Source organism: Cryptomeria japonica, chromosome 11, assembly GCF_030272615.1.
Source record: "Cryptomeria japonica chromosome 11, Sugi_1.0, whole genome shotgun sequence".
Lineage (NCBI taxonomy): Eukaryota > Viridiplantae > Streptophyta > Pinopsida > Cupressales > Cupressaceae > Cryptomeria > Cryptomeria japonica.
The window spans coordinates 569,007,691-569,151,869 of NC_081415.1; positions in this window are offsets into that span (position 1 = coordinate 569,007,691).

Genomic DNA, 144,179 nt, shown 5'->3' on the forward strand with positions numbered 1-144,179 from the left:
TAATCAACTTATCTAGAAGTATACAAAATTCTTCTCTAAGATTTTTACCATTAATTTTTTTTTCCCTTTCCTATGGAGAAAAGTGACAGGGTTTGCAATCTTCAAAAAGTCAAATATTAACATCTTGTAGTATCTAGCCAAACCCATAAAGATACACAATTAATGCACATTTTTGGGTATAGGTCATTGTAAGATAGGCTTGATCTTTAGAGGATCTATAATGTTTCCTTTTACAAAAAAATTGTGACCCAAACATCACACCTCTTTTTAGAAGGAGGTACACTTCAATAGTTTACCATATATCTTATGTTCCCTTAGTCATTGCAAGAAAACTATGATATGATACCTATAATATTCTCCCTTCATGAAATATATTAAAATATCATCCAAGAATACTAGTACAAATTTATCTAGGTAATCTATGAAGACACTATTCATTAGATTCATAAATGTTATTGGATGTATTGATTAATCTAAGTGTAAAACCATAGATTCATAATAATGGTACCTTGTTATAAATATATATTTTTATTTATGAATGTCTTCTGTTACCAAAGTTTTATACAATGCTAAATTTGGTGCCCTAATGAAGCCTTGCATTTATTTTGAAAAAGGTCCAAATCATGAGCTAGGAAGAAATGCATGGTTTTTTCTAACTTGTTTGCTTCATATGCAGATACAAGAAAAGCAATGTAGCATGTGGGTTAAAATGGGCTCCCACGAGGGTTGAGCTTAGCATGTTGTAGATCATAGAAATTTTTATGCTCCTTTGCAGATGAAATGGTGGGGCTGATGTAAGGCTAAAAGAAACTTAGAGAAAATGCAATCGTCTTGTGTAAAGTTTTTACTTGGGTGCCAAAGAGGTTTATTTGAATTGCCAGAGAACTTCCAGGCATTTTCAATCGCCAGGCATGAAGAATATTTATCCCACATTGGTCGCAGGGAGGAGCTTGTTTGTATTTAAAACCAAAGTCACATGTAACTATAGTGTCAAAGCTTACAGGATTTTGGCAAGAAGAGGAAACTTGTGGCCTGGTGGACCCCGTGGGCGTGTACATCTCAAGGCGACCCAAATTTTGCATCAGACTTTAAAGAAGAAGATAAAGATCAAGCAGATTGATCACATCCAATAGTCAAGCAAAAGATCTAACAGTGTTCGCTAAGGTACTATAGAAAGAAGCTTGCTGGTTATCATAGCAACTTGGCGACTGATGACATGGCAGGGCAGAGAGTATAAGACCAAGGCGAGGTGACAAACAGGCGGCGATCTAGTGGCTGGTGACATGGCACAGCTCCATCGATATTGAGCAAATCTTGGCCGCGATGATTCCCGTAAAGGTTTCATCGAAGGCTCAGTTCCATCGACATCGAGCAGATCTTGGCCACAATGAGTCCCAAAAAGGTTGCATCAAAGGCTCAGTTCCATCGACATCAAGTAGACCTTGGCCACGATGTGTCTTAAAAAAAATTCAGCTAAGGCTCAATTTCATCGATATAATAATATCGATGAAACTACAGGTTTGATGAGACTGGTAAATGGCTCGCTGATGGAATGCTTTGGCCGAAAGAAGAGATCCAACAGAACAAGAAGTGTGGCGACTGATGACATGGTAGATAGATGGTGCCCAAGCATATCTCATGAGCCAATCAGAGGGTGACACGTGTACACGCGACATAAGAGAGAAGATTAGTCGGTGCTAAAGATCAAGCAAGTTCAAGAAAGATCAATGGTAGTTTGAAGGATCTAAGGTCTATCGCTATACCGCTATAGAAAGAAGCTCGCTACTTATCATAGTGACTTGGCAATAAAGCACGTGCGGAAAAGGTAAAGGGGAGGTGAGTAGCTAAGAGGTTAAGGATTGAATAGTTTGAGGTTAGATCAATGGTCGTCCCTATACCGCATGATGAAAATGCTCGACAGTTATCCCCTGTGACTTGGTGACTAATGATGTGGAAGTAGAATTGGCCATCTAGGTAGCCATCTAGGTGGGCTCAGAGCGAATGAGAATGTGCCACATGGTAGAGAGAAGATGAAGAACCAAGCCAGACCAAGAGTAAAGATCAAACAGATTGATCACATCCAATGGTGATTGCACAAATCCAACGGTGGTTGCTAAGCCACAAGGAAAAGTTGCTCGCCCAGTTATCAAAGCAACTTGGTGACAAGGTGGGTCCAGTCTAGATGGCGGTCAAGATGGAAGAACAAAGTGGACCCATGAGAAAATCAAAGGCTAACATGTGGCAAAATTCTACAGATGAGAAGATGTCTAAGTCAACCTTGAACTTGAACTTCAAAGTGGTTCACCATTTCAAAATGGTTCAAAATGGCTCAATGGTTCAAAGTTCATTGGATCACTGTTTCTAAAGGGTTCAATAGTTCAAAGTTCATTAGCATCTCTCATTTCTGTGGGCCCAGAAAGATAAAAGAAAACAAGCAGACTAAAAGGCAAGCAGGTTCCTGACAGATCGACAGTCGTCACTATACCGCAAGATAAAAATGCTCGATGGATAATCATAGTGACTTGGCGACAAATGATGGGGCCTGCTAAGAAGTAAGCAAAAAAGTTAAATGCAAGAGGTCATGGTTCATGCAGGAGATCCAATGGCTGGCAAATAAAAATTGCACGATAGACTTAGAACTGGTTGTTCGAACAGTGAAAAGCCCACCAAGCAAGGGGATGATTTCTACATGAAAGATTAATGCAATTGATTATCAGAATATGCAAGTGTTACACACCATTGGAAAGCTTACTAAACAGGGAGATCATTTCCACAACCATTTTTAACAAAAATTTTCAACACGAAGAGCAGTTGCCAAGGGATGCATAAGTTTTTCTCAATGGGATCTCTTTTAATTATATTTAGAGTTCAGTTCATCATGCAGCTTTCACATGGGGATAGCTATTTTTTGCATTTAGATATACAGATTTTTAAACAGGAGGATCAGTGGTAGTCCTTTTGAGCAGTAAAGATTATTATTTTACAATATTGTGCATGAATTTTTACGCCATTTTTGGGGCAGATTCATGGCAGGCTTTTCTCATGCAGTGATTTTAGGTTTTTTGAAGGGGATTCATCATGATTTCTATATTTTCCTTCTCTCCTTCTTTTTTCCCTCTGGTTCTTTCTGTTTTGCATACACATTTTTGCAAAAAAGCATTCTATCTCAACACTTTTTTTTTCAGTTTTCAGCATTGTAATAGAGATTATTTTTAGTTTGCATTGAGAGTTTCAATTTCCTTGTCAATTATTTCTTATTTTTCCATTGTCAGATGAATTATTTGACAAATTTATTGTGATTTAATTCTGAATCCTTTTCTTTGTCTCATTTATGCTTTGCAGAGATAGGAAGATTTCATAGTAAATTCAGGTTGTGGGTTGTGTTCATTTGGTTTCTAGTTCTTTGCATGTTTGTGAAAAATCACTTTTCCTACATGCATAAGTTAGATAACTTCAAGCCTTCACATGAAATGTTTATGAATTTCATGATCTTATTTAATTCATGAGATAATTTTTGGGTCTTGTTGCAGCTAGTTATAGTTTTAGGACAACAAGTAGAACTGCATCATTTTGGTGTATCACCTCCATTAGGATAGGTTTTTCATTACATGCAAGAATTTTACCCTTTTCCCATAAGAAGTTAGTGTAGGAGATCCATCAGAATAGCAAGTCGACCTGATCTCTAAAGATTCACCTTCACTTTGAGCAACTCATAAGCTTGAAGGCATTTCCATGTTTCAGAGGATTGCTTGTTTTTGAACTTAGCATCACAGGTGCAATACTCAGTGACAACATCTTCATCTTTCAATTTCAATTGATTTTACCTTAATATTAGATCAGTTGATGAAAAATGTAGTTGTGCTACATATTTTATAAAAAATATCATCAACATGAAGTAAGGGGCATAGACAATTTATTATTTCTTTGTTAACAATATGATTAGCTACACCAAAATTCAATACTTCATCCTTCTTCTTGATGAAAATTATTAAAAATATCCTAAGTCATACACAAAGTACAACCAGTCCTTTGGACAGTAGTTCTTCCAATTAGATTTTCAACTCCATCAATTGCATTGTAGCCATATAATAGAGTTCATTAAACATAGGTTCTAAGGTATTTATTATATCAACTACAAAATAAAACACTCTTTTAGGAGGTAACATAGATCACTCCTAAAAAAATACATCTTAACTCATAATTGAATGGCTAATCTTCAATAGTGTTGGGATCCAAGATCGCTAAGAGGGGGGAGGGGGTGAATCGGTGTTCTACCAGAATGGAGAAATTTAACCTTATTAACACAACAACTCAGCAATCCTTATACATAAAAGGATGTATCAATAAGTAACAATGCAACCACAAAGATAAACACCATAACACCACAGATTTATACGTGGAAAATCTCAATGAAGAAAAACCACAGTGCGATTGGAGACCCACAATATCTATCCACTGATCAGATGAATAAATATTATAATAAGGGGCCTGCATATGCAGGAATGCCAATAACCTAGAGCGCACTGCTCATCACAAAAGGAGTCTCACTAAGGACAAAACAAATCAGACTAGAATCCAGAAAGATGAGTGCACTGCAAGAATAGCATCTCCTATGCTTGAGTATAGTTATAGTTAAGCTCAATACTAGAGGTCTTAAACCACTTACACAAACCCAATTCGATCACCTATGATCAACGAAAACCTCTACATATGATTACAACTTTATTCACACACAGATAATCCCATTACCCATATACCACGATCTACAAATAGATATTACATCATATTTATACCAACCCGAGACCTAAACAATTAGGTCGACCACCTAAAAGATAATACAATAAATCCATTACATAATCCTACAAACCAATGATAAACCAAGTCGACTTAAGACCAAAACAACATAAACTAAACAATAAATCCAACCAATAACACATTGGGAGCATCAATCAACACGTTACATAAACCAGTCTATAACCTAACAGAATAAGATCGAACCTATAATAGGTCGCCATAAGACAAATGAAACACCACCAATCAATTGGAACACGAACATGATAACCATCAGCATCCTTATAACCTTTTAGAAACTGCACCAACACCACTTGTCAGATTCATCAAAAGATCTTCAACAAAGCTCTGATGGTAAAACCCTTACCGGTAACTAAAAGAATTACTAGAACAAATAATAGCTTCTAGATCATCAAATCTCAAACCAACTGAATGTGATACGCATTAGGAACACATGAATAACCAATCCAAACTAGTTCCACAAGTTGGAACATACCAAAGAAGATCTCCAAATCAACATTATAATCCAACCACTCTACCGGAACTCGCTAGACAACAAAACAACTAGTGTTGATATTAATGACAAACATCAATGCAACATACAATCGATTACTCCAAATTGCCATCAATCTCTCCCTTTAGAATTGATGGCAACACTAGATGTGAAAAACATCCAAGTTCCAAGAAATGGCAAACAAGTCTCCCCCAAAGGAAGACATCCAACAGTCTCCCCAAAATGATATGACAATGAAGTTCTAAACCAATAGACCAAACCCCCCTTATGAATGATATCCCTGTTAGGCTATTTTTTGCACATAAATATCTCTCCCCCTTTGACATCAATGCCAGAAATATGACATAAACATCAAATAAAAGTGAAAAAACCTCTGAACCACATAGATGACTACTCCTCCTAAGTAGTAGCACCAACACGTCAATCAGGAATGAATGAGAGTTCTGATAATGGATGCCAGACTGATGCCAATCTGCATCACTGAATTCTCTACTGGAGGGGGAGAAACTCCCAATCTGTCTCTAAAGTACTCAAATGATTCCTTAGGTAAAGGTTTAGTGAAGATATCTGCAATATTCTCTTTAGTGTTCACATAAACCAGTCTGACTTCATTTTATTCCACCTTCTCCTTTAGAAAATTATACTTAATAGAAATGTTCACTGTCTTAGAATGAAATACCGAATTCTTTGATATGTCAATAGAAGTAGAGTTATCACAATGAATAAATACCAGTTCATTTAAATCTACCCTTATATCCTTCCACATTTTCTTCATCCATAGAACTTGTGTACTGTTAGTAGCAAGAGAAACATATTCAACTTCAGCAGTAGATAAAAAAGTCTACATGATTGTTTCTTGTTGATCCATGAAACAAGTTTCTTTTCAAGAAAGAAAACTTCACTAGATGAGCTTATCCGATTACCTATATCTCTATCCCAATCTGCATTTGAATGTGCACATAGTGTAAAGTCATCATAAACCAAAAACCATACCTGAAAATCCTAGCTACCGGAGGAAGGATTAAACATAATCAATTCCTTCTTTCTGAGAATATCCTTTGTAAACCAATCAATCCTAATTACAATAACATCCAAGTCCATGTGTTGTCCTTTTCTATCTGATCTAATTCCTCTTCCATAGCTTACATCCAACATTCATACTTACATGCTTCATCAACTGATGTGGGTTCAACTTGAGAAATTAAACATACCTCATCAGCTGCCAACCTTCTTTTTGTCCAATCTTACATGCTTTGATCTTCAGTTACTGTGGAATTTTCTGATACTGCCTTGATAATTGGTTCAATATTTTGTTCCGGTATAGGTGTTACCAGTTCATTTATAGCCATTTCCACTTCCAGTTCTCTCTCATAAGTTCTGATTTGGCCTTTAAACTACTCATCCACCTTGACATTAGCGCTCTCAATAATTTTTTGCAATCTTTTGTTATAACATCTATATGCTTTTCTTTCATCACATCTAGGATCAAACTTCCAATTCACTACCAAATATTTTGAATTACTTAATTGTAGATGTATGACCAAACCATAACTCAAAAAGTGACTTACCAGTAAACTAAACAAAATCCAAGACCAAAGATCTAAGATCCAACAAATCTTCATCGGTTAACCTTCAAATTGACTTCTCCAAAAATTGATTCAAGATTTCATATCACTACTAGGGGCAATGCAAGATCTATCGTAAATTTGGGTCCCCCTAAGGTGAATGCCTTAGTTATCGGATGAGTTTCCTATGAGTGCAAGAGCATTTTGTTCTGTTGGTTGAGTAACCGGGGTATATGCTTCAGCCGGATGAACATCTAGGGCATTTGATTCTGTCAGATGATCTTTAGACTTCATTACCCATTGTTTATCATGAGCTTGTTGGATTTCATCAACCTTTTTCTTTTCCTTCTCGTTAGATTTATCACTTCCTTCCGGTAGGTTCTTTCTTTTGGAAAATTTAGCAATATATCCTACTTTTTTGCATGCATAACAAGTGACATTGTTCTTCTGAATTGCCTTGATGTAACCTTGACCATTTTTTGACCTACATTGATTAGTGATATTTCCAAACTTTTCACATGCATGACATCTCACATTCATTCTACAATCGTCAATCCTATGTCCATACTTTTTGCAATTTGAACACTGACCGAGAATTGAATTATTATTCTGATTTGATCTATTTCTGCATTGACTTTCTCTATGACCAAAATTATTGCAAACAAAGCATCTACCATTAAATTTATGTGCATTAGGTTGTCTTACCAGTGATTTTTTATTCCGGTTGACCTTCTTACCGAATGTTTCACCCTAATTGCAGTATCAAAGCATTCTCCATGCTCAAATCCAAGACCTCTAGTGTCTCCAATGTCCCTTTTATCCTTTAATAATTCATCAAGCTTAGCAGAATTGGCCTTAAACTTGTCTTTGTACTCATTTGTAGCATCCTGATCACCTCTTATTATTATCATAATTCTTTCCAACTCTTGCTCATTGTTGTGTGATTGTACCAATACAGTTCTCAACATATCATTCTCATGTGCCAACCTAATGCATTCCTCAGATCTTTCTTTTAGAGATATAGCAAGATTTTCTTCATTCTTCTTTCGGTCTTAAATCTCCTTGGACATTCTCATTCTTCATGACACCTTTTATCTAACTCAGCTTCTGACATAGATCCTTTAAAGAATTCTTCTCTCCATCATCTTGATTTTGTAATTGACCATAGAGTTCCCTTATTTTAGCTTGTGCAGATGACAACCTCTCCTACAGAGTATAAATGAATTCCTTTGTAGATCTCAACTCATCTTGCAACTTCATGTTCCTCAACCTTTCAGCATCATAGTCTTCAAGAGATACTTGAAGTTCCTTCCTTAAACTTATCTCCATGGATTCTGAATATAGGATCTTCCTCAAGCTGTTAGACTTATTTTGAGACACCAAGCTCTGATACCAATTGTTGTGATCAAAGAACACTGAGAGGGGGGGTATATTAGTGTTCTACCTGAATAGAGAAATTTAACCTTAGTAAAACAACAACTCAAAAACCGGTATACAAAAAAGAATATAACAATAAGTAACAAAGCAACCACAAAGATAAACACCATAAAATCATAGATTTATACGTGGAAAACCTCAATGGAAAAAAACCATGGTGGGATTGGAGACCCATAATATATATCCACTGATCAGATGAATAAATATTACAATAAGGGGCCTACACAAGTAGGAAGGCTAACAGCCTAGAGTGTACTACTCATCACAAAAGGAGTCTCACTAAATACAAAGAACATCATAGTACAATCTAAAAAGATGAGTGAACTGCAAGAATAGCATCTCCTATGCCTGAGTACAGTTTTGGATAAGCTCAATACTAGAGGTCTTAAACCTCTTACACAATCCCAATTCGATCACTTATGATCGACCAAAACCTCTGCATATGATTCCAAGTTTATTCTTACACAAATAATCTAGTAACCCATATACGATGATCTACAAAGATATCTTACATCATATTTATACCAACCCGGGACCTAAACAATTAGGTTGGCCACCTAAATGATAATATAATAAATCCATTACATAATCCCGCAAACCAATGATAAACCAATTTGGCCTAAGAACGAAACAACATAAACTAAACAATAAATCAAACAGGTAATGCATCAGGAGCATCAACCAACATGTTATATAAACCGGTCCATAACCTAATAGAATAAGACAAGATCTATAAAAGGTCATCATGAGCCAAATGAAACACCACTGATCAATTGGAACACAAACATGATAACCATCAGCATGATAACCTTTGAGAAACCACACCAACACCACTTATCAGATTCATCAAAAGATCTTCAACAAAGACCTGTCAGTAAAACCCTTACCGGTAACCAAAAGACTTACTAAAATAAATGATAGCTTCCGGATCATCAAATCCCAAAAAAACCAAATGTGATATGCACTAGGAACACATAATAACTTGATGAATAATGATGAACAACAAATACCCTAACTGGTAGTGAGAGGGGGGGGTGAATCAGTACAGACAAAAACATCTCAACAACTTATCAAGTTAAAACAATGATAACCGATTCTCTTCATTACTAAACTTAACCATGGCAATACCGGTTAAACACAATAAGACTTCAGACATCTAAACCAGTTAAACTAAATACTTCAAATATCATTCAACACTTGATAACTACTTCCCCAATATACATATGTATGTGTTGTATCAGTAATACCATAACCATTAGCTTTGCATGCATAATCACCTAAAAAAAGAATACTCAATCATCACATGTAAAAAAAACAACTCATAACACAAAGATTTTTCATGTGGAAACCCAAAAGGGAAAAACCGCAGTGGGGAGGAATACCCACAAGCTTGTTTTTGAACTCTTTTGAAGCTCGCTCTAGTAGAAGCCTAGTCCGGTTAAAGACTTTACAATAAGGTTTTGTTAGGAACCGATCCTGTTAAAGATCACCTAGTTAAGGGATGGCTATATACCCTATTAAAGGTTACCATGCTAGAGGATTTCAAGAACTAAATGATCTTGAGTCACCTGGTTAGAGGATTTACAATAAGCCTGTTAAAGCTAGCTGGCAAAGGGATTTTCCTACTGTTGAAATGGTTAGAAGACAATAGGTAAATCTCTGATCTAATAAAAGCACTACATGCTAAGGCAAATCCTTTTCAGTCCCTCTACTCTGCAATCACACTCTATAGTTTTCCACTCACTAGTCTAGAAAGTATCTCATCACTTGAATACAAACACAACATTTTCCAACACAAACAATAACAAACATCATCGACCTTATAGACAACAATTAGCTTGGTAGCATAAACCCTAAACCCTAAACATTTAGGTTTACAATTACAAGCGGTCCAATCCTGACCGTTCAAACACTTTGCATAAAATAAAACAATCTCAAATAGATCACAAGTCATTCTATATCATTCATTCTTCACAGCAGATAGAAATCAGTAACCCATCACGCTCTCTTCACATACTGCTAAGAAGAATGTTCATTCCCGAGGTAGACATTTAATGCAATCGATCTTCACATGCAAGATCCTCAAGAAAATCCTTCACGTGCACAAAACTGACATGGCATCTTGATCTCATCCTTATTTATTAGCTAACTCATCACAGAGTATCACCAATTGCATCACACAAGCTAGATTGCCAAACCGGAAACCCTAGAGCTAAGACTACCAATCGATAGTCACACTTAGTGAAACCTGTTGGAAATATGGATGGAGTAACTGAGAGGGGAGGGGTGAATCAGTTACCACAAAAATATATCCACAAGTCCCTTAGATGTCTTAAATATAAACTGCTGAAACTCGGTAAATTAACTTATCATTGTTCATTAAACATTAACATGCATAAAACAAATAACATGAACACAAGTAACACCAGATATAACGTGGAAACCCAATTTTGGGAAAACCACCAATGTAACTAGTTACTGATTTTCACTCTTCTGAAGTGAGCCCTGTTAGGAGCCAACCCTGTTAAAGGTTACAAAACACACTGTTAGGTGTGACCCTGTTAGAGGATTTAATCACCCTGCTAGGAGTGGCCTTGTGAAAGGTCTTAAGAACAATTCAACCGAATTGTCACCTTGTCAGAGGATTTACAAAAATGGTTGTTAGACCAACTCTGTTAAGAGATTTTAGTGTCACTGCTACAATGGTTAGAAAGCAACAATGAAGTGATCTAAATTAAATACAACTTATCTTGCTGATATAGATCTCTGTTCTGCACCAATAGATCCTTACTGATCACATATATCTTTTTTGCACCTCAAGGATATCACTGATCCTTCATCAGAATTCGCACATTTCTGCTCCTTCACATTTCCATACTTCTCACACTTCCTCACACTTCGAAATCGCAACTTGATCTCTCATATATACCATTCAGGTTACCAAGTCGGCCCAATTACAAGTTACAATAAATATTACATAGGTCGGCTACATATACAAGTTTCAATAAATATTGCTTCGGTCGGCTGCATAAACATTTCACTGATGCTCGGTGAACACTGTTGATTCTCTGGTAACCGACTTAACTCGGTAAGTACTGTGAACTCGGTAAAGACTGACTTTCCTTCACATATTCTTCGAAGACCGACTGAACTCGGTAAAGACTGCGAACTCGGTATAGCATTCTAGAGTGCTAGGTAGACTCTGTAACTTGCTTCTCTTACCGTCTGAACTCGGTAGACTCTGTCTAACTGCCTTGCCTAACATTCTGAGCTTGGTAGACTGATATGACATTTGTGTAACATCAAAGACAATACACAATTAAACAATTGTATCCAACAATCTCCCTCTTTGGCATTGATGGCAACACAACATGTCATAGCAGAATGAAATTTGAAAATAGGTCTTTTCTTTTATGACAACAACATGCCAACATAAATTTCCCTTTGGATAGAGAACACTCCCTCTTTCAATAATCTCCCTCTGTGAAGTAACTTCATCTTTGGACGGTAAAACTCTCCCTCTTTATCAAACAACTCTCCCTCTTTATCTTAATGAACTTTCTTTCAAATTTTAGTAGGATATGACAGTAAAACTCTCCCTCTTTGACAACACATGCCAAAGACAATAAGACTTCATCTGAGTTATAATGTACCTTTTGTACTGATTCATATGCAATATTTTCCTGATTATACTGCATCAACTAGTAGATTTTTCACTTAGGATGAGTTGATGCATCACTAAAACTTTTCTTTAGTGAATTTCAGATAGGGGAGTGACCCCTAACTTACCTCTTAGATACAAGAATGCATCCTTAGCCAATGGTTTTGTGAATATGTCAGCAATTTGTTCCTTTGTGTGAATATATTCCAATCTGATCTCCTTGTCCTGCACCAATTCTCGGACAAAATGATATTTTATTGCAATGTGCTTGGTTTTGGGATGCATCACTGGATTCTTGGACATGTCAATTGCACTTGTATTATCACAGAACATAACAATTGGTTCTTTGATTTCCATTTTCATGCTTGCCAATAGCTGTTTAAACCAAACAATATTTGAACAATTTACTGCTGTAGCAACATATTCTGCCTCTGCTGTAGATTGGGATATACAATTCTGCTTTTTGCTTGTCCAGGAAACCAATCTCTTTCCTAGAAAGAATGCTCCTCCGCTTGTACTTTTTCTATCATCAATGTTTCCTGCCCAATCAGCATCAGTAAATACTTTCAAATCAAAATTTCCTCCAAATTTGTACCATAATCCATACTCTTCAGTTCCTTTCAAATATCTCATTATTCTTTTGATTGCCGTCATGTGACTTTCTCTTGGCTTTGCTGAGAATCTTGCAACAATACCAACTGCAAGAGCAATATCTGGCCTAGTATGAACAACATACTGCAACTTTCCAATCATAGATCTATATAGTGTTTGATCTACTTCTTGTGATTCATCTTCCTTGGTAAGCTTCAATCCAGTACACATAGGAGTTCCAACTGGTTTACAATCTTCCATACCAAACTTTTTCAGTATCTCTTTGATGTATTTTGATTGTGTAATGTAGATACCATTTTTGTTCTGTTGAATTTGAAGACCAACAAAGAATTTGATCTCACCAAACATAGACATTTCAAATTCCTTATTCATTTGTACTGAAAATTCTTTGCAAAGATCATCATTTCCTGTGAAAACAATATCATCTACAAATATTTCTGCTAAGACAATTTTGTTATCTGATCCTTCCTTGATATACAAGCTACTGTTATCATTAGTTCTTTGAAATCCAATCTGAATAAGATAGTTATGCAATCTTTCATACCATGCTCTAGGGGCTTGTTTCAGACCATACAATGCTTTATGTAATTTGCAGACCATGTCCTTCTTTTGTGGATCAACAAAACCTTCAGGTTGTTCAATATAAACCTCTTCATCCAATATACCATTAAGAAATGCAGATTTAACATCCATCTGATAAACTTTGAATCCTTTGTAGGTGGCATATGCAAGTAAGGTTCTGACTCCTTCCAATCTTGCAACAGGAGCAAAAGTTTCTCCATAGTCTATTCCTTCTTGTTGAGCATATCCTTCGCATACTAGTCTTGCTTTGTTTCTTGAAACTTTGCCATCTTCATTCAGTTTATTTCTGAATACCCACTTAGTTCCAATCACATTTTTATCCTTAGGTCTGGGTACAAGAGTCCATGTCTTGTTTTTCTCTATTTGTTCTATCTCTTCTTTCATAGCCTCTATCCAACTATCATTTCCCAATGCATCTTTGACATTTCTAGGTTCAAAATCAACAAGTAAACAAGTACTTTTCAACTTACCTCTTGTCATGGTTCCTTCAGATTTGTCTCCAATGATCTGATCTGCTGAGTGATGTCGTCTGACATACTCGGCTAATACAGGTTTCTTTCCTTTAGAATGAATTTCATCATTGTCCTCTTGTTCTTCAACTGGCTGGTCTGGCTCGGTAAATATTGGCTCGGTTTCTTCAGACTCGGTAGACACTGGTTCTGGTTCATCAGACTCGGTAGATACTGGCTCGGTTTGCTCTTTCTGTAACTCGGTTACTGATGACTCGGGAGTAGAAGATTCCTGATTAGCAGATGTATCTGGTATTGTATCAGGTTCAATAGACACAAATCTTCTATAATCTTCTGGTTCTCTTTTGCTTTCTTCTTTAGATCTTTCTGCAAACTCATCAACTTTCACATGTGCACTTTCTATAACTTTATGAGTAGACAAGTTCAAACATCTATATGCTTTACTCTTGCAAGAATATCCGAGGAATATACCTTCATCACCTTTCACATCAAATTTTCCTTTTCTAGATTCTTTCAAAATGTAACATTTACTTCCAAATACTTTTAGGTAACTTACATTAGGTTTGTAGCCATACCATAATTCATAGGGGGTTTTGAATGAGTCCTTCTTCAGCTGTACTCGGTTCAAGGTATGAACAGTAGTGCTGATAGCTTCCTTCCAGTATTTGATAGCAATATTCTTTTCAATCATTAAGGTTCTTGCACAATCCATGATAGATCTGTTCCTTCTTTCAGCTATTCCATTTTGCTCAGGAGTTCTAGGGGCTGATACTTGTCTTTTGATTCCTCTTTCAATGCAAAAGTTATTGAATTCATGAGAGATGAATTCACCACCTCTGTCTGACCTTAGACATTTAAGTCTTTTACCTGTTTCTTTTTCTACTCTGGCCAAATACCATTTGAACTTTTCAAATGCTTCTGATTTGTTCCTTAAATACATGACAGTCATCATTCTTGAGTAATCATCAACAAAAAGAATGAAGAACTTTTCTCCAGTATAACTTTCAGTTCCTATGGGTCCACATAAATCAGTATGCACAATTTCTAATATATCTTCAGATTGATAGTTTTTGCTTTTGAAACTAGTCTTTCCCATCTTTCCAATTTGACAATTCTTACATAGACCGACCTCAGGTTTCTTTATATCTGGAATACCTCTTACTTTTCTGAATTTACTTATTTTCACTAGGTTATCAAAATTTACATGACATAACCTTTTGTGCCATAACCAACTTTCTTCAACTTGAGCAATAAAACATGAATTTTCACTTGTTTCAAGTCGGAACAAATTACCTTTTGTTTGAGTGCCTGATCCAATCAGCTTTCCTTGATTATTTAGCAGTTTGGCCTTTCCATGCATGAATTCCACCTTGAGTCCACTATTAAGTAGCTGTGCCACACTCATCAAGTTGTGATTGAGACCTTCAACCCAGTAGGCATCATCAAATACAAGTTCTTTGGTTATAGGGATTCTACCTCTTCCTTTTATGTAGCGAGGTTCATTATTACCAAACCTTACACTACCTCCATCATAGTCTATAAAATGTTCAAACTTGGTTTTATCACCAGTCATATGATGAGAGCAACCACTGTCTATGATCCAAATATCATTTTTGCTTATATGAGAAATAAGTGTCATCTTATCTTCCTCATCATTATCAGAATCATCTCTTATAGCAATATAAACAATTTCATCTTCACTATTATCAGAATCCTTAGCCATAAAGCATGTTTTCTTACCTTTGAATGATTTGTAGTCCTTTTTTCCATTCCATTTGTGATCTTTCTTCTCATCTTTTCTCTACTTGTTTGGGCATCTAGCAGCAATATGACCGACTTCATCACATGAAAAATAGATTAGAGGAACTTTGCCTCTGTATTTTCCTCTGCCTTTGGAATATTTCCTTGCTAGAAGAGCTTCAATTATTTCAAGATCACTGTCTGAACTTGGTTCTGATTCATCTTCACTTTCTGACCGAGACTCCTTTTTCTTTTTGCCTTTCTCCTTGAGTGAAACCTTAGCCTCAAATGCTGATTCCATGTTTTTGGAAGCTGGAACATAGTTGTCATAGTTGTCTAACTCAAATGCAGTTAATCTTCCAACTATGGCCTCTAAATTTATCTTATGATTTGCTTCACATCTTCTTTCCTGAATTGCAGAAACTCTGATTGCATAAATGGGTAGTAATGTTCTGAGAACTTTGCTTATGACTGTTTCCTCTGAGATATCACCTCCAAAAGCTTTGATTGCACTGACACTGGCTTTGACTCTTTCAACATATTTTGCAATATTTTCATCCTCACTCATTTTTAATTAATCAAACTGTCCTCTCAAGCTTTCTGCTTTGGCTCTTCTCACATTGTCATCACCACCATAGATATCTTTCAGATTGTTCCACATTTCAAATGCACTTTTGCAATCTTTGACATCATCAAACTCTTCATAGCTTAGGGCAGATGCAATGTCTATCATCATGGTGTTATGAGTCTTCTTTGCAGCAATATCAGCAACAGTTAGTGTACCAGTGGGTGTCACATATTCTGTGTCAAGATGTGTCAATCCTGTATCTCCAATGGAAGCCAAATGGAGTCTCATGAGACCTTGCCATGCCGAAAAGTTATTTCTGTTTAGCCTTGGAATTTCCCTCTTGTAAGACATCTTGATCTTTAGCTTAGATCCTTGAAATCCTTCCTACAAGCACCGAAAGCTCTGATACCAATTGTTGGAAATATGGATGGAGTAACTAAGAGGGGAGGGGTGAATCAGTTACCACAAAAATATATCCACAAGTCCCTTAGATGTCTTAAATATAAACTGCTGAAACTTGGTAAATTAACTTATCATTGTTCATTAAACATTAACATGCATAAAACAAATAACATGAACACAAGTAACACCAGATATAACGTGGAAACCCAATTTTGGGAAAACCACCAATGTAACTAGTTACTGATTTTCACTCTTCTGAAGTGAGCCCTATTAGGAGCCAACCCTGTTAAAGGTTACAAAACACACTGTTAGGTGTGACCCTGTTAGAGGATTTAATCACCCTGCTAGGAGTGGCCTTTTGAAAGGTCTTAAGAACAATTCAACCGAATTGTGACCTTGTCAGAGGATTTACAAAAATGGTTGTTAGACCAACTCTGTTAAGAGATTTTGGTATCACTGCTACGATGGTTAGAAAGCAACAATGAAGTGATCTGAATTAAATACAACTTATCTTGCTGATACAGATCTCTGTTCTGCGCCAATAGATCCTTACTAATCACATATATCTTTTCTGCACCTCAAGGATATCACTGATCCTTCATCAGAATTTGCACATTTCTGCTCCTTCACATTTCCATACTTCTCACACTTCCTCACACTTCGAAATCACAACTTGATCTCTCATATATACCATTCAGGTTACCAAGTCGGCCCAATTACAAGTTACAATAAATATTACATAGGTCGGCTACATATACAAGTTTCAATAAATACTGCTTCGGTCGGCTGCATAAACATTTCACTGATGCTCGGTGAACACTGTTGATTCTTCGGTAACCGACTTAACTCGGTAAGTACTACAAACTCGGTAAAGACTGACTTTCCTTCACATATTCTTCGAAGACCGACTGAACTCGGTAAAGACTGCGAACTCGGTATAGCATTCTGGAGTGCTAGGTAGACTCTGTAACTTGCTTCTCTTACCGTCTGAACTCGGTAGACTCTGTCTAACTGCCTTGCCGAACATTCTGAGCTCGGTAGACTGATATGACATTTGTGTAACATCAAAGACAATACACAATTAAACAATTGTATCCAACAAAACCCTGACATCGGTTCACTACATCACTTCATACCGGTTCTCCAACTTGAACATCAATAACAACTTTTGCCAATCTTCATACCGGTTCACCTGTACTTATTGACATCAATGACAACATACATTCTCATCATAATCATCATACCAGTTCATCATATGCCAACAATCTCCCTCCTTGGCATTGATGGCAATAATCAGTGTAACATTGCAACTATAACATATATCTTCATCATCAGATATCTTCTCCCATATCATACACCAAATATCTTCTCCCCCTTTGACAACAATGCCAAAGTGGAGGCACAAGCTTCCATTCTCCACTATGTTGCTCCCCTTGTGGAGTAGCATCCTTCAACATATCAACCATGTAAGATTTGTCACTATAGTACCTGACTGATGTGGAGCACAAAAATTTAGTTTACTTCATGAAGGGGCAAAACCCCTAATTCACCTCTAAAATAGGTAAATATAGTCTTTGGTAAGGGCTTAGTGAATATGTCTGCTAGCTGCTCCTTACTGGAAACATATTGTAATACAACCTCTTTGTTTTGAACCTTCTCTCTCAAGATATGATACTTGAGCTCAATGTGCTTAGTTCTAGCATGCAATACTGGATTCTTGGAAATATTGATTGCACTTGTGTTGCCACAAAATATACTCACCGGTTCAGATATAGGTACTTTGAACCCATCCAATACATGTTTCATCAAGATTTCTTGAGTGCAGTTCATAAATGTGTTAGGATTCCCAAAGATACTGAGAGGGGGGGGGGGGGGTGAATCAGTATCTAACCGGTTAATGGATTTTCTGAACTTATTAAATGAATTTCATTCCAAAATAGTGTACCGGTAAACCAAAATTAATGCAGTAAATAAGAACAATAAACACAACATAGAAAGAACACCATAACATAATATTTTTAACAAGGAAACCCGATGTGGGAAAAACTTCGGTGGGATTTGTGAACCACAATATTCACTCACTGGCCAATAAGTGAATATTACAGATACAATAGGGGCCTGCACATGCAGGAAGGCCAACTGCCTAAAGCTCACTTCTTAAATATAAAAGGAAGTCTCACTAACTTACAAAAATGGATTATGTAAATCCAATATCATGTACTGCTTTGGTTTAGCATCTGCTATGCCAAGTTCAGTACCGGTTTAATCTCTTGCAATAATCAAAAACATTATTCCACAATCTACCTCAATAATCACACATAATATCCATCTATGCATATTACCTATTTCAAATGTTCTACAAGATCTCATACTTATATATGAGCCTTACTACAATATTCCATGTCAGCTTACAAAAAGATATTACAATAAAATGCATTATGTAATAAACAAAATCATGTCGACTAGGGTGCTGATAATCATCTTTTCACTGCCGATGAACTGTATGTCGGTGTAGAGTCTGCCAGTGTCGGTGCCATAGGATTGTAAGGTTACCATCAATGAAAATACCTTCAATCACCTACAATTTCTCATTGGACTATGCATTTTCCAACAATCTCCCCTTTTGGCATTGATGGCAACACTCATGAGAAAAAGCCAAAAAGTATATCCAAAAAGTGTTGTCCAAAACTATCTTGCCAAAACTATCAAAACTGTATTACCAAAATTGTCTGCTCCAAAAATGTGTGCTCCCCCTGAGAAGATGATTCTTTTTGTCATACATTTGCCTTATCCTTATTCCTTTTTCTTGTCCTCTACTACTCCCCCTTTGGCATCAATGACAAAGGATGTCATTCAATGTCAATTGAGTGTAGTTCCTGTCTTGATTCCTATAACCGGTGGGTTACAATCTGATAAAGATCCACTAAAGAAACATTCAGACTATTGTAGAATCTTTCACTGTCCTTTAGTGTTGCTTCAATCCTCTGGATTGTACCGGTGAGTAAGTGTATTTCCTCTTCTAGTGTCTTAAGTCTTGGAACAAGAGCCTCAGAAATCTCTTTTCTCAAAGAGATGAGGATATCTAGTTTAGGACCTAGTCTGCACTTCAGTTCCTTTGCCTTAAATTTTAACCTTTCCTTTTTTTTTTTTAATTTTTCTATTTTCTCTTCAAATCCTACAATTTCTTGTTCTACTACCGATATTGAATCTGATGAACCTATTAAATTGTCAGCAATATCATTAATTTTCTTCTGTGCTTTGTTGATCTCATTATCTATAACTTTTGTCAAAATGTTTATTTTACATGTATCTCTGTACAATTTTTTGAAATCCAAAATTGTCTTTCCTAGTACCGGTAATAATGTATCCATATGTTCCTTATTCTTCTTGACTGTCTCCTCAAAGAATTTTTCCTTCTCTTTATTCATTTTCTCTCTGAAGGTCTCCTCATTGATTTGATCAATTGTTAGGAGGTTGTCGATTATGTACTTAGACAATGTGTCTAATTGGTTTACAGAATCTTTATTCTCTATTTTACACTTGGGTGCTATCAATTTCAAAATTGGTAAGGTATCATCAATAGCCTTATATGCTAGTGCATTACAATCTGTTATTTTCTTGATTGAATTTAATAATACCTTAGTCACATTAGTTTGTCTAAATTCAATCATGGAGGTTCTGGATGACCGTCCAAATACCTTCACAATTTATAATCCGCCGGTGGTAGTAATAGATTTTATTTCCTCTTTCTCTAGAGTGTCAGTTTGTGTCTGCATTTCAACTACCAAAGGTTTAGGTTTATCAGTTGTAGCCGGTGGCACTGTCTCTATATGTACCTGTGAATGAACCTGATGCTCTACCTATTTCTCTGTATGTGTCTCTGCCTATTTCTCTGTGCTCTCTACTGATGGTTTCTTTGATGGTGCCTCTGATGATTTTTCAGTGGTATCCACTGCCAGTTTTTCTATTTTCACCTTAGTAATGTCCACTATCGGTGACTCAATAGGCTTTTCTATAACCGATATCCCATCTGTTGGTTTTTCAATGTTATCAGTCACCATTCCAGTAACCAAGGGATCAACTAATTTTTTCATTTTGTTGCTTAGTCCCAATTTCAACATTTTCAACTATATCCTCAATATTTGTCTCAACTATAATGTCTTCTACCGATGGCTCGGTTGCCACATCTCTCTTCTCACTTGTCTCCTTATCAACCACAATGTTGACTTCTTGTGTGTTGATATCCATTGTCTACAACACCTCTGAGTCAGGATTTGTGTCCTCGCGGTGTTTCCATACTCTCTATTACCAGTTGTGTGTCAATAGTTTGTGCCGGTGGAGTATCAGAAGGAGATGGGGTCAAGCTATCTATTATCTTTAAGATAGGAGGACCACCTACTTTGCCTTTCACCTTATCCTTATCTTTTTGATAGACTCTGAGAGTCTTTGGTTGTTTATGCTCTTCTTGTTTTTCCTTTTCAACAAAGAATATGTCCCACTTGTCTTTAGTTTCTTTTGATATCTCATTAACTCTACCTGTCATTAGTGCTACATGTCGGTGATCGGTTGATAATACCATCTGGTTAGCCTCACTTATTAATTCATCTATCTCTTGCATTGAGTTCACTAGGTGAACTGCAAGTAGTTTTTCTATCTTGATCTTTTTATCCAATTCAACAATTGCTACCCTTATTTCTTCTAACCTTCTATACAAGTCATTGGTTATATCATCTACAATTTCCATCAAAAATTTCTTATCGATATCAAGGTGTAAAATAACACTATTTTCTATACTTCCTTTTTCATCATTTGAAAGTGTGTTATACAACTTGCTGATATTTAACAATTTGCCATCTTCAGTTATCTCATTCAAAAGATTGTCCAGAGGAGGAACAAGTTGTTTTACTTTCCTTTTCTTTGGTGTCAACTTCTTTGTCGGAGGCCTAACTGCATGTTGTTTTTGTCTTGTTCTCTCTGGTGCAGGAGAGGGTACCAGTGAAGGTTTCCTTTTGCTTACTATCCTTTTGAACTCTACTGGTATTTCACTGTCAGAGAAGGTAGCAACCAGTGAAAGATGTGCTTCCCATTGTAGTCCTTCCAAGTCACTCTCCTTAATACTAGTTTTATTCAATACATCTTCCTTGATTGCTTTTGTCTGCCTTGTTCCTTTTCTAACTATCTGTTTAGTTTTCTTTACTCTTTTCTGAGATTGAATACTGCTTTCAATTGTTTCCGCATTTCCAAATACTTTTTCTGTTGGTTCTTTAGAATCTTCTAGGAGGTCTTTTGCATAAGTTTCAATTATGTTCTCATCTACCTCATATCCCATTTCTATAACCCAGACAGTAATTGGGACTACTGCCTCCATCCAAATCTCATCCTTCTTTATTACAAAGCATATCTCCTTTTGATATTTGTCAACAATAGCTTGAGATAGCCTTATCCTTATTTTCATTCTAGCCTTTAATGCCTAAAAATGTTCATTTATGTTCTTTTCCCTATCATCTCTTATGCTGTTTAGAATGTCCAGTAGTTATTTTCCTACCGGTATGTCAAAACCAAAATCATTTCTACCAATATCGGGTACTTCCTTGGTAATATACAGCATTAAACACACAAGTAAGTTGCCAAATCTAAAAGTCCCTTTCTTGTCTCCTTTGATTTTCTTTAGATTGTCTATTAGTTCATCCTTCAACAATTCACATACATGTCAATCTTTGCATTGTTGTTTATCAAGTGATAAGCACTTTTGATACATAAGCTAGAAATAGAGTTTAATCTGTTGGCATGAGTAGCCTTGTATCCAAGAATCATGCTAATGAAACTTACATTTATGTCCTTTACATCATTTACTCTCAAGGATCTTTAGTCAAAGGTTGTGCCTATTAGGGTCATTACATTGTCATTTGAAACCTTTTTATTCTTGTCAGGCCTATTACCAGTGGAAGGTAAGCCTGTCACTGCCCTAACTACCTCTTTGGTTATCTTATGAATTGAATCCAACCAAAAGAACTCCCCATGAACTCTTCTTAACACAATCCTTATAACATCCTTGGGAAAATTAGGAACACTAAGAATTTCCACAAAACCTAGGGTTTCAACTATCTTATGTTCCGATTTAACATTTCCATTTACATCCCATATAACAGTCCTATACATGTTCTTAATTTCATCATCTCCTAGTTCTTCTATATGAAAATGTATGTAGATTATAGGATCCTCAGCATATACAACTCCTTTAGGTATTTTTGAGAATGCTCCTAGGGTATCATCTTTCTTTGCAATTTCGGGAATAATCTTAAATACTGGTCTAGGGCGCTTAACAACTTAAATTACAGTAGGTTTTGAAATGAATTTAGGTGCAGAGGAGGAAGCCATTGTTATAAATACCTTAATCTGCCTTTAGGTATGAGTTCTTGAATGATTTGCTTCACTTCTCTCTATGGATGCTTTCGCTTGGGATTTTTGCACTCTCAAGAAATTTGAATGATCAGTGAATGAAAAAGAGCCAAAAATACTTGGTTTATAATGTCATTTCCTTCAACTACCACATTTAATGCCTGTCGGTTAAGTGAAACTTAACATATCTGTCGGTAAAGAAGTAATTCAACTTCTCACCATCGACTGATGTTAAATTAGTATGTTTTGCAATTTGTTTCCATACCCCCAAAGGATTTCTCTTCAATTAGATGAAGAACCTCCTGCCATTGGAGTGATACTCTATTCTACCAGTGAAGGAATAGCTTCACTAACACTCTGATCTGACTTTCTAATCCATTGTTTTGAGAATTCTTGCTTTACCTCTTCAACCTTTTCTTTACCTTTCAAGTTGGGTCCTTTTTTATTTGTCAGTGATGCCTTACTTCCACAAAATTTTGCAATATGTCCAATTTTGTTACAAGTCACATTGTTTTTTTTCTAAATAGCTTTTGCATATCCTATGCCACTATGTGTTCTGCATTGATTAGATAGGTGTCCAAATCTTCCACAAACATAACATCTTACATTCATTCTACAATTTTCTGAGTTATGACCAATTTTATTGCATTTAGAATATTGACCAGTAAGTGCATTTGTGTTCTGATAATTTCTAGATCTACACTGATTTTCTCTATGACCAAATTTATTAAAGTTAAAGCATTTCCCATTGAATTTGTAGGCATTAGGTTGTCTTACCAGTTTACTATGATCGTGATTATTTGCAGTACCTGAGCTTTCACCAACTTCAAAGCCAAGGCCATTTGTATCTCCATTAGGTTTCTGAGTTTTCAAAATGTCATCAAGTTCTTTTGAAGTTTTCTTGAATTTCTCCTTGTGTTGATTTATAGTAGCCAATTCATTTTCTAAGAAATCTATCCATCTCATGAGTTCAGTTTTATCATGCTCCAAGTGAATTATATCTGTCTTCAACATATCATTTTCATGACAGAGTCTTGTGTTTTCATTTCCAGCATCATTTAGTCTTCTAACCAAGTCATCTTCATTATTCTTTCTATCTTCAATATCTTTACAAAACCTCATAGTCATATCTTACATCTCATTCTTCATTGTACTATATTCTTGTCTCAGTTTGTTCACAAGGTCATTAAGAGTTTCTTTTTCATCATCATCACTCTACATCTTCTTAGAAAGTTCTCTTCTTTTGTTCCTTGCAATAGTGAGATTTCCTTGAAGTCCCTGAATGTTTTCCTGTGCAGCCTTCAGAACATCTTCAAGTTTGATATTCTTCAACTTTTCTATATCATAGTCTGAAAGAGTTGTCTTTAATTGCTTTCTCAAGTTTTCCATCTCTATCGGTGTCAGAATCTTCCTCAAGATGTTAGGCTTTTGAAAATAGAGGACCAGGCTCTGATACCAATTGTTAGGATTCCCAAAGATACTGAGAGGGGGGGATGAATCAATATCTAACCGGTTAATGGATTTTCTAGAACTTATTAAATGAATTGCATTCCAAAATAGTGTATCGGTAAACTAGAATTAATGTAGTAAATAAGAACAATAAACACAACATAGAAAGCACACCATAACACAATATTTTTAATGAGGAAATCCAGTGTGGGAAAAACCTCGGTGGGATTTGTAACCCACAATATTCATTCACTGGCCAATAAGTGAATATTACTGATACAATAGGGGCCTGCACATGCAAGAAGGCCAACAACGTAAAGCTCACTACTTAAATACAAAAGGAAGTCTCACCAACTTACAAAAATGGATTATGTAAATCCAATATCATGTACTGCTTTGGTTCAGCATCTGCTATGCTAGGTTTAGTACTGGTTTAAGCTCTTGCAATAATCATAAACCTTATTCCACAATCTACCTCAATATTCGCACATAATATCCATCTATGCATATTACCTATTTTAAATGTTCTACAAGATCTCATACTTATATATGATCCTTACTACAATATTCCATGTCGGCTTACAAAAAGATATTATAATAAAATGCATTATGTAATAAACAAAATCCTATCGGCCAGGGTGGTGGTAATCATCTTTTTGCTACCGGTGTAGAGTTTGTTGGTGCCAATGCCATAGGATTGTAAGGTTGCCATCAATGACAATACCTTCAATAACCTACACTTTCTCATTGGAGTGTGCATTTGCCAACAAAATGCTACCACATACTATGCTTCAATTGTAGACTGAGAAGTACATCTCTGATTCTTACTCATCCATGAGACTAGTCTTCCACCAAGAAAGAATGATCCACCAGTTGTTCTCTTCCGGTCGTCCATATTACCTCCCCAATATGCATCGGTATATACTTTCAGATTAAAATCACCATTGTATGGATACCACAATCCATAATCAACTATTTCTTTCAGGTATCTAAGAATCCTCTTGATTGCTACCAAGTTTGATTCTCTTGGACTTTTCTAAAAATGGGCCACAATGCCCACTGCATGAGCAATATCTGGTCCACTGTGTACCACATAGTGCATATTACCTATCATTGACCGATACTCCTTCTCATTCACCAACACTGAATCATCTTCCTTAGTCAATTTACATCCGATCACCATCGATGTACCAACCGGTTTTCTTTCCTCCATGCCAAAGGTCTTTAATACCTCTTTGACATATTTAGACTGGGTAATAAATATACCCTCTTTCATTTGTTGAATCTATAAACCAATGAAGAACTTTATCTCTTCAATCAGAGACATCTCAAACTCTTTCTTCATTTCATCTACAAATGCATGGCTCATTTCATCATCTCCTCCAAAGATTATGTCATATACAAACACTTCATAGATCACTATCTGATCACCTTCATATTTTAGGTATATGTTGTTGTCCTCACTTGTTCTCTGAAATCCTATTTTCACAAGATGAGAGTGTAATCATTTATACCATGCCCTTGGTGCTTGTTTCAATCCATACAGGGCCTTGTGTAATCTACACACCATGTTACTATCTTCTGATAAGGAAAACCCATCCGGTTGTGCAATATACACTTCTTCTTATAGGATTCCATTCAAGAATGAAGACTTCACATCCATCTGGTATACCTTAATCCCTTAAATGTTCCAAATGCTAGTAGCATTCGAACACCTTCCAGTCTAACCACTAGGGCAAAGGTTTCTCCATAGTCTTCTTCTTCTTCCTGAGTATATCAATTGCATACAAGTCTTTCCTTGTTCCTTACAATTGTGCCTTCTTCATTCAGCTTATTCCTAAAGACCCATTTGGTAACTATTACATTATTGTGTTTCAGTCTGGGTACCAAAGACCATGTTGCATTCTTTTCTATTTGGTCTAGCTCCTCTTCCATTGCCTTAATCCAGTCTTCATCTGTAAGTGCCTCTCTAGTAGCCTTAGGCTCAAATTTAGAAATCATGCAAGAGTTTTCCTTCTCCTCTCTTCTTATGAGTATCCCTGCATCTTTATCTCCTATGATCTACTTCAGAGCATGATGTAGTTTCACATATCTAGGAATGACTCTAGCTGGTTTTGCTTGCTTTTCTTCTTCTTCTTCTTCTCCATCTTCTTCTTCACTTACTGCAGCTTCTACCAGTATAGGAACACTTAGGTCTTTGCTTGTTTCTTTCTTAACTAGTTCCCAAAAGCTTACACCCGGTTCATCTTCCACTTGCTCATTGCAGGTTTCCTTGGGCTTCTTAGGGGATTCATCAACCCTGACATTGATACTCTCAATAATTTTTTGAGTCCTATTGTTGTAGCACTTGAGATATTTTCTCTTAGTGGAATATCTCATAAATATTCCTTCATCATATTTAGCATCAAACTTGCTCAGATGCTCATGTCTCTTGATATAACATTTACTGCCAAATACTTTAAAATAACTCATAGTGGGAGTCTTCCTAGTCCAATACTCATAAGGGGTTTTAACTTTACCTTTCTTGATGAGTACCCGGTTCATAGTGTATACTGCAGTGCTCATTGCTTCTCTCCAACACGTATGAGCAACCTTTCCTTGGATCAACATTGTTCTGGTCACTTCAACTACAGTCATGTTATTCCTTTCTGCTAAGCCATTCTATTGTAGTGTCCAAGGAGTAGGCAATTGCCTCTTGATACCGTTCTCTTCACAGTACTTGTTGAATTCATTAGAAGTGAATTCACCTCCTTGATTAGTTCTTAGGCATATTATCCTTTGACCAGTTTCCTTCTCTACTAATGCTCTAAAGGATTTGAAATTTCCAAATGCCCCATACTTGTCTTTGAAGAATGTGACCCACATCATTCTTGAGCAGTCATAAGTAAGAATCATGAAATACCTATCTCCCTAAATACTTCTAGTTTTCATTGGACCACACAGATTGGTATGCCCAAGATCAAGTAAGTTCTCTACTGAAAAAGACTTACCTTTGAAAGTTGAGGAAGACATCTTCCCAAGTTGACATTCTCTGCACAAATAATTCTTCAGTTTGTTCAGCAAAGGTAATCCTCTTACTGCCTTGATCTTACTAGCTTTTACAATATTATCAAAATTCATATGACAAAGTCTCCTATGCCATATCCAACTGTCATCAAACTTTTCCATCAAAAACTGACTAATCTTGGCATTCAACTAAAACAAGTTACCTCTGGTCTGCTTACTGGTGGCAATAAGTTCACCACTCTTTCGAATTATACTTCAAACTCCACCTTTGAACTCCAGAATGAGTCCTTTGTCATTTAGCTGAGCAACACTCAAAAGGTTATTCTTAAGACCTTCTACCCAGTAGACATCATCTGCACTTCTCTTTCCATTCAATGAGATGGATCCTTTACCTTTTACCAAGCATGGTGCATCGTTGCCAAAATGGACATCACCTCCATCATATTCTTCCAGAGATGGAAACTTTCTTCGGTCACCAGTAATGTGGTGAGAACACCCGCTATCAATAATCCACTCATTAGAGTTGTCAATGCAAGAGACAAGGGCTTTCTTGTCAGACACTTCTTCCTTTACAGCTACAAATACTATGTCTTCATTCTCTTCATCCTCAGATTCTTCATCAGTAACAACTTCATCAACTGCAACAAGACATTTTATTCTACCTCCTCCTTTATACTTTCTAAACCTCTCCAGTTTATCCTTATTGTCATTGTTAGGACAGTTAACAACTATATGTCCTATCTTATTGTAGGAAAAACATTTTAAAGGAAGCTTACCTCTGTATTTTTTGGTGCCTTTTGGAAGTCTCTAGGCAAGAAGAGCTTCAAACTCCATTAGAATATATTCATTATCCATACCTCTGCTTTGCATGGATTCATAACTTGTACTTACTTCTTTTCCTTTTTTGGTTGGTGCAATAAATGCTCTAAAAGCTGACTCAGTCTTTTGAACACTACCATCATAGCTATTCAACTCATATACTATCAACTTTGCAATGATAGAGTCTAAGGATACCTTGGTTTTATCGATAGACATTAGCTCCTAGATAGCAGCAACTTTGATTGCATAGATCGGTAATAATGATCTCAAAACTTTACTAACAACAGTGCCATCATCAATTGTTCCACCAGTGCTCTTGATGTCTCCAACCATAGTCTTGATCCTTATGCCATATTGTTCAATGGTCTCTCCTTCAACCATCCTCATGTCTTCAAATTTTTCTCTAAGGCTTTCTTCCTTACCCTACTTGGCATTCTCATCACTACCATAAATGGTTTCCAGTGTGTCCCATACATCCTTAGGAGTGTCCTTAACTTGTATATCAATGAATTCAATATCGGACAGACTGCTAATAAGGGCTTCCATGACTTGCCCACTTTCTTGAATCTATATTTTCGAATCATCGGTTAGAGTTCCAACGAGGATTACATAGGCATTCTCAACATAGCTCCAGTGTTGAGCACCCAAACTCTTGATGTTGATCTTCATTCTTTCCTTCCATATTTTGAAGTTATCTCTATTGAACTTGGGACCTTCCCTCTTCATCATTAAAGCAATATCTTTTACCTCAAGTGGCTAAGCTTAGATCACTAAGGACTTGGAGTCTCTTTGATACCAATTGATGAATAATGATGAACAACAAATACCCTAACTAGTAGTGAGAGTGGGGGGGGGTGAATTAGTATAGACAAAAACATCTCAACAACTTATTAGGTTAAAACAATGATAACCGACTGTCTTCATTACTGAACTTAACCATGGCAATATCAGTTAAACATAGTAAGACTTCAGATATCTAAACTAGTAAAACTAAATACTTCAAATATCATTCAACACTTGATAACTACTTTCCCAATATACATATGCATGTCTTGTATCAGTAATACCATAACCATTAGCTCTGCATGTATAATCACCTAACCAAATAATACTCAATCATCACATGAAAAATACACAACTCATAACACACATATTTTTCATGTGGAAACCCAAAAGGGAAAAACCATGGTGGGGATGAATGCCCACTTGTTTTTGAAATCTTTTAAAGCTCGCTCTATTAGGAGCCTAGTTTGGTTAAAGACTTTACAATAAGGTTTTGTTAGGAACCAATCCTATTAAAGATCACCTAGTTAAGGGACGGATATATACCCTGTTAAAGGTTACTTTGGTAGAGGATTTGAAGAACTCAATGATCTTGAGTCACCTAGTTAGAGGATTTACAATAAGCCTATTAAAGATACTTGGAAAAGGGATTTTCCTACTATTGAAATGGTTGGAAGACAACAGGTAAAGCTCTGATATGATAACAACACTACATGCTAAGGCAGATCCTTTTCAGTTCCTCTACTTTGCAATCACACTCTGCAGTTTACCACTCACTGGTCTCGCAAGTATCTCATCACTCGGATACAAACACAAAAATTAGGTCGGTAGCATAAACCCTAAACCCTAAAAATTTAGGTTTACAATTACAAGCAGTCCAATCCTGACCGTTCAAACACTTTGCATAGAATAAAACAATCTCAAACAAATCACAAGTCATTCTGCATCGTTCAATCTTCACCACACATAGAAATCAGTAACCCATCACGCTCTCTTCACATATCGCTAAGAAGAATTTTCATTCCCAAGGTAGACATTTAATGCAATCAATCTTCACATGCAAGATCCTCAGGGAAATCCTTCACGTGTACAAAAATGACGTGGCATCTCAATCTCAACCTTTTTTCTTAGCTAATTCATCACAGAGTATCACTAGTTGCATAGCACAAGATAAATTTCCAAACCAGAAACCCTAGAGCTGAGACTACCAACCAGTAGTCACACTTAATAAAACCCTGACACCAGTTCACTACATCTCTTCATACCAGTTCTCCAACTTGAACATCCTTAACAACTTCTTCTAATCTTCATATCGGTTCACCTGTACTTATTGACATCAATGACAATATACATTATCATAATAATCATCATATTGGTTCATCATATGCCAACATAATCGATCCAAACCAATTCTACAAGCCAGAACATACCGAAGAATATCTCCAGATCAGCATTATAATCCAGCCACTCTACCAGAACTCAGTAGACAACAAAGCAACTAGTGCTGACATCAATGACAAATGTCAATGGAACACATAATCAATTCCTCCAAATTACCAACAAATAGATGGTTATTTATATTTGCCAATCAATTATTCATGAACTTCATATAATTTAAAATACTTTTATAGGTATAGGTCATGAAAAATATCTATCTCAGTACACTCTTCAACTTGGTCTAGTTTTACTATTAACATTCAACAATGTTTACTTCTAGCCCTTTTCAATAATCAAGAAGAGATGTTCCTATTCTTAAATTTATATTGGATCCCTTGAATAAAAATTGCATTCCCAAAATCATGCAAAATCTTGATTATTTTTTCAAAATAGTTTAGAATGGCTCTATGTTACAACAAATATTTTATTCCTAAGATGACATCATAACACTCCAAAGGAGCTACATATGGGTTTCCTTCTATTAATAAATTAAAAAAAAATTACATTGTCTTTGAATAGATATTTCTCTATCCTAGTTCTTAACTTGTTTTCATATCAAACTATCCAAGGTTTAGGCATAGAAATAGATCATAAATGATTTTTCTTTAACAAAATAATTTCTTTTAAAAAATTTAGTTCCAACAGTGTCTATTAAAATTTAAACAAGTATACCAAATAATATACCTATAAGCTTAATAGGATCAATCTACATTTTTTATTGGTAAGTGTCTTTAGCTACCTAGATAATTTGTTGAAATAATAACTTATACCATTTGGAAGCTATTAAAGTTTTCGTCCTAAGAAATTTGTCCAATGAGGTTTCAAACTCAAAATTATGGGCCTCAAAAGTGTTGTAAATTTATTAAATTTGGATATATATATATTTAGATGTATTTTGCATTATGGATCTCTTTACAATATTTATAATGATATATTATAGTAGAAAATTAGACTTCCAAGTCAAAATTTAGGCTTCTAGAAATTGTGCCCAAAACTCAACTTTCAACAAAAAATCCTCTTGAGCAAGAAAAGGAATTGATGGATCGATTGGGCATGAAAAAAAAAGTTACACTTTCCATAAAAATCTAAGGTAGTTATTAGTACTAAATAAAGAGGTAAATACGGGTTATAGAACATAGTTCCAGTAGTGCAGATTTTGTCTCTAGCTTTCATATTTATGTAATAAGAAAGCCCATGTGGTTGTGGCATGCTATTTTATGAATGTTTTAATTTCATTTCCTTGAGATAATAGAAGGAATGTGTTTACTTCTTGAATTTTCTATTTACTCCTCTATTGCTCATTGTGTGTTCCAGCTTATAAGGGAGCACCCTTCACTAAAATGGTTATTTTATCATTGGTTTCCTTGAATCTTGTTTGGTTATTGATTTTCATAATGATTGTATCACCTCGCTATGGAAGCCTAGTGGACAATAGCTAACTAACCAATAAAACATAATAGTTTTTTTTAAAACAAATAATATTACATTACTAACTCATTATGAAAGGAAATATTAAAATTGCACATGTGGAAGACAAACATTCACATAATTTGCATTCTCTTGCAAGTTCCCTAATGTCACTAGCTAGGAAATCCTCTAAACATTATCTGAGTATCTAAGACTGTAATAAAATATCATAACTTTAAAAAATGCATGAACATAAATATCTATCACTAGCTTAATTTTAAACACCAATATAAGTGTTCCTATGATTAAAATTATGTAGTAAAAATGATAAAAACGTCCATCCATTAAAGTAGCTGGTACCAACACTGAGCCACATAAACACTACTCTAGGATTACAACTATTTTTAATTACATTAAATAAAATTACATCATTCTCCCTTAGGAGTCTCCAATATAAAATAATAATGATACAATTACAAGAATCCAAAAATAGATAACATCAACTAATACATCATTGAATCATCTACATTATGAAATGAGAGAAATTGGAAATAAGATACAAGGTCCAATTGATGCATATGAACATGTCCACTAGTTACCAATGGTGGTAGAAAGAACCTCCTAACCATGTGGAACCCTTAGATCCACCCCACCGTGCTCTGGAGATAGACACAAGGCCCCACACAACACATGTAAACTAGGTTGACAATAATAACTTTCAAGGTAGCATAAAGGACACATATGGACAAACATGACTTACCACAAGGTTTCACCAGAGGCTACTACAACACTACATAGGATAGGGTACTAGGATACAGTTCCCATTTGATTACACATGTGGAACCGAATAATCCTTTCATGAGGACAAGGGAGTTTGATCGTCCCAACTCTACAGCCCCAGGATGGATAGGCCTTCCCAATCCCATCCTTAATTAGAACTAGCACTAAATATCATGGGTGTGACATCATAACTATCTTTTTCAATGTTTTTACCCTTTGGTTCAATTATTAGAATATCACTAGTTAAAGAAGTTTTATCAATGAGATTCCTCGATAGCCACTATAGAGCCTTAACATCCAAAAGAGAGTCATTCCCCCTAACTTGAACCTAGACACCAGTAACTTAAGGTTTCATATCAAGGAAGGATAGGAATCAATAAAATAAATCATTAAAATGAATCATACATGAAATATAGTCTAAAAAGCTAATCAAATTCACTCATTAAGCCTTCCTAATCCTTTCCAATTAGATACCAATGAAGGTACTCCAAATATAGTAATAATTGAGCATACATACAAACAAGAATAATAGAAACACATAACTTCAAATATGTCCTTACCAACCCCTAAACATAGATATAGTAGAGAACGACTTGAAATCATGCCTCTAGAAACCACTCAGAAACCCTGAACTAGGAAACAAGGCAAAAAAAACCTCAAAATCAAGACCTACACAATTTTCCTAACATCTACATACTTAGGGCCTAAATTTATGCAATTTGGGCCTCAAGGTGTAAAATTGAGGGCTTCTACTACACACTAGAGCCTTGTAATTGCACAATTGAGCCTTGTCTTGTGTAGTTGCAAAGGACCTAATTGAGGAGCCAAATTGAGTCACCTATAGGCCCTAAAATTGAAAACAATTAAGACTCATTTGAGAAGGGACTACTTCCATTATATAAAGCCAATAAATTCATCCCCAAGACATAGAAAATGGGTTACAAGACTTAGAAATCAGAAAATGTCTTTTTTAAAACTCCATTTAGAGAGGGATTTTCAACTTAGAACATAAATCACCAAAAAAAAATATAATATCCATCCATTCATTGAATACACTTCTGTTTTCAAAAATCGGGTTAGAACAAAGCTTTCATTATGAACTTAAAAATCTCAAGCAATCCAAAAAAATAAATAGAGAAAAAGGAAAGAAATCAAAGCCATTTCAACACATACTTGCCTAGAAATCAAAACCATTTAAAATAACTTTCAAAAGTAATAAAAACATATATTTTTTCTTTTCCAAAAAAAATACACATCATTCCACAAACAAAGGGGTTTCAAACCCTACATCGGGTCTTATGGAGACAAGACAAATTGAGTAGAATAGATGAAAAAATGAAGCCCAAATGAAAGCAATGCCCAATTAGAAAATCTCAACTAGCAAAAAGTCACAAATCAAAAACAAATGAATTAGCAAATCCTCCAAGCAAGAATGCAAAAATATCAAAGCAATCTCCACTCCAAAATGTGCATGAAAAAATAGACGAAAATTCCTTCAAAACTTTCTCATTCATACACCAAATCAATCTCTCTTCAAACCTCCAGCAATCACCCTCCATGAAGAACCCTTTCTCTTCAAGAATAACACAAGAAATAATGAAAATTCCCTCACAAAAATGTGTACGGGAAAACTCATTCAACTCTTGTAAATAATCTTGTAAAATAAATCATAAACCATGATTAACTCATAAAAATACAAATCCAATTCCCACCAATCTAATATAACATAAAATTATCAAAATCAATGTATAAAATCATCCCACTCAAAAAATATTTACATAATTAAAGTTTTATATTAAATATTATTCTCCACCAAATAAAGGTCAAATAATAATAGTCTCATAAATTGCAAAGTGGGAACAATTATTTAGTGTTAATATGAGTAAATAATTATTGAAATCAAGGAACACTGAGAAGGGGGGTGAATCAGTGTTCTGCAATTTTTAACCTTATTAACCTGAATGTTCAAGCACTAAATGCAAATCAACAAAAGAGAGATGCAAACATATAAAGTAAATATCCACAACACCATAACACAATTTTTTATATGTGAAACCCTAGTTAAGAGAAAAATCACGGTGGGGATGAACCCACAATATAAATATACTCTACAAAAGTATAGAAATACTACATTAGGAATGCACATGCATTCAGGAACACTCCCTAGAGATCACTACTCAAGATATTAACGGCTAAAACCCAAGGAAGACTCACCGTCTTACAAAACAACTACAACAAATTACTAAACTACATGAGCTAAAAAATAGTTGTTGGCATTTTGGCACTAAGTTGTCATTGATGTCAACCGAAATGATGGAGATCCACATAAGAGTGAGTATAAAGAATGAAGGTCTACCGGTCTAAATGATAAAGTAAAAATTGGTCTGAAGGATGGTTGCTTGTTTATGATGAAGAGGCATAATGTTAAAAGTTGTCTCACACTACCAATGGTGAAGATGTGTAACTTGTACAGGATGCTCTACCAGGTAACAAAAGAAGAAAACTCTACTAGAAAAGGGATATACTAGTATGTGTTTTCAGGACTGACTGTGTGATGCCATGTGGAGCAAATGTGGCAGGTTTGTTGTGGTTGGTGAAGCCTCATCGACAGGGTCAATGAAATAGGTAATCGCCATTAATGAAGGAGTCACAAATCATGGGATTGCACCTGACTGATTGTGGCTCAAGCAAGAAGGAATGACATAGGAAGATCAAGGTGCAGTTGGCGCCTGAATCAAGGCAAAGGAAATCTAATTCCAGATGTTCTCATAAAGGAAACTTCTGGAACACTTTGTGTGTCGTCTGACTTCATGACAGAAAATATGATTCATGATTTCCACTCTGAGAAAAACAAGTATTAGATAATTAAAACCATGTGCAGGTGCAGTCTTCAAGGATAGGTGATTGATCCAAGAAAGGGGGGATTAGATCTCATGAAGATTGTGTTGCAAAGAGAAAACCCTAACCGCTCAGGTTTTTGAATTGTATTCTAGCGGGAAAATAGATAATAAGAAATGAGAGCTCTGGACAGAAGTTGTGGTTGATGCTATGAAGATTGAATAGAGAAGAGAAGGGAGAGTGAGCAAGGAGAAAACTTTAGAAGGTGTTTTGAGCAAGTTGTAGTATGGGTGGGCAAGCAGACCAGTGAGAGGATTCCACCGGCAGTATTCTAGTCTTGAAGTTGAGCCTAACCGGTAAGGTGTGGTAGAGTAGGCAACATCCTAGTTTGACATTGTGTTTTGAGAGATTGTGTGTGAAAGGGAGAGAAAGATAACAGATAGTTATTTGATTCAAGAGTTGCAGAATTCAATTGCAAAAAGAAGCCTTAATTGTATTCAAATAGTATTTCAATATATATCACCAAGTTGAAGCTTGGTGTAGGGGTTGGTGCTCCTTGGGTTGGTGCCCAAAATCTTTGTAAATATGTGTTTTACCTATGAGGTTGGATTGAAGTAGTAGTAGTCTTCAGCAACTTTTCTCAGTGAGGTTTTTCACATATTGGGTTTTCCTCATAAATCTAGTGTTGCGAGTTACTTGTGTGTGTATGGTCTCTTTGGCTTTCTTTCTTGTATTACTGGTTTGACCGTTTAAGTGATTAAGTAAATAACTGATATTCACAAGTTAGATCACAAGAAGAAAAATTTAGGAACCACTGATTCACCCCCCTCTCAGTGGTACTTTGTGATCAACAATTGATACCAGAGCCTGGTTCCCAGTTATCTTTAAACCTTGGGTAGATTCTGGACTTTGAGCACAATGGCAAGAAGTGGGTCTGCTTCCTCAAAAGCCCCCATGTTTGATGGATCCAACTATGCATTTTGGAGCAGAATAATGGAGACCTATATTTCATCTCTTGGTTTTGATGCATGGATGTTGGTCAAGAATGGGTATGTCATTCCTAATACTCTTCCCTCTGATCTGGATGCAAAAAGGGAGTATGAGAGGAATGCAAAGGCAAAACATGCTATCTTGAGTGAACTGTCCAATAATGAATTTTTCAAAGTCATGCACTGTATTTAAGCAAAGGAGACATGGGACAAATTGAAGAGATTGTTTGAGGGAGATGCAAAAGTCAAAGAAGCCAAGCTGCAAACACTAAGGGGTCAACTTGAAAGCATCAAAATGAAAGATGATGAAAATATCGAAGACTATCTTCATAGATTTGATGAAACTGTGAATACCATTAGAGGACTTGGAGAAGAGATTGCAAATGAGATTCTTGTCAAAAATATACTTAGATCTCTCACTCCCAAATATGATACTAAGGTGTTAGCCATTGAAGAAGCCAAGGATCTTAAGGCTTTTACAATGGATGAGCTATTTGGCTCCCTAATAGCCTATGAGATGAGAACAATCGATGATAATTCCTCAAGGAAAGAAGCAACATTCAACATCACCAAAAAGGGAAAAGAAGTTGTCACTCACAAAGAATCCAATGAACATTCTGATGAAGAAGTAGCAAACTTTATCAGGAAGGTCAAAAGACGATCCGACCGGTACAAAGGAAAGCTACCACTTAAGTGCTTCAACTGTGGAAAGGTAGGACACTTTGCTACAAACTGTCCTCACAAAGAAACTGGTGGAGATGAGTCAAGAGAGTTCAAAAGATCTATCGGCAAAGATAGTGAAAGGAATGACTACCGACAGGAAAGAAGAGGCTACCAAAACAAAAACAACTTATATACATTTGAGGAGGACACAACAGATGATGAAAATGCATTAGAAGATGATGACCATGAGAACAACAAAAAAGTCAATCTCTTCATGGCACTTGATAGACTAGTTGATGAAGATGAGGAAGAAGAGGATGTTGAGGTTGAAGTGGATTTGGAGAGTGAACTTATAAGTGCTCTTGAAGAATTGAGTAAAACAAGAAGAGAACTCAAGAGGGTTAAGCTTTTTGTAGTAAATGAACAAGATATTTTGAAACAATCTCTAGAAGAGTCTGGTCAAGTCATATCTGACTTGAAGCTGCAACTAGAAGAAACTAAGAGGATTAGTGAAGCTTCAGTCTTTGATATGACAAAGAAAGAAAAGGAGCATCAAGAGCTAGAAGCTGAAATAATAATGCTCAGAAAGGAGCTTGAAGAAAGCAAGGAATCAATAAAAATAAGGAGCAAGTATGAAGGCAACACTGAGGCCTTAGATAAGATGTTGAGCAAAAAAAAGAAATCCAAAGATACTGGTGGCTTAGGTTTTGAAGAAGGTCAAATTTAAAACCACATAGATAAATCCGAAAAAGAAATAATGTTCACTTCTTCAATTGAAGGTGAAGAAAAGAAGACATTCACTGTAGGCAAGGATACTGGCAAAAAGACATATGCAGATGCTGTTGGAAACCGTCACTCAAACCGGTATGCAGAAATGAACTGGAGGCCACACTTTTGGCACCAAAATGTAGATCTAAAAAGAAATTCCAGAATTGATCGTGAAGGATTCACCAGATTCAACAACATGAAGGGAAAACCCTCCATGAGGCAGTTCCATTGAGGACCAAGATAGCTTAACCGGTATGTTTAAAATTTTCTTGGTTACTGTTACTAGTGCAATAAATTTGGACACAGAATAGCTGACTATAGATTAAACAATAAGACTTCCATGAATTATGATAGTAGAAATCCATTTAATACACTTCAAGACATGAATTTTGTCTACTATCAGTGCAATGGATATTGTCATAAGAGTTTTGATTATAGGAAGAATAAACATGCACCTTACAATAATGTTAAGGACGTTCCCTTTAATAAAAATGTAAAATGCTATAACTATGAAGAATTTGGACACATAGCGAAATGAAAAAAAAAAGATCAAGAAAATAAAGGCAAATCCAGATCAAGAACCAGTAACTGAACCTAAGCTGAATATAGTGGCAGACAAGAAGAAGGAAATCAAACTAGTTTGGGTTGAGAAAGAAAAGGAATAGGAAGAATCGAGTCTCTTAGTACAGACAACCTTTCATGCTGAAAGGAAAGATCTATGGGTGGTAGATAGTGGTTGTTCAAACCATATAACTGGTGACAAAAAGAAATTCATCAAGCTTGAAGACTGGAATGGTGGATCCATAAGGTTTGGAGAGAACTCCTCTATCAAAATAAAGGGAAAAAGAACTCTAAGCATTGATAGAAAACTTAAGGCACATGATGTATATTATGTGGAAAGCCTCAAGAATAATCTATTGAGTGTGAGTCAGATGTGTGACAAAGGTTATAGATTCACCTTTGACTCAGCCAGTTGTCAGATAAAGAAAGACAGTAACGGTAAATTTGTGGCAAAAGGAAAGAGAACTGATGGAAATGTTTATAACCTAAAGGAATTCTATGAGTCCCAATGTATGTTAGGTCAAGTAGATGAAAGTTGGTTGTGGAAAAAAATATTAGGTTATATCAACTTTGATAACTTAGTTGTAGTAAGCAAAAAGGGATGTGTGGGGAATATTCCACCCATCATCAAACTGGTAAACTCATTTTGTGATGAATGTGTAAAAGGTAAGCAAACAAAAGTGAGTTTTAGGACAAAGGAGCACAACACCTCAAAACCACTTGAAATTGTGCATACAGATCTGTGTGGTCCAACTCAAACAAGAGCACTTGCCGATGAAAGATACTTTATGCTCTTCATTTATGACTACTCAAGGATGACATGGGTCACCTTTCTACAAGATAAATCACAAGCATTTGAAAGATTCAAGATCTTTCAGAAAATGGTGAAAAAGGAAAGTGAGTACAAATTAAAATGTCTAAGATCAGACAGGGGTGGAGAGTTCACATCAAATGAATTTGAAGATTATTGTGAAAAACATGGAATTAGAAGGCAATACTCCGCTCCTAGAAAACCACAGCAAAATGGTGTCGTAGAAAGGAAGAACAGGATAGTCAAGGAGATGGCCAAAACCGTATTAAATGAGGCCAGTTTGTTGGATACATATTGGAAAGAATTTGTTCACACTAATGCATATACTTTGAACTGGGTTCAATTTAGAACAAACAACAAAATGACACCTTATGAGTTATGGTATGACTGGAAGCCGTTAGACAAATACTTCAAAGTATTTGGAAGCAAGTGCTTCATCAAGAAAGATGTGGATGGCTTAGGAAGTTTTAACTCTAGGAGTGATGAAGGAATATTTCTTGGTTACTCATCTAATAGCAATGCTTACAAATGCTACAATAAAAGGCTAAGAAGGGTCGTTGAGAGTGTGCATGTAAAAGTCGATGAAGATATGCACAGAGGATGTCAACCACAGGTTAACCGATATGATGACTTCGGTGATGAATATTATGAAGCTGAGACATATACTGAACCAGAGGTAGCATCCCAGAAGGCTCCCAACTGGTATGTACAGCTGAATCACCCAGAAGAACAAATTTGGGGAAATAAGAGTGATGGTGTGCAGACTAGAAGTAGAATTGCTTGAAATAATGAACAAGTCAACCTATGCCTCATGACTGAAGTTGAACCCAAAACTTTCAATGAGGCTAGCAAGAGACAAGAATGGATGGATGCCATGGAAGAAGAAGTGCACTAGATTGAGAAGAACAAGAGTTGGGAATTAGTCCCTAGATAGGAAGACAAGAACATCATTGACACAAAGTGGGTCTACCGGAACAAGATGAATGAAGAGGGTAAGATTGTGAGGCATAAAGCTAGACTAGTGTGAAAAGGATACTCTCAAGTAGAGGGGATTGGATTTGAAGAAACATTTGCACTAGTGGCTAGATTAGAAGCAATTAGCATGTTTCTAGCTTACTCTGCCTACAAGGGGTATAAAGTATATCAAATGGATGTAAAATCTACTTTTCTAAATGGAAATTTAGAAGAAGACATATGCATGGAGCAACCAGAAGGATTTTATGTGTCGGTTAAAGAAGGCTCTGTATGGTTTAAAGCAAGCTCCCAAAGCATGGTACTCAAGATTAGATTAGTGTCTGAAGGAGTGTGGATTCAAAAAGGTGAGTGCTAATAGCAATCTATACATAAGGAAAGATGGGAATCACATGATTATTGCGGTTGTGTATCTAGATGACATCATCTTTGGAGGCAACAAGGATACTCTTTGCAAAGAGTTTGTTGATCAGATGCAGTGAAAATTTGAGATGTCAATGCTTGGTGAATTGACTTACTTCCTTGGCTTCTAGATATTACAGAAAGATAAAGGAATCTTTATCTCACAAGCCAAGTATGCAAAGGAGATGCTAAAGAAATTCCAACTAGAGGATTGTAAACCGGTAAGTACCCCCATGGTGGCTGGCAAAAAGTTGAGTAAGAATGATGAATCACCGGTAGTGGATCAGACTCTATACAGATCCATGATAGGCAGTCTACTGTATCTAACTGCTTCAAGACTAGATATAGTTCAGGTAGTATGCATGGTAGCCAGATTCCAAGCTACACCAAAGCAGTCACACATGAATGATGTTAGCAGAATTTTTAGGTATTTACAAGGAACTCTCAGCTATGGTTTGTGGTATCCTAAACAAGGAGATTTTATCTTGGAAGCATACATTGATGCCAATTGGGTGGGATGCCTTGATGATAGAAAGAGAACAAGTGATGGTGCATTCTTTCTAGGTGATTGATTGGTCTCTTGGTATAGCAAGAAGAAAGACTCAGACTCCTTATCTACTGTTGAAGCTAAGTACATTGCTACTACTACATGTTGCTCTCAGGTGCTTTGGATGAAGAAGACTCTCAAAGATATACAAGTGGACATCACTAAACCAATTCTCATCTGGTGTGACAATTCAAGTGCAATCAACATAGCAAAGAATCTGGTCATGCATTCCAAAATAAAATATACTACTATCAAATATCACTTTCTCCAAGAGAAGGTTGAAGGGAAAGAGGTAAGGATGGACTATGTTCCTACTAGTGAACAAGTAGTAGACATTTTCACCAAACTGCTACTGGTAAGCATGTTTGAATACCTTCGACACAAGATGGGAGTTATGTCATCTTCCTAGGAAGCTTTTATGTGACTCGCGAGGAGCTTGGTATGGGTCAAAGGTGAAGTGTGAACTACCCTTTGTCATTGTGTCAAAGGGAGATAAATGTACCACTATGGAGTTGATCGTGAGAAGTTGACATCAATGTGAAAGGGGGAGATTGTTGGCATTTTGGCACTAAGTTGTCATTGATTTCAACCAACATGATGGAGATCCACATAAGGGTGAGCATAAAGAATGAAGGTCTACCAGTCTGAAGGATAAAGTACAAACCGGTCTGAAGGATGGTTGCTTGTTTATGATGAAGAGGCGGAATATTAAAAGTTGTCTCACACTACCGGAGGTGAAGATGTGTAACCAGTACAGGATGCTCTATCGGGCACCAGAAGAATAACACTCTATTGGCAAAGGGATATACTAGTATGTGTTTTCCAGACCAACTATGTGTTGGTGGGCCATGTCTTGATCCGTGTGATGCTATATGTAGAAAAGGTGGCAAGTGTGTTGTGGTTGGTGAAGCCTCATTAACAGGGTCAATGAAACAAATAATCACCATTAATGAGGGAGACACAAATCATGGCTTGCACCTAACTGATTGTGGCTCAAGGAAGAAGGAATGATAGAGGAAGATCAGGGTATAGTTGGCGCCTGAATCAAGGCAAAGGAAATCTGATTCAGGACGTTCTCATAAAGGAAACTTTTAAAACACTTTGTGTGTCATCTAACTTCATGATAGAAAATCTGATTTGTGATTGCCACTCTGAGAAAAACATGTATTGGATAATGAAAACCATGTGTAGGTGAGATCTTCGAGGACAGGTGATTGATCCAAGAAAGGGGGATTAGATCCCATGAAGATTGTGTTGGAAAGAGAAAAAACTAACCACTTAGGTTTTTGAATTGCATTCTGGTGGGAAAACAGATAATAAGAAATGAGAGCTCTGGATAGAAGTTGTGGTTGATGCTATGAAGATTGAGCATAGCAGAGAAGGGAGAGAAAACAAGGAGAAAACTTTAGATGGTGTTCTGGGAAATTTGCAGTGTGGGTGGGCAAGCAGAGCGGTGAGAGGATTCTACCAATAGTATTATAGTTTGGTAGCTGAGCCTAACCGGTAAGGTGTTGCAGAGCAGGCAGCATCCTAGTGTGACACTGTGTGTTGAGAGATTGTGTGTGAAAGGGAGAGAAAGATAACATAGAGTTATTTGATTCAAGAGTTATAGAATTCATTTGCAACAAGAAGCCTTGATTGTATTCAAATAATATTTCAATATATATCGCCAAGTTGAATCTTGGTGCAGGGGTTGGTGCTCCTTGGGTTAGTGCCCAAAATCTTTGTAAATTTGCGTCTTACTTGTGATGTTGGATTGAAGCAATAGTCTTCAGTAGCTTTTCTCACCGATTTTTTTCCCATACTAGGTTTTCCTCGTAAATTTGGTGTTATGAGTTACTTGTGTGTGTATGGTCTCTTTGGCTTTCTTTCTTGTATTACCATTTTGACCATTTAAGTGATTAAGTAAATAACTGATATTCTCAAGTTAGATCACAAGAATAAAAATTTAGGAACCATTGATTCATCCCCCTCTCAGTCATACTTTGTGTTCAACAATAGCATCTACAAATGCCAAATTATAGTTTCGATTAAGCATATTTACAAGCATTTCATACTCTGCCTTATCGTACTCTAATTCATTGTTTGATATTAATTTTGTGTTACAAGCTAGGGTCACCATTACACCAAAAGATCAACCTGTCAATGTCCGATACAACCACTAGACTTATAGAATCCATAGGACATTGTTAAACCATGTCGTCAATCCTAACAAGGGACGCTAGCCCACTGCCAACAATCCCCCTCCCAGCGTCACTCACTGCGGCCTATATGATTCGAACCTATGACCAAGCTCTGATACCACTTTTTACAAGCTAGGGTTGTCATTGCACCAAAAGATTGACCTGTCAATGTCCTATACAACCACTAGACTTATAGAATCCATAGTAGGCCGTTAAACTATGTCGTGAATCTCCACAAGGGACCTTGACCCATTTCCAACATCCAGAGCATAAATTTATTTGAATTGTGCACATGAAACTACACACCATCGATCAAACAAAAAATTTCCATACTCTAAATGATCAACTACATTGACCTTATATATTTGCAACACAAAATTACCTCAAATACATATTGGCTCAAGAACATATAGCATATTCACCAAATGCGTATGAACTATTGTCTTAATCCAATCTCCATTGCATATGCAGACCAAAAATAATTATCCATAGGCTTCCCATAAGTTTGCTAAAAATCCTTGAACATAAAAAACAATCACCAAATTGGCTCCAAAAATTCCGCACAATGATCAATCATACAAGTTGGCCATACTTCATTGTTCAACTCAACCAATATACAAGATCTCCTAACTTTCTTAACAATCATCACTAGAGGTTAGGATCATGAAATAAGGTACTAGATACATCCATTAGGCTTCCCTTAGCTCCAAAACACAAAATATTCAATTGAAATGAAATATCGATCAATATACTATACTCTATCGAATTTTCCCTATTCTAACTTACAAGACTTAAGCAAATCTTCACTCAGACTTCTAGTATAAGTAAATTAATCACTGCAGATGAGTAAGCTAACATAAGTTTCCATCAATGACAATATTTGATGACCTAAGTAGTGTTTATTTCCAAATATCTACCTCTTTGGCATTAATGGCAACACTTAGTGAAAAATGACTATGTTGGAATCAGTACCAACAAATATACACTACAAAACTCAAAAATTAAAAAATTAAAAATTCGAAAACTCCCCTTGAGATGAATATGACATTTTTCACTACCCTACACTCCCCCTTTGACATTAATGGAAGAGGTAGGGATCCACAAACCAAAAATCATACAAAATGCCTATAAACAGACTATATATTTATAAACTGACTTCTCAAACTTACACAAACTTGAATAATTATGAACAAATGGTTTTCAATGAGCTCAAATAGTTGTCCCAACCTTTCTTGAGACTTTCCAAAATTGAAAAGTGTCCTCTAAAAAGAAATGCCTACATCTCTGGTAATTGGAGATCTGTCGATTCCTCGACTGTCATGGCATCTTGTGCTTCCTTCAAAGAACCAAGCAAAGTCTCCATCTTGGGACCAATCAAGCTTGGAATCTCACCAAATCTATTCACAATCTTGTCCCTATCATGCATTAAATTCTTGGTCTTGTCAAGCAATGCAACAACTTGACTTCCTGGCTACCCACCGAGTCAGTTAAGGGAAAGGATTGGGAGATGCCTTCCAATTGCTTCTCATGATCCTTTATCTTCTTCTCAACACCTTCTCTAAATTTTTATAGTGACAAAAAAGCCTTATAGATAATTATACCTTCAAATAATGCATCTTGAATGCTCTTCACACAAGTGTCTAACACAACTATATCATCAAAAATCATTTTCTTTAACTGACTTATTTTATTGGCATCAAATTCATTTTCAACTTTGATCTCAACTGACTTTTTCTAATGATTCAAAATGAGTATTTACTAAATTGATTAATCTTTGTAACTAACCGGAGGGAGTATCATATGAGTCCTTCACTTGTGTAGGCATGATCTTCCCTAAGATACTGGATGCAAAACTAAGTAGCTCACTGTCCTCCATATGTGACTTCAAGATTTCCTCTCTAGCCTTAGCTTGTGAAAGTGTTGCTATCTTTATCTTTTGAATATGATACAGGGTTTCTTGATTGATAGACTCTTGGGATAGTGCTGGATCATAAAAAACTACTTGTCCTTCTCAATAAACTCCTTGACATCCTCAACAGTGTCTCTTGCTTCAAAGATAACACCAATTCCTTCAATCTCAGCCTTAACTTGCTTTGGATCTTCAATATCAACAAAATTTTGAGTTTCTACAAATGTCATAGTGTCCAGAGGAGAATTTGGAACATCCTCAACCTCATTGATTTTACCTATCTCCTCTTCACCTTTATTCAACTATTCTCCCTTTTCTTTATCTACACATTCTTTTTCCAAAACAGAAGAGATATCTACATTAGCTTGATCATATTTTGGCTATTCTTTCTACACAACATCATATTGAATTTGGTCCAGAATCGGTCTCAAAATATTTTTGATATCTTTCATTACCTCATATATCTACCCAATTATAATCTTATTGATCCTTGTTTTTCTTTTAAAGTGTCTTTGGGCTTCCTTGAGTATTATTTTTACTTTTGTTATTACTATTACCAGACATATATTAACTATTACATACTATTTGACTCTACCATCTTTAGCCTTTGCAGCATTTCTCCTCATTTCCAAAATCTCATATAAGATCTGGGATGTTAGACATGATTTCTACAAGTGCTTTGTTGAAAATATTCATATATTTAGTTGTAGCTTCTTCTAAACTTTTCTTCCTGGTATCATCAAATTTGTCATAATACTCAGAAAGAGGTTTCAAATTTTCATGCTCAGTCACAGTAGCAATGACCTCATCTACTGACATAAGAGGGAATAGAGAATTTTATCTTTTTTCTTTCCTTTTCCTCACTGGATTTTTTGGGTTTGGAGACTTTAGAGGCCTTTTCACCCTTTAACTTTATTGCTTTATCTCCCTCATCAAACTCAATTTCCTCATTATCCTTTATAGTGACAAATACCTTTGTGCTCTTCTCCTACTTCCTCTTCTCACCCTTACCAGATGACTAAACTTGAATTTTTACTAGCTTAGAAGAACCGAGGGAGGGTGCAATACATATGTTCTGGCTTGTCTTGGGAACATAGGCTTCTAGACCAGTTAGTTCAATCTTTACAAGCTTCTCAGCTTGTTGAATTCTCTTCCTCGCCTCCTGGACTGCTTCCTTATATATTCCAATACTTTCTGCATACTCTTCAATATTCTTTCTCACCTTCTTCTGAATTTTGAACGATTTTCTTGAACTATGACTATAGTTGCATGTCTTTCTTTGCAAAAGTCCTAAATCTTTCTTTAGAAGGATCCACCAGTTTGCTTAGGAGATGTTGAGCATATAGCTCAATAATTTTCTCATCCACCTCATACCCTATGGGAATGATCCAAACATTTCTCATCTCAACTGCTTCCATCAAACATTGGTCTATGTCAACCATGGAGAAAATTGTATCCTTAACTATTAAACTATGGACTTAGGGATCCTCTCCCTATCTTGCATTACACTCTGAAATTTTTTGAAATATCTTCTAAGAGTGGATTTATGAGTTTTTCTATCTCCAGTTCCATATAGAAGATCTATGATTTGGATAGCTACCCATCTATCATATGCCGATTGTACTTGGCCTACTCCCTGAACTTCATTCATGAAATATAAGAATAAGTACAGAATTAAAGTACCATATTTGAAAGTGTTCTTTTTGTCCTATTTGATCTTTTATGGGTTCTTCACTAGCTCACTTTGAAGCAATTCACATAGATCACACTTTTTGTCTTCCCAAATAATCTCATAAGCTGCATATATGGCAGTTTCAGATACATAATTCTCCCCGCTAGAGCTGTAAATCTTATACCTAATGGCCATGGAAGAAAACCTTACATCATCCTCAAAACATTTTGTTTATAGTCATAGCTCTCCTATCAAATTTTGAACCAGTTGTGTTGGTGATAATTTGGCTCTTTACATACTTTAGTGTGGGCAGATCACCGGTTGGGCATAGAACTATTATGGCCCTAATGGCACTCTTAGTGATCTTGAATCGCATCTTCAACCAAATAAATTCATCGCGCATCTTGTTGATCACATTCCAGACCCACTCATGTTCATCAAACAATGAGAATCTGATAATCTATAGAAAATTCTTCTCTTCCAACATTTTGAATTCAGGTTTGAGCCTGAAGTTATCATCCAGTAGTTGATTATTGTAAATATTCATCAAGTGAGAGCTTCCAAATTCTTTATGTTTAGAATGGATATAAACCCTAATGTCCTCCACATGTAAAAAACCATATGGGACGAATGAGAATGCACCTTGTGAGTCTGTTTCGACTAAAATTAGTGGGTGCTTCTTGAAATTGGGTCGAGCTCTTTTGGTAATATCAATAGCTAACGGAGTATCCATCCTAGAAATATTGAATCAAAACTTTTTGCAAAGAAAATTATTTTCTTACCTGAATTAGGGTTTCACATGGGGAATCTAGAGCATGCTTCGGTTTCTTGGCAAATATTCACATAGAGTGCTCTCCTCTTGTTCTCTTGAATCTAAAGTGACAAATGAAGGTGAGAGATTTCCTTTTATTGCTTTCATACCTAACTTTTAGTGTACATTAAATGAGTTTTACCCTATCCTTCCAAATACTTAGCTTTTATAGATAGCTCACAAAGAATTATCCATGGATCTTCATTATTTTTCAGGTTCTTCTAGAGATAATCTCACATCATCTGCAATACCCTAAAATAGCATCTGCCGACTTGCCAGATTTAGGTACCATATACTATAGGGGATGCATAAGATTTTCATGAAAACTCCCCCTAGGTCGGAGGCCTTAATTCAATTTCTTGAGGAATTTCCTATACCAGATTCAGATGCAGATTCATTTCGTACATCTAAATCACTCTTATTAACTCATGTCTTCTTCATTTGATCCTGAATCTCATCCACTTTTGCTTGGCCTTTATTTTCTACTTGCCCATTCTTATTTTTGTCTGTCCAACCATTCCTATTCACATTTTTGCTTCTGCAAAATCTTGCAATGTGACCGGATTTATTATAATTGTATGATAGCACATTTCCTTGTCTAGACCTAAAATTCCCTTGATTTTCTCTTGATCTACATTAATTAGCAACATACCCAGACCTACCACATTCATAACATCTAACATTCCTTCTATTTGGAAAGTTATTCATCATACTTCTACATTCATTTTACTTATATTCATACTTGTTGCATTTGAAACATTGGCCAGAGAAATATTAATCATTATGATTCATTCTATTTCTGTATTGACTAGCTTTTGTTAGGATTCCCATAGATACTGAGAGGGGGGGTGAATCAGTATCTAACTAGTGTACAGAATTTCTTATCTTAAAACATGCAAAATAAATTATAATAGTGTACCAGTATGCAAGAAATAATGCAATAAACAGAATTAAAAACATCCACATGAAAAGAACACCATGACACGAGGATTTAATGAGGAAACCTAGTGTAGGAAAAACCTCAGTGGGATTTGTGACCCACAATATCCTCTTATTGGCCAATAAGAGAATATTACTTACAATAGGGGCCTACACATGCAGGAAGGCCAACTGCTTAGAGCTTACTACTCAAATGGGAAGTCTCACTGACTTACAATGTGGATTATACAAATCCAATATCTTGTACTAGTTTACAATAGCATCTATAATGCTTGATTCAGTACCAATTTCTGCTCTGCTTCTTACATAAACCCTTTACCATATATTTCGCATAATAGGTCTTCCTTAATACTTCACATACATCACTTTCTTCACTTTCTTCCTTAATATCAAAATGTCTACAATGATCTCTTTTATATAGAAGAGTCATTTTACAACATGCCAAGTTGGCTTACAAAGTTTTTACAATAATAAACAAAATATAATATAACAAAATCCTATCGGCCTCTATGCAGGTATACTTCCTTTCTCTGTGCCGGTGTCGGTGTCCTGAGTGCCAGTGTAGAGTTTGATCATTGATGCCGGTGCACTAACTTGCCGGTATAATGCCTTGCTGATGCCATAGGATTGTAAGGTTTCCATCAATGACAAAACCTTTAATCACATACAATGTCTCATTGGAGTGTGCATATGCCAATAATCTCCTCCTTTGGCATTGATGGCAACACTCATGAGAAATTTCAAAAGTGTATCCAAAAATGTGAAGTCCAAAAATGTTACCAGAAATGTGTGTGCTCCCCCTAAGCATATGATTCCTATGATGTTGAATTTTCTCATCCCACTACTCCCCCTTTGGCATCAATGACAAAGGTTGTCAAGATGTCAGTAGAGTTTGTAGTTTCAACCTTGTAACTGGGTAGTTACAATTTGAAATAGATCCACCAAAATCAAGTTTATACTCTCCATAAACTTTTTACTATCTCTTATTGTTGTCTCTATTCTTTTAACTGTACTGGTGAGATACTGCAAATGCTCTATCGGTGTTTTATGTCCCTATATTAGTGCCTCAGATACTTCCTTCTACAATGATGCTAGATAGTCCAATCTTGGACTCAGTTTTAATCTTAGATGCTTTGCCTTATTCACTATTCTCTCCTTTTCTCTTTCAAATTTAAGCAATTCTTCCTCAAAATTTGTTATCTTCTGTTCAAAAACTGATAATGTATCAGGTGACTTAACAAAATTATCTCCAAGTTTGTTGATTTCATCATGTACCTTGCTCATCTTCTTATCAATATCTACAGTCAAAATTTTTGTCTTACAGGTGTCTTTGTACAAAGTTTTGTACTCTTTTAATAAATTACACAGTTCCAGTAGAAGTGTGTCAAAATCTCTAGTACACTTCTTTATTTGCTCATCAAAGAATCTTTGTTTTTCAATTTCTACTTTGTCCTTCAATGTATCTTCCTTTATTTTCTCAATGTTTTCTGTGATATATTTACTCAAGGTATCAAGTTGTCCTAAAGAATCTTTATTGTCTATATTACTGTTAGGAGAAATTACCTTCAAAATTGGTATTGTGTCATCTATTGCCTTATAAGCTTGTGAGTTGTAGTCTGTTATCTTTTTAATTGAATCCAATAGTACCTCAGTCACATTAGTTATTTGTAGCCTGATGATGAACCTACATTCGGAGTACCACCAGTGGAAGTAACCAAGCTTGTATTGACCTCTGGTAGGTCTGTTTGTGTTTGCCTCTCCTTAAGTAATGGTTTTTCTACTTTTCCAGTAGCTGGTAGCACTGTTTCCTTATGAACCTGTTCCTGTTCTTGTTGTTGTTCCTATTAAGGAGCCTTTTGCTCTGTTTGTTTCTCTATTTGTTGCATCGTCTCAGTCTTAGTCTGAGTTTCTACCTTTTGCTCTTTGTCATCTATCGGATTCTCCTGTGTGTTATTAGTTTGCTCAGCTACCGGAGGCTCACTAGCCATTTCAGTCTTATCAACTATATCTTTGTCTACCACAATGTTGATCTTTTGAGTATCAACATCCACAGTATATAAGACTTCGGGATTAGGATTAACATCCTCTACATCCATACTTTCAACTACCGGTTGATCTTTTGTAGCTGTTGTTTTTACCGGTGGAGTAATAAAAAGAGGTGGGGGTAAGTTGTCTTTAACCTTGATACTGGGTGGTCCACCAACTTTACCTTTACCCTTGTCTCTTTCTTTCTGATATACCTTTATAGGTTTGTGGCTCATGTATTCTTCTTGTTTTTCTTTTTCCACTAGGAAAATGTCCCATGTATTTTTTGTCCTCTCAGTCACCTCATTAACTCTTCCAACCATCAAAGCAATGTGCTGGTGTACAGTAGAAAATACTGACCGGTTGGCTTCAGCAATTTAGTGATCAATTTCTTTGGGTGAATTCACTGGATATACAACAAGTAGCTTTTCTATCTTTATTTTCTTGTCATGTTCTACTACTGCTTGTCTTCTTACTTCCAGTCTTTTAAATAGTTCATCTATTACTTCTTTTACTACTTCCATCAAAAATTTCTTATACATATCCATATGCAATATAACACTATTTTCTACTTGTTCTTTTTCATCAGCTGTCAGAGTGTCATATATTTTCTCTATATTCTTCAATTTTCCTTCCTTTGTAATTTCATTTAATAGTATATCAAGAGGGGCCAAGTCCTTGTTTGTCCTCTTCTTCTTCTTGAGTGTCAATTTCTTCTTCTTTGGTGTAGCCTTTCTTACCGAAGATCTCACTGCTTGTTGTTTTTGTCTTGTCCTCCTAGGAGAGGGTGTGGTTGCCGGTGAGGGATCTCTTTTCCTTACAACTCTCTTGAAATTTTCAGGCATGTCACTCTCTGAAGAAGTGCCTATCGGTGATAGATGAGTCTCAGGTTGTGGAGCTGCTAACTCATCCTCTGTTATAATGGTTTGCTTTAACACATCTTCTTTAATAGTCTTTTCCTGTCTGGAACCTCTTCTCACAACTGTCTCAACCTTTTTCACTCTTTCCTTAGATTGTATTTGGCTTTCAATAGTTTCTACACTACCAAATACTTCTTCCTTAGGTTCTTTAGGGGCTTCCAGAAGTGCTTTAGCATATGCTTCAATTATATGATCATTTTTTTCATAGCCCATCTCTATTACCCAAACAGTCCTAAGGATGACTACTTCCATCCAAATCTCATCCTTCTTGATTACAAAGCATATTTCATCCTTATACTTGTCAACAATCTTTTGTGATAATCTGATTCTTTTCTTCATTTTGGCCTTTAGTGCTTGAAATAAATCATGGATATTGTTTTCCTTATCTTATCCCATATTGTTGAATAGTTCTATTAGCTGTTTACTTATTGGTATATCATATCCAAGTTCTTTGTAGCCTATACCGGGAACCTATTTGGTTATATGTAGCATCAGACATACTAACAGATTTCCAAATTTAAAAGTTCCTTTCTTGTCCTTCTTAATCTTGCCTAAGTTTTCAATTAATTCATCCTTCAACCACTCACATACATCAATCTTTGCATTATCCATGACCATATCATAAGCACTCTTAATGCATAAACTTGAAACTGAATTAAGTCTATTTGCATGAGTAGCTTTATATCCTAATATCATGCTGATAAATCTCACATTAATATCTGTTACATCATTTGCTCTTAAGGAACTTTTGTCAGATGTGGCACCAGTTAACTGAGTAACTAGCTCATTGGAAACCTTCTTGTTTTTGCCATGCCTTTTACCGGTGGTTGGTAACCCTGTGACAGCTTTCATAGCTTCCTTAGTGATTTTGTGAATTGCATCTAACCAGAAAAATTCACCATGTACCCTGCTTAAGACTATCCTAATCACATCCTTGGGAAATTCAGGAATGCTAAGGATCTCTGTAAATCCTAGGGTTTCAATGATCTTGTGTTCATATTTTACATTGCCAGATTCATCACATATGACAATTTTAAACATAGTTTTAATCTCTTCATCTCCTAGTTCCTCAATGTTACAATGAATGTAAATTCTGGGGTCTTCAGCATAAACAACTCCCTTAGGAATTTGAGAAAAAGAACCTAAGGGATCATCTTTCTTTGCTATCTTGGGAACTAATTGAAATACGGGCCTAGGTCTTTTTATAACTTCAACAATAGTAGGGTTTGCTATATATTCAATTGCAGAGGTGGATGCCATGATAAAATACCTTTTACTACCTTTAGGATGGATGATTGCTTGAAGTGTTCTTGCCTCTTTCTCGAAATGCCTTAGCTCAGAATCTTCGTGCTCTTCGTAGGTTTGAAATCTCGGTGAAATGAAATGGAGCCAAAACCTCAAATCTATAGTGTCTTTTCGCCATCTACCATATTAAATGCATGTCAGTTAAGTATTCACTTAACATTGGTAATAAGTAATTTCTAACTTCTCATCTCTAACCAAGGGAATAATAGCACATGCGTCATTAGATTGCCAAACCCTCAAGGAAACTTTCTTCAAGTAGATGAAGAACTTTCTGTCAGTGGAGAACTGCTCTGTCCTACTGGTGAAGCATCACTTTGTCCTACCGGTGAAGCATTTACTGGTTCTACCGGTGGAGGAGTATTCCCAATATTTAGATCAGCTTTTCTAATCCATTGTTTTGAGAATTCTTTCTTAACCTCTTCAACCTTTTCTTTACCTTTCAAGCTAGAACTTTTGTTGTCTACCAGTGATCCTTTACTTCTATAGAATTTTGCAATATGCCCAATCTTGTTACATGCATAACAAGTTACATTATTCTTGTGAATAGCTTTCCCATAACCTATGCCAGTTTGTGTTCTGCATTGATTGGATAAATGTCTAAATCTTCCACAAACATAACATCTAACATTCATTCTACAATTTTCAGAGTTCTGACCAACTTTGTTGCATTTTGAACATTAACTGGTGGGTGTGTTGATATTCTGATAATTTCTAGATCTACATTCATTTTCTCTATGACCATACTTATTACAGTTAACGCATTTTCCATTGAATTTATAAGCATTAGGTTTTCTTACCGGTTTGCTATGATCCTGAGTATTTGCAATATCAGAGCTTTCACCAACTTCAAAGCCAATTCTAGAAGTGTCATCTTTAGGTTTTTGAATCTTCAGCAAGGTGCCAAGTTCCTCTGATCTTTTCTTGAATTTTTCTTTATGTTGATTTGCAATTTCTAGTTCTCTTTCTAAGACCTCTTTCTGTCTCATCAGTTCATTGGAGTCATTCTAAGTGTGCATCAGATCTGTCTTCAACATGTCATTTTCATAGCTAAGTCTTGTGTTCTCATTTGCTACATCACTTAGTCTTCTGGTCAATTTTTCTTCATTCTGCTTCCTATCCTCAATCTCTTTACAAAATCTCATAGTCATATCCTGCATCTCATTCTTTGTTGTCATGTTTTCTAGTTTTAGCTTGCTTATCTGATCATTAAGTGATTCCTTTTCATCATTCTCATTTTGCATCTTTTCACAAAGTTCTCTTCTCTTATTTCTTGCAATAGTAAGATTCTCTTGAAGTGCTTGAATCATATCCTGAGCTGCCCTTAAATCATCTTCTAGTTTGATATTTTTCAATTTCTCTACATCATAGTCTGAAAGAGCTCCTTCAAGTTGCTTCATCAGATTTTCCATCTTTACTGGTGTCAAGATCTTCCTCAAGCTATTAGGTTTCTGAAAATAGAGGACTAGGCTCTGATACCAATTGTTAGGATTCCCATAGATACTGAGAGGTGGGGGTGAATCAGTATCTAACCGGTGTACAAAAATTCTTATCTTAAAACATGCAGAATATATTATAATAGTGTACCAGTATGCAAGAAATAATGCAATAAATAGAATTAAAAACATCCACATGAAAAGAACACCATGACACAAGGATTTAACGAGGAAACCCAGTGTGGGAAAAACCTTGGTGGGATTTGTGACCCACAATATCCACTTACTAGCCAATAAGAGAATATTACTTACAATAGGGGCCTGCACATGCAGGAAGGCCAACTGCCTAGAGCTCATTGCTCAAATGGGAAGTCTCACTGACTTACAATGTGGATTATACAAATCCAGTATCTTGTATTGCTTTACAATAGCATTTATAATGCCTAATTTAGTACCGGTTTTTGCTCTGCTTCTTACATAAACCCTTTACCCTATATTTCGCATAATAGGTCTTCCTTAATATTTTGCATACATCACTTTCTTCACTTTCTTCCTTAATATCAAAATGTCTACAATGATCTCTTTTATATATAAGAGTCATTTTACAACATGCCAAGTCAGCTTACAAAGTTTTTACAATAATAAACAAAATATAATATAACAAAATCATGTCGGCCTCTATGCCGCTATACTTCCTTTCTCTGTGTCGGTGCCAGTGTCCTGAGTGTCGGTGTAGAGTCCAATCATTGATGCTGGTGCAGTAACTTGCCGGTGTAATGCCTTGCTGATGCCATAGGATTGTAAGGTTGCCATCAATGACAAAACCTTCAATCACATACAATGTCTCATTGGAGTGTGCATATGCCAACAACCTTATGACCAAATTTATTGCAAACAAAACAGTTACCATTGAAATTTTGAGCATTAGGTTGCCTTACTGGAGACCTTTTAGATTTGAAGTTCTGCTTTGCTGACTTAGGATTGCTTTCACCAGATTTGGATCTTTCACCTTGTAGCATCATAAAATTGTGACCCTGCAATTTTCAATCACATTGGCATATGAATCCCTAAGCCTAACTAGAGACCTGAGACATGCTCATACCACATGAAACTTGTATTTCTTGTACCCCGCACTGCTATCTCTCACTTCCTCTCTTGAATTAGGGTAGGACAGGGGCATGGCGCACCTATCCCTATACTATCTTGGGCCTCCCTTTACCTAATCTTGCATTGGGCCTGTTAATTGTGAGTGGGAAAAAAATTTCCTATGCTGGCATAAGATGGAAAATCAGTTAAAAACCCCTAATTGGCAAGTATTTAAGGAGTATTTTCCCCTCCTATTTGTATAAGTTCAATAGGTTCAAGAAGCAAAATCAAGTTCAAGCATTGGTTCAAGAATTGAGCATTTCAAGTCTCCTTTAAAGGCTAGGTGTTGCATTCAAGTCAAGGATTCCACCATTGAAGAGGAGATCCCTATCAACATTGAATACATTCTATATATCCTTTCAATCAATTCTATCATCATTCCAATTGTATCCTCTCTTGAGGTGAATTCTGCTTCAGACATTTCCTTTCATTTACTTGCAAGTATCTTTAATAATTTGGTTAATTCCAAAATGGGGTTTGACCTGAAGGCAAACCCCTAATCCCAATATTTCCTCTCTTTTATATGTGTAGGATGTAGGTGTGCAACAATAATTGCAGGTTTAGACTCCATTTTCAGAGACAGAAAAACCTTTTTTGGCGCACAGATTTTTTAGAGGACCAAGTACACTTTCAACTTGGTCCCTACAACTTTTTCTCAAATTCACAAGGGAGCTTCATCTCGACATCTTACTACTACTTCCAGGTGCATAGCTTCATCTCGCATCTCTATCTCAAGATATAATCATTTCTTTGTCATCTTTACACTTAGTCTCAATTCACTTAGTTCAACTTGTCTATTTAAAAAGAGGGTTATTTTACTTTCCAAATTTATTGTAAAATCCCTTACAATTCATTGAGAATTCAATCTCTTTTCATTGAGATTGGATCTAGTGAATTCAACCCCCTCTTTTAAATGTAATGTGCGTGAGAATTTGAAGGGATTCCTTTGTGAAACTTTCACTCCTTTCTTGAGGAGGGTAAAGCTTTCCACTTGATCTCCTCTAATCACTTTTCACCACATTACATTTTTGTGAACCCGACATCTTACATGCTTTACATTAAAAATTATTCTCCTCTAATCACTTTTCACCACATTACATTTTTGTGAACCCGACATCTTACATGCTTTACATTAAAAATTATTGCATGTTTCCCATTTACAAGTTTAATTTCCTTGCAAAACTTAGTGGTTAATTCATTCAAAATCCTAGTTGTCAAAATTGAACTTTGTGTTTTGCAAAAAAAGCCACCTATTATCTTAAATCTGAAAATTACTTTGCTTGTTAGATTCAATTCTTTCATTGTCTTGTTCAATTTGCAAATCAAATTTACAAAATTAAGTGGTTAATTGTCAAAACCCTAATTTTCAAAAGTCAACTTGAATTTGTGCAAACATTGGATTTGTATTTAATTTTAAGATTTAGGACTATTTTTCAAACGTGTCTTCTTGCCTAAAATTCAAATTTTCAATTTCCCTCTTTTTTCCAACATTCAAAATTTCAAAATTGAGTGGTTAGGGCCTAAAACCCTAATTTTCAAATTATTTGGATTTTGTGCAAATTTCAATCAATTTCAATCCATTTTAGTTTTCTAAATATTATTCAAGGTAACCCTATTCATTAGGTCTGACCTTTTTCAAATTTGCAATTCAATTTCTTATCTTTTTTAAAACCCTAATAGGGTCCTCTTTTGACATTCAAACCTCAATTTCTCCTATCTAAATTTCATAAAATCAACCAATTTTTGGGAATTATCTCTCAAATAATTGTAGCTTTCATCCCTGAAAAATTCTGAAAATGTTAGGTGGACCAAGTACACTTTCAACCTGGTCCTCGTCTTTTTTCCCAAAATTTCGAGAGACTGTTATGACTATATTTAATTGCTTAAATCTAAAAAAATGGTTGATTTTGGTCCCTCTAAAATAAAAAATACTTCCCAATTTCAAAATAACAACTTTCACAAAAATATTTAAAATTAAGTGGTTAATTATAATCTGCCCTGATCCTAATTTTGTCAAAATTAAGTGGTATCCCATTGGCCCTAATTTTAAATTTCAATTTATTTCCATTCATCATAAATTGTCTTGTAAATTGTGTCATTTCCTCTTTCCACAAAGTTCAAATTGTATAATCATCATTTTTTGAATTATTCAATTTTGCAAACTTTGTTTCCAAAATTTAAAATTCAAATTTTCCATCTAGTGCATGAGTGTTACAACTATTAGTCCTACCTATACTATTCTCATTAGACAAAGCATTAGAATTAGGGATTCCAAGGTTTAATTATTGAAGAGATGGAGCCTAATTTGGGTGACTTATTCAATGATGATAATTATAATTCTTCCCATCCTAATAGCATCCCTATTTATCCAATTGATGATTCCAATGATGAAGAAGAATCTTTGACTAGAGTTTCCATAGATCAACTTTCAAAATTGGATAATCAATTTGACAATTACAATAATGGATGTCCCAAGAATATCCTAATAGTGAAGCTTCTCCATTAATTGAATGTCTAAAATGCATGATTCAAAGTGATAAGAATGGAATTGATATATTGAGTGGAATATCTCATAGTGTTGATTCTAATGTCATACCTATAAATAATTCTATTGAGACCTTAGGTTATTCACAACCTCCTACACAAAACAATCATTCTAATCCTTTGAACACTTCAATGACTAGCATTCCTACTTTCACTTCAAACATCATGGCTACATCAACTCAAAATGCCATAACTACAACCATTAGTCATGGGGGCAATCCCTCTTCCTCAATCAATTCTCCATCTTTATATATGCCTTCAATGAATGTTCCTATTATCTCTCAAGCAATCACTGTGACACAATGGGGAAAGTCATCCTATCATTATATCCCTCCTTTTAGTGTCCCATTTCCTACTCAATAATCACCTATGCCTACTTACCATAGTGTTCCACCATCCTATTTTCAATCAATTCTTTCTTTCAATAACATCACAACACCTTCTCAAGCAAACATGTCTAACATAAATTCTTCAACTGAAGCAACCATTAATAGTCTTGTCCAAACTATGTCATCATTGCAACAACAAATTTCTTCTATGAGTTAATACAAGTTTAGTGTGTCCACATTTGATGTTGTGAACCCACTTTCTCTTGATATTGCTAGAGTTGTCAATCCTAAACATGTTTAAGTCCCTCAATTGGAACTCTATAATAGAAAAGGTGATCCTTTAACACATGTCAAAACATTCCAAACCTTGTGTACTAAATTTTCTTATGATCAAAGATTTCTTGCCAAATTATTTACTAGAACATAAGAGATAAGGCTTTATAATGGTATTTCTCTTTGCCTTCCTATTCTATTACTTCTTTTCAACAATTAGCAAATTCTTTTATTCAAAAATTTCAAAACAACATAGGTTTTAAAATCACTTTGATTGATTTAATGCATTGTAAACAAGGTGTTAAAGAAAAAGTGGCTGATTTCATTGGTAGATATAAGCATTTGTGTTCTCAAATTTTTTTTCTTGTGCCTGATAATGATATTCAAATAATTTTCATTTCAAATTTGCAAAATGACATTAGGGAAAAACTTCTCCTTTCTGAGTTTACTTCCTTTCCGAAATTGTGCACAACACTTCACAATTATCAACTGACTGTGAGTCAACAGGAGCAATCTACTCCTATGGCTCTGAGTGATAAGGGTGACAGTGCTCAACAACCATTTGTGAAGTTCAAACTAAATAAAGGATTCATCAAATTCAATGAAACCATCATCAACAACAATGTGAATGCTACAATAGGTGTTCCTCCTATTTTTAAATTTTCCAAAAGAGAAAGACAATTTACTCCTTTGAATTAACCCTTTCATAGGATCATGTCTTAGTTGTTACAAAGAAATGTTATCAAACTCCCTCCAATAAAACCACTTGACCCTTCTAAGGTAGCCTCATTTTACTTTGATAATAATTCTTTTTATTGAATTCATCATAAAACTGGTCATGATACTGAGAACAATTTTGAATTAAAAAGTAAGATTCAAGACCTAATTGATAATAATACTATATATGTGGTAGGCATGAAGGATAAGGGAAAAAAATCAGTAGATCCTAATCAAAATCTTAAGATTTTTACTAATCCTTTACCCTCTCATACCTCTAACATGATTGAAACTTAACATACCTCTTTCTCTCCTTCTAATGTCACTACAATGGCTCCAAATTTGGTGAATATGGTAGAGAAACAAGAAACACCTAAGGATCCATGTATTACATTTTACCCTAGTGAGACCATTAGAGCACCTGATGGCCGTTTATACATAGTTGCAAAGATCCAAGACAAACATTGTCATGGTGTTTTTATTGATCCCTCTTGCATGGTTAATGTCACCACTGAAGAATATATTTATACTTTACATTTTCATCAACCAATATATGATGATACTAATTGTTAGTATTTATCGGTGACTAAGAGGGGGGTGAATCAGTCAAAAGAATTTACATAATAATTCAAACATTCAAATTGATCGGTCTGCAACTATCCTTCCAGATCTAATTAAACATTCCATAAATCATGAAAGAAGAGAACATCAAATAAAAGATATTTGCATGCACAAATAAGCATCACATAACACTAGCAATTATACATGCAAACCCTCAGTTAGAGGGAGAAAACCATGGTGGGGATAACCCACAATCTCTTTTACTATGGTGAAAAAGAGTGCCCTATTAAGAGCTTACAACTAGTTCTTTTTGAGAACATCACCCTGTTAGAAGTGACTAGTATCCGGTTAATAATACCTTAGAACCTGTTAAAGCCCACCTTGCTAGAGGATTTTACAACTTCATATCTGAAGTGACTTGGTTAGGATATTTTACATAAAGAATAGGTTAAGGTTCACCCTGTTAAGGGATTTACAATGTTACAATTGTTAGAAGGCAACAAAGATGATTGATATGTTTGATGGCACTACCTCTGTCTCATAGATCCACTTTGCATGCTATGTTCTTTTGATTGGTGTCAACTTCACCAATTTATACCTCTCTCTACTGCACTCTATTCAGTTCTCCCTATTTACATTCACATAGATCTTTTTCACATTAACAACAACACAAATTATGTGTACATATTAATCTTTAATTCTTTCACCAACTTTCCCTCCAAAAATCAGATTCAAAATTTTGTTATCGTGCCTCAAATTACTCTCCAAAAATCATTCTATGGATATCAGTTAAGACAACCGTTCATGCTGATAAGTTCACTGGTTGAAAAGGGAAGATTGTTGGTTCAACTAGATGTTATCTGGGTCCATCGGTTGAGACTCCTATGTTGTCGGTTGTCACCTATGTACCGGTCCAATTATTCTTAACCAATTTCCTTATGTATACTAGTCTACTCACTGCTTAGCCGATTACCTCTTGTATGTCAGTCTACTGACTGCTTAGCTGATTAACCCCTATATACCGGTCTACTCATTGCTGATGGGAATAAGGACTCTTGTTCTTCACCAGTTACCCTTTACTCCTTTACTGATGGATTGTGGAGACTTAGAAGATGATATTGCCAACAATGACAACCATTTCACTGATCATTAAAAATGCATCATAATGCCAACAAACTCCCCCTTTGGCATTGGTGGCAAACACTACAAAGTAATTATGTATGTGCCAATTTTGACCCCTATTTCATCTACCTCATGTACATATACAAACTCCCCCTTTTGACATCAATGGAAAAGAATATACAAAAAATTCATGAAAGTAAAGAAAAAATATCTTTGAAATTTTCTTTAGCAACTTGCAAAGAGGATTTCCATGAAGTCTTCACTTGTTTCATGGTGTTGAAGTGTCCATGAAAAATTGTAACAAAATCCTCCATTTCATCTACTGACTTACAGTCGAGTGCACTTATTAGGCTTTCTTCTTCTTTGACATTCCTTTGCATGAAATCAATAATCGGTGCAAGGTAGCATTGTAGCTCTAGTAGAGTAAGAGCTCATTTATCCTCTTCCTCTTTTAACTTTTTGATTTCATGAGTTAACTGTTTGACCTTTCCAATAAAATTCATTGCAGAGCTTGTTAGAGGATCAAAAGAACCTATTAGATATTGGATTTCCCTTTGAGTCTGAGCTCTTTTATCTTCAAGATCTTTGATTAAATTGATGAAACTGGATGACTTGACCAATAATTGGCTAGCTTCTTGTAGTATATATTTTACCTCTTTAGTGCTGGTGGAGAGAGAAACTTTCCAACTAATATGTGCTCCATTAATTTTTACCTCTCTTTGTTTCATACTATCTAACTGCAACCTTCTCCAGATCAGTTGCCTTTGAACCAATTTCTTTGACAAGAGTTCCCAACTGATCAATGATGAGTGTATTATCATCAATATCAATATTAGGAATAAGATCAGAGATAATGGTTTTTGTAGTATTAAGAATTTTGGTCTTCATTTTCTTTTCTCTAAGTTTTGCCTTTTCAGCTTGAAGTTTCAATTTTTCAGAAACTTTCATTAATTGTTTGGGTGTCATCTTCTTTATGTCGACTACAAAGTCTTCCTCTTCTTCCTCCTCTATTTCTTCATCCTTTTCTTCATCCTTAACCTCAAGGCTAGCTGTGGTGGTGAATTTTTCTTTCTTCTTTCCACTCTCCTTTTATAAATCTAACTTCCTCTTTACTAGAGGAGTGTCTACCACTATTTTCTTGGTCTTCTTTATTTCTATCATCTCTTCTTACTTATTTTCTACTTCCTTCTATTTTTCTTCCTTCTCCTCTGTTTCCTTTTTCTTTGATAAAAGGGGGTCATTGTCAGTAGGATTTATTTTTACTGAAGTTCTAGGAGGTATATCTTCATAATGTATATCTTCAACTATAACTTCATCTATACCGAGATGTTTGGTTTGAGTTGTTCCCTTTATGAGTGAAACACCAATATCAATAGTTTCAACGGTTGACTTGTGTTCAATCGATTGCTCTACTTCCTTTGTCAAATTAGGAATATCTAACACAACATTACCGATGATATCATCAACTGAGAAAACATTAAAACCTTCAATAGAGTCTTTGTCTTTACCTTTCCCTTTGTCAAGGGCAGCTGTACCTTGGTCCTATTTTGTTCCCTTTGCTATTTCTTCTTCAGCTTCCTTTTTCTCACTCAAGATTTTCTTCCATAAGGAAACACCCTCATCATGCACACCTTGGACATATCCTATGGCCACTCTCCCTGTCTTATTCCTTATTTTAAAGCATTAAATGCATGCTTCTACTAGTATAGATGCTTGATTATAATCAAGCTCATGTTGCACTTCCATGAGTGCTTTTATCCTATGCTCTTTCTCAATAGCTAAAGTTGTTTTCCATCTCCCTTCAATTTGATTTTGCAAGTCTGATGAAACTATTTCATATAGTTCACTAGGAGTTCTCCAGAACTTATGCATGTTCCACATAAGTGCATCTTCAATTCTTCTTTTGTCATCCTCCTTGTAGAGGGGATATTTTCTCTCAACACCAGATAGACCTCCAAAATATTTGATCTCATGGACCAATTCATCAATAGTTGGAAGTACATTTTTACTACTTCTTCTGACTTCTTTTATTTCCACATCAGATTGGATGTCAGTGTTATCACCCTCCTTTTCATCCTTTTTGGAATTCTTATTAGCCTTTGTGTCAACTGACCCATCACACTTTTTTTTTCTTGCATATGTTACTCCTATTGATCTATCTTTAACTGGGGAAGATGCAAGAGTATTTGTTTCATTTTATTTTGTGTATGATGTCGGCTTGCTGGTTGCAGTACACTTGGGTTTTTTCTTTGCCATTTTCTTCTTTTCTCCTGTTTGTTCTTTAACTTTGTTTTATTTGGCCCCTATTTGTTCACTGGTACCAGTGGAAGTAGTGGCACCAGATGCTTCACCTCCATACTTTTTGTCTAGGGTATCAATCATTTTACTTACTCTTATTTGTATGATTATCTCCTTAAGTTCCTATTTTATTTTGGAGATTGCCTCCTCATAAGTTCCAAATTTATTTGCTTTTCTGTCTACCGGTTTAGACAGTTTCATGTTTGCATACACTTTAGTAATGTCTTCCCTGGTTTCAATAAGAAAACAAATGTTGTCCTTATACTTTTGAACTATGCCTATTGTGATTCTCTCTCCTTTGTGCATTCTAATTTGGATTTTTTTTAAATATCCCTACATTTTTTCCCCAAACTTACCGCCTAAATCCCTAATCATTTCACCTATCTAGACCCTGATAGGTTTATCCTTAGACCACACAACATTAACCTTACCGGGAAAGAAATTTCGGACATAGAAGAATATACATAGCAGTAATGAGCCATACTTGAATGAGTATTTCTTGTCCTTCTTAATTTTCTCCTTGGTCACCAAAAATTGACTTCTGATCATCTCACAAATATCACATGTTGCATCCTCCTTGATGATTGGAAAGGGCATATGTATAGCACCACTCAGCATATTGTTCATGTGGCTTGATTGATAGACCCTATAACCTAGCACTGCAGAAGCAAACCTCACTTCTCCATCCTTAATATGGATGATTGTCATTACTCTCCTGTCACATCAAGATTGAGTCAACTAGGTGAGTTCAATGGATGATATTGTTCTTAAGGTTAGTGCTTCACCGCTTGCACTAAACCCTATTAGTCTCTGGATTACATCCTTTGTAATCTTGATCACTGCTTCTGCTTCAGGCCATAGAAATTTATCATGCACTCTTCTTAATATATACCTAACACAATCTGCATGAAAGTGATTGGGAAAATCAACAGCATTCGACAAACCCCTTGACTTTAGATGCAAATGTTTTACCTTCAACAAATCATAATTACAGAACCCTTTGAATTCAATTCAAATAAATTTGTCTCCAAGTTCTTCAAGATTGCAATGGATGAAGGAGCAAATATCTTCAACTAGTAACACACCAGAGGGCATAGATGATAGGGCATCGGTCATGTCGATCTCTCCAGCCTTCATAGGATGTAGTTTGAACTCAGGTTGTGGTTCCTTAAGTGCTTTAACCAATACACGAGTCGATACAAAAGCTTCCATGATGAACATCAAACAAATTATTCAAAACAGGGTTTGAATACCTAGAATACCTTCTCCTCTAGGGTTGTCAATCACCACTATTACACTGCTTGATCACTTTGCATAAATAGAACTAGCAAGATTTTGATCACCTTAGGTCGCACGAGAGCTCAAGAAAGTTCACAAGAAAGTAAGGTAAATGAAATGTATTGACATTTCTTTATTTATCCGTTAAGGTTTGTCGGTGCTTCAACGCAATGGCTAGTTTGTTTAATTTTGACCATTTAAAAGTTAAGGTACACCAATTTACTTTTTACCGATTGCTTGTTACTGATACTGGTACACAAACAACATTTACAATAACTCTCAAAACATTTACCAAATAAGAGCTTTAAACAAACTTTTATGCATCTAAACTATGCAGATAGACATAACCTCATATCGGTCGAGGGGATTCAATAATGATCTTACCATATGTGCTCCCCCTAAGCATTTATATGCCTAGTTTGAAGAGGAATTTTCATCACCGATTAATGATGACTTAGTTTCAGAATGACTTTCTCCTTCTTTTATTTCTTCCTTCTTAATCCATGTCTTTTTCATTTCATTCCTCACTTCTTCAATTGTGTTCATTCCTTTTAGGTCATTTTGTCCTTTTTTCTTGCCAAACTAGTTCCTGTCTTTAGACTGGTTATAGGATTAGTTCCTACATTCTCTAGCTAAGTGATTGATCTTATGGCAATTGAAACATGCCCTACCAGTTGTCCTCCATGGTCCTGCATTATTTGGCTGACCCATTCTCATTCTACAATTTGTTGCACTATGACCAAAATTACCACAAGTTGAACAGGTGGCATTGATTGATTACTCCTTTTATTAGGGCTATCTAGTTTGAATGGTAATCTTAATACATTTGACTTGAACATGCATTCTACAACTTTGTGTCCATATTTATTGCATGTAAAGCAATATCCATTAAAGCTTCATCTATTTGACATGTTGCTAGATTGAGATCTACACTCATAAGCAATGTGACCATACTTGTGACAATTATGGCAATAACCTTCAAAGGTGAAAAGCTTATTTTGACTAACCGGTTGATTTTGACAGACATCAGACTTATGACCCGGTTTACCACAATGATTGCAAGAAGATTTTAAAAAAATCATACCTTTCATTCCAGAATTGTTCCTTTTATCATCCTTCATCCTTTTGGATTTAGATGATTCTCTAGTTTCCATAGGACCTATCCCGGAGTAACCAAGACCGGTTGTCTCCTTTGTTCTCCTTTGAGCTTTTAATTGTTCATCTATCTTATAAGAGCTTTCATTAAATTTCCTTAGCTTTTCATTTCTCTCATTTGCAGTTTTCAACTCATTTTTGAGTTGTTCAATCTCTTTCATCATCTTCTCCTTTTCCTCTATGTTGTCATGCATATTCTCATGTATGTACTCATTCTCCTGAGTGAGAATTCAGATTTCCTCATCTTTTTCAATGACGATTGCATCATTTTCTCTTAGGGCTTCTTTTGTAAGCCTTTTGGCATTTTCAACTTTTGACAAATCTTCTTCTGCATCTCTTTTTCTTTCATCTGGATTTATGTTGGCTTCTAGTCTTTCAGTCATTCTCAAGGCCTGACTTTCATGTTCTCTTTTTAGATATGTTATTTCTTCACTCAGCTTCCTGTTCTTTTCCATGAGTTATGAGTCTACTTCTTCTGCTTCTTTAGATCTACTCTCTTCAGAGAGTTGATCTATGATATCCTGACTCTCATTTAGTTGTAGAGCTAATTCTTTTCTTCTAGCAAGTGATTTTCTCAGTCTCTCTTTCAGCTGAGCAATAATTTCATTAGCTTCATCAATTTGCTTCTAATATCAATATTCCTCCATGATCTCTTCCTCAAGCTATCTATCTTTTCCTGAGAGGACTAAATCTCTGATACCAATTGTTAGTATTTACTGGTGACTGAGAGGGGGTGAATCAGTCAAAACAATTTATACAATAATTCAAACATTCAAACTGACCCATCTGTAACTATCCTTCCAAATCTACTTAAATATTGCATAAATCATGAAAGCAGAGAACATATCAAATAAAAGAGATTTTTGTGCATAAATAAGAATCACATAACATTAGAAATTATATGTGGAAACCCTCGGTTAGAAGGAGAAAACCACGATGGGGATAATCCACAATATCTTTTACTGAAGTGAAAAAGAGTGTCATGTTAAGAGCTTGCAACCAGTTCTTTCTAAGAACATCACCCTGTTAGAATTGGTTGATATCCAATTAAGAATACCTTAGAACTTGTTAAATTTCACCTTGCTAGAGCATTTTACAACTTCATATCTAAAGTGACTCGGTTAAGATATTTTACATAAATAACCGGTTAAGGTTCACCCTATTATGGGATTTACAATGATGCAATTGTTAGAAGGAAACAAAGATGATTGATCTATCTAATGATACTACCTCTTTCTCATAGATCCACTTTGCATGATTTGTTCTTCTGATCGGTGTCGTCTTCACTGATTCATACCTCTCTCTACTACACTCTATTCATCTCCCCATGTTTACATTCACATAGATATTTTTCACATTAACAACAACACAATTAGAATGAATGATGTGTATATATTAACCACTAATTCTGTCGCCAACTTTCCCTCCAAAAATCTAATTCAAAATTTTATTATCGCGCCTCAAATTACTCTCCAAAAATCATTCTGGGAATATTGGTTAAGACAGTCGTTCATGCCAAAAATTTTGTAGATTGAAAAGAGAAGACTGACGGTTCAATCGGATGTTATCTGGGTCTATCAGTTGAGACTCCTATATTGTTGGTTGTCACCTATGTACCAGTCCAATTCTTCTTAACCGGTTTCCTCCTGTATATCGATCTACTCACTTCTTAGCCGATTACCTCCTGTATGTTGGTCTACTCACTTCTTAGCCGATTACCTCCTGTATACAGGTCTACTCACTACTTAGCCGGTTAATCCCTGTATACTTGTCTACTCACTGTTGATAGGAATAAGGACTCTTGTTCTTCACCAGTTACCCTTTACTGCTTTACTGATAGATTGTGGAGACTTAGAAGATGATGTTGCCAACAATGACAACCATTTCACTAGTCATACAAAATTCATCATAATGCCAACACTAATGTGGTCATTGAATTATCTGATGTATTTTCTTGTCCTACTATTGGTTCTATCGCACTCCCTATTGAGGTTCATACTAAATCTATAGATGTCAACTTTGTTATCATTCCTTCATTTGAACAGTTTTGTGTGAATTTAGGTTTCCCTTTGGTATCTTTGATGAAGGCCATTACCCCTCCAATCCATAAGTGTTTGAAATTTCCCCACAATGGAGAATTCATAACTGTTAACCATAGTCTATTTCAACCAACCGAAAGAAGCCCAGGCGTTCCTATTGATTACTTTTGGCTTCAATAATTTCAATCTCTTCGAACAAGAAGTGATGCTCTCTTTCAATCTTATCAGAAAAGGAAGAAATATATGATCTTATCCTTAAGCCAACCTATAACTCCAATATTTGATATCCTCACTATTTTTGAAGATGAAGTTTTTCCCCTAATGGATAGAACTAATCTTCCTCCTAAGTAAGATTTCCAACCTATTCCTTTGGATGAAACTATGCTTTCTCCTAAGAAGAAAAATCATATCCCAACTAAGTTTAGACCTTTACCTCTTCCTCATGATGGACTTGGTCTCCTTCCTACACTGAACATTCCTCCTTTATATGGTGCAATTCCACCTCCTTTCTGTTATAGAGAGAAGAGACTTGCCTCTCATCTTGTCCAATCTAAAAGACCTCAACCTAAACCTCTAACTACCGAAGATGAGAATATTCCTTTTTCAAAAAATATTCCTCCTTCAACAAATGTTCCTCCTTCTTCTCAGCCTTTCGCTAAGACTCAAAAAAAATCATTATGCAAGAGATCGCTGATGAAAACATCTTGCTAGAGCTCATGAAGTTGTTTCTCAAACTATTGAATCTTTCAAAATACCAATAGTTGACATGATTCTATTTTCTTGTAAGAAAGATATTGAACCTAAATCTCCAAATCATAAGTGGCAAAAAACATTTGATGGTTTTAATTCTATTCATGTTAGATATCCTCTTTCTATAAATCTTGATGAAGAAATAGGTGAAAATGTTATTCATGATGGAAATGAAACTCTTGTAGAACACAAGATACCACTGAGAGGGGGGTGAATCAGTGGTTATCAAAAACCTTAACCCTTTTAAACCTAACTATGTGTACTAGTTAGCAATTCAAATACTAAGGGACTATATTGGTTAGATAAAGGAAATTATGAAAAACCAATCACACACAAAGACACATCATACAACACCAAATGTGTGAGGAAAACCCAATTGGGAAAAACCTCAATGAGAAATATTGTTGGAGTCTACTGCTCCAATCCAATCCAACCTCATAATGAAAAAATAGTATTACAATGTTTAGGGAACCAACCCAAGGAGCACCAACCCATAATGATTTATGGGAACCAACCCCTAATTATTTATGGGCACCAACCCAAAGGAGCACCAACCCCTAATGATTTATGGGCACCAACCCAAAGGAGGACCAACCCAAAGGATCACGAACCCCTGCACCGAGAACCAACTCAGTGAAACACAATGAGTTATAGATTCAGTACAATGTAAGAACCTTGTTACAAATGAGTTTTGTAACCTTTGTATACACTTCACTCTGTCAGTTCAATTGTTCTTTGTTTCTCTGATTTTCATCACTGTCGATTCTCTCATCACTCTCCCTCTTCCTTACTGATTAGATCCTCCATAGTCTGATTCACTATTATGTTTTGTTTCTACTCTACTGGTTAGACCTCTTTCTCTCGCTCTGCCTCTTCTCTACCAATACCTCTTTCTCTCTATCTCAATTTTCCTTTGTACTCTTCTTCCACCTTACCAGATCTCCTTTCACTCTTTTTCCCTTATCGGTACAGTCTTTGCCAGTATAACAGACAATTATGCTCTATAGCTACTTACCGATAAACCTTGAACCTTTCTAGTTCAATCTTGTCTGTTAGGTCTTCTTCTTGCTCTTCCTCTCACTTCTTGATCTACCTTCACTTTAGTAGTCTACCCTCCAATAGATAGATCAACACTTGCTCATCACACTTATCAGTTAAACCCATCTTACCAGTTATACCTCTCTTATCGGTTCTTTCTCCAATGGTCTCAGTTGCTTCAAGGTTCAACACTTAAACACTTAGATTATTTCACACTCTTCATTGGCATCCAGCATCTAGCACCCAACATCCTTCAGCATAAACTTATATATTCAGTCGACATAGTTCTATTCATGCTTTCACACCAAAATGGAAACTCAAACTTCTCTCCCTATGGTATTCTTCCAAAACACATTTACTATCTTTAGCAAACTACAACCTGTTTGTCAGCATTTCTCTTGTTAGTCATAATGAATGATCTTGTTATTTCTTACTCTAAATTAGATCTGCAACCCGACGTCCTTCTTTGATCATGATGTCAAGGAATCATATCTATATCCTTTGATCTTCTTTGAGATGCAATCCTCTGCACTTGACCCCTAATTTTTGCAGTCTACATTAATATGAACTTAGACTACAACAACCTCACTAACACACCATTCACCATCCATTGCATGTTTGCCACCTAGATTCTACGTGTCATCTTCATTGACATCTAGCTCAGTTGACTATGTCAGTTCAGGATCAATTACTGACTAAACATACAACCAGTGTTTACCTATCGGTTCATCTTTCCCTATTGGTTATACAGTAACCGATTAAAATTCATACCATTCACTTCACTATGCACATCTCCATCTAATGAAATTCATTCACTATCTCTCTTTGTTGGCTTATCAGTTGCCTTACCTATTGGTTGACACAACATGTTAGCAATCTCCAGTGTGGACCTTCTATCATATTGGTAGATATGTTTACCGATTGACAATACTCATGTCTACATACTGGTAACACCCATAAGAACACCATACCATCTATCTTCAATTGTCTCCATCTGTGGAAACATCAATCTCCATCAGCATCCTGGAATGAAACCATGTCTGCAAATGCTAAGCCTTTCCTTTCTTCTTCATTTTTTTGGACCTCATCTCAACTGGTTTATCAAATTGACAAACTCATCATAACTTACTCTTCCTCTTCTGTCCCAATATCTCATCATGCCTTCTCTTGTTGATCCAGTGCATATCTTTGATTTCATATATAGGAGGCTTCCTTATGTTCCACTTGGGTCAGTTGGTACAAGCCTTCAACCACTTACCTTTAACTTCTTTGATTTACGTAACCTACCAACACTTGGTGGAAATGGATCTTTGTCACCTACTAGCCAACAATTGATGGGAACCAATTGACATCACATTTCTCTCTCTGCTTCTGGCACTGCACTAAAGTGACGTTCCTGAAATTGAGTACATACATCTTCAACTAGACATATGACCCGGTAGACTTCCCATTTGTCTTCCTTGATATCTTGAGGCAACACAATTTCTATCAATATTCTCTTCATTTGGTGATAGCATCTACATCCAGTGGGAATCCTATTGGTTGACATCAAACTTTCATATTGGTTTCCTGCACTTTCTTTATTATTTCAACCTTGTTGGCTTACCGATTACATGCTTACCGATTGATAGCAACACAAAGCCAACACATTACTTGTTCATTGACATACCATATCGGTCTCCAATACTTACTCATTGGTTAACGTTTCATACTGTCTCCAACACTTACTCACCAGTTAACCCCAACTTGTATGCTAAGGTTGACATTCTATACCAGTTGACATCAATGACAATATAATCTGGTTGACATCAATAACAGCACAATGCCAACAACTCCTAATGCTTATGATAGTGAATATAAATATGTTGATGTTGACAAACATTTATCTACAAAATTTTCAAAATCTTTAATCGTAGCTCCTCAAAATGAACTTACTGACTTAGCACATGAGCATAGTCCTTGTTTGGATCTTATGATAGCTCCATCTATTGTGCTCTATGTCACTCCTCTGGCATGTTTTCCACCTTCCCAAAATAGTGATCAGCAAGATCAGGAGGTGGATGTCATGCTAGACAAGATACATTAGCACCGTAGATCCTCTACCTCTTTTCTCACTCTTTTCAACCCATTATTCTATGTGTATGCCAATTCTTCTATTTGTTTTCCCTAGTGATGTCTACTTGAGGACGATGCAAAGAATTGCGATCTCTTTTTTGTTAGACATTTCAAATAACCAAAAGACAATTGAGAGGGGGGAGGGTGAATCAGTTGTCATAGATTACAGGAACCATTAGCAATTTAAACTTTAATATAGGAACCCAACACATTAATACTAGAATAGTAGTTACGCCAATTAAGCATAAACAATAACCATAGAGTAAAAGTCGTCCACATAACACCAAGATTTGTACGTGGAAAACTCGGTAAAGGGAAAAACCAGGTGGGAAGCCTACCCATAGTCAAAGAATACTTCTACAGTAAGTATGTGAATTACAATTGAGAGTCCAACACTTGCAGGAAGGCCAATAGCCTAGAGCACACTGCCCATCACAAAAGGAGCCTCACTGATTACATAGAAATCCAGACTACAATCCTGAGAAGTGTTGAACTACAAAAGATAACATCTCCTATGCCTGAGTATAGTTCTGATTAATCTCAATACTGGAGGAAAAAATCCTCTTACATAAAACCAATTTGATCTCCAATGATCGACCAACTCCTCTACCTAAATGATATTTCATTATTCGCACATTACATTCCTTGACCATGATCTCTACCATTAACCGTGATAATCTACAATAAGATCTTACATCTATCTATACAAAACCCTCAATCATAAACAATCAGGTCAGTCACCAGAAAATAAACCAATTACATAATTACAAACCATGTCGGCATTAGACCAAACAAATAATATCAACACATAAGACATCCCAACAAGGCATCAATAGGTCCTATCCACATTTTACATTAAAGCCGGTCCATAAGCTAGATCAACTGGGACCAAGTATAGGTCCACATGGCATAGTAATAATCTCCAACCATTAAGTCTCAAACATGATCACCAACAGCATCCTACAACCCCATCAGAAGTTGCACCAACACCACTTATGCAATCATTAAAGATCTCTATCAAAAGCCCTGTCGGTGAAACCCTCATGGGAACCAGAAACCAATCTTCTAAGCAAGAAGGATAGCATCTGGTCTCCAGACCAAAACCAACTGACCAAATATGAGTATAAGTATCATGAACAAGCTGATTCTAGCTCCAGAATATATCGGAGCCTATCGGATCATGCCAAATCCAAGTTAACTAGAAACCACTCAACCTACTGGGACCAGAAGGGTGTCGGTAAAGCATCCAAATAGCTAGTGTTGGCATCAAAGGCAAAACATCAATGCAACAAATAATACATTCCACCAAATGGCCAATAATATCCCCCTTTGGCATTAATGGAAACACTAGATGTGACGAACATCTAAGTACCATGAAATGCCAAACAAGTCTCCCCTAATGGAAGACAACCAACAAATTCTCATAGATAGCTCTGAATATCGATATCTCCTCCTGCGAATAATATCTTTGTAAGGCTCTGAATTTCTCTTTGTTTTTTACATAATTATCTCTCCCCCTTTGACATCAATGCCAGAAATGTGACATAAATATCAAAACAAAAACATAAGATTTTGAATCACAAAGTTGACTACTCCCCCTGAGTAGTAGCATCTCACATCAACGCTAGAATGAATAGTATCTCTGATAATGCATGTCAGACTGATGCCAAACCACATCAATCAAGTCTTGACCAGAGGGCCAGAAACTCCCAATTTGTCTCTCAAGTACTCAAATGATTCCTTGGGCAAAGGTTTAGTGAAAATATCTGCAATCTTCTCTTTAATGTTCACATAAACCAGTCTAACTTCATTTGCTTCCACCTTCTGCTTCAAAAAGTTATACTTGATATATATGTGCTTTGTTTTAGAATGAAATACCGGATACTTTGATGAATCAATAGTAGCAGAGTTATCACGGTGAATAATTATTAGTGCATCACAATCTACCTTTATATCCTTCAGAATTTTCTTCATCCATAATACTTGTGTATAGTTAGTAGCAGCAACATACTCATCTTTAGTAGTAGATAAAGAAGTACATGATTGTTTCTTTCTGATCCATGAAACCAACTTTTTTCCAAGAAAGAAAGCTCCACTGGAAGTACTTTTCTGGTCATCAACATCTCCAACCCAATCAGCATCTGTATATGCACATAAAGTAAAGTTATCATCCTTAGGGTACCACAAGCTATATTCTGATGTACCTTGCAAGTATCTAAAAATCCTTTTCACTGTCATCTCATGATTTTCTATAGGATCACTCTGAAATATTGAAACAATACAAATAACATTCATAATATCAGGCCTAGTCTGATTCAAATAAAGCAAACCTCTAATCATAGATTTGTATCTTGTAGGATTTACCGATGCAGAAATATATTTTCTTGTCAATTTCTCACTTGTAACCATAAGAGTACTTACCGGTTTACAATCTCCCATACCAAATTTCTTCAATAATTCCTTAGCATATTTAGTTTGATAGATAAAAATAACTTTGTCAGTCTGAGTAATCTACAAACCTAAGAAAATTTCATCTCACCAATCATATATATCTTAAATTCTTTCTCCATATTCTTAGAAAATTATATGCATAACTTATCTTCACCTCCAAAAATAATGTCATCAACAAATAATTCAATAATCAGTATATCATCATCAGTGATCTTATAATATAAATTACTATTAGCACTGCCTTTAGTAAAACCAAGCTTCAAAAGATATTTATCCAGCCTTGTATACCAAGCTCTAGGTGCTTGTTTCAATCTATATAAAGCTTTCCTTAACCTGGAAACCATATATGTATCATCTGATAGCAAAAAACCATCAGGTGTCTCAATATAAACTTCCTCATCAAGATCCCCATTCAAAAATGCACATTTAACATCCATTTGATAAACCTTGTAGTTTTATAAGCAGCATATGCAAGAAATAATCTTACAGCTTCAATCCTAGCTATAGGTGCAAAGGTTTCTCAATAATTAATTCATTCCATCTAAGAATATCCTTTACAAATCAGCCAAGCCTTATTCCTTATAACTTTTACCATCCTCATTCAATTTATTCCTAAAAATGCATTTAGTTCCAATAACATTTTTATTTTTAGGCCGGAGAACCAAGGTCCATGTGTTATTTTTCTCAATCTGATTTAATTCTCCTTCCATAGCTTTCAACCAATATTCATCTTTACATGCCTCAATTACTGATATGGGTTCAACTTGTGAAATTAAACATATCTCATTAGTTGCAATTCTTCTTCTTGTCATTACTCCATTACTCTTATCCTCAATGAATTGATCTTCTAAATGATTCAATCTAACATACCTAGGAGTCTTCTGACTTTCTATACCTCTTCCCTATTCTTCAGTTACTGTAGAATTCTCTGATGTTGCCCGAGTAACTGGCTCAACTCTCTATTCTGGTAAAGGTGCCACCAGTTCAAATATAATCATTTCCATTGTCAGTTCCTTCTCACAAACTCAGATTTGACTTATGTTCAACTCATCTACTTTGACATTAGCACTCTCCACAATTGTCTGCAATCTCTTTTTATAACATCTATATGCTTTTCTTTTATTACAATAACCAAGAAATATTCCTTCATCACATCTAGGATCAAATTTCCCAATAATATCATCTCTCCTGATAATATTTACTACCAAAAATTCTGAAATACTTAACTATAGGTGTATTTCCAAACCATAATTCATAAAGGTGTCTTACCGATTTCTCCTTTGACATGTACTCTGTTAAATGTAGAAACTGCTATTTACATTTCTTCTCTCCAATAGATATGAGGTAGATTAGATTCCATGATCATTGTTCTAGAAACATCCAAGATAGTTTTGTTCTTCCTTTCCACAACTCCATTCTTTTGAGGTGTCAGGGGAGCAGAAAATTGTCCTCTTATACCATGCTTGTCACAAAAGTTATTAAACTCACCACCATGATCTAATCTCAAACATTTAATCTTCAATCGTGTCTTAGTTTCTACTTTAGCCTTAAAGATTTTAAACTTTTTAAATGCTTCATATTTTTCTCTCAAAAAAGTAACCCACATCATTCTAGAATAATCATCAATGATTAGCATGAAATATCTATCACCTTGAAAAGTTTTAGCTCTAGAAAGGCCACACAAATCAATATGAATAAGATCAAGAACATCATTTGATTTATCTTGTATACTCCTCAAATAGGTTCAGACCTGTTTACCCATTTGACATTCTTTACATACCAGATTATAGGGCTTCATAATCTTAGGTATATCCCTAACTGCCTTAGTTGAACTGATCTTCACAATACAATAAAAATTCACAGGACATGGCATTTTATGCCATAGCCAACTCTTATCAGTTTTTGTAGTCAAACATGTCTTCTCACTAGAGTTCAAATAAAATATATTACCTTTTATCTGTGTACCGGTGCAATCTTCAAGTCAGATCTGTTAATGATTTTGCATTTCTCATCCTTAAATTGTAATTTAAATCCCTTATCTACCAATTTTCCTACACTCAAAATATTATGCTTCAAACCTTCAACATAATAAACATTTTTCAGTATTTTTCCTTTGATCATACATCCCTTGTCATCTCCAAATCTAACTAAACCACCATCAAATTCTTGCAAAGATAGAAACTTCCCTTTATCTCCAGTCATATGATGTGAACAACCATTGTCAATTACCCATTCATCCTTGTCTTCAATTTTAGCAGCAAGTGCCTTCTCTTCAGGTATATTATCTTCTAGTACCAGATCATCTTCCTTGATAGCTAGTAACATTAATTCCTTTCCATTGTTAGATCCACTAGCAAAATCTTCTATCAGTTCATCACCTCAATTAGTAATGCCTTCCTCATCCACTATGTATCATGATTTGTCTCTGTTTTTGTTGTATTTATACTTGTTCTGATATCCAGAGTTAGGCTTAAATGATCTTCTAAATCTCTGTTCAAATGTTGAATTTCTTTTAGGACATCTAGATGCAAAATGACCAATCTTATTACATGCAAAACATTTAAAAGGTTCTTTTCCTTCATACTTACTTCCTATCGGTCCTTTAGGTACTCTTCTAAAAAATAGTGCTACAAGTTGCTCAAACTCATCATATTCTCTCTTCATATCTTTCAATTCCTTTGGATATAAAGCTCTCCAGTATTGCTTACCGCTTTTAGATGTAGATGTATGAAAATTAGGTTCAATCTTCACAACCCCAGAAGGTCTAAATTCCTCAAGCTCAAAAGTAGATAGTTTTGCAACCAAAGTATCTCTTTTGAGATATGTAGTAGCCATTTTTCTCAACTCATTAATAGTAGTATCCTTCATTTTGTAAGCTGGTGGTAGGGCTCTTAAGACTTTAGAAACAATTTTATCTTCGCTCAGAGTTCCACCACAAATTCCCATAACAATCTCATTTACCCTTTCCATGAATAGAGTAATCCTTTCATCTTCTTCCATTTCAGGTTTTCATATCTCACCTGATAACCATCAATTTTAGCAATCTTCACTATAGGGTCACCTTCATTAAGAGTCTCCAAGTTATCCCATACAGCCTTTCCAGATGATTTGTCAGTTAATCCCATTATTTGTTGATCAAAAATTGCACATAAGAGGGCTTTTCTTGCTCTACAATCATTCTAAAGCTCCTTTTCTAGGTTTACTAGAGGAGGATTTCCAGATCCTGGATTATAGGGTGTGACACCATTCTGTGTGATCTCCTAAATCTCATTGCCAAGACATCTCAGATGAGTCTCTATATGAATCTTCCATACTATGTAATTTGTTTCAATCAAGCCTTGGAATATCCCTTCGAAAGATAGCTCCACAAGAACAAGATGAACTTGAATTGTTAGTCACCATAGGATCTTCCTCAAGCGGTTAAGCTTTCCACAGAGAGGGCCAAAGCTCTGATACCAATTGTTAGATAGTTCAAATAACTGGAAGACAACTAAGAGGGGGGAGGAGTGAATTAATTGTCACAGATTACAGGAACTAGACAATAAACCAATTACATAATTACAAACCATGTCAGCCTTAGACCAAACAAATAATATCAGCACATAAGACATCCCAAAAATATATCAATAGGTCCTATCCACACATTACATTAAAGTCGGTCCATAACCTAGATCAACCGGGACCAAGTATAGGTCCACACGCCACAATAATGATCTCCAACTGCAAAGTCTCAAACATGATCACCAATAGCATCCTAAAACCCCATCAGAAGCTATACCAACACCACTTATGCAATTCATCAAAGATCTCTACTGGTGAAACCCTCGCCGGAACCAAAAATCAATCTTCTAAGAAAGCAGGATAACATCTGATCTCCAAACCAAAACCAACTGACCAAATATGAGTATAAGTATCATGAACAAGCTGATTCCATCTCCAAACTATACCGGAGCCTACTAGATCATGTTGGATCCAAGTTAAATAGAAACCACTCAACCTACTAGGACTAGAAGGGTGATGGTAAAGCATCCAAACAACTAGTGTTGGCATCAATGACAAAACATCAATGCAACAGATAGTCAATTCCACCAAATGGCCAACACTTTGGTCTCTTTCATGTTGACTCAAAAGACAAATGTGTTCCCTTTCTTCCAATGTGGTTTCCTTCCTTTGGGGAATGAGGACTAATCTATGCATATATACATGATATACATGGGCTATCATACAACATACTAATCCCGAGGAGAGCAAAGCCACCTCATGTTGTGTGTTTTGTGTTTATTATCCCTGGGTTTATTCTTCTATTGGGGGCTAAATCCTTGTGATAACGTGTTCACTCTCTTTCTCTCTCTTTGGTGTATCCTACCTTAAAGCAATCACTCCCGATAAGGCGTGCGCAATTACTTTAATGTGGGGGAATAAACTACGCTCATATTTTCCTTCTTGATACTTGGAGTTACTTAGTGAACTTGGATTTTCTTTGTAATTTTAGGTACCCCTTATTTTCATGGCTCATAGTGAGGGGAACCTTACTACTTGCAGCCATGGTTCTCCCTCTTGATCTTCCCTTTAACTTTGTCAATCAGAGTCATAAGATCCTTTGTCCACTAAGGGTTGGGTGTATCTTGCCTCCTTGACATGGTGAAAGTATTTCAATCTTGTTTACTAGTACTTTACCGACAGTATTAGCATACACTTATACTCCTGCTAAAGTGGGGGCTAAATATAGCATCATAAAATTGCAACCTTGTAATTTTTGACCGCATTTGGGTCTTTGTATTGGCAGATTAATCCCTAAGCCTGATTGGACACCTGAGACATGCTCATACCATCTAAAACTTGCATTTTCTTGCACCCCGCACTACTTTCTCTCACTTCCTGTCCTAAATTAAGGCAGAAAAGGGGCATGTTGCCCCTATCCCTGCCCTATTTTGGGCCTCCCTTGACCTACTCCTGTATTGGGCTTGTCAATTTTGAGAGGGAAAACAATTTCCTATGTCGGCCTAAGACGGAAAATCAGTTCAAAACCCCTTATTGGCAAGTATATAAGGATAATTTTCCCCTCCTATTTGCATAAGTTGAATAGGTTCAAGAAGAAAAATCAAGTTCAAGCATTCGAGCATTCAAGCATTCAAGCATTCAAGCATTGGAAATTTCAAGTCTCCTTTAAAGGCTAGGTGTTGCATTCAAGTCAAGGATTCCACCATTGAAGAGAAGATCCCTATCAACATTGAAGACATTATATATATCCTTTCAATCAATTATATTATCATTCCAATTGCATCCTCTCTTGAGGTTAATTCCAAAATGGGGTTTGACCTAAAGGCAAACCCCCAATCCCAACAACTTTTCCTCTCTTTTCTCTGTGTAGGTTTTAGGTGCGAAACTATAATTGCAAGTTTAGACTCCATTTTCAGAGACAGAAAAACCCTTTTCGGCGTGCGGATGTTCCGAAGGACCAAGTACACTTTCAACCCAGTCCCAATAACTTTTTCTCAAATTTGCATGGGAGCTTTGTCTCAACATCTTACTACTAATTCCAGGTGCAGAACTTCATCTCACATCTCTATCTCAAGATATAATTGTCTCTTTATCATCTTTAAACTTAGTCTCAATTCGCTTAATTCAACTTGTCTATTTTAAAAAAGGTTACTTTACTTTCGAAATTTATTGCAATAACCTACAATTCACTTAACATTCAATCTCTTTTCATTGAGATTGGATGTACTAAATTCAACTCCCTCTTTAAAATGTAATGTGCGTGAGAAGTTGAAGGGAATCCTTTGTGAAACTTTCACTCCTTTCTTGAGGAAGGTCAATCTTTCCACTTGATCTCCTCTCATCACTTTTCACCACATTACACACCTTTCTCACATCCAAGACCTCTTCCATCATCTGCATCTTTCTAGATTTCAAGAATCTCATTAATTTTAGCCGAACTGATATTGAACTTATCCTTGTACTCATTTGCAGCTTCAAGATCATATCTAAGAAGAAGAATCTTCTTTCCAAGTTGCTCCTCTTGATGTCTAGATTCTTACTGGTCAAGATTTAGTTGGCCATTCTCACAATCAAGTCTACAACATTCATCAAATTTATCTTTCAATAACTGAGTAATATTCTCTTCACTTTTCTTCCTTCCTTCAATCTCCTTTGTCAACCCCATCACTATAGATTCCTTCTCATGCTTTAAGGCTACATTTTCTTTTGCAAGTTTCTAACATTCTTCTAATTTTTCCTTCAGGGCTTGATTCAGATGATCATCTTCCATGCATTTATTTTCCTTCTTTTTAATATTTTCACAAAGTTCCTTTCTCTTTTCTCTTGAATTTGTTCTATTTATCTTTCAATGAGAGAATGAATTTCTCAACATCTTTAAGGTTCCCTTGTAGTTTGCAAACTTCAACTTTCGACTGATCAAGATCATCATGTGTAACAAGAAGTTAATGTTGAAGACTACCAAAATAAATTTAATAACCTTCCTAGATCCTCCTCAAGCTGTTAAAATTCTTCTGCTGGACTAGGCTCTAATACCAATTGTTGGAATCAAGGTACACTAAGAGGGGGGGTGAATTAGTGTTCTGTAGTTTTTAACCTTATAAACCTGAATCTTCAAGAACCTAATGCAAATCAACAAAAAAGAGATGCAAATAGATAAAGTAAATATCCACAACACCATAACACCAATAAATTTATACGTGGAAACCTCATTAAAGGAAAAAACATGGTGGGGATGAACCCACAATATAAATATACTGTAAAAGTATAGAAACATTACATTGGGAATGCACATGCATTCAAGTACACTGCCTAGAGCTCATTGCTCAAGATATCAAGGGATACAACCCAAGGAAAGCTCGATGTATTCTAAAAGAATTACAATATATTATTGAAGTACATGAACAAAACACAAGAATCTATAAATGCCAAATTACAGTTCTGGTTAAGAGCATTTACAAGAATTTCATACTTTGTCTTATCCTACTCTGATTTGTTGTTTAACATTAATTTGAAGCATAAATCTATGAATTGTGTGTTAGATACTTGATAAGTCCCAAAGACACTGAGAGGGGGGGGAGGGGGGGGGGGGTGTGAATCAGTGTCTAACAAGTAACCAAAAGATTTAAACTTGTTTACAACTTTATAACTCAAATTAATATACTGGTAAACAAGTAATAATGCAATAAAGAGAAACAAAAGTATAACCATCAATGCACACCATAACACATATATTTTTGGCGAGGAAACCCAGTAGGGTAAAAACCTCGGTGGGATTTGTGATGCACAATATTTACTCACTAGTGAATATGAATAAATATTACTTATACAATAGCGGCCTACACATGCAGGAAGAGCAACAACCTAGAGCTCAGTGCTCAATCACAAAAAGGAGTCCCAATGACTACAAAATTAGATGAGTAAAACCAATGACAATGTACTGCTCAAAATAGCATCTGCAATGTTGGATTCAGTAACGATTTAAGATCTGTTAGATACCTCTACCATAAACCTTGCTTTGCTCCGCTCTACTCTTATTTGCTCATAAAATATTTACATCATAATGCATATATAGTTATTCACTCTCATATACCACTTATATTCATTACCTAATTACATATCAAAATGACCTACAAGATCTCATACATATATGAGTCTTTACAACACATCATGTTGGCTATACATATACTTACAATACAAACCAATATTATTTCCATGTCATCTTATAGTGTTAGTGTGATCTACTGTCGGTGTAGACTGGATGCTGGTGAATAACCTTGTAGTGCCTGTCGGTGCTAGTAGATGATGTTTTTTACCGGTGTGTTAGTCCCCCTTACAATTTTCCATTTTTAATGTTCAAGCTTGCAGGTTGCCTGATGGTATCTTTATTTCTTTCGGGTCTTTTATACTCCTTTGTTTTGAACTTAAGCCATTGAACTCTTAAAAATAGTTCAAAAGTTTCAAGGTTCAAGGTGCATTTTAGAAAAAGGTCATCAGCGGTCTTTGTCTCCACTAAAGCAATTGCATTATTGTTGTGCGTTTTGAACTTTGAACCCGTGAACCTTTTGTCTTTTCGGCTCAAGGTTCAAAGCATCTTTTGTGAGTCACAACTATGTGATGTTGCTTAACGAGCGGATGTCAATATGTGTGAATTTGGTTTTGAATTTGAACCTTGAACCAATTGTATTTTTAGTTCAAAGGTTCAAAGTTCTTGCTTGATAGTCATCGTTATTGCTCGTTCTCGGTATTGTTTTGTGCCATTAGTTCATTGTTGTACCCTCTGGTTGAACTTGAACCATTGAACTCTTTATGAGATTGTTCAAGGTTCATAAGTTTCGCTTGAAAACTGATTGTAAGGCTTTTGTTAATACTGAAAGTGGCGCAACACGAAGGAATATTCCTAGCATCTAATAGTTTAAACTTTTAAACATGGAAAGGAATCATGACAACATCAACTATTTGTGCGAAAGTGATGGATAATTAAGAAGGTGTCATATTTTTAGTCATTTCAGTGTTACTTCACACGCATAAGTGAGTCATTATTAAGTGTGTGTGGTTTTCTTGATATTTTCTCATCTGTTCAAAAGGAATATATGAATTCATCTCCATAATTTGTAAGAGTTGCAGTTGCTATAATTGAGCAAATTGGAGGAGCCGAAGGTAAATTCAAGTTTGATTTCCTGTGAAGGTTTCTAGTTTCATGGTGGTAACATGTAAGTTTAGATGATTACCCTATGTTGTATTTCTTTAGTTTTGAAGATTTATCAGTGTAGGAAGAAAATCATTAGCTTGTTAGAGTAAAATTCTACCCTGTTTTAGAATTGCTTGGTTAGAAATATAGATAGGCAGTATGAGGCTAGTATTGCTAAAGCTTGGTCAGACCTCGTGTCTAGTGAGCATGTTACAAGACCTTGAAGATACTTCCTTGGCTCACACAAATTTAGGGGATTTCCTAGAAAGAACCAAGAACCCTCAAACTGGTTCAATGATGGAGAAAATAGTGAAAAGTGGTCTTGTTGAAGCCGTTGCATTTTTGCTTGTTGGACCATGTCTAGATTTGGTGATTGCTTGCATGAATATGTATGATGCATAGAATAGATGTATAAGAACAATTAATGGTGAGCTGCTAGATAGTATCAATAGAGAAACAGTAGTGGCAGTGATGGGAATCCCACACAAGGAATTATATGAGGGTTGGACCATTAGGACCTCATATGCCTACTTCTCACAAAAAAAGAGTATGTACAGGAGTGTAATTGCTAGGAATTGGCTCCTCAAAGTTCAAAAAGGAGGGTCACAGCTACAAAATCCCTTGACTAGAGAGAACTTCATCACAGAAGTGCAAGACATTGTGATACTTCTGAATAGGCTGAAGGGAAATTTACACTCCTTTTACTGGGAAGATTGGATGCATTTTTACATTTAGGTGTTGTTATCTGGTGATAGTTATCTTGATTAGGCTCAATTAATTGCCAACAAACTTCATGAAGGCTTAAGTAACTTTGTGGGAAAGTCTGGTTTTAATATATCCTCTTACCTTTTCTACATATTATCTTGTACAAGAGATTGGCCTGGTTTTCTAAATGAATCATGGGTGGATGGCATGAAGGTATATTATTATTATACTTTGTTACAACAACAAAAACATGTAGAATGAATTGATAGATGGAATGGTGCCTTCACAAGAAAACATTCTTTTGAGATCCAGGGTCATGTGAATAAGATGTCAGATGAAGTAATGGAGTTTATAAGTATATATGGTATCTTCTTTATTCAATTTCCTAGGTTCACCTACCTTTGGGTAGGTGGTTTCGAAGGTCAACCATTCAAGCTACCTAGGTATACCTTTGACAGCTATGTGCTTATAGAGGTGAGTAGGCAATTAGCTTACATTGATAAAAGGTTGGGAGAAAAAGGTGAATCTAGAGTTATCTTCTCTGTTGAACTTGGATACTAAAGATGCAAATCCATATCTGATGCTCTTAATTTAGAATTGGAATTTAAAAAGATGAACCTGCAGATTTATGTTGCAAGACGTAGGTTTGATAGTAGAGGTTATGTCATTGAAAATCTAAATGTGGACAACCACTTTTGTCATGAACCTCAATTGGAGGATTATTGGGAGAATTGTAGTGACGAATATGAAGTAAGAAGAAGACTGTGGTCAAGGTTTACTTTGCAGGAAATAGTCACCATGAAGCTTTCTATCAATATATCTGGAGTGTAGGAGGATACAGGGGAAGATATTATAGATCCTGACTTCGACACAGAGGTTCAAGGAAAGCCAATCCTTGATATTGATTTAAATAAAAAGGAAGATGATAGTATTCAAGCCAAAACTTTAAATGTTATAAAAAGAACTGAGAGATGGTTGAGAGATCAAAAGTTCAAGAAGGGGTCACTCATATCCTCACATGAACTAAGATTTGATTCACATATTGTGACTCAATATCCCATTTCCTCTAGTAATGAAATTGTTAATGTTGCATGTGGTTCAAGGCCTATTGCTGAAAAAATCTAGCCTAGGAGATCAAAGAAGTAACCATCATGTTCAACAGCCACCCGAGTAACTCGGTCCAGGAGCAAGAAAAAGAGTAAAGAGCCGATATTGAGTCAAATTATAGTGGACCTGGATCCATGTGAAGAGGTAGAAACAGTAATGGATCAACAAGATTTAGGTGAGCCTACAATGCAGGAAATGGACTAAGAAAAGAAATGAAGAGCGAATTGGATCCCATGAACACCCTGGTTATTGTCAATTCACTAGACACTTTGGCAACTCCTCCACCCAAAGAACCTGTGAACACACCATGATGGTTGGAAGCTACTATTGGGAAGAAACAAAGTGTAGTCCCAATTACAATCCCTATAGAAGACCTGGTCAACAAATGTCTTGGAAAGGTATCCAAGCCAAAAAGACTCAAGATGTAGACAATGCTTGAGGTGGATGAAGCAACAGGTCACTGGATGACTGAGATAGCCAAGTCTCTTCTAGATAGAGATGTAGACCAAGCTACTAAGGAGGACTTAATAGTTGAAAAAATAGATCAAGGAATTGCTTCATGTGTCATTGATGTTAAACATTTGGAGTCTTCTACAAAGAGAATAATTTCTATAACATTGAAGGACGAGAAGGATAAAAGGGAGTTGAAGCAAATTGTCACTCAGATGGTTGAGTACATCAATGCCAATCACCATCCAAATCGCCAACCTTTGTCACAGGTGCCAGTATTTTTTCATCCCAAATCTCTAGCCAATGAAAGGATGTTGGACCAAGTTCAAAGAAACAGAATAGTCACAGAGATGTTCAATAAATGGTTGGATCTTATAATTCAACAAGGATTAGACTATATCGCCATTCTAGTAAAGGTTTATAAGGATGTTGAGACTGTGAGAAAGGAGTTGGAGTTAGAGGTCGTATCCTGGGAGAAGGAAAGAATCAAATGGGTGGCAATTCTTGCATAGATGAATGACATACAAAAATATCAAGTGATGAAGTTCCTAGCTGAAAAACCAATAGAAAGCCTAGATGATAATGTATTATACGTATCAAGGAAAAAGGTGGAGTGGCTTAATTCAATTATAAATTAGGGCCATGAAAAATCCACTAAACTTCTTAAGGGACTGATAGATTTAATTGGTACAATGCAGAAGCATCTCAAGTGCATTGACATCCAGCTCATGAAAAATGATGCAAAGATGATTGAAGCCACCACAGATATGACAAATATCTTCCAAGAAAGGATACAATTCATTCAGAAGACAAAATACTTGACTACAGATGATTTTTCAAAAGTATCTAGGATCGAGTCAATGCTTGTGGTCTGTTTCGATCATCTAGAAGCACACAAGGCAAGGGTGGCACTAGTGAATATGGACAAGGAGGTGTGAAAGAAATGAATTGAGCACATTAGACGCCCCCACTTTCAAGTCATCCTGAACTTCTTGGCGGCGCATTTAGAATGGAGGGGTGTGCACAGTTCAGCAGGAAAGTAGGACAAACTAGTAATTTCCTCTGCTATGGTGGAGTCATGATTGATTAGGGAATGAGCTATTGGCCTCTTTGTGGCTGTTATTTTGGTTTTTTTTTTTCTATTTTAGCAAACAGTTTCTTTAACCTATGGTTAAAGTAAAAATTTTAATTGTTATGTAAAAAATATGAGCTTGGAGGCTATTTTAGCTAGGAAATTTTATTTTGCCAGGGCTGGAAAAACTGGGATTTTTTGAGCAACAAACAATATCTATTATTTTGTGAATTTCTTTAAACTGAAAAGACTGATTTATCAATTAAAATGATTATGGGGTGCAGTCTTTGAATCTGTGTGTTTAAATATTGGCAATCTTTTTGGGGAAACTTGCTATGTGCATGGTAGCATTTTTGTTTTATCAGTTAATTCTATGTTTTCAGAATTTATTGTTATTATTAATTATTAGGCAATCCATTGTGGATTGAGTTATGCTGATCCCCCTTGTCATGTGAGGCATGAGAGAGTATCAATCAAAATCAATATTGCTATGCCTTTGCTATGCTCTGAATTTAAGAAATGAAAATGTATGAGAAATAAAGTTTGTGAGCTCTTATTTAATCTTCAGAATATTCTCTTTGTTTTATGATTGAAGGCATTCTTTTGTGTTGATGGATGAATGCTAAAGCCTTTCTATGCTTTCTAGTTAAAAGAGTCTTCATTTCAAATTTTTTCTTTATAAAATTCATTGCAAATCATATGAGGAGTTGTCCTCTAATACAGAGGATGGATTTTGATTAGTTCATCCAACTGTTGGTTTATTTGTGTCCTTTCATTAAGGGGTGTACCAGAGTCATATTACTATTCAGAGAAAACAAATATAACAATTTCAAGAAAGGGACAAATCTGTTAACCAATAGATTTTTGGCGACTCTTCTGGGGAGTCAAATCATGAGACTAGTTGCCTAGTTGCAATACTGGAGTCAAAGTGATATAGTAGGTCCCAAAGAAGGGAGGCGATAGTTGATTCTATTTTTCAAGAGTTGCAGAACCTCAATTTTCAACCCACTTTTTCACATCAAAGATGAGCAAGAAGTAGGCCTCCTTCCCCGTCCCCATCATCTCCTGTGTCCTTAGTTTGTCAAGCTCTGACCTTGCATGGTATTGCTTTACCAAATATAATTTACCCAACTCCACTCAATATCATCTTTCCAATGGCAGTAAACAACCCTTGGGGGGCCATTGTAGGTCCATTGAATCTAGGTTTAAATCTGAATCCCTTACCCAAAGGTGTGAGAGATCACTTGCCAAAATTTAGTGCAGATGGGAAAATCATTGTTGATGAGCACCTGAATGCATTCAATGTGGCTTGTGGGATAATAATTGTTCAACATGAGGATTTTTTTGTAAGACTGTTTGTTCAAACACTAACTAGAGTAGTAGTAGATTGGTTCTATCACCCGCCAAACAATGTGATAACAAATTGGCAAGATTTGAAAACAAGGTTTGAGGCAAGATTCAAAGTGGCTGAATATGAACACTCTCTTTTGGCTCAATTGGCCTAGTTAAAGAAAGAAATTTTGGAGTCTATGAGGGACTTTGTAGAAAAATATGATAATATTGTACATAAAATTTCACTCCATCAAAAACTCTCAGATGACAATTTGAAGTGTTTTTTTATAAATTCTATGCCTTTAGAAATAGGTTTCCTAATCCGCAGGCAAAGAGTTTTAAATTTGTCCTGCCAAAACACTTGCCATTGAGTTGGAAGATGATCTAATCACATGAGGGAAATGAAAAAGAGAAGTACAGACACCCACTACCTGACCTTCTACTTCTTCTGACCCTGCGATCCAGAGGCTGATGAATGATGTGATTACTCTTAAAAGACAATTACCTAAAGCCAGTACATCATACTCATTCCCTTATCAAGACATACCTAGGAGAAATAAAAATCAGTCTTTGGGCTTTGGAAAGAAGTCTATTATAGAGGAATGAGGATAATGAAGAAGTCCCAATATCTTTCATGAGAGTACCATTGAAAAAGCATGAATTGAAATATTCACTGATGGAAAAACAAGCATATGCAGTACAAAAGCCGTAAAGCAGTTCAAGTACTATATTCTCCATTCTCATGCAACTATTTATGTGCCTCATTCTGCAGTCAAGAGCATATTGACACAACGGAATATAGGAATGTATAATAGAGTCTCATTGGTGTCAAAGATTCAAGATTTCAATTTAGATATTAAGCCCACAAAATTGGTTAGAGGACAGGGTCTGTGCAAATTAATTGTCGAAAGTAAGGAGGAAATGATAGAAAAATTGCCTTTAGTCTTGTTTGTCGGACTTCAGGATTCCTGGTTTGCGGATGTTGCTTACTATTTGACCTATGGATATTTCCCAATACATCTTTCTTCAAAATAAAAGTGGAACTTAAGGTTAAAGGCTGCCAAATACATCATTTTTAATGATGTATTATATAAAAGGGGATTAGATGGAACTTTCTTACATTATGTAGATAAATCACTCCAAGAGTCACTGTTGAAAACCTTCCATGATGAATCTTGTGGCGGCCATTTTTCATCAATAGTAACTGCTTACAAAAATTTGAGGAATTGCTATTATTAGCCAGGAATGTTCAAAGATGCGTATGCATGGGTGGCCAAGTGTGAGAAATATAAATTGTTCACAGGTAAGCCGCAACTTGCAGCATTACTTCTCTGACCCGTGATTGTGGATGAACCCTTCAAACAATGGGGTTTGGATTTTATATGTCCTTTGATGCCTACTTCAAGTGCATGGCATACACATATATTGATGGCCACAGACTATTTTACTAAATGGGTTGAAGCCATTCCGGTATGGAAAACGTCTTCGGAGGTTGTTTGTAGTTTTCTCAAAGAAAATATCTTGGTTTGATTTGGAGTTCCGCTAAAAATTGTGGCTGATAATACCACCAATTTCTCTTCTGCTGAAATTTCATTATACTTCTATGATCATGGGAAATCCCTCACTCACTCATCTGATTACTATCCTCAAGGGAATGGTCAGGCAGAATCCAACAACAAAAATCTAATAAATATTATAAAGAAATTGGTGAGCGAAATTTTCAAAGATTGGCATAAAAATTGTATGAAGCTCTTTGGGCTAATCGCACATCACCAAAACGGGCTATTGGGATGTCACCATTTGAATTAGTCTATGGTGTAGGAGCTTAGGTAGCACTTCCTCTAAAACTTGTAGCTACCAAGTTACAGAATGTCATTGAGGATGCCTACTTTCAACATTCTTTACAAAAATGGATCATGCGTTTGATGAGGATTGATGAGGATTGATGAGGAAAGAGACAAGTTGGTAGATCGGATAACAAAGCATTAGATGAGGGTAAAGAAGATATTTGATAAGCAGAAAAGGCCACCGAAATTCATGCTAGATGATCAAGTTTTGCTCTGGGATAGAAGAAGGGAACCAAAAGGAGCACATACAAAGTTCGAATCGCTATGGAAGGGACCATTCATGAATTGGGAGGTAAAAGGTCCTAACTCTTTTAGAACTACATATCGAGATGGTACTGTTCTTCCCCTGACCTGTAATGGCAAGGATTTGAAATTATACCAATTGTAAACAAGAGTCCCCCACGGTTTTGTATATATTTTTGGCTTGATTAGTTTGTAGTGTCTCTTCTATTGTTTGTGTCTGTTTTAGTCTTTAAATAAAGTCTCCTTGCAAAACAAGAGATTTTGGAGTTCATATCTAGTTCCCTTACAATCCTAGTCCCCAGTCAGAGTCGATGTTAGCCCCCCTTACAATTTTCCATTTTTAATGTTCAAGCTTGCAGGTTGCCTTATGGTGTCTTTACTTTTTTTCGAGTCTTTTGTACTCATTAGTTTTGAAGATAAGTCATTGAACTCTTAATAATAGTTCAAAAGGTTCAAGGTTCAAGGCACATTTTAGAAAAAGGTCATTAGTAGCCTTTGTCTCCACTAAAAAAAGTGCGTTATTGTTGTGCATTTTGAACTTTGAACCCGTGAACCTTTTGTCTTTTTGGTTCAAGGTTCAAAGAGTCTTTTGTGAGTCATGGCTATGTGATGTTGCTTAACGAGTGGATGTCAATATGTGTTAAGTCGGTTTTGAATTTGAACCTTGAACCAATTGTGTTTTTGATTCAACAGTTCAAAGGTTCAAAGTTCTTTCTTGATAGTCATTGTTATTGCTCATTCTCAGTATTGTTTTGTGCCGCTAGTTCATTGTTGTACTTTCTGATTGAACTTGAACCATTGAACTCCTCATGAGATGGTTCAAGGTTCATAAGTTTCACTTGAAAACTGATTCTAAGGCTTTTGATAATATTAAAAGTGGCACGACATGAAGGAATATTCCTAACATCTAATAGTTTAAAATTTTAAACATGGAAAGCAATCATGAGAGCATCAACTGTTTATGTGAAAGTGATGGATAATTAAGAAGGTGTAATATTTTTAGTCATTTTACTATTACATAACACGCATAAGTGAATCATTATGAAGCGTGTTTGGTTTTCTTGATATTTTCTTGTCTGTTCAAAAGGAATATATGAATTCATCTCCCTAGTTTGTAAGAGTTGCAGCTGCTATAATTGAGCAAATTGGAGGCACCAAAGGTAAATTCATCTTTGATTTCCTATGAAGGTTTCTAGTTTCATGGTGGTAACAGGTAAGTTCAGACGATTCCCCTATGTTGTATTTCTTTAGTTCTGAATATTTATCAGTGTAGGAAGAAAATATTTAGCTTGTTGGAGTAAAACTCTACCCTATTTTAGAATTTCTTAGTTAGAAATATAGATAGGCAATATGAGGATGGTATTGCCGAAGCTCTACCAAACCTTGTGTCTAGTGATGATTTTACCAGAGCTTGAAGATACTTCCTTGGCTCACACTGATTTAGGGGATTTCCTAGAAAGAACCAAGAACCCTCAAACTAGTTCAATGATGGAGAGAATAATGAAAAGTGGTCTTGTTGAAGCCACTGCATTTTTTGGTTGTTGCACCATGTCTAGATTTGGTGATTGCTTGCATGAATAGGTATGATGCAGAGAATAGATGTATAAGAACTAGTAATGGTGAGTTGCTAGTTAGTATCAACAGAAAAATAGTAATGGCAGTGATGGGAATCTCACACAAGGAATTATATGAGGATTGGACTATTGAGACCTCATACACCTAGTTCTCATAGAAAAAGAGTGTGTACAGGAGTGTAATTGCTAGGAACTGGCTGCTCAAAGTTCAAAAAGAAGGGTCATGCCTGTCAAAGCCCCTGACTAGAGAGAACTTCATCACAGAAGTTTGAGACATTGTGATACTTCTAAATAGGCTGAAGGGAAATTCACACTCCTTTTACTGGGAAGATTGGATGTATTTTTACATTTAGGTGTTGTTATTTGGTGACATATATCTTTATTGGGCTTAGGTAATTTCTGACAGACTTCATGGAGGCTTGAGTAACTTTGTGGGAATGTCTGTTTTTTATATGTCCTCTTACCTTTTCTACATATTAGCTTGTACAAGAGATTGGCTTGGTTTTCTAAATGACTCATGGGTGGATGGCATGAAGGTATATGATTATTATCCTTTGTTACAATAGCAAAAACATGTAGAATGAATTGATAGATGGAATGGTGCCTTTGCAGGAAAACTTTCTTTTGAGCTCCAGGGTGATGTGAACAACAAGATGTCAAATGAAGCAATGGAGTTTATAAGTATATATGGTAGCTTATTTATTTAATTTACTACATTCACATACCTTCGGGTAGGCGGTTTCAAAGGTCAACTATTCAGGCTACCTAGGTATGCCTTTAACAGATATGTGCTTATAGAGGTGAGCAAGCAATTAGCTTACATTGATAAAAGGTTGGGAGCAAAATATGAATCCGGAATTGTCTTCCCTATTGAACTTGGAAACTATAGTTGTAAATCTGTATATGATGCTCTAAATTTGGGATTGGAATTTAAAAAGATGAACCTACAGCTTTATGTTGCAACACGTAGGTTTGATAGTAGAGGTTATGCCATTGAAAATCTAAATGTGGACAACCACTTTTGTCATGAACCTCAGTTGGAGGATTATTGGGAGAATTGCAGTGACAAATATGAAGTAAGAACAAGATTGTGGTCAAGGTTTACTTTGCAAAAAATAGTCACCATGAAACTTTCTATCAATATATATGGAGTGCAGGAGGATACAGGGGAAGATATTCTAGCTCTCGAGTTCGACATAGAGGTTCAAGGAAAGCCAATCCTTGACATTGATTGGAATAAAAGGGAAGATGATAATATTAAAGCCAGAACTTTTAATGTTATAAGAATAATTGAGAGATGGTTGAGAGATCAAAATTTTAATAAGGGTTTGCTCATATCCTCACATGAACTAAAATTTGATTCACACATTTTGACTCAATCACCCATTTCCTCCACTAATGAAATTGTTAATGTTGCATGTGGTTCAAGGCCTATTGTTGAAAAAATCCAACCTAGGAGATCAAAGAGGTCACCATCAGTTCTACAGCCACCCGAGTAACTCAGTCCAGGAGCAAGAAAAAGAGTAAAGAGCCCATATTGAGTCAGATTGTAGTGGACCTAGATCCTAGTGATGAGGTAGAAGCAGTAATGGATCAACAAGATTTAGGTGAGCCTGCAATGCTGGAAATGGACATAAGAAAAGAAATGGAGAGTGAGCTGGATCACATGAACATCCTAGTTATTATCAATTCACCAGATACTCACGCAACTCCTCCACCCAAAGAACTTGCAAACACAACACGATGGTTGGAAGCTTCTAATGGGAAGAAATGAAGTGTAGTCCTAATTACAATCCCTATAGAAGACATGGTCAACAAATGTCTTGGAAAGGTATCCAAGCCAAAAAGACTCAAGATGCAGAAAATGCTTGAGGTGAAAGAAGCAATAGGTCACTAGATGGCTGAGATAGCCAAGCCTATTCAAGATAGAGATATAGACCAAGCTACAGAGGAGGACTTCACAATTGAAAACATATATCTTGGGGTTGCTTCGCATGTCGTCAATGTAAAACATTTGGAGTCTTCTACAAAGAGAATAATTTCTAGAAAATGGAAGGACGAGAAGGATAAAAGTGAGTTGAAGCAAATTGTCACTCAGATGGTTGAGTACATCAATTCCATTCACCATCCAAATCCCCAACCTTTATCATAGGTGTCAGTATCTTTTGATCCCAAATCTTCAGCCAATCAAAGGATGTTGGACCAAGTTCAAAGAAATAGAATAGTCATAGAGATGTTCAATAAATGGTTGGATCTTATAATTCAACAAGGATGAGACTATATCGTCAGTGTGGTAAAGGTTTACAAGGATGTTGAGACCACAAGCAAGGAGTTGGAGTTAGAGGCCATGGCCTGGGAGAAGGAAGGAATCAAATAGGTGGTAGTTCTTTCACAGATGAATGACATACAAAAATATGGAGTGATGAAGTTCCTAGCCAAAAACCAAGTAGAAATCTTGGATGATAATGTATTATACGTATCAAGGAAAAATGTGGAGTGGCGTAATTCAATTATAAAGCAGGGCCATGAAGAATCCACTAAAGTGATTAAGGGACTGACAGATTTAATTGGTACAATGCAGAAGGATCTCAAGTGCATTGACATCCAACTCATGAAAGAAGATGCAAAGATGATTGAAGCCACTATAGATATGACAAATATCTTCCAAAAAAGGATACAATTCATTCAGAAGACAAAATCCTTGACTATGGATGATTATTCAAAAGTTGCCAAGATCGAGCCAACACTTGTGGTCTATTCCAATCATCTGGAATCGCACAAGGAAAGGGTGGCACAAGTGAATATGGAAAAGGAGGTGTGGAAGCAATGAATCTAGCACGTTGGACTCCCCTACTTTCAGGTCATCCTAAACTTCTCAGTGACACATTTAGAATGGCATGGTGTGCACAGTTTAGCGGCAAAGAAGGACAGACTAGTAACTTCCTCTGCTATGGTGGAGTCATAATTGATTAGGAAATAAGTCGTGGGCCTCTTTGTGACTAATATTTTAGTTTGTTTTTTTTTGTTTGTTTTAGCAAATGGTTTCTTTAACCTATGGTTAAAGTAAAAGTTTTAATTGTTATGTAAAAACTATGAGCCTGGAGGCTATTTAAGCTAGGAAGTTTGTTTTCACCAAGGCTGGAAAAACTAGGATTTTTCGAGAAACAAACAATATCTTATTTTTTGTTAATTTCTTTAAACTAGAAAGACTAATTTGTCAATTAAAATGATTATGGTGTGCAGTCTTTGAATCTATGTGTTTAAACATTGGAAATATTTTTTGGGAAACTTGCTATGTGCATGATAACATTTTGTTTTATCAGTTAATTTTATGTTTTCAGAGTTCATTGTTATTATTTATTGTTAGCAGATCCATTATGCATTGAGTTGTGTTGATCCCCTTGTCCTCTGAGTCATGAGAGATTATCGATCAGAATCAATACTACTATGCATTTTCTATGCTTTGAATTTATGAAATGAACATGTGCGAGAAACAGAGTCTGTGAGCTGTTATTTAATCTTCAGAATATTCTCTTTGTTTTATGATTGAAGGCATTCTTTTGTGTTGATGGATGAATGTTAAATCCTTTCTATTCCTTCTAGTTAAAATATTCTTCATTTCAAAGGTTTTCCAGTATAAAATTTATTGTAAATCAAATGAGGAGTTTCCCTCTAATGCAGAGGATGGATTTTTCTTAGTTCATCGAATTGTTGGTTTATTTGTGTCCTTTCCTTAAGGGGTCTACAAGAGTCATATTACTATTTAGAGAAAACAAATATTACAATTTCAAGAAAGGGACAAATCCATTAGCCAACATGGTGTAACCTATGAAACATATTACCAGCTGGTTTCCATCAATGAAAACATCAAATATTCTCATTTGAGTGTATAATTCCAACAATCTTCCCCTTTGGCATTGATGGCAAGACTCATGAGAAAAAATCAAAAACTGATATCCAAAAAGTTGAGTGTGCTCCCCATGAGCAAATGATCTCCTTCTATACATTTTTCTCATACACCACTACTCCCCCTTTGACATCAATGACATAGGATGTCAAAAGAATCAAAGAATTCAAAAATTTACCTAGAGACCTGTAACCGGTTATGTACAATATGAAAAATGTCTGCTAAAACCAAGTTAAGACCTTGAAAAAATTTAGTACTATCAGAAATTATGGTCCTTGTTTGTCGGATCATCCCAATCAAATAATGCATCTTTTTCTCTGGTGATCTATTGTCTTGAATATATACTTTGGTTAGCTCATTCCGGTGTGTTAATAAGTTGCCCAATCTAGGACCAAATTTGTTCTTCAACTCCTAGGTCTTCATTTTTAACCATGCTTTCTCCCTTTCCAAATTTTTAATCTTCTCTTCATATATTGTCATTTCCTAATCCAAAACTGAGGTAAGTTCCAAAGAACCTATCATATTATCAGCTACATCATCAATTTTTTTTTGTGTTTTCCTTAATTCCTTATCAATATCCTATGTTAAACAATGAGGCTTACATGCTTCCCTGTACAATTCTTTGTATTCCAAAATGGTGGAATTTAGTGTCGGTAACAAAGAATCAATCTGTCCAGTACATTCCTTAATTTTCTTGTTAAAGAATTCATCTTTCTCCTTATTCACCCTTTCCTTAATAGTCTCCTCATTTATTTTATCCATGGTTTGAATATTTGAAGAAATGAATCTGGACAATGTATCCAATTTACTCATAGACCCAATAATGTGATCAACTTTACATGCCGGTGTAATCATTTGCAAAATTGGTAAAGTATCATCAATAGCCTCAAATGCTAAGGCATTGCATTTTGTGATCTTCTTTATAGAGTCTAGAAGTACATCTGTAACATTTGTTGGTCTATAATCCATGGTGCATGTGCTAGGCGGAGTGCTAGGTTTTGCAATTGGTTTCTTATCTTCTCTAGATGTCTGCACATTAACCTTAACTACTTCTGCTATCTTGCTTCCATCATTGACCTCTTCTTTATTCACCGTTTCTTCCTTATTCTCACTTTTGTTTTCAACCTTATTTTCAACCTTACTATTATTCCTACTATCTGCCTTCCTAAATGCCAGTTCAGATATACTCTGTTGATGTCCCTTTTCTGCTACTGCTTCTGTTTGTGCTTCTATCGGTATTTCAGTGTTAAGTTGACTATCATCAGCGATGGTTTTTGGTTTCTTAACTTTAGCTGGTATCTCAATATTCTGTTGAGAGTCAACAGTGTTGACCGGTGAATCACAAATCTCAATATTTATAGTTTCATCTTTCTTTACCTCTATAGTTTCCTTATCCAACACAATATTAAAGTCCTAAGTGTCCACATTCAGGGTAAAAATAATGTCAAACTCTGGATTAGTGTCATCTTTTTTCATTTCCTCTGCCTTTTCTTCTGGTTGATTATCAGTTTGTGCTGGCGCTTCTGTAGTTATTTGTGGGGTTTCTTGTGCCAGTGGAGGAAGGTTATCCTTGACTGTGATATCAGGTACACTTCCAATTTTCCCTTTACCTTTATCCTTTTGATATACCTTAGCAAAAGACTTATCCAATTTCTGTCTATCCTTCTCTTCTTTCTTCTCTCTCTCAACCAAAAAATATCCTTATTCGTTGTTTCATCTGCTATTTCTTTAACTCTGCTGGCCATAAGACTAACCTGTCAGTGATCACTCACAAAAACTGCCCCATTAGCTTCAGATATTAGATCATCACTTTCTTGCTTGGAATTAACAGGATGCACAGATAATAGAGCTTCTACCTTTAATTTCTTGTCAAGCCTCATAATAAACATTCTCTTAGCCTCTAATCTTAAGTATAAATCATTAGGTAGATCATCTACAACTTCAATAAGAACATTCTTGTATATATCAAGACATAATATAATACTTTCTTCTATAGTATCCTTATCTGAATCCTTTAAAGAATGATAGAATTTATTTACATTACCAAGGTTACCATCTTGGGTGATTTCATTGATCAACTCTTCTGGTGAAAGAGTATTCGGTGCCTTAGGTTCAGATTTCTTCTTTGGAGTCACTTTCTTCTTCGGACCACTGGGCTCTCTTACAACCTGTTATTTCTTTCTCTGTGTTCTTGACTTCTTGGGAGATGGAGCACGTGTCAGTGAGGGTTTTCTTTTCTTCTTGTCCACTCTCTTGAATTCGGCTACCTGATCAGTGTCAGAATCATATGTAGTAGCCATAGGGGAAATGTGAGCTACGGGTTGTTGTTTTGATTGACTTTCTAACACACTAGCAACAATACCGCCAAGATTCATCAATCCTTTTGTAACATCTTTTACCATCTTAGAAGCATCTTTCATAAATTTATCTCTTTTGTTCCTTTACTTCATCATAGAAACACCACTTTCAATAGTTTCAGAATTACCAAATATTTCCTCTGTTGGTTCCGGTGGAGCATCTAGGAGTATTTTAGCATATGAATCTAAAATGTGAGAATCCACCTCATATCCCATTTCCGTAATCCAGACAGTTCTGGTTCTAACTCCCTCCATCCAAATTTCATCTCTTTTCACTATAAAGCATTTATGTTTATCATACTTATCCACAATACTTTGGGGAATCCTTTCCCTTTGTCTCATTTTAGCTTGGAAATTATTGAAATAGTCTTTTACTAGCTCATCACCATCAGATCCTATACTGGTAATTTCCTCCTTTATCTATTTTCTTTCAGAAATATCCTAGGCAAAATCTTTATGTCCTATACCAGGGATCTCTTTTGAAAAGTAAAGCATTAAACACACGATCAAACTTCCAAATTTGAAGGTTCCTTTCTTATCACCTTTGATTTTGTGCAAATTCTCTAACAATTCATCCTTTAACCATTCACAGATGTCAATTTTAGCATTGTTTAATATCATCTCATGAGCACTATGAATGCAGGAACTAGATACAAAATCCAACCTGTTAGTATGAGCAACTTTATATCCAATGACCATACTTGCAAATTTAACATTGTCATCTTTTATATCATTGACCCTAAGTGACCTATTGTCAAATGTAGCTATGGTTAAGCTCATAACTTCCTTGTTAGGGATTTTATTCTTTTTGTCAAGCCTAGTGTTAGTGGATGGTAAACCAGTAATATCCCTTATAGCCTCTTTAGTGATCTTAGAAATTGAGTCCAACCACATAAATTCACTGTGAACCCTTCTAAGAACATAGCAAATGGTTTCATCTGAGAATTCTGACATATGGAGGATATCAATGACTTAAATCCTCAACTACCTTGTGTTCCGGTTTCACTACCCCATTCTTGTCAGTGATACCATTCATGTACATGTTCTTCAAATCTTCAGACCCTAAACTTTCTATGTAGCAATGTATGTATGCCCTAGGGTCTTCAACAAACACAACTCCCTTCAGGGTTCTAGAAAATGCACCAATGGAGTCATCCAGTTTTGCTATCTTAGGAATGATTTTAAAAATGGGTCTAGGTAGTTTTATGTTCTCCACAATGGTAGGGTTTGCTACGAATTTAGGAACGGAGGACAAGGAATCCATTGAGAAAGATAAATACTTTTTAACTGAGAAATCCTTGAATGCTCTGAAATACCTTTGTTGCTTCACCTTTAATGCCTTTGCTCAATTTTTCTCTCTTTGAATGCTTGGATGCTTCATAAGATGAAATGAGAAGTTACAATGCCTTTATAACCAAAAATTAACTTACAACTGCAATAAATGCTTTATCGATGAAGTGAAAACTCCACATATCTACCGGTAAAGAATAATTATAACTTCTTACCACCAACCGAGGGTAAATGCATGATCTTCAATTAGTTTCCTTACCCCTAAGGATTATTCCTTAGTTGGATGAAGAATCTCCTACTGGTGCAGGATTACTCTGTTTTGCCAATGCAGAGACAGATTCATCAATTCTCTGATCTCTCTTCCTAATCCATTGTTTAGAAAATTGTTGCTTGATTTCAGTCACCTTTTCTTTGCCTTTGTCATTAGATCCTTTATTGTTCGCCGGTATAGTCTTGCTTCTACAAAATTTTGCAATATGCCCAATCTTTTTACATGCATAACAAGTTACATTGTTTCTCTGAATAACTTTTCCATAACCTTGATTGGTTTGAGTTCTGCATTGATTAGATAAATGTCCAAATCTACCACAAACATAGCATTTCACATTCATTATACAATTGTCTAAGTTATGACCATTTTTATTGCATTTGCAACATTAACTGGTGGGTATGTTTGTATTTTGATTATTCTTAAATATGCCTTGATTTTCTCTATGACCAAGTTTATTGCAATTAAAACATTTCCCATTGAATTTATAAGCATTAGGTTGCCTTACCGGTTTGTTGTGATCATGAATGTTTGCACTCCTGAAATTTTCTCCATGTTCAAATCCAATTCCAACTGTTTCTTCATTAGGTTTCTGACTTTTCAGCATATCATCAAGATTATCTGAACTTTTCTTGAATTTGTCTTTGTATTCATTTCCAGTGACCAACTCACTTTCCAAAGTGCTAACTTGTCTCATAAGTTCCTCTTTGTTGTGTTGCATGTGAATCAAATCTGTTTTAAGCATATTATTTTCATAACTAAGCCTTTGAGATTCATCTGATCTTTCATTAAGTCTTCTAGCCAAATCTTCTTCATTCCTCTTTCTATCTTCAATATCCTCGCATAATCTCATGGTTAAATCTTGCATCTCATTCTTCATGTTACTGTTCTCTTGTCTCAATTTCTCTACAATATCTCTAAGAGTTTCCTTTTCTTCATCATCTTGATTTTTCAATTGTACATGTAATTCTTTTATCTTATTCTTTGCTATAACCAAGTTATCTTGAAGTGCTTTGATGAATTCCCGAGTAGTTCTAAGTTCATCTTCCAGTTTGACATTCTTCAATAGTTTTGCATCAAAATATTCAAGAGCTCCTTCCAACTGTTGTCTCAAACTTTCCATCAGTAGTGATTTCAAATTCTTCCTCGAGCTATTAGGCTTCTGTAAATAGAGGACTAGGCTATGATACCAATTGTTAGATACTTGATCAGTGTCAAAGACACTGAGAGGGGGGGGTGAATCAGTGTCTAATCGGTAACCAAAATATTTAAACTTTTTTGCAACTTTATAACCCAAATTAATATATTGGTAAACAAGTAATAATGCAATAAAGAGAAACAAAAGTATAACCATCAATGCACACCATAACACAAATATTTTTGGCAAGGAAACCTGGTAGGGGAAAAACCTTGGTGGGATTTGTGACACACAATATTTACTCACTGGCCAATACGAATAAATGTTACTTATACAATAGGGGCCTAGACATGCAGGAAGGCCAACAGCCTAGAGCTCACTGCTCAATCACAAAAAGGAGTCCCACTGAATTGGATGAGTAAATCCAATGACAATGTACTACTCAAAATGGCATCTGCAATGTTGGATTCAGTACCGGTTTAAGCTCTATCAGATACCTCTACCATAAACCTTTCTTTTCTTTTCTCTGCTCTTATTCGCTCATAAAATAATGACATCATAATGTATATATAGTTATTTTCTCTCATATACCGCTTATATTCATTATGTAATTACATATCAAAATGACCTACATGATCTCATACATATATGAGTCTTTACAATACATCATGTCGGTTATACAATATAATTACAATAAAAAATAATATTATTTCCATGTCGGCTTAGAGTGTCGGTGTGATCTACTATCGGTGTAGACTGGATGTCGGTGAATGACCTTATAGTGTCTATTGGTGCTAGTAGATGATGTTTGTTGCCGGTGTAACTTGTGAACCATTTTACTAATTTCTTGCCATAAATGACAACATCAACTATTCTCATCTGAGTGTATAATGCCAACATTGTGCACGTGAAATTGTGCACCCTTGATCACACAACCTTTTTCCATACTATAAGTGATCAACTAGATCGGCCTTATATATATGTAACACGATATTACATCGGCTACATGTCTGCTCAAGAATATATAACATATTCACCAAACATGTATGAAAAATCGGCTTAATCCGATCTCCAATGCATATGCAGACCAAAATAATTTTCCACACGCTTTCCATAAGTTGGCTAAACATCCTCTAACACAAAAACAATCACCAAATCGGCTCCAACTATTCCACACAATGATAAATTATACAAGTTAGCCATACTTCAGTGTTCAACTCAAAAACTGATATACCAGATCTCCTAACTTGCTTAACAATCATCACCAGAGGCTAAGATCATGAAATTTAAGGTAGTAGATACATCTATCAGGCTTCTCTTAGCTCTGTAACATAAATATTCAACTGAAATGAAACACCGATCATAATATTGTACTTTGTTGGATGCCCTATTCTAACTTACTAGACTTAACCAAGTCTTCACTCAGACTTCCAGTATAAGAAAATCAATCAATATAGATGAGTAAGCTAACATGAGTTGCCATCAATGACAACATCTGACAACCTGAGCAGTGTCTCTTGCCAACAATAATATTGTGTAAGGGTAAAAGAACAAAACTGTGTCACAGTTTTATAAAGGAAATGGCCAATGTTGATTCAACTTTTTAGATTGAATCAATAGAAAGTGAAATATATGTTTTGAATTTAGAAATGATGTAAATTAATCAAATATATTTTTTTTAGTGTCTTTTATGTTTGTAATTTGTTTTTAGATTTAAAAAATTATTTGAATATACTTTCTTATTAAGTAAACACTATAATTTAGTTTTTGATAAATTGTTGAAATTGAAGTTACATGAGGTGTCACACTTTATATAGTAAATTTTACCTTTCTTTCTTCAATTTTTTTGTGTATATTGATAAATTGAAACTTTAGTGTAGAAATATAGTTTTAAATATTTTTATGTATATATATTTTTTAATAAATTTGAAATGTTGCATGTACTGAAATATAACTCTTTCCATTTGGCCTCACCTTTTTTCTTAATTATTTATCCAAATTAGATAAGAACTATACCATCTTGACATAGACTCTTTTCTCTAGTGCATTTATTTTTTCCAAAATTTTTAAATAAATTTTAGTATTTTTCTTTCACAAGATAATCAACCTTATATTTTAGTGTTGATGACCTACTTTCAATAAAAATAAAATAAAAAAATATAAAAACTAATTAAAATATTAAAAGATATGTATTTTGGAAAATTCACTTAGAGATCTATAAAAGTGTATTTTTACATTTCAAAAAAAAAATTATTTATAAGAGTAGGAGTTGTTGAAACAGCAAGTTTTTCGAAAAAAAATTAAAAAAATTGTATTAGACCCAAAGTGGTATAAAATATACATCTAGTAGACAATTCCAATTGGAAAAGTTGTGACCCATAAAAAATATAGCTATAATGAATCTCTATAGACTATATGTCTAACTAAAATTAAGTTTTAGTTAGAATTACTTAAATTCACTTGTTCTAATAAGTTGGCCTCAAACGTGACACAGTTTTATGCTTTTACCTGTATCTAAATAATAATAATTATAAATACTTACACTTTAATTAAAATAACCAATATAGAATATAATTAAAGATACCTAACATGAAAAACTAATTACATATATAAAATAGAAACAACATTCACCACATACTCAAAGTGACTAACTCGTGGATACTAACATTTCCTTTAGGCAAATTCAAACAAGTGATCACAAGCCCAAGGATGATTTTCCTAAAAATGGTTAGGGCTAAGTTAACTTGGGCCTTTATGTTATCTTTATTACCAACATCAAGGATTGTTAGGAATGCTGAAACCTATGAAGCTAGGTGGAGTTGATCCTAGGTACCTACATCAAAACATAACACAAAAAACCTTTACACATACACAAATATATATATATATATATATATTTCTAGCAAATAGGATTAGTAACCATGATATATCCTCAAGAGCATAGAATATCATAAGCATCAAACCCTAGTAAAATAAGTATGATATCATAAGCATAAACTATTATGATCAACAACATGTCCTGAAACATAGAAAATCATGAGAAATACAACGACATGAATCAAAAATATAAGTCCACAGATTGATGTACAGATAACCACACACACATATAGTCACCGAAAGTCCAACAAAACCAAGATAAATGTCATTCATAGAAGGGGTATTTCATCCCCCCCTAGAACTAGGCTTACACCTGGAAGCCTACAAACAGACAAGGGTAAAGCTCTCACAATCTTAATGCATCCTCCCATATAGCCAAAGCATCAAAATTTAGGTCCCATTAAACCCTTGCCTACTCTATGTATTAGCTCTTGGCAGTGAGCCTTTGATGCTACATTATGTGTACAAGCTCCAAAGAAAGTTTCCCCTCTTCTACCTACAAAGCATTCCAATCAAGGACATGGGTCACATTAGGAATATACTATCTAAGAACAGAAACATGGGAAAAATCATGAATTTAGGATAGTCTTTATGGCAAAGCAAGGTGGTAGGCTACAAGACCTATCCTCTATTAAGTTCAAGGAACATTGACAGGCGGGGTGAATTAGTGTTCTATAATTTTTAACCTTATTAAATTGATCCTTCAAGAACTTAATGCAAATAAACAAAAGAGAGATGCAAACACATGTAAAGTAAATATCCACAACACCATAACACCAAGATTTGTATATGTGGAAACTTGGTTAATGGAAAATCCATAGTGAAGATGAACCAATAATATAAACATACTCTGCAGAAGTATATAAATATTACATTGGGAATACACATGCATTCATGCATACTTCCTAGAGCTCACTGCTCAAGATATCAAGGGCTACAACCCAAGAAAGATTCACTATCTTACAAAAGAATTACAACAGATTACTAAAGTACATGAACTAAACAATAACATCTATAATGCCAAATTATAGTTCTGGTTAAGAACAATAATCAAAATTTCCTCATTTATCTTTCTCTTCTCCATTCCACTGATTTGCATCAATTTGGAGCATAAATTTATAGCTTGTGCACGTGAAAATACACACAATTGATTTGTTGGCAACGATAATGAAAGAAAATGCAGAGGGGGAGTAAATCAATTTTCACCAAACTTAAACAAATTAACCTCAACTTCAGATCTGATCAAGAACACCAATAGAAAAGATAAACACCACATCAATAGAACACACATAACACATGGATTTTTGATGTGGAAAACCTAGTTAAGGGAAAAAACAAGGTGAGAACCTACCCACAATAAGATGATACTATACAATAGTATGTGTAAATATAACAATGGGGAGTGCACATGCATTTAGGCACACTTCCTAGAGCTCACTACTCAAAATAACAAAGGGATACAACCCACAGGAAGGCTCACAACCTTACAAAGATCAGACAACAATCTAGATTGCACAAACTAAAGGAATAACATCTCCAAATGACTAATTACAGTTTTGGTTGATCATATAAACTCAAACTCTACTCTTCATAGTTCTACACACTTCTTCGCTTTACTCCTCTGCTACTGAAGGATCAAAATAATATTCGCACATACAAATCACATCTCACAAATGAATATTACATGTGTTTATACAATTCATCAACCTTAACCTCAAGGTTGGCTCAACACATAAGGGATAATTACAAAATTATATCACACGATAAATAAATAAATATGTAGGCCAATACAATGTTGGAAAGGACATAACATGGACCCAAATTAAATCCTCGAACACGCAATACCACCAAATATTTTTCCAAGATCATCCACAATATGCAATAACCATTGGGTCAGCTAGAAAGTTGTATAACATGAAGTATACCATCGAACCAATTAAATTTTCAATAAAATGCATCACAATAAACTTGGACCACCAAAACACATAGCACATGATTAGAGAATATTAACAAGCAATGTTAATTCCTTCTCAACAAATGCAACAACTTGGATCACAAGAATCATCATTATTTCATCACCGAAGCACACCAACAACAAATTGAAAGATACACTTGTGAAGTTATAAATCATGAACCACCCCACCTAAGGACACACATGAACATCCCAAACACTCTCCAAAATCCACACAACATAAATAATAAATTATAGAGAAATACAAATGACAAATCACAACTCTACAATACAAAACCAACAAAAAAAACCAATCACCACACTGAATCACATAACTCGATCAAATCACCTTATGGAGCACTGAAAATCATACTAAATAAACTAGAGATAAGTATCTCAAAACCCATTAATCTGCATCAGCATTTCTATAGTAAATCAACTCAAACCAACTCTCTACACCACTAAAACACAAGAAACATAGGAATATGTTGACATCAATGACAACAAAGCATTCCAACAACTCTAATATCCAACAATCTCCCCCTTTGGCATTGACGACAACATATGAATGTGAAAAACAATCAATCAAAAGAAATAAATCAGCTCCAATAATCTCCCCTAGAGATCATGCACACATAGCTTCCTATCTCAGATAGATAAGATAGTTTTTCACATGCTTTTCTCCCCCTTTAACAGCAATGCCAAAGATAGATAATAATCATTATTCTCTCCCTCTTACTAGATAATATCTCCCCCTAAGATACATACTCAAATGATTCTGAACAACTAAATCATGCACTTACTACTCCCCTTGATTAGAAACACCCACTCATCAATCCGAATATCAAGATAAGACTATGAAGTCCACCAGATTGATGCAAATCAATAAATCTAGTTCACATCAATAGAGGAAATCACCCCTAACTTCTCTCTCAGATACATATTCCTTTGTAGATACATACTCCAATCTGACTTCTTTCTCATTCACCTTCTCTCTCACAAAATGAAACTTGATTCATATATTCTTTGTCTTAGAATGTAATACAAAATTCTTAGAAATATTGATAGCACTAGAATTATCACAATATATAATAGTAGGCTCATTATAAAAAACTCGAGTATCCTTTAGAATCTGCTTCAATAAAAGTACCTGAGTACAATTGTTAGCAGTAGCAATGTATTCAACTTCTTACTTTCCTAAGAAACCAACTTGTTTCCCAAAAAGAATGCTCCATTGGTAGTGCTCTTCTAGTCATCATCATCACCTACCCAATCAACATCTATATAAGAATTTAAAATGAAATCATCATTCTTCGGATACCACAAATCATAATCAAGTGTTCCCTTCAGATATTTGAATATTCTCTTCAGAGTAATAACATGATGTTCCTTAGGATCAATCTGAAATATTACAACAAGACATACAACATTCATAATGTCAGGTCTAGTCTGAGTAAAATATAGCAGTCCACCAATCATAGATCTATACAGGGTCTGGTTAGCCTTTAGAGATTCATCATATTTTTTCATCTTGCATCTAGTTACCATAGGAGTTCCAACAAGTTTGGAATCATCCAACCCAAACTTCTTCAACAATTCCTTCACATACTTTGATGAGATATGAAAATGCCTTTATCAATATATGTGATTTACAATCCCATAAAGAACTTCATCTATCGTAGTATAGATTTCTCAAACTCTTTTTTCATATCGTCTAAAAACCTCTTACTCAAATCATCATCTCCTCCAAAAATAATGTCATCAACAAAGATTTCAATAATCAAAATATTATCATTATCAATCTTGAAATATAAGTTACCATCAATAGTACCTTTACCAAATCCCAACTTCATTAAATACCTATCCAATCTAGCATACCCAGCTCTAGGGAATTATTTAAGTCCATACAATTATTTCTTGAATATACATACCATGTCTTCTTCATATGTCAATGAAAATCCATTCGGTTTCTCAATGTAGACTTCCTCTTCCAACTCACCATTCAAAAAGGTTGACTTCAGATCAATCCGATATACCTTGAATTTTTTATGAGCTATTTTTTCGTCGGTGATTCTGATGACGGGATTCACGTAAAAATAATGACGATACCATGTCAGAAATATCTATGTACCCGTGGCATGTTTTTTTCACGAGGAGACGTCAAAATTCCAACCTTGTTGCATCATTTATCGCCGTAACCTTTTCTGATGCATTTTACTTTTGCCAATGTCCATTAGGATAAGTCTTACCGATAGCCTCATTAGCTATCGGCAAGACAAGATTTATCCATTGCCGCTAGTGTGTGTTCTATCGATGGACCATCTTCAAAGAGATGTCCGAATTTTGACAATTAGGATGACGGATGAGGCTGCATCCTACAATGTTTTTGTCATCGCAGGTATGGCAACATTGTCAGATGTCTTGTGGTGTTCATCGAAATTCTAACCCTCCCCAACATTTTTTTTTAAAATCCTAAAGTTGCTTTTGTCTACACCGATGACCCTTTATTGCCATAACCTTTGCCAATGCATTTGTTGGCATTGTGTTGTCATTGATGTCAACCAGTATAGGATGGATACCAGTATAAGAGATGTAAGTGCAACATTGTCATTGATGCATACCAGATGTGATGTCTTTGATGTCACCTAGTATTGTAGGTTATCGGTACACAAGTTAGTATTTGACTTGTGTTGAAGATGTGGACAAGAGCCTAGTATGATATAACAACTGGTAAATGATGACATCTTTAAGAGAGAAAGATGCTAGCTAGTTGATTGTGATGAAGAGGGGGAATGTTATTTAAATAACATCAACATTAGAGAAGAAGTATGTATAGGTCACTGGTATGTTGTGTGGATGTCAAACTGTAGGACTCCCACCGGATGAAGAGAAGGCTGACAGTAAGAGTACCCAAACCAGATCACATGTGCCTGTTTGAAGATATGATGCTCAAACAAGGAAGCCACATTGGTATAATGCAAAATGAAGATGACAAGGATCCACTCCTATCGGTAAGTGGACCTTATCTCCTATTATGCATGTTGTGCATTATAGTCCTCCAAGATAAGAGAAAAGAGTTAAAGGCAAGTGATTGAAGGCTCATGCCGGATCTACCGGTGAAACAAAAGGATGCCTCAGGTGCATAAAATCAAAGATGTGCACCAGATCAGAAATAGTTGGCATGGTGTGTTGCCAGAACATAAAAAGAAGAGTAAAGAAGTGATGGGTTTTGTCACCTTAACAAATTGGTTGAGATGATGTCCACGCTGATGAGGAAGAAGAAAGGTCGAGCAAATATAGACAAAGAGTGCAACCGAAATGCAGTTGCCTCTGATGGAAACAATTGAAGGTTGATGACATGTTGTCATCAAAGTGTTTACAGGTAAGTATGTCCACTAGTAATGTTGACAAAGTGCAGATGTAGAAGACTCACATCTAATGAGGATGTGCATAAGGTAGGTTAGCAAGAGTGCTGATTGGTTGAGTGTTTCACTGGAAGACGAGCAACAAAGTTCAGACATGTTGGTTAACCGACAAAGTAAGAGATATCAGCAGTGTTAGAGAACAGATAGAAAATTCGAGAGAGGATTATCAGTAGTGAGATTTGCATAAGAGTTGAAAAGATCCTTTTGTAACAAGGATATAACTTGTATAATTGATTATGTTCATTGAAGATCACTGGGTTGGAGCTCGGCCCAGGGGTTGGTGCCCTAAATTAGGGGTCAGTGCTCCTTGGGTTGGTGCCATAAACATTGTAACCTGATTTCCATTGTGAGGTTGCATTGGAGCAGTAGACTCCACCAACATTTCTCACCAAGGTTTTTCCCATCTTGGGTCTTCCTCATAAATACTGGTGTCATATGATGTGCCCTTCTATATGCTTGCATTGCATTGTCTTGGTTTATCTTATCACCAGGCCTACTAAGTATTAGGATGTTAACTGGTACACATACTTAGGAGTTTAAGGGAAAATAAATTGGAAACCAATGATTCACCCCCGCTCTCAGTGGTATATAGTGTCTAAAAAGTGGTATCAGAGCATAGGTTCCCTGTTGATAAGCTTTCTCCAGCTTGGGTAGATTTTGTGTTGTCATTGATGGAACATACACACACACACACACATGTTCATATTGTCATGGTCATCTTAGTTAATTCAAACTCTTCATATTATAAACTGACATCATATATATAGAGAAGTCTAACCAGTATATGTAGACAATTGGTATATGAAGGAAAGACAATTGGTTTGTTCAATTCCATAGACACCAGTTTTGACATATAATGGAGAGAAGCAAGGAGATGAATGGAGACAATCGGTCTATGAGTTGGAAGTGGTCACCAATCAACCGGTATCGATGTTCCAACTAGTTTCACTTATTCTATGATGAGTTATCACCGGTCATGATGAGTTATCTCTAACCGACATTTTTGGTGGTGATTTGTGATGTGTTATGGAAGATTGTCTAGATTCACTGAACCTGGGAAATTGTGTTGAGGTTCTTGAGCTGACATGAAATCTAATGTCTATAAAAAGACATTGTGATAGGTTATTTTGAGATGCAAGATACAAGTTGTGTTATGAGTTAGAGTTGATGCGAATTATTGAAGGAGTTGCAGAGTATGTCGGTGATACAGTATTGAGTAAGTAGAAAAGGGTCTATACAACCAAAATGTGCTATTCCTAGATCATACCGCCTATTGTTTTCTAATCACTACATCAGTTAAATCCCCTAACCGAGTAAGCTCTAACAAGCTTCATTGTTGAAATCCTCTAACAAGGTGATTCATTAACTTGGATCTAAATCCTCCACTAAGGTTAACTTTAACTAGGTATAGCTCCTAACAAGGCTTTGGGATCTTTAACAGGATTCACTCCTAATAGAGAACTTTGTAGACCTTAACTAGCCAGTTACCTATTTTTGCAGATAGTTAACTTGTGAGTCCCATCTCACTGTGGTTTTTCCCAGTTGGGTTTTCCACATATAAACACTTTTGTTATGGTGAATGTTTTACTTGTAGTGAATGATTTTATAACACTTTGGATTGCATGCAAATTCTTAAGTAAATTGGTTAATTATTTTTATCGGTTTGGGTTTAAAGTGTTATTGCTTTTGCTATCACTAATTCACCCCCCCCCTTCTTAGTTCTTTATAAGTCTATCAATTGGTATCAGAGCTTAACTTCCATAAGGATTAATCACTTGGAAGGAAACCCTAAAGCCATTATGGGGGATATGAGTTATAGAGAGATGGCTAGAGTACTTTATGAAACAAGAAAAGAGCTTGAAACCTTGAGAAGTATATTCAAGGCTTCACAAGTAAAAAGGAGAGAACTGACTGAGCAATTATTGAAGATCTCTGACAATAGCTCTTTAGATGAGGCCAACATTGATGCACTAGCTGTAGAAGTGGAGAAACTGAATTATGAAAAACTTAACTTAAGGAGAGAACTTGAAGCCCTTACAATCTGTATGAGTCAAGAACTTGAAGCAAGGATGGCAGTTGAAGACCTGATCAAAGAAAGATCATGAGATTTCTAAGATCAAGCAAGAGAATGCAGCTTTGCATGAACACTTGGATTAGGAGAAGGAAGGAAAAAAAGCATTATAGTTAGATCTTGAAATGACAATGTCTCTTAGAGAGACTCTTACAAAGCATAATGAAGATCTTACCAAACAACTTACTAAGGCTAATGGGAAACTTGAAAAATTCAACAAGATCTCCTCTATGTTGGATGAATAGATCCAATCTTAGAGGATGAAAGGTGAGACATCTAGATTAGAATTCAATACATCTAAGAAAGGAGAATCTTTTGGTACCAAGAGCAACATGCATGAAGGTAAAACTACTCCTAAGGCTAAGAAGCCTACCAGTAAGAAATCTTACAAACTTGTTTGCTTTATCTATCACAAACCTGGACATACTGCAAATGTTTGTAGAAGCGGATCTAATAAGAACATAAGCTATAATGCTAATACTAGATATGTGTCTAGAATATTTGAAGATCGTTGTTACACATGCAATATGTATGGACATAGATCAGTTGAATGTAGATATGGAGGGAACAATCCATCACCTCACATGAATACAAGACTTATTAGTGAATAGAGAAGGACTTTTTACAATTGGAGAAACTTGAACTCGCAAAAACCCTATGTCAACTGGTTCAGTCCTTATGAGATGGAGAAGGTAAAAAATGTGATTTTCACAATCTACAATAACTATGGACATGTGGCTATGAACTGTAGAAGAAGGACTAGAAGAGGTAATGCAGGACCTTGGAGAGAATCTAGGATGGCCTGCTATCATTGCCATAAACCAGGACACATGGCTAAGTTTTGTAGAGCCAAGAAGAATCAATCAGTAAATTGCTCTGAAGATTGGAAAGGAAAGAAGACGGATGATGTTGAAGAAACCAGAGTAGAGATAAATAAGATTTGGAAGAAGAAAAGTGAAGACAATCCAGCAGAAGAATCAAACCCTTCATCGAGTGTGGAGAATTCTACACTGGTAAACTAAGATTTTAAAAAATCCTAAGGGGAGAATATCAGTAAATCTACTTCCAGACCCCTTGAAGAGTGTATGGTAAGAGAGTTTTGCATTTTGAGTTGTAATGTAAGAAATTTTGATATTATTATCTATCAATTTTCTAAGGATTACCAACCGGTTATATACCTATTGGTATAGATGAGTTTGTTAAGTGGTAATTAGGGTTTGTTACCCTATCGGTAGTGTAATAAATGTAGTGGGTAACTTAATAAAAGGAAGTTTCACTAAGTTATTTTTACCCTAATTGCATTTGAAGAAGCATTTTGAGCACTTGTAAAGTGAAACAGAGCATTGTTAGCAGATTGTGAATGAATTTATGCTATGGTTCAAAAGTTGAATCCAATTTGAAGATAAGGAAAGGCGAATCAGTTGTGCATATGAGAGAGAAACCAAAAACCCTACCAATGCAAAGAGAATAAGGTATTTTTGTTAATCTCTCTTTGGAATCAGTATTATCTAGAATGGCATCATTGTCTACACTAGGAGAGAGTCTTTTTATTACTGTTAAAGCTATGGAGTCAATGGGAATAGATAAGATAGAGTCTTATAATGCATTGTCTCAAGTTCCGCAAGGTGTTCTGATTAAAGGTGGCTTGTCTAGTTACATAGACTGCAAAATTGAGGATCTAGGGTCATTGGCAATCTATTCTCAGCTTAAATCTTTGTGTGACAAGAGTGGGAAAATCAAACCCAAATATATTAGGGTTTATGAAAAGGGTTTTCATAATGTAGGTTATTTTATTGAATATTTTGAGAAAGAACATGTCCAGATTATCCTTAGTCGTGTACATGGTGGGAACATGTATCTTGATAGATCTCACACCATCACAAAGGAGGATATTCATGTGGTAATTGGTTTATGCCAAACTGGTGAAGTACCAAAATTAAGGACAATCTCAAAGGAGACTGTTATTGCATTAACAAAGACAATTGCTAACGGCCATTCTATATCAGTCAATAACATTGTAGATCAAGGAGTCAGATTTTCAATAATGGTTATTAGCTACCGAATATTCCATTCTAGAAAGATGAACAATGTACCATCTATTGTTGTGCATGCTACCTACAAGATGATGATAGAGAATGTAGATTATGATGGGTGAATTCACAAAGCTGGTTCCCACTTTTTTCAACGAAGGAATTTGGTGAAAGTGGGAACTTCGATTTTCTAGGTGTTCAAGCGAAATAGTGGTATTCGCTCGAACTACCCCTGGTAGTTCGAGCGAGCCACATTGCGGACCTGGGTTTGCTCGAACCGTGGGTGACTTTGTATGGGCCAAAATCAAGCCTATTGGTTTGAGTGAATGGGGGTTCACTCAAACCATAATGGATTCGAGCGAACCCCATTCGCTCGAAGTACTGTTCATTTGAACCCTCAAATTTGAGGTTTCTCCCAAAAATTTTCAGAATTATGAAGAATTAATGACTTCAGAGCTCTGGTTCAAAGCACAAATGAAATAATCTTGATAACCCAAAAATATTAGATTGTAGTACTCGGAGAAAGCTTTCCAATGAGTATAATTTTGTTATATTTTGAATTTATTATGTTCTTGTTTTTTTAATTTTATGAAAAATTGGTTTTTCATCGAACATGAACTTCTCTGTTCAATGCATTGGGAAAAATAAGAAACTAATTCAAAAAAAATTTGAAAAATATCTATGCCCCTGGTATTGATGTCTTCTTTCTAACAAAAAAAAATAAATTGAATTTCAATTTATATAGAACAAGTTATGTGTTCAAACGTAAACCTATGTCTAAATTATGACTAGTCGGACTTCAAAACTTTATAAAATGAAAAATATTGAACATATCACTATAAAACCAAATGCAAGCCCTGGATATTGATGTTACAAACCAAAATTCAAAAGAATTGAGTTTTTATCATTTATAGAAAAAAAGTTATATGTTTCGGGAGGCACCTCACTCTTAAAAAATGTAGTTTGTTGTAAAAAACTACTTTTTGAGGGAGATGGAAACTTTTTTTAAAAATCCTTCAAAATAATTTGAAAAAAATGTATATATAATCTACAAACAAAATTCTAGAAATCACTAATTTACATCATCTTCAAATTTTTAATAGTTTAAAAGTTATAGTTCTTGAAGTTGAAGATTATTTTAAAAATGTACATCTCAGTGTCAAAAGTGGCAAAAAAGTGGAAACCATTATTGTGAGTTCACCCTGATTTGTGTGAGGAAATGAGAACTCAATTGATGTTGAATCTAGAATCAATTAAGAAGGACAATAGTCAAAATTTTTAATATGGTCAACTATTGATTGGTTTTTTTCTGTTTTCAATTTTTTTTTCCAAGAATTGGTGACATATAATGGTCTAAGGACATACTGATTATAACCAAGATAAAGAATAGCATTAAGGCTATGAAGAACACATTTCATGTTGCCATGAATGGGTATTTCAATGAGTTTCAAAAGAAGTTGAGCATGAGATTAAGGTTAAAGTGGTGAAACACTTTGAAAAAGACATTTGTTTCATTGTGACCACTGACTTTTGCCTTATGGAGATAGTTGAGCCCATAGAAGAAGAAATGGAGGAAATGAGCTATGAAGTTAGTTATGAGTTACTAATCGATTATACCAACAACCTTTTGGCATCTCCTAAGGACACTAATAATAAAAGACTGGGCACTTATCAGGAAAGGATTGCACCTCTTGAACCCAGTAGTCCCAAGGAGAAAGAGAAGAAAGTTGAGCAAGAAGCTTCTATGAGCACCAGTACAAGGGTAACTAGTAGTATTCAAATCAAGAAGGAACCGCTACCCAAGGTATATGCAAAGAAGAAAACTGCAACAAAGAAGAGAGGTAGACATCTCATTCTTCAAGCAAAATCTAAGGAAACTGAAACTAAAGAAGAATCAAAGAAGATGAAATTGACTGGTAAGAAATACAAACTAGTAGGAGACATTTCCAAGTAAAGTACTCCCATTAATGTTACATCATTCAAACCAATGAGATATTTTCAAAGGACTCTAAAAACACTAAGGAGAAAGCGGTTTGATAATGTAAAAGAACATTTTGATTCTTTTGATGAAGGTCAGAAACAAGAAATTGTTCAAGAGGTAATCAATCACCCATGTCAATATAGTCGGTTACCACAAGATATTCAAATAGACATTTCTGATCCTTTATATTTTGTTCTTGAAAATAAATGGAAGTTGATTTTAGATCAAGACCAAGAGATTATTGATAGAGTTTTTGTTCAATATTTTCCAAAGTTGTCTCATGAAAAATTATTAGCATTGCTTGCTAAATATAAAGGATCATTTCATTATAAAATAAGGAGAGTGAAATTATTGGACAAAAGGACTCATCCTATTGAAGATGATACTCATAGAATTGCACAAAATATTCAGAGGATGAATGCACTATTGAAAGGATATGATAACAAACCTAATTAGATTGAGACTGGAGCTCCACCGGAGCTAGATGCTGAAGAGTTTCTTACACTGGATGTAGTCTATCCTATCAAGAATAAGGATGACACAAGTTCTCCACTAGTCATATTCTTTGTGGATGATACGAAAGAAATTTAGGATACTGTTGACACAAATGGTAATATCATTGAACCAGTTAAAGAAAATGAACAACAACTGGATATTGTTGAGAAACATTTAACAGAGGAAGCACCAGTTATTGAACCAAGTGTGGATATTCAACCACCACCAGAAAAAGATCATAATGTTGAAAGTCAAATACCTCTGGTCACTACAACCACATAGGAGAAACAAACAAAGACTGAGAAAGAGAAATCAGAGAAAAAGGATGAAGAGAAGAAGGTAGAAGAGAAAAAGGATGAAGAGGAGAAAGCAAAGAAGAAGGAGAAAGCAAAGAAGAAGGAGAAAACAATAGTTGATGATGATGATGACTCAATTATCATAAAAGGCCCTATAGATGTAGATAATTTTAGTGCATATGAACTAATAGAGATTTCCACCGTTATGCAATCCAGGGCTCAAAAGAAAAGGTTGAAAGAGCAGAGAAAAGAAGCAAAAACTATGTAGATTGTTGTTGACATTTTGTCAGGTCTCCTACCAAAGATTGACACTGGTAATTTGTCTATCCCTATTGGCAAACTTGGACACTTGGTTGTTGATGCTACTGACCAACTAAAATCACTTGGAGAGGAATCACATGCCTTAGCTGAAAAAGGTTACAGGATGAAAAGGGGAGAGCAACTAATGTCAGATATTGATAAAGGCAAGATTTCTTTATATGTGAATAAAGATCTATTAAGAACTACTATTGAAACTGGAGGTAAACTTTTGGCTAATATATCTAAAGTTTCATTTTTCTATTCTAATTTGAAGAAAAGGTGAGAAAATAGAGAAAACAAACTAGAGAGGATAAGTGATGCTTATATACCAGTATAGGATCCGGCTTTAGATTTTTGCAAATTGGTTGATGTTTTGCAACATCTATTAGATGTTTATGATTTTGAACAGGTTAAGAAAATTAGATCCTTGAAAGAACTAAAGAACCAGTTGATTCCAAAAGTTGAAATCCTACAGAGGGCATACAAGGATTCAAAAGTGGTTTTGGCTACCTTGGAGATGAGCACAGTGGATGCAATGGAAGAATTTGCTGCACAAATTATGACAGATATTGAGATCACTGAAATATTGTTAGAAATATGGGATAATGATCTTGCACAGATGAAGATTCATTTCAGTGACATTTTCTTAACAATTGCATTGTACACACCTTGAAAAACTCTTATATTTATATATATGTAATTTTTGATGACAAATTTTGATGTAATATATATGTATTTTACTTTTCAATTTGGCATTGTTGTCAAAGGGGGAGTAGAAATATTTATGTGACGTATGTGATTATGAAAATTTTCTATGTACTATTAAGGGGGAGTGTGTACATATTTGTAAGCACACTTAGATGCAAATTATTTCTAAGTGTTGCCATCAATGCCAAAGGGGGAGACTATTGCCATGATGATGATGTTTTTAGTCATCTTTGTTAAGTCAAACCAATACTACTCCTAAGTCTTCATATTGTAAACCGATATCATATGTATAGAGAAGTCTAATCAGCATGAAGGTGTCTAACAGTTATATGTAGACAACCAGTATATGAAGGAAACACAATTGGTTTTGGTCAATTACACTAACACCAGTTTTGACATACATCAAAGAGAAGCAAGGAGGCGAAAGGAGAGAATTGGTCTATTAGTTGGAAGCGGTTAACACTTGTGTGATGATTTATCTTTAACCAACATTTTTGGTGGTGATTTGTGATGTTTTATGGAAGATTATCCAGATTCACTGAACCTAGGAAATTGTGTTGAGGTTCTTGAGCCGACATGAAATCTAATGTCTACATTGTGATGAGTTATTTTGAGATAGAAGATAAAAGTTGTGTTATGAGTTAGAGTTGATGTGAATTATTGAAGGAGTTGTAGAGTATGTCAGTGATACAGTATTGAGTGAGCATAAAAGGATCTATGCAAGAAGAATGTGCTATTCCTAGATCATAACACCTATTGTTTTCTAATCACTACAATAGTTAAATCCCCTAATCGGGTAATCTGTAACAAGCTTCATGGTAGAAATCCTCTAACAAGGTGATTCATTAAAATGAATGTAAAGCCTCCACCAAGGTTACCTTTAACTAGGTATAGCTCCTAATAGGGCTTTGGGATCTTTAACAGGTTTTGCTCCTAACAGAGCACTTTGTAGACCTTAGCTGGTCCATTACCTGTTTCTGCAAATAGTTAACTTGTGAGTCCCATCTCACCGTGGTTTTTCCCAGTTGGGTTTTCTATGTATAAACACTTGTGTTATGATGAATGGTTTACTTGTGAATTCTTTTATAACAGTTTGGATTACATGCAAATTCTTAAGTAAACTAGCCAATTGTTTTTACCTGTCTGGGTTTAAAGTGTTAATGTTTTCTCTATCACTGATTCACCCCCCTGTTAGTGTTGTATAAGTCTATCATTTTGGCATAAGGACACAATGGTCTACTTAGTTTCAATCCCAACTCTTGTATTTGATGCTTTAAACTATTTCATTTGGAGTTGTAGAATGGAAGTTCACTTATCCTCTCTAGGGTATGATGTATGGATGTCTATTGTAAATCGTTGCCATATTAAAGTTAGTCCTCCCACCAATTCAGATGCAGAAAGAAGAAACTAGTGTAATGATGTAGCAATGGGGGATATACTCTATGGGTTATTTGATGATGTCTCCTCATAGGTGGACAGGTACAGATTGGCAAAACGGTTATGAGATAGATTGAAGAAGCTCTATGGAAATGAGCCTACTACTGCATAACCAGTTTGTGAAGAAAAGATGATAAATGCAAGTCATACATCTGCAAATGATGAAGGCGGATCTATTAGAAACCATAGTAATGATGATGATGTAAATCACCTTTTCATGGCTCAAGAATTAGAAGATGAGAGGTACACATCTAAGAATGATCATGTAGATCACTGCTACCAGCAAGATGTGTTTGGCAGTGATAGTGAAGGTGAAGAAGATGAAGAAGGAAAAATTAATCTTGAAGGAGAATTTATAAGTGCACTCGAAGAAATTAGTAGGGTAAGGAATGAGTACAAGTTATTCAAGAATTCTGCAATTGTGGAGCAAAACCGGTTGATCGGATTCCTTGAATAATCAGAGAAATGTGTCTCAGAAATTAAGAATCAACAAGATGACACCAAGGTGTGTCACTGTAATGGTCTAGCATCTGAGATAGAAGTAATATATAAAGAATATCAATAGCTAGTGGGAGAAATGGAGAGTCTCTTAAATAACCTTGAGAAATATCAGGATGAGCTCAAGGTAAGAATCCAATTTAATGGTAGCATTCATGCCTTGGACAAAATGTTGAAAAAGTAAAAGCATTCGAAGGATACCAGAGGATTAGGAAGTGGTGTCAGTGAATGCTCCACCAGTAAGAATGTCCCCCATAATTACATTATATTTGTCTCTTCAAATGGAGATAACATGGGTTAGACCTTCACAGTTAGAGATGCTCCCCAGAAGAAGGTTGATGTAACCATAACCAGTGAAGACATGCAGACAAGGATAAAGACCAGTGCTGCAAGAAGGAGAAACAATGCTGCCACCCACAAGATAAAACAAGTGTAGGAAAAGAAGAGATCAGATGGAAGAGCTGCAGAGCATGGACAATCCAAGAACTATTCTTGGAGAAGTAGAAATGGAGATGCCAAACTGGTAAGATATCCCCATGCATGATAGAATAAACTAGTAAGTTATAAACTTTCCTTCTTTGGTTATTTCTTTGTATGTAATGGTCATGGCCATAGGGCAGGAGAATGCATAAAGGGATCTAGAAGGAATAATCTAGGATCTTAGATATCAGGCAAATGAGAAAAATGAATCAAGGAGTAGATACATTTATATCCCCTCTCCTAGTTATACATATAGTGTTTGTTGTAAATGCAATAGATTTGGCCATGGAAGTTATGAATGAATGAAGAAGAACTCACAGTTCTATGGTAATTAGTGGAATAATCATGCTTAGTATAGTGGCAGTTATAGAAGATATGAGCAGCAAAAACTTGCATGGAACAAGATGAGAAGTGTACCTACACATGCAAGGAATCCATGGAGATTGACAGCTAACTATAATGACATGATCAGAAAAAAAGAGAAAACTAATATGTTAGATGGTTCCCCAATCATGAGATTGGTATGGATCTTGTGTGCTACTATAGCACTACTTCCAATTATGATGCAGGATCTGGAAATGTAAGGACCAATCAACAAAAAAAGGTAAGACCTACTCCCAAGACTAAAAAATGGGAAGAAAAGTGAAGTCATGTAGGTATGGAGGAGAAAAGAAGAGAGTAGTACCTTGGACCGGCACTGTGCATTCAATGCATGGGTAATATCTTTTTAGGATTAAAGGAGATGTAGGACCTTAGGTGGAGTAGTACGTTGACCTTATCATTCACCCCTTCAGTGGAAGAGGAAAAATAGAAGAACGGGATGTTGTTGGTAAGAAAGAAGAAAATGAGATGGCAAGTGTGTGTAGTGGCTGCCTTGGCTACACACCTGCAGATCATAGATGGATCACTACTGCATGTGTCAATGGATGGGTAATTTTTAATTGAGATCAGATACAAAGTGACACAAAATGTTAGGAGTTACAGGAAGGTGTTCTGGTAGTGATGATGGACCGGTACAAGAAACTAGTATGAGTAGAATGTTACCAGTAAGAATGCTAACAGGTACTTGCAGGTTATGTAAGATAATGAGGTCCACGATCATTGCATTAGCCCCGGTAGCATTGAATGAGTATTTAATGTCTCAGGTGGTGTTGATAAAAACCTGAATGACATATGTTGGCCTGATTATTTATTATGTGTGCATGCATCCTTTATAGGCTAATCGGTTTGGTTTATGGCATTGTGTACATCTAGGATCATGTCATATGTTGTGGTAGATATAATGAAGTTGATAGATTATTAGATTGATCACATATGCACAGCTCAACTGGTATATGGTGCAAATTGGAGCTCCAATTTTGTACCTGACAGGCAATGAGGACCTAAGATGTATGAGTCAAGGGGAGTTCAAGTGCTTATGAAGAAGAACTGGCATGCTTGAACTTATGGGTTGACTGGCTACATCAACTATAGAAGATGGAAATTGTTGTATGAATACCCAAGAGAAATTCATGATTAAGGGTATCTACTTTCACAATTTGTAGCCCTCATAGTACAATCACATTTGATTCTTAAGATAAATTGGTATCAGAAGGGTGAAGTTGTAGTTTGACTGGTAGGTATGTTGTATTCACTGACACATGGGCCTTGAATTGGTTTTAGTCTTGCATATGCATTAGGGTTCCAGTTTGCATATTCACTTGGGTGCTGATAAATTGGTGTTGGTCGATGGCTGAGTCCTCCATTTAAAATGCTATGATTTGAGAGGATGCAAAGTATGAAGGATAAAGGAGAAAATGCATCAAGTTAGAGATAAAGGGGAGAAAAATATCTATCAATACCTAGTAGACATAAGGAGGAGAGATACCCTGACAGTGCCCTTTGCCATTGTTGTAAAAGGGGGAGAAAATTTTTGTAGTATGCTGGATAATACATTTGTTGACATCAATGCTAAAGCGGGAGATTGTTGGCATTGTGTTGTCATTAATGTCAACCGATATAGGATGGATACCAATATAAGAGATGTATGCACAACACTGTCATTGATGCATACCAGATGTGATGTCTTTGATGTCACCTAGTATTGCAGGTCACTAGTACACAACTTAGTGTTTGACTTATGTTGAAGATGTGGATAGGAGCCAGGTATGATATAACAACTGGTAAATGATGACATCTGTAAGAGAGCAAGATGCTAGTTAGTTGGTTATGATGAAGAGGGGGAATGTTATCTAGGTCACATCAGCACTAGAGGAGAAGCATGTATAGGTTACCGATATGTTGTGTGGATGTCAAACAACAACTCTCCCATCAGATGAAGAGAATACTAATAGTAAGAGTACCCAAACTGGATCACATGTGCATGTTTGAAGATATGCTGCTCAAATAGGGAAGCCACATTGGTGTAATGTGGAATGCAGATGACAAGGATCCACTCCCATTGGTAAGGGGAGGTTATCTCCTATTATGCATGGTGTGCATCATAGTCCTATGAGATAAGAGAAAAGAGTTAAAGGTAGGTGATTGAAGGCTCACCCCAGATCTAGCGGTGAAACAAAAGGATGCCTCAGGTCCATGAAATCAAAGATGTGGACCGGATTAGAAAGAGTTGGCATGTTGTGCTCCCGGGATAGAAAAATAAGAGTCAAGAAGTGATGGATTTTGTCACCTTGACAAATTGGTTGAGATGATGTCTAGGCTAATGATGAAGAAGGCAAGGTCAAGCAGCTATAGATAGAGAGTGCAACTAGAATGCAGTTGCCTCTGATGGAAACAGTTGAAGGTTGATGACATGGTGTCATCAAAGTGTTTACTAGTAAGTATGTCCACCAGTAATCCTAACAAAGTGCAGATGCAAAAGACTCCCATCTGATGAGGATGTGCATAAGCTAGGCTAGCAAGAGTGCTGACTAGTTGAGTGTGTCACCAGAAGACTAGCAGCAAAGTGCAGACATTTTGGTTAACCAAAAAAGTGAGAGATACTGACAGGGTTAGAGAACCAACAGAAAAGAGGGACCAGTTGTGTGTTGATTGTCAGTGACCAATTCTAGCTGACATATAGCTCTTTGTTGAGATGGATATCGACAAATATGGCTTGTGGAGTTGAGGTAGCATGCATCCACAGGTCAATGAAGTGTCTTTCCATGAGGTAGATGGTGGAAAGTAAACATTTATGTTGACTGTGTGATTCATGGGATGTACAATAGAGGTTTGCAGCTTGAGGTCAAACAGACAACAGAGATCTAGGACAAACTGATTGACTAGATCGACGTAGGTGAAGGATAATGCCAAACCATTCTTGGTGATCGACCAATATATCAGTCGATAAGTTAAAAGCATATTGGTAAATGAGGAAGGCATGTTCTAGAAGGCACGAAAATGGTGAGATTGATTGATGAGTTGTAGATCATCAATCAAGGAGATCAGATCTATTGAGATCTGATTGGATTTGGTTTTCCTCGAGATCAATGAAGAAACCCTAACTGCACAAAGTTTGAATTGGTTTTTTGGCTGGAAAACCAGTTATAAATATGCAAGCCAAAATCGATGAAGGTTGTCGATGAATGAGAGAGTGTTGCTACATGTGAGAGGAGAAATCAGTAAAGTGTGAAAAAGACAATCTGTGAAGAGACTAAGTGTGAGAAAGAGAGAATTGGGTTGAAGGGTTCAATCAGCATCAGTGAGGCTACCGATAGTCAACTATTGAGTCTGACAGAGGAATAAATCGGTGGTGACCATACTGGTAAAGAAGAGTTGCAGAAGATTGCAGAGAAGGAAAGCTAAGAACCAGTAGGAATCAGATGGTAGACATTTGACTAATTTATCAATACCAGTGGTGGAGAGAAGTAGTGTAGAAAAGAGGAGAAAATTGGCAGAGAGCAGAACTAGTAGAGAGCAGAACTAGCTGAAAGCAGAATCGACAAAGAAGAAGAAGAGATTGAACTAGTGAAGGTGTAGCAGAGAGTAAGTTGCATCAAAAGATTGTGTTGTAGCTGAGAGGTGAGTAGAGAATCGACAGAGAATTGGAGAGAGGAGAACAGGTAATGATATTTTCATAGGAGTTACAATGCTCCTTTTCTAACAAGGATATAACTTGTATAATTGATTATGCTCATTGAAGATCACTGAGTTGGAGCTCGGTGCAGGGGTTGGTGCTCCATGGGTTGGTGCCCTAAATCAGGGTTTGGTTCTCCTTGGGTTGGTTCTCTAAACATTATAATTTGATTTCAATTATGAGGCTAGATTGGATCGGTAGACTCTAGCAGCATTTCTCACTAAGGTTTTTCCCATCTTGGGTTTTCCTCATATATACTGGTGTCATGTGATGTGCCCTTGTGTATGCTTGCATTGCATTGTCTTTTTTTATCTTATCAACAAACCTACTAAGTATTAGGATGTTAATCGGTACACATACTTAGGAGTTTTAAGGGAAAAAAAATTGGAAACAACTGATTCACCCCCCTCTCAGTTATATATTATGTCTAACAGTATTTTACTTTTTGCCAGCTTTCATTGGGATAAGTCTTACTGATAGACTCGTCATCTATTGGTAAGACAAGATTTCTCCATTGTTGCTAGTGTGTGTTCTACCGATGGACTTAAACAATATATGCTATCTCAATCACATGCTTCTACTTATCGGTGTTATCATCAAGTTGATTTTTGCCTATTACAAAAGATTAATATCGACAACATTAATATCAGTGATCTTACAAAGGATTAAGTGCAATAGGTACTTCATTATCAGGAAGATAAAGATGAAATAGCTACAAGAATGCATGAGAAGACTTATCATAAGGAGTCATAATAGTAAATGCCAAAATGTCTTGCAACCAGTACATAAAGCATTCATAAATAGTCATACAGATAGTCATATTGTTGTTGAAAAATACTATCAAAGGAGGATAGTATAAAGATAGATACCTAGAACTCAGTATGCAGTCATGGATAACAGTGTAGGGTTAGGTATATTCCTAGACCTTGTTTAAAGGGAGACATGTGATAGTGCACATGCCTAAGGAAAAATCTCCAATATAGTGAGCAACAAGACTGTCAAGAACAATATTTCACTCTTAGGCATACACAACTCAAGGAGATAATGATTAACAAATAAAGCACTTACAAAGATATATATATAGTCATAAAAGATAACCATCTAAGTTGGAGACATGAGAATATTATAGAATATAAAATAGACAGTGCCATCATAAGGCATACACTCCATTTCAAGGCTCCAAACTTAAGGGAAATACAAGGAGGTTTCATCAATGCCTATTGTAGTCCATAAAAGCCTTGTCAGAAAGAAAATCAAAGACAAAGTATAGTCATAGAGAGATAAGAAGATCAAGTCTATCAAAAAAAAGAACTCAAAGGCATAGAAAGATGTAATAGTCACAAGGCATGCACAAAGGATCAGTACAATGGTGATACAATGTTGCAGACCAGTAATGAGGAATGAAGAATAAGGATTTTTGTAGAAATCAAGATCTAAATATAGAGGCACATGACAGTAAGTTTAAGATTAGACAATGCAGCATGGAGATATGATCACATTCTATGAGAAATGAAAGTTCAATCATGATAGTATTTTTTAGTAGATTAGACTACCATAAACATGCACATGGAAATGACTAAAGGGTGGGAGTTCCATTTAAGTAAAATTCAAGTTAGAATGCAAGTTCTTAGTATCTTTCATCAGTTTAGGGATTAGTTTTTAGAGAAAATGTGGATTTCTAAGTTCATCATCAGTTTGAGGCCTAAAAAAGGTGGCGTTCTAAGGACAATTTCATCAGTTAGAAGCCCCTCATAGGTCATACATGAGAGAAGATGGATTTTAGATAATTTAATAGCTAAGTTAACGATTCAGGTATGCATACAGATATGAAATTGGGTACGGATTCACAAAATTGACAAAAAAAATCCTTGGGTATGGGTACAAGTACGTCTGTACACACACACACATATATATATGACATAAATTTTACTACCATGATATAAAAGAAGGTGAGAGAAAATATAATCTTGAATTTATTTAGTTTATGACAGACTAAAATGAAATCAAAGTAAACACTCATAGAGTGAATTACATAGATGCATAAAATGATTTGATTAATGATGCTCAATTAGGTCTTGAAACCCTGAGAAAAATATTGACAATACCAAATCTAGTCATCAAGATAGTAGGATGACAAATCTAGTGATAAATAATGCCACTATAACTATTGGAAGATCTTGGAGCCGATTACTAACCAATATGATAGCTAGATGACCAATAAGAAATCAATAATAGCAGTTTCACGTCCTTTTGATAGTATGAAGAAATCAACAAAATAGAAATAAAGATGAAATTGCACCAATGATGACAGGCTGTGTATTTATGACAATTGTAATTTGAATAGTAGTTTGGGTTAGATCACACCCCTTACAAAAGGTTGCAGCATATATGAGATAGCAATTTAAATTATACACTTTGTAGCTAGCACTACTTTATTAATTTGCCCCAAAATTAGGCAAAGAAGATGATGAATAATCACTAAGGACCCAACCACCTAAGAAGGACCTTGCAGGAATCCAAGGGGAATCAAGCTCAGATCAAGACCCAGAGATAATCAGAATCAGGATCCAGGGGTTTTAGTGAAGAATTGGTAACTTAGTTTAGCAGTCAATTTTGAGCAGTTACACCTCCTTTTATGCATTCTCTTTCTTCAAATTTGACCCAAAATAAACTCAAAATGAACAATGAATGAACAAAATGAGGCCATGTGTTTATTATAAAACAATATGAATAAATGTTAAGGAATGAACAGAGAAAGTATGTCTATTCTAGAACAAAATAAACTCACAAAACCAATAAGGCATGCATTCACTTTTAATGGGGAACTGTCTCGTAGAAGCATGTTCACAACCTGCAACACTGAATATGTAACCTCCAAACAAGATGCTTAGCATCAATAAGATTAACAGTGGAGCATAATGAAATATTGAAAAGTGTGTTACCTTATTGAGCTTCTCTTTGTTTCAAGAATAGTTTAATATTCTCTACTTAACAGGGCCAACCACGCGAAGGTGGAAACTCATGCCCCCCCCCCAATATCACTTTAAATTACCTGTTAATGTCTAACATTCTTTCATGCATTAATGAAACATAATATTCATTAACACATAACATTCATTAAAATTCATTAACGCATAACATTCATCAACATTCATCAATACATATCATTCATTAACATTCATTAACAAGTAACATTCATCAACATTCATTAACACATCATTCATTAACAATCATTAACATATAATTAAATTGATTAACACATAAAATCTAGTTGTTAACATATAATAAGATTACAATCTTTTTTTTCTTTCTTTCTTTTTAAAGCTTGAACGTAAAGACTAAGTAGACCATCATTGTCCTCATCATTTGTCCCCTCTTCAGTTCTTCTACCCTTTGCTTGTGCTATAGTTAATGTATGCCTATTCATGTACTCACGATGAGGACATGCATGTAAAGGGGGATCCGCTGCAATAACAAAGAAATGGGTTAAATTAATGAGTTATATTATTATTGTTACAAGTATTACATTAATTAAAAGAAAATTACAGGGGTTCTCTTTACCTGATGGGGCCACATCATCTTCCTCATCATTTTGTCTAGCCTCATCCTCAACATCCTGAAAACCCTCTAAATCCTATGGAGTTGAGACATGAAAGGTTACATTAATATATACACCAATTGTAATTAGATTCATTTAAAGGAAAAACAATGGTCCTCTTTACCTGGTGGGGCCCCATCATGTTCCTGATGTAGTCTACCTAGATCATGCTCGACTTTCTCACCATGGTCTACATGTTCTAAAATAAAAACTGTTTATTTCTTATTCCACCGTTTACGTATGATGGGCCCGAAGATCTCCAATGGAATTTCATTGAGATTTTTATAAAAAAATATCATGTCCTACAAATAAATCATGGGATGATTAGTCCAAATTGAGTGATCAATAATTAAATTAGAATTACTCTATATAGCATAATAATTTTAAAGTACGTGGAACCTTCTCTATCTTTATGGGAAGCAAATATTCGGTCACCACAAATGTGACAAGCAACATTCTCATACTAGAAATATAGAAAGATCTAGGAAATGCTGCTATGGTATCACCACTAGTGGCCTCTGCATCCTCATGTGCATGTCTTGCTGCAGAAAATGAATCCACTATGAAAAGCCCCAAAGATAGAACACTTCAAGGGAAATAAACACATAACAAAAGAGAGAGAAAAAGAGGGATCTACCAACTCCAAGGTTAGTATGATGTGCACTAGTGGGTGTCTGCATGTTGCATTTTGCCAACATTAAAGTTGGCAATATAGGTGGGGATCATGGCCTATGATGAGGCGATGTTTGTGTAGGAACATGGACATCACGTGAATAATAATACAATAAATATACAAAACATTAAATATATGAGAAATAACACAGTGGTGCAAGAGCACCAAGAGCACACTGAGGAGCTAGGACCAATTTTTTAAAGAAGAACAATCAATTTTAGAGCCTTTGAATAATAAAAACTTTTGAATTCTTTGCATTCTTTCTCAGTTTTCTGAATATTGCAGTTTATTATCCACATGTTTTCCACCATAAAATGCACTGATTGGCTTGTGAAACTATTTGGATATTGAAGTGGCATGAATATACTTTCATTTCCTTTTACTTTCATTAATTTTGGATTTGTATTTGAAAAGTTATAGCCATTTTGGTGAAAACTGTCCAAACCCTACCTAGGGTTGGCAGCAAGCACTCAAAATGTAATATATTTTTTTATTATTGCCAAATAAGCCTACAAATGGGCATAAATATGTATTAAATTGTGTACTTTCATGTTATCAAGTGTGCAGGGTTTTCACTCCAAGTTTGGCACGTGATTTGAAGACTTTTGGGACTGTTTTGAGTGTCTCAGTCCAAGAAGGATAGTGAAAAGGCAGATTTGTGAGGGTTTGGTGCAAAAGTACATATGAATGAGAGTTGTTATATTGTTGGGGTTTGAATAAGGTGTGTGGGGAGTCATCTCAGATATTTAAAAGGAGTTTTTAAGCCTTAAAATACCTTGAACCAAAGATGTTATATGCCTATCCTCTTGTATTGCCTCATGATAGAAAACTTGAAAATAGTGATAAAAAGCTTTTGACATGTGAGGGTTGAATGAAAAATAGTCTTGGAAGATAGTGTGGATATAAACTTTAGTGTGTGGTGTATGTTTGGAAGGAGGGTTGAGTGTCTTGAGTCAGGATTGGGTGTTTATGACAAGTGATTGCCTAATTCCTTTGTGATTGTCCTACACTTTACATAGACTGTCAACTTATGAAAATAGTGAGAATATTGTCCCTAATGTGCAAACCAAGTAATGTGTCAGTATGTGGGGGTCTAATTAAACCCTAGGAGTAATGTTGAATTCCATTGGGAGTGATTGATAGTTCCAAAGTGAGGGTATGGAGTCGTAGATAATGATTGTCCTAATTGGTATGTTTGAGTCAATGAATTGTGACTTGGCAACCCAAGTGTTGTGAAATCTTCAAGGATACATGAATGTATTGTGCCATGTATGGAGGAATAAATAATAGAGTCAAATTGTGTGTGAGTTAGATGAGTGGAAGGTTGTCCCTAGTTGATGAGTTATAGTGTGGATTCTCTGCAACAATATAAAATGTGTAGGGAAGTCACATGTTTGATAACAACAAGGAGCCTGTGAACACATAAAGCATTTATCAGAGCATCAAAGTAGTTTTAATGTATGGAACATGGTCATCTCTTGAACTACCTAGAGTACCCTGATCATGGCCAACATCTTAATGAGGATGCAATATTTCCTATAAAAATGACACGTACATATTTTAGTTCTTGACATAAAAGAGCATAAAATATAACCCATTTTTGAACTTATGTTATAATAAAATATTTCATTACTGCTTACTTGCAAGTTTTGTGCTCTCTACATCAATTATTGCAACCTCTCTTTTATTGCATCATTTTGAGGGACTTAGTATGCCAGAGCAATAATCCTCTATTAACTTTTTTTTTATTTTTCTCATCATTGGTACAGGGTCTATGGAATATGTGATATCATCGTATAATAGTGAGTCCATCGATGTATTGTCATTAAGTAATGCAGGTGCCTTTCCCTAAACATCTGTGTGTGACAAGAATGTTAGCAACATGATCAAAATTACTCGAAAACCCTAAAGAAAAGAACATAATAATATAACATTTTGCTTCTATCTAATTTGTACAATTACAATGAGGCTTACCTACTAGGTAGAAGGGCTAGGAGCTACATCCTTGTCTGTGCTATGTGTCAGATGAATGTTGCCCTGTGATAAAGATTAAATATTAAAAAAAACATTAGTGAAATGAAACCAATAGAATTAGCTAAAAAATAATGGTATATTGGAGTCATTAATTGAAGTTTAATTATCATATCTTTATTTCAATACAAAGATCAAGTGTTTTTCATCTCTGATGGTATTTATCTTTTTGATTGTTTGATTAATTCCCTATGATAAATCTATTCATTTAGATTGTTTCAATGTTCTATCATATGCTATTATAGTTTGGGTTAAGTTTCAGTTTGATTATCAGTTTGAAGGATTGGATGTCAAGCTTCATTATGTCGTATTGGTCTTTAAGAGAAAAGTTAAATTCAGTAAGACTAACTACAACATTATGTCAGGGGTGAAGGCACTAGTCTACTATTGTTTGAAGATAATTTAATTAGGTGTTTTTAGAGTAATATCAATTAAGAAATCATACTTATAATAAAGTAACCTTTTATTTAAAGAATTCATTTACAAGCAAGCAATTAAAAGTTTTCAGTAATTATTTAATTGAAGTGACAATCTGGGTAATCATTTTCCCTCTAATGCACATAAACCTTGGAAATATTCAATTCCAATCAGGCATACTTGACAACAATGGGATTAATACCCATCAAAAGTCTCTTCTCGATCTTCAAAACACCCTTACAAGACAACTTAATAGACACCAACCATACTTTGAGGAATAAAAACATGACAAATGCTGCCCTTACCTTGTAATGAAGCCAATTGCTCCAGTTACTCTCTTTATATCATTGTTACAGAGTTATCCTCCAATTTATAGAAAGATCCAATAGTTCAAATGAAAGTTATGATAATTCTTCCAAAACTGCTACAGGATACAAGAAAGACAATATTAAGATAAACTATACAAGATACACATTATGAAGAAAACTAGTCAAAATTATTAATAACATCAAATGAAATATAGTGTTTGATTAGATTATACTTTCTTTTAAAGTTCTATACAATACCTAGATTTCTATTAACCCATAACAAAATATGCAACTAATAAATAAAATGAGATAAATTATTCATATTTCAAGCCTCCAACTCAAAATGATTTTGCATGATAGAACCAATATCCACTAGGACTCATTCACCTTGTGTTTTATGATGATGAATTCAACGTGTAGGGAAAAATTTATGGGTTGGATCACTCGATAGCATATCATTTTGATTTAAGGCTAGTTGATAAGAGGATGATAGATGGCATACTAGTTCTTGGAATTGGGTAGGATGAATGTTAGTAGGCACATGGGCATATTTTAACACATTATTAAGGATCTCTTGATGGATAGATGATTATTTTAAAATAAAAAAAATAGATCAATCAATCCTTTTGGGAGAAGAACATCTATAGTAGGGATTGTGAGGCATGTTGTGGCTCTTGGTTGGTATCTTCTAAATCCATTGGCCATGGTTGCAACATTATGTGGTCCTGGAAAAGAGATATTATCATTGAAGCTTCATTCACTGGAACATTTCCTTAGTCTAGATGACAAGTATGAAGTTGTCAAATAGGTAATGGTTACAGTAACAAACCAAGTTGGTGTTGACATAAACCTAGCAACATCACATGAATGGATGTTTTCTCCTCTACAATTTGTAGCTGGCCTTGGACCTAGAAAAGTTGCTTCCATACAAAGGGCTATTTTGAGGGCTGGAAGGGTTTACAGACATAGAGAATTGTTAACCCCTCTAGAGGATATGAAAGGACTTGTCTTTATAACTGGCAACCACATAATGGAGAGGTTAAGGAGGTTGAGGATCCATATTTTGCCAAAGCGGATAACATTAAACAAAGTGAGCAAGAATGCAAGGAAAGAAAAGGAACTTCCAAAAAAAACTTGATGACAAGAATGAAAGGACCAACCTCTTCTACAGTTGCTGCCGAGCATCTATCTGCAGCAATTGTGCCTGCTTCCTCCCAATTTTTGCACCCTGATCTCACATATAATGATGGCACGTAATTACTTTTTTTTTTTAAAGTACCACATGTTCATCGAAATTCTGATGTGAAATACAAAATTTGCACTATCAGCAAAAGTCAACCCGATAGTAACACACAAGTAGAAGCATGTGATTGAGATAGAATACACCGATGAATTCTATCAATAGAATGCACACTAGCGACAATGGATAAATCTTATATTGTCGATAGCTAATGATGCTATCGGTAAGACTTATCTCGATGGACATTGGCAAAAGAAAAACACATCAGCAAAGGTTACGATGATAAAGGGTCAAAGCTCATGTTGAGGAGACATAACATATCGAGAGGAGCTACGCCGAGGGAAAAGACATCAAGGAAATTATGCACATTGCCTAAACACATTTTTAGCTATCTCAATGCCCGATGAGACTAGCCGGATAACTCGCAATGATCAGCATGAAGATAGGTCATCGACTTATGTTATCCCAATGAGTAAGAAGAAATCAAGAGGCTGTGAAAATCATTGGACTAACATATGCCGATCAATAGGTAAAATCCATGAAATTTTAACATGTTGGAATTCCAACGAACATAGGGTAACTTTAAAAAAAAAAAAAAATTAATCCGATAAAATAAAAGAAATCCCATACCTCATCGAAAATTCTCATCGTAAAATCACTCCAAATGTATTAGTGTTCAATGAGGACTTTCGACGAACACCATTGACATTGGAATTCTAGAAAATGTGGGCAACATTTAAAAAATAAAGGTAATTTGACACAAATTGCAGTGTAAAATCTGACAAAGCAAAAGAAATCCCATAGTTCTTCAGAAATATTTGTCGGAAAATGCACCCAAATGTACTAGTGATATGTAGATCACATCTCATAAATGAATATTACATGAATTTATAAAATTCATCAACCTTAACCTCAAGGTCAGCTCAACACATAAGACATAATTACAAAATTACATCACACAATACATAAATCAATATGCAGACCAATACAATGTCTGCAAGGACATAGCATCGACCCAAACTAAATCCTCATACACACAACACCATCGAATATTTCACCAAGGTCATCCACAACACGCAAGAATCATCGGGTCACCCAGATATTCGTATAACACAAAGTATACGATTGGACCAATAAAATATTCAATAAGGTGCACCACAATCAACTCGGACCACCAAAACGCATAGCACATGATTAGAGAAAATCAACAAGAAATGTGAATTCCACCACAACAACTTGGATCACTAGAATCATCATTATTTCATCACCAGAGCACACCAACAAAAAATGGAAAGATACGCTTGTGAAGTTCCAAATCATGAAGCATTTGAACTGAGGACACACATGAATGTCCCAAAAACTCTCCAAAATCCGCACAACATAAATAATCAATTCTAGAGCAATACAAAACCAACAAAAAAACCAATCACCATACCTGATCACATGAATCGATTAAATCACCTTCTGGAACACTGAAACTCATACTGGATAAACTAGAGATAATTATCTCAAAACATATTAATCTGCATTAGTATATCTGCAGTAAATCAACTCAAACCAGCTCTCTACAACACTGAAACACAAGAAACATAAGAATTTGTTGACATAAATGACAACAACACATTCCAACAACTCTAATATCCAACATGATTATTAACACTATTCACATGCCCATAATGATCAATTACATCGACTTTATATATCCGAAACATCAAAACATATCGACTACATCTCGACTCAAGAACATTTACCATATTCACTAAATGTGTATGAATAGTCATCTTAATCCAATTTCCAATGCATATGCAAACCAAAAATAATTGTCCACACACTTCCCATAATTTGGATAAACATCCTTGAACACAAAAATAATCACCAAATTGGTTTCAACAATTCTCCACAATGATCAACCACACAAGTTGGTCATACCACATTGTTCAATGCAAAAACCTATACACCATATCTTCTAACTCACACGATAATAATCTCTGAAGGATAAGATTCTAGAACAAGGTACTCCAGACATCTAACTATCTTCCCTTAGCTCTGCAACACAAAATATTCAACCATTTTGAAATGCTAACAAAAATACTACATTTTGTTGGATGCTTTGTTCTAACTTTTCTGGACTTAACCAAATCTTCACTCTGACTTCTAGTATAACAAAATATTTCATTGTGGATTATTTAATAGACTTGATTTTCCATCAATGACAACATGGGATGACTAGTGTAGTGTCTCTTGCCAACAATCTCCCCCTTTAGCATTGATGGAAACAGTTAGTGAAAAATGAGTAAGTGTTGAAATCAGTACCAACATATGTGCACTGCAAAACTCAAAGATTCATCAACTTTAGAACTCCCCCTAGGATGAATGTAATATTTTTCACTACCCTATACTCCCCCTTTGACATCAATGGAAAAGGTAGGGATCCGCATGCCAAAAATTTACATAAAATCCTATATACAATGGCATATCTACACATAGACCTTGCTAACTTACATAAGCTTGAAGATATCTACAAAAATATTTTTCAATGAGCTCAAATGTTTGTCCCAGCCCTTCTTAAGATATTATAGGACTCATATGAGGCCACTAAAGAGATATGCTTTCATCTCTACCAAATTAAGATCAGAGGGGTCACTAGTGACTACTGCAGCCTGAGCTTCCTTTAACGCACCGAGCATTGTGTCCAACTTGGGAGTGATGTGACTCTAAAGTTCACCAACTCTTCCAATAATCTTCTCCTTATCATGTCTTAAGCTCTTAATTTTGTCAAGTAAAGATATTACTTGATCTTCATGACTGGCCATAGAGACTGAGAAGGGATCAAATGACTGAGATATACTGGCTAATTGTTTTTCATGCTCCTTAAACTACTTGTCAATATCCTCAGTGAATTTTAACAATGATAGACATGATTTTTAGATATTGCCACCTTCGAATACTATATCTTGAATTCTCTTGACATAGGTATCTAATAGAATTCTATCATTGGCAATCATTATCTTTAATGTCCTAAACCTCTTGGCATTAAATTAATTGTAGACCTTGACCTCAATTGACATCTCTAATGACTCAAAATGAGTACCTACCGAATTTATCAAACTTTTTAGCTACCTAGAAGGGGAATCAGTTGTAACCTTTTGAAATGTAGGCATTATTTTCTCAAGGATACAGGATGCAAGACTCTCAAGCTCACTATCCTCTATGTGAGACTTCAAGATCTCCTTTCTTGCCTTAGCCTCTGCAAGTGATGCTACTTTAGCTTCTGGATGGGAGAGATAGAAAATCCAAGTCAATTGGCCCTTGGGATTGTGCCAGATCATCACAAATATACTTATCTTCTTGAAGAAGGTCCTTTACATCCTCAACAATGTCTCTTACTTTTGAAACTAGTTCTTTCTTGACCTCAACCTTCTTCTTTTCTGCTACCTTCTCTGTCCCAGACTTAGAGGTCTCAGTCTCCATAGGTTTCTCATCTTTAGACTGATTTGGAGGATTTAGAGTATCCTCAACTACATCTACCACCATTGACTCATAATCTCCTTTATCCAAATCTCCTTTTATCGGATTAGAAGGAACGCCTACTTCAACCTGTTGATCTTTAGGTGCTTCCAGAGAAAATGAAGCATTTGCCTCAACTTGTTCAAATTTTGAATCTGTTTCTCACACTTCCAGAATAGAGGGAATATCTACCTTAGTCTACTAACCTTGGGATTGAGTACCCTGAGCTTCTAGAATAGATGAAATACTAGTATCACCATGAACTTTCTCAGGAACAACCTCATATTGATTTTTAAGAAAAATAAACATTAAGATCTTCTGAATGTCTTTCATGACTTCTTTTGATTTTCCAATCATTAACTTGTTGATTCTAGTTTTTTTTCTATAACTAACTCTTAGCTTCTTTAAGAATTCTATCAACTTCTTCCACATCTATAATAGGGCATATATTTAGCAGCACATACTCTCTCAATCTTTCCTACTCTGCCTTGGCACTATCCCTTCTACACTCCAAAACATCATAAATATTCTTGCAAACTTTTGACACAATTTCTATAAGTGCCTTATTGAATTTATTGAACCAATTTGCAGTGGCTTCTTCCAAATCTCTTTGACCAACTTCATGAAACTTGTCAGAGAACTCAGAAAGTGGTTTGATATTACCTTCAACTATGATAGCTTTCTACACCTCTTTAACTGTCATCTCGGATTTGGTGGAATCTGTCTTTGGCTTCTTGCTTGGCTTTTCTCCACCAGAGGGCTTGGCCTTAGAGACTTTTCCAACTCTATTTCTATTTTTCTTTATTTCCTTTACTATCTTATCAAATTATGTCTCCTCATCATCAAGAGAAGCAACATAAACTATTTATGCCTTTCCCTTCTTCCTCTTTCCTTCACCACCAAATGATTTGGCTTTGGATTTCACTAATCTAGTAGACTTATATGAATCAGAGGAGGGTGTAGATCTCCTAGTTTGCCTTTGATTAGGAGCAAAGACTTCCAATTTATCCTCCTTCACCTTGATAGGTTTTTCTATTGGTAGGATATTTCTTTTCCTTGCTTCCTAGAAAACCTCCTTTGTGATCCCAATACTTCCTGCATATGCTTCTACATCCTTTCTTATTTTCCTTACCAGTTCCAGTTTCTTGAACTAACCATACAGTCTCAAGCTCTTCTCAAAGTATGTGCCAAATTTTGCCTTAGAGGTATCCATCAACTTTGTTAACAAATGTTGAGCATATATTTTAATAATTTTCTCTTCAACTTCATACCCCATGGGAATGATCCAAGATGTCTTGGGTTCCACTACGTCAATTAGACATTGATTTGTGTCAACCAAGAAGCAAATGGTGTCTTGATACTTCTCTATAATAGACTTAGGGATTCTTTCCCTTTCCTGAATTTGACTCTGAAAGTTCTTGAAGTAGCCCTAGAGAGTGGCTTTCTGACCTTAGTGCCACCAATGTTATACAACAGTTCTCTTATTTGTACTACCACTAGTCTGTCATATGCCCATTGGACTTGACTAACTATCGAAACTTCATTCATGAAGTAGAAGAACATATATATGATTAAAGTACTATTTTTGTCTGCTTGATTTTGGTTAAATTCTTCATTAGCTCACTCCAGAGCAGTTCACATAGGTCATACTTCTTGTTCTCCTCAATCATTTCATAAACTGCATATATTGTTGTTCTAGATACTGAATTATCCTTGTTGGAGTGGTATATCTTATAACCAGTCACCATGGAAGCAAATCTGACATCATATTCTAAAATGACATTGATTGTCATGGCTCTTTTGTCAAATTTTGGCATGGTTGCATATGTGACAATCTGGTTCTTCTTAGCCTTCAATGTGGGTAAGTCACCAGTTGAGTATAGACCTATTATGACCCTAATGGTATTCTTAGTAATCTTGAATGACTTGTTAAACTATATAAACTCATCATGCATATTGTTGAGCACATAATGAACCCACTAATATTCATCGAACAACATAAATTTGACAAATTGGACAAAACCCTTTTCTTACATAGATTTGAATTCATGTTTAAGACTGCAGCCCTTATCTAGCATGTGATTGGAGTATAAATTTAACATTTGTGAGCTTTCAAGCTCCTCAAGGTTAGAATGTACATAAACCCTAATGTCCTCTACATGCAGAATGCCCTATGGAACAGATGAGAGAGAACACAATCGATCATCTTCAACTGATTTGAATGGGTGACTCTTGAAGTTTGGACGAGCTCTATCAGTGATATCTACAACAAGGTGTTGCCATTTTTGAAATTTCAACTTGAAAATTTTTGCTGATAAATAACTCAACCATAGGATTAGGTTTTGCTCAATAAATCTCTTTCACAATTTGATCTTCCTTGAAAATATTCTTGCAAAGCACTCCAGACCTCTTCTCCTCAAATGTCAAGTGACAAATGAAAGAGTTAAGTCACCCTTTTATCATCCCCATATCTAACTTTTTTTGTAATAAATGCAGTTTGCCCTAATCCTTCCAAATGTCTTCCATACACAGACAATCTCTCAAGAATTTTTCTACGGATCTTCAAATTTGCTCATACTTTTTCAAAAATCCTTCCAAAAGATCTGCACTACCAGAATACAACTACTAACTGTATACGGTGAAAATGGATAACAACAATATTGAAAGGCTATAAGGAATTCAACCATAAAACCCTAGCCTAACAACAAGAAAGATCCACCATAACATATGAAGATTACCTAAGACAATGCAAATCAAATGAAATCACAAAGATTATACCATCACATGTCCAATAGGGTTTGGATCTCCATTCTTCCTATCTCCATTGATCTTGCTTGATATATTTGCTCTCAGATTTTATATGTATGCACAAGAGCTCAACAAAGAACAGAAATGTGGTTGCAAGTAGGATCGCATATGAAAGATTGAATGCTAGGATGCTTGATTAGAATGTATATGTCCAGGGGTTGAATGCATAGTGAGTTAGTTTGATAATGAAGGAAGCATCTCCTTATATAGAAGACACTATAAGAAATAGAGGGATAAGATTGAGAGGTGTAAAAGAGGTCTGTTGGCATATGGACATGTACAAGAAATTTTTGATGGAAATTGATGATTTGATTGCTCAAGCAAACTGGTCAGTATTCTCTACTGCACACCGGCATATTTTACTGATGGCAGGAAGAGTTACTGAAGTAACAGAGGAAACAGAAGATGGTTGGGATATATTCCTGGTTGATAAGGAAAAACAAGAAGAATATAGGAAACCTAAGCCTATAAAGGTATATCAGAAGGATAGGGAGAAGGGGAAAGGCAAAGTTGGTCGACCACCAAGCATAAAAGTTAAAGACAACCTACCCCCACCTGTGAAAATTACAACTACTGAAGATCAATCAGCAACAGAAAGTATGGATGTAGAGGATAGCAATCCTAATTCTAAAGTCCTATATACTGTAAATGTTGATACCCAGAAGATCAACATAATAGTTGATTAAGATACAACTGACAAATCAGATATGGCTAAAGAGCCTCTGGTAGCAGCGAAAACAGAGAAACCGACAGAGGACACAAAGAAAAAGGTAGAGACTAAGGCATAGATAGAGACAACACAACATAAAGAGAAACCAATAGAGCTAAAGGCTCCGGAATAGGTTCATAAGGAAACAGTGCCACCAGTAAGTAGTGAAGTGGGAAAACCAGTGCTAAAAGAAATGCAGACACAAACTGACCTGCCAGAGGTCAATACAAGCATGGTTACTTCCACCGGTACTCAGATTATTGGATCATCATCAACATTTAAGTCAACAAATGTGACTGAGGTACTACTTGATTCCATTAAGAAAATAACTGACTGTAGTTCACAGGCTTATGAAGCAATAGATGATTCTATACCAATTTTGAAGGTAATAGCTCCAAACTGTAACATAGATAATAAAGATTCTTTAGGACAATTGGATACATTGTGTAAATTTATTTCTGAAAACATTGAGAAAATAAAGGAAGAATCAGTAAAGGATAAGGTAGAGAAAGAGAAACAAAAATTCTTTGATGAGGAAATAAAGAAGTGTAACAAAGATTTTGACACATTTCTACCAGAACTATACAGTTTGTTAAAAGAATACAAAAATCTGTATTAAGATACATGTAAAACAAACTTTTTGACTATAGATATTGACAAGAAAATAAGCAAGGCACAGGATGAGATAAATAAACTTGTAGACAATTTTGTCAACTCACCGGATTTATTATCAGTTTTTGAAGAGAAGATAGCAAATTTTGAGGAAGAATTACTCAAACTAGAAAGAGAGAAAGAGAGAATAATAAACAAGGCAAAGCATTTGAGATCTAAACTGAGTCCAAGATTGGACTATTTAGCATCCCTGCAGAAGGAAATCTCAGAGGCATTAACATAAGGCAGCAAAACACTGGCAGAGCATTTGCAGCATCTCACCGATACAGTAAAAAGAACTGAGATAGCAATAAAAGATAGTAAGAAATTTATGGATAGTTTAAACTTAATTTTAGGAGATCTTTTTGAGATAATAACTACCCAGCTACAGGGTTGAGGATATGGATAGATGTAACTACAAACTCTACTGATATCTTGACAACCTTTTTTGTTGATGCCAAAGGGGGAGTAGTGGGATGAGAAATTCAAAACACAGGAATCATATGCTCAGGGGGAGCTCTCACATTTTTGGTAAACATTTTTGGATACTTTTCTGAAATTTCTCATGAGTGTTGCCATCAATGCCAAAGGGGGAGATTGTTGGCATATGGACACTCCAATGAGACATTGTATGTGATTGAAGGTTTTGTCATTGATGGCAACCTTGCAATCCTATGGCACCAACAAGACATCATACCGGCAAGTATTACAAAGGCAATAAAGTGCACCGACATCAACAAGGACACCAGCACCGACACAGAAGAAAAGATGTATATTGGCATAGAGGCCGACAGGATTTTTGTTATGTAATATTTTGTTTATTATTGTAAGCCAACTTGGCAAATTGTAAAATGACTCTTGTATATAAAGGAGATCATTGTAGACATTTAAAAAAAAGTGAATGTAAGAAAAAAAGGAATTATTAGGCAGACCTAACGTGCGAATTATAGGTCAAGGGTATATGTAAAGAATAGAGCAACAATCGGTACTGAATCTTGCATTGAAGATGCTATTGTAAAGCAGTACAAGTCATTGGATTAATATAATCCTTATTGTAAGTCAGTGTGACTTCCCATTAAGCAGTGAGCTCTAGGCAATTGGCCTTCCTGCATGTGCAGGCCCCTATTGTAACTAATATTCTCTTATTGGCCAGTGAGTGAATATTGTGGGTCACAAATCCCACCGAGGTTTTTCCCACATTGGGTTTCCTTGTTAAACATATTGTGTTATGGTGTACTTTTCATGTGGATATTCTTGATTCTATTTATTGCATTATTTCTTGCATACTAGTACACTATTATATTATGTTCTGCATGTTTCAACTTAAGAAATTCTTATTACCGGTTAGATACTGATTCACTCCCCCTCTCAGTATCTGTGGGAACCCTAATAAGGTCGGCTATGATTAGAGGGTAGGTAAAGAAAGTAATAAAATAATGAAAGGGTAGGTAGTGTATGAATTAAAAGATAAATGACATGTGTCATGGGTAAAAAAGGTTAATGAATTAATTAAATAAATAAAGATTTATTTAATTAATAGAAGAAGTGGGATCAATTAAATAAATAAAATATTTATTTAATTTAGAAAAAGGATAATTTAAATAGATAAATGTATGTATTTAAATGAGAAATAAGGCTAGAAGAGGATAAATGAATTAATTAAATAAATAAAGATTTATTTAATTAATAGAAAAATTAGGCTAAAATAATTAAATAAATAAAGATATTTATTTAATTAGACATGACAATTTTAGGTGTCTACATTTTGCCCCTCTTTCAAACAATGCAACTTGTCGTGTTGTTTCAAAGAAGATAAGATGAACTGATACAAAGTTGCCCCAAGATGGGAATGATATGCCCCCTTGAGAGATTGGATGAAAATGTCTGAAAAGATCGCAGACAAACTCTCGATAAGAAAGAATGGCTAGAAAGGATTGACTGGATGGAGTGACAGAGTCACGGGATAATGAAGACTGACTCAGGAAATGAGGGCTAGGGCTAAGTCCAGGGCAGTCTATAAAACAAACCATGAGGGGAATACATCCTCATTGTCATCCACACATCCAAGAGATCAGAGTGCAGAGAGAGAATAGAGTAGCAGTAGTCAGCAGCAATGGCATTGGTGCATAGATTCGATCGCGCTTGCTGATTTCAGAGGCCAGCTGACGCAAGAGAGCTGGTAGGTACCACAAAACCTCCTTGTACTTTGTCGCAATAAATGTTGTCATTAATGCATCTTAGGTAGTGCAATAAATGTACTTTAGGATAATATCAACAAATGTCAAAAACATGTAGGTGCGTCTGCGTTGGTGTCGGTGCATCTAGGTTGGCTAGGCATGTCTGCGTTGGTGCCAGATGCGTCTATGCTAGGAAAAGCATCTGTGCCAGATGCGAGCACGTCTGCGTTGTGTAGGCATGTTTGTGAAATGTGGGCACGTCTGTGCAGAGCACGCGCATATGTGCAGAACAGAGGCAGGTTTGTGTATTTCTGGCGTGTCTATACAGAGCAGGCACATTTGTGCAGTCTGTAAGCACGTTTATGACATGAAGGCACATTTATGTCTTCAAGGTCAAATAGACAGTTGTGTGATGAACATATGCTATTGATTGGATAAGCTACCGAGAGGATACACTCAAGCAGGTCCTCTAGGGAAGACTAGGATAGCAAATAGGGCTAGGATCGATAATTATGTGATAGAACATACGTTGCCAATTAGGAAACTATTCAAGAGGGTACACTCAAGTATAGCCCTAGGATAGGATAGATCAAGGCATTTTGTGATGAATAGTGAGTACCAAGACATAGTACTTTCTGATGAATAGGGAGTACCAATAGGAGTAGCACTTTGTGATGAACAGGGAGTGCAAATATGAGCAGCACTTTGTGATGAACAGGGAGTGCAAAACATGTAGTACTTTGTGATAAATAGGGAGTACCACTAGGATAAATAGCAACACTTTGTGATGAATAGTGAGTGTCACTAGGATAAATAGCAACACTTTGTGATGAACAGTGAGTGTCACTAGGATAGATAGCAACACTTTGTGATGAACAGTGAGTGTGACTTTGACTGACATGATTGATTTGTGCAGGAGTACTTACCTATGCTGGAGTCATGAGAGAGATTCCCATCGACTCAGAGGTTATGACCAGAGTTGACATTTGAGGATTGAGTTGCCATTGAGGTTATGGGTCTAAGATATATTCTGTATGTGCCTGAATTTTGGGCGAACATGGATTTGTTGACTGCGTTGGCTGAGAGGTGGCATTCAGAGACATGCACTTTTCATTTGCCTATGGGTGAGATGACAGTCACCTTAGAGGATGTGTACAGGATACTGCGGATACCATTTGATGGGGAGTTGATTCCTTACGATCGAGATGGAGATAGGGAGGCATTGAGATGAGTGTTTTGGGATCCAGGCCTGGAGATGAGGGTTGGACACATGGCATGGGACATGATGACAGCGACAGGACTAGCACTACCAATAGTGTTAGGAGGAGTGATCAGTGGGTTCCTATGTCCAGACAGGGTGACACGAGGGTTGGCTGTGGGCTGGGGAAGTACCTTGGAGACACTAGTGACACAACATACTGGATATGCCTGGGGACCGTGCGTGTTGGCACACTTATACTATGAGCTTCATCGGTTTGTTTACCATGGATCTGTAGGATTGGGTTGTGGAGTTACATTGTTGCAAGTTTGGGCATATGAGCATCTACCAGTCACACGGCCGATACATTTTAGAGGTCGAGGTCATGGACACAGTTTGTTCATCTATATGATATGATTAGCTCACAAGCATAGATTGGCAGGTTGGAGCATTGGCGTCGAGTGATCGATGAGATTGACACTATGATATGGAGGTCGTACTGCAAGTGCGAGCAGTGGGAGGATGGTGCAGTGGAGCTACCCTATACCTTCAGGAGCAGATATCTGATTGGGTGGACACCCTATGTACTAGAGAGGCAATTAGTGGACAGGGTATGTAGGTAGTTTGGTAGGATCCAGCGGATGCCATGTGGTTTCGGTATGTATGCGCAGATAGTGCGAGACCAAGCACACTTTGGGCCACTATTATCATATGATTAGGCCGTGATGCAGCTGGTAGAGATGGTGTCCATACCATGGGATATGTGGCCTGAGATTGAGGATGTAGGGATGGATGCAGAGTATACTGCATATTGGGCAAAGCATCCATTTCCATGCCTGACAGACACTAGTGAGCAAATAGATGGAGATGGTGGAGGGGATGAGGATGATGATGCAGATGGTGGAGGTAGAGGCCGATGGAGGAGGTAGGGTGCAGTTGGAGAGAGGATAGTGGCTCCACGAAGAGAGGGAGGGGAGGAGAGATAGGCTCAGGTGGTGAGGCGTCGCAGTGGATTTCCATTACAAGTGCCAACAACATAGGGTCCTAGACAGGTGCAGGAATAGGGATAGAGGTAGGTATAGGTATAGGTAGAGGCACAGGCACAGGCACAACCACCAGTACAAGGGGAGCCACAGGCATAGGAGGCTGAGGAGGTGGAGGATGAGCTATTTGAGCTGAGGGAGATCTGCCAGGGACAGGAAGATGAGATCCAGGATCTAGAGAGGGAGACAGCTAGGCGCAGGAGACAGTTGAGGGATACTGAGCAGGAGAGAGATCAGGCTATCCAGTGCTACACTAAGGCTGAGACAACACTGAGGGCTAAGAGACAGGTGGTAGAGGACATAGGGGCTGGATATGCCTATGTTCTATAGGTAGGGGAGGAGATAGGTTATTGGTGAGACCTATACTACAGGGCAATGCCACTAGAGCAGCGAGTGAGGAGCTTCCGCAGACCATCACAGACAACGATGACTACTGGAGGGAGTCAAAGGAGATAGGTGTCCAACGGTGGGGTTATGGGTCTGCCACCACCACCAGATAGAGGGGGCAGGAGAGATGATCCTAGGGCGGGTCCTTCTAGGGCTCAGACTCCGTCAAGGCCAGGCAGCTCAGAGGGAGGGAGTTCATCATAGCCATATAGGGCTCCCTATGTATCAGTTTTGTACCATTTTGTATTATGATGTAGACACCTTTGGGTGGTTGTAGCCATATGATTTTGACATCATTGTATCATGACACTTTTGATTATATATATATGAGATGATTCACCTTTGCAGTAGCTATATGCATGTGTACCTATGTGATGCTTATGTTACTATGATGTATGTTTCTATGTGATGAGATGTTTCATGATGTATGTTTCTATATGATGCTTATGATATGGATGCAAATATGTATACAAATTTTTTATGTTGTTAATGTGTTATGTATGATGCGAATGTGAATGTGTGAAATGCAGATGAACATGATAATGCAAATGTTAAATGTGCTAATATGTGTTTTGTGCATGATGTGATGCAATTGTGATATCTATATGTATGTATGAATGAAATGCTTATATGTGGTAATGTAGGTGCAAACTACATGAAATGCAAATGTTTTTGGCATGTCATTATACTTATTCATGTGATACCAGGCTACACGGACTTAGGAAGGATGATGAAATTCGATCAAGAACAAGGGATGGAAGACAAAAGATATGAAAGTGAAAGAACTTCTTATGCGTTATCATCATTGAGCTTTATTATGGCAAAATAGGTTATGACAATCGAGGCATATGTTCGACCCATAAA